Source organism: Oryctolagus cuniculus, chromosome 18 (assembly GCF_964237555.1).
Source record: "Oryctolagus cuniculus chromosome 18, mOryCun1.1, whole genome shotgun sequence".
In the NCBI taxonomy this organism is placed as follows: domain Eukaryota; kingdom Metazoa; phylum Chordata; class Mammalia; order Lagomorpha; family Leporidae; genus Oryctolagus; species Oryctolagus cuniculus.
In genome coordinates this window covers 31,978,181-32,097,964 of record NC_091449.1, presented here as the reverse complement: position 1 = coordinate 32,097,964, position 119,784 = coordinate 31,978,181, and the positions used below count along the sequence as shown (strand labels likewise).

At 44.2% G+C, this 119,784-nt stretch overlaps 1 protein-coding gene across 2 annotated transcripts; it reads right to left on the bottom strand.

The window, feature by feature from the left end:
* Nucleotides 1-9,482: 9,482 nt before the first annotated feature.
* Nucleotides 9,483-117,741, bottom strand: LONP2 (lon peptidase 2, peroxisomal). 2 transcript variants are annotated; one of them, XM_002721344.5, is made up of 15 exons: nt 117,292-117,741; nt 109,543-109,777; nt 107,405-107,536; nt 105,168-105,290; nt 101,834-101,997; nt 99,819-99,913; nt 89,604-89,862; nt 78,250-78,391; nt 54,147-54,297; nt 52,609-52,735; nt 47,953-48,086; nt 21,283-21,425; nt 14,226-14,433; nt 13,643-13,833; nt 9,483-9,893 (listed from the first exon to the last, which is right to left on the bottom strand). In XM_002721344.5, the coding sequence occupies exons 1-15, from the start codon at nt 117,522-117,524 to the stop codon at nt 9,672-9,674; spliced, it is 2,559 nt and encodes an 852-aa protein (XP_002721390.2). In that variant the 5' UTR covers nt 117,525-117,741; the 3' UTR covers nt 9,483-9,671. The 2 variants fall into 2 exon arrangements, with proteins under 2 accessions (XP_002721390.2, XP_017206364.2); XM_017350875.3 differs by lacking the exon at nt 109,543-109,777 and having other exon boundaries at nt 117,292-117,740.
* Nucleotides 117,742-119,784: the final 2,043 nt, after the last annotated feature.

Sequence of the window (119,784 nt, the reverse complement as noted above, 5' to 3'; positions counted from 1 at the left end):
TTCCAGTGTGTAAGGTGGGCTTCTCCTGGGACAGCTCCCATGAACAGGTCAGTGGATACCTAACCTAAGTTGCCTACAGTTAGGCTTTGTACAGCCCAGGCATCTGACAAATGTTAGCTACTGTATGCCTTTAACTGGTTTCATACAGTTAACTGGAGATAGTTACCCTGAGGCACAGGGCAAGATTCTGAAATTGCCATCTGAATGGCCAAAGGAAATTTTATTTTCTGGTTTTAATGGAGCCACAAAGCCTAGAAAGTCAATGAAAATTGATTTGGGTTTCCCTCCTGATCCTGCCACTGGTTCTGGGTAACCGAGTAACTCTTCAGGCAAGAAGATTGTGTGGTCTCTTCTCTGCATATGCATGATTTGAAAATGTTAGGTTCTAACGTGAGCCTGTACAGGCAGGAAAGAATGGTGCAGCCAGCCTTGTAGATCAAGGTTAATTTCTGTTAGCACACATGTTTAGAAGAGCTTTTATTCTTCATTTACTGTATTGAGTGTGCTCATGGAAGTCATTTTGTGGTTTAATATCTGCTCACTGCATAGACTTTGGCAGTTAGAAAATGCCACACATGATAGGGATCCGTGCTCCCATTCTCCAGAGATGAGTAAGATTAGAAAACTTTTAGTTTTACTTGTTTATTTGAAAGGTAGGCAGGCAGATAGATCATTCTCAGATGCTCATGGTAGATAGGGCTGGGCTAGGCCATTCAGGAACCAGGAATCCAATCCAGGTCTCCTGGACGGGTATCCAGAACCCAATTACTGCTAGAGCCATCTGTGGCCCCCCAGGGTGTGTGAGAAGCTGGAATAGAAGCTGAGCCAGGACTCAAACAAAAGCACCTGCCAAGAGATAGGAGCAGTCTTAAGCCTCCAGGCCGAATGCCTGCCCCTGGGTGACTGGCGTTTTTACTTTGCCAGTCCTTTCTGTGTGTATACATGTGCTTATGCACATTTATTTTGAAAAAATATTAGGATTGTGGGATTTTATTGTCACACAATGTGATCATCTGAGCATTTTCCAGCACTGTGTTAATAAAGACACTATTTTTGGTAACTTGTGAGGATTCAGTATAACTTTAGCTGGCTTCCTGTTGACTGGTTTCTTGGTCTGGGTAAGTTTTTTGGCTATTTATAAATAACCTGTAGCCATCTCTGTGTGTTTACTGATGGTATGAGGGTTCTTCAAGAGCTCGTGGGAAATGCATGTTATGAAAAACTCCATGAATTTACAAAGCTTTCCGCACCAAAATAAACTTTTAGTTCTGTTTTTCCAAAACTTTTTTTAAGTGCTTGTGTTCTTCCATCTGCTGGTTCACTCCCCAGATGGCTGCAACAGTTGGAGCTGCGCCGATCCGAAGCCAGGAGCCAGGAGCTTCTTCTGGGTCTCCCACGCAGGTCAGGGGCCCAAGGACCTGGGCCATCTTCTACTGCTTTCCCAGGCCATAGCAGAGAGCTGGATTGGAAGTGGAGCAGCCGGGACTCAAACCAGCACCCATATGGGATGCCAGCGCTTCTGGCCAGGGCCTTAACCTGCTGTGCCACAGCTCTGGCCCCAGGCTTTATACTTATACAAATTTGAAAGCACTACTATTACAGATTCATTTCAATTCATTTGAATCAGAGTAAGGAGGAAAGGCAGAGAGAGACATGGATCAGTCTTCCATCTGCGGTTTACTGAGTCAGGAGTTCTGGTCTCCCACGTGGGTGCAGGGGCCCAAGCACTTGGGCCATCTTCTACTGCTTTCCCAGCTGCACTAGCAGGGAGCATGGCCGGAGGTGGAGCAGCTGGGACTAGGAACCGGTCCTCATGGGATGCCGGGGGTCACCGCAGTGCGGCCCCAGGGGCTGAATACTTTCAACACGGTTTTTGGGAGAGGTCCCAGAGTAGCACTGCAACCTGTTGCTACCGTGTAAAGCACACTGGGGTTGACAGCTGGTGAGGCTGGTACCTGTGCCTTTGTTCAAGTCTTCACATTCCTGGTCACATCTCTCGGCCCTTGTGAGACCTGTGAGGCCTAACTTACATTGCTTCCGTTGAGGTGAGTACTCTGTCCTGTTCGTGGCCCTGCCCCTTTCACGAGTTGGGAGGAACAGGTGTAGGGATGCTCTGTCATTGGTTTTCCTCGTATATTCTGAACTTGAATTGGTCTTGTTGAATGGAATCATGGGTCAGTTCAGTGAACAGTTTTGCTTTGATTTTTATTGTGTGTGACTTTAAAAGACCCACGTTTCTGCACACTTGGAACTTTACACAAGTGGCTTTTTTTTTCTTTGTTTTTTACAGATAATTTATTTGGAAGGGAGAGTTAGATCTTCCATCTACTGGTTTACTCCCCGAATGGCCACTGAAGCCAGGTCTCCCAAGCACTTGGGCCATCTTCTGCTTTCCCAGGGAGTTGGATGCTGGTGCTGCATACGGTGGCTTCACCCGCTGCACCACAGTGGCGGCCCCCAGGCGGCTGCTGCTAGCACAGCTCACCACAGATAGTGGCCTACCCCCCACGTTGGAGGCCCCGGGTGTGCGTCTTGGCTCTGCTCCTGATTCCAGCTTCCTGCTAATGTATGCCCTGGGAGGCGGCAGTTGGTGGCTCAGGTATTCGCCCTGCCACTCAGTTGAAGTCTGGGCTCGGCTCCTAGCTTCAGCCCTAGCCCAATCCGTTGCAGGCATTGCACGTGTCTTCTCTCCGCCTCTCAAAAAAGCAAAATGTTTACACCTCCCTTGCCTCTCCAAGGGCAAGAGGCTCTGTAGTCAGGAGCGTCTGTGATTCTGCTCATGGTAGAGTTTTCCTGCTGATTCCTGAGTAGAATTGGTGAGTAACCCAGTTTAAGAAACTCTACTTCCAATTAATTATCCCCGGAGGGTGCGGTGGGGTGGGGCTGGCTGTGACTGCTCCGTTAGAATGGACCAGACTAAGATCAGAAGATAATGGAACGAAGAGAGTGAACCCCAACCACACGCGTAGATGTGTACACCTTAAATGAGAAGGGACTGACGGTCCGAACAGTGCCCACTGTGGATGTATGTTCACTGCTTTGCTTTGACGGCTTACCAGAAGCTGCACGTATCCGAGCGTATCCAAGGAAAATCCAGCCCAGTGCGTCCTGAGCACCTGCTCAAACTCGGCGGGGGCACTCTGGGTTGGAGCTTCCACTGCCTGGATTAAATTTGACCCCCGTGCCCCTTAGCTTCGGTGTAGCCTTGTTCAGAGGGATGAGTGCTCGCCACTGCTCAGGGCATTGAGTGACTACCTGTGCTGTCTGCGTGTGTGGCTGTGCCTCGCACCCCAGCCTACGTGTCCTACTGAACCAGACGGCTTCCTGGGCCTTAACCCAGCTCCAAGACCTTTCTGACAAATAATGTATTTACTGAAAATTGAATAGGCTCGCTGATGAAAGTGTAAGCAGATTAGGATTTGGTTTAAAGTCTTTCACTTTCTATTCTCTGATGATTGTTAGAATTGGACTTCAAAAGCTTTTTTATCTTTTTTTTTTTTTTTTTATTTGAGAGGCAGAGTTACAGACAGAGGGAGACACAGGGAGAGAGAGGTCTTCCATCTGCTGGTTCGCTCCCAAAATGACTACAATGGCTAGAGCTGGGCCAATCAGGAGCCAGGAGTTTCTCTGGATCTCCCAAAGCACTTTGGCTATCCTCTGCTGCTTTCCCAGGTCACAGGCAGGGAGCTGCATTGGAAGTGGAGCAGCCAGGACAGGAACCAGTGCCCATATGGGATGCCAGCACATCAGGCAGAGGCTTAATCTGCTGTGCCACAGTGCTGGCCCCAAGTTGTTTTTTTTCTTTTAAAGATTTATTTATTTGAGAGGCAGAGAAAGAGAGAGAGAGGTCTTCCATCCGATGTTTCAGTCCCCAATTGGCCGCAATGGCTGGAACTACACTGAATCGAAGCCAGGAGCCAGGAGCTTCTTCTGGGTCTCCCATGCGGGTGCAGGGGCCCAAGGAGTTGGGCCATCTTCTGCTGCTTTCCCAGGCCATAGCAGAGGGCTGGATTGGAAGTGGAGCAGCCGGGTCTTGAATTAGTGCCCATATGAGATGCCGCACTGCAGGCAGCAACTTTACCTGCTATGCCACAGTGCCAGCCCTTTTTTATTTTTCTTTTAAAGATTTATTTTGTTTGAATGCATCATTGGTGTGTGTGTGGGGGTCTTCCATCCACTTGTTCACTCCCCAAATGGCTGCAACAGCTGGGGCTGGGCTAGGCAAAGCCAGGAGCTTCCTCCAGGTCTCCTCCGTGGGTGCAGGGGCCCAAACAGTTGGGTCTTCTGCTAATTTTCCCAGGGCATAAGCAGGGGACTGGGTGGGAAGTGGAGCAGTTGGGACTCGAACCAGCACCCATGGTGCCACATGTGGAAGTTTAACCTGCTTTGCCACAGTGCTGGCCTCTAAAAGTTTTTTTTTTATATATATATGAAATACTTTTTCATTAGGTCTAAGAATATTAAACACTTTGAATATTGACTTATTTAATAAGTACAAACTTTATGTTCTAAATAATTTTTACTGCAAATAAAGCTTTGTCTGGAATTTAGCCTTTTTGTTAGAACTTGCAAGACATCTCAGTGGCCATTCACTGGCTGGCTGTTTTGTCCAGATGTGCTCAGTACTGGCTTCCTGGGTTTGTTGCTTTCTGTTGCCATCCACTAAGCACAAGAAAATATTAGTATTGGACTATGAGTCAGTAAATTGGACTGCAGTCTATAAAATTTTCACAGGGCTAAGGGTTCAAGTACAACTTTACATTTTGGTCAAAATAGCATGAACTTTGAATATGTTACTTCATTGGGAAAAAAAACCTGCTTGCTATTTACCTCTAATAATCTCATTTAAAATAAACTTTGGCTTTGGAAAGGGGATTGGCAAAATTAGTTGGCGTTCTTTGTGGCTCGAGTCCGCTGACAGCACGGCTCACCCTGAGTCAGCGGTTCCTGAACACCAAGCCCCCTGCTCTGGGCAGCTTCATCTCTGACAGCGTGGCTGACTGCACGCGCGGACGTGGACCGGTGTCCTGTGCACAGCTCATGCCGGGAGACCGCACTGAGCCCTGTGTCCGGCATGGAGGTGGAATCCCCTGCCTCGCAAGTGCTGGGGTGCAGGGGACGAGGCTCCTTGGCACCCTGCTCCTGTGAAAGGCCAGTGTTCCTGGTGGCAGGAGCGCTCCTGACGAAACCGTGTGTCCCCACTGCCGCCTCTTCTTCATTAAGAACTCAGCAGGTAACTGAGGGGACGTTCTCAAACAGGCAACCAAACAGGTGACGTTTCTCACTGTATTTGCAGGTGGAATCCAGCGACTACGGATCTATGGTTTAAGGTTCAGTCATCAAAAAAGTGGAGCCCCGGGTGATCAAGACACTGGTTAAGACACAGCTAAGTGCCTGGGTGTGAATCCTGGATCTACTGATTCGCTTTCTGCTACACAGGCCCTGAGAAGCCACAGGTTATGGCTCCAGTGCCACCCGCGTGGGAGAGCTGGAATGAGTTCCCAGCCTGGGCCACTGTGGGCATTGAGGGAGTGAGCCAGCTGGGGGAGCTCTGCCTCTGCCTTTTTTTTTTTTTTTTCCTTTTTAAAGATTTATTTATTTGAAAGGCAGAATTAACAAGAGAGGCAGAGACAGAGGTCTTCCATCTGCTGGTTCACTCCCCAATTGGCCACAATGGCTGGAGCTGCGCCGATCTGAAGCCAGGAGCCAGGAGGTCTCCCATGCGGGTCAGGGGCCCAAGGACTTGGGCCATCTTCCAGTACTTTCCCAGGCCATAGCAGAGAGCCGGATCGGAAGTGGAGCAGCCGGGTCTCGAACCGGTGCCCATGTGAGATAACAGCGCTTCAGGCCAGGGCGTTAACCTGCTGTGCCACAGCAACGGCACCTAAAGATTATTTAATTGAAAGCCAGAGAATGGCGCCGGCCCCTTGCTCTGAGTTTTAAAAGCACTGGAGTATGGGTTAGATCCACAGATCCCAAGGCCTCAGGCCCATGCCTACTGAATCAGAATTTATTGTCAACATTTGGAGTAGAAAATGTAGCTGACTGTGATACAAGGAATCTTCGGGTAACATTTAAAAAAATGCTAGAAACAGACGCTCTTGGTCTCTGGGGCAATGTGAATGCAAATGCTGTCAGACCTGTTCCGAGGCTGCTGTCAAACATGGCTGCTGGCCAGGACGCGGAGCAGGGGACAGTGTCTACCCGTGTGGCAGGGGCAGAGTTTAGCAGTTCCCCAGAAGTTAAACAACGGCACTTACACTGTCTCTGTGTTGTCACTGGGTAGTTGATCCAGAACAGAGATTCATTTCTCGCAGTTCTGGAGGCGTGGGTCGGAGATCAGGGTGCTGACGGATTCACTGTCCAGGGAGGCCCAGTCGTGGCTTCCAGGACGGTGCACGCCTGCTGGGAGGGCGCAGGCCAGGGCCAGGGCGAGGAAGAGCTGGGCCACTGCCTCCACCCAGGCCCCTGCGGGCTTCACCTTGGTGACCGAGTTTCCACACACAGGTTTTAGGGGACACCAGCCACGGGCACCCATCCAGCAGCCCCACTTGCAAACGTTTGTGGAAGATGAGCTGTCAAAGTTTATTTTGACAAAGAAATCAGGAATCCATGCATTTGAGAGGTCTTCAAAAAACTACTGGAAGACAAAGATAAAAAGCAGGGGCCCGGGCCAAGACGCTGGGACGCCCACAGCCGTACCAGAGTGGGCGAGGTTTGAGACCCGGCTCTGCGTCCAGTTCCAGCTTCCTGCAAGCACACCTCCTTGGGCCCCTGACGAGACCTGGCTTGAGGTCCAGGCTCCTGGCTTTGGCCTGGCCCGAGCTTGGCTGCAGATGGGAGATCTCTGTCTCTGTTTCAAATAAACTGTTTAAAAAAGCCGGGACTCAAGATGCTTGTTTATCGCATTCTTCGTAAAGCAGCTGCACGGCTGGTGAGCCCCCTGTGGTGGAGGCACACAGTGGGATTCTGACAAGCCACGACGAGGCTCAACCCTGACAACGCACTGAGCCAGACGCCGTAGCCGCCGCCACTTCCATGCAGCTCAGAGCCTGGGCACAGACTAGGACACAGGGTGCTGGCGTCCAGGGGAGCACGGGATGGGAGCCAGCACCACATGGAACTGATGCCCCTGAACTGTACACTTAACAGTGGCTAATTTAAAATGCTACTGTGTATGCATTTTCCCCAATGGAAAAAAAATGTTGAGCTTAGATTTTAATCAACCAATGGCCCCTCCTGAAACAGCCATCCTGCTAAGTGTGGCCCGCAGGCTGCCCAGGGCACAGAGATGTCCCTGCTGCCTCTGGACGGGTGCAGAGCTGCTGGCTCGGGACCCTGGAAGAGGAAACTTACGACCCCACAGGCTTGAGGGCCCTCTGTTGCCAGTCTGCTGCGTGGGCCAACACAGGCCCGTGTGGGTGCGAATTAGCTCCCTCGGGTTGCTGAAAATGAGCCAACCAGTCACAGCCTGGCTTCCCTCACTCTCCTGCCAGATGACGGAACAGAGGTGACAGTTATATGGGCGATAAGACAGTGCAGGGGGCTGGTGCCGTGGCTCACGTGGTTAATCTTCTGCATGCGGCGCCGGCATCCCATATGGGTGCTGGGTTCTAGTCCAGGTTGCTCCTCTCTGCTGTGGCCCGGGAGTGCAGTGGAGGATGGCCCAAGTGCTTGGGCCCTGCACCTGCATGGGAGACCAGGAGAAGCACCTGGCTCCTGGCTTCGGATCAGTGTGGTTCCGGCCGTGGCGGCCATTTCGGGGGTGAACCAATGGAAGGAAGACCTTTCTCTGACTCTCTGTCTATAACTCTACCTGTCAAATAAAAAAATAATCTTTAAAAAAAATAAGACAGTGCAGTATTTTCAAGTGTCCTGATGTCCCCTCTCCCACTGTAGCCCTAGGCCTGGACATTTCCTCCTGGCGCTCACACCAAGACAGATCTGACCAGCACATCCTAGCGCAGTATTTTGGGTAACTTGCTGCCCTCACTCTCATCCAGAAAATTCTACAATGTTTTCACAAATCTGTTCTTATCTTGTAATGTAAGATTCTGAGGTCTATTACTAGTTGTAATAATAATTAGAAACTGCTTAATGTTAGCTGCATTTTAAAGAAAGATATATGAATTTATTTGAAAGGCACTGTGACAGAGATGGACGAGAGCGAGAGTGAGAGCATCTATCTTCCATTCACTGGTTGACTCCCCAAATGCCCACAACAGCCTGGCCCAAGCTGGGAGCCAGGGACCCAACTACTTGGGCCATCATCTGCTGCCTCCCAGGTGTACCAGCAGGGAGCTGGACTGGAAGTACAGCAGCTAGGACTTGAGCTGGCGCTCCACCATGGGATGTGGGCGCTGCAAACCTCAGCCTGACCTGCTGGACCACAATGCCCGCACCTATTTTTTAGTACACACACACACACACACGAAGGCAGAGTGAGGAGGGAGAGACTGAGAGATCGTCCATACGCTGCCTCATTCCCGGGATGGCCACAAAAGCCTGAGCCTGGCCGAAGCCAGGAGCCAGAATCTCCACCTGGGTCTCCCACGTGGGTGGCAGGGGTCCAGGTACTCGGGCCACCTTCTGCTGCCTTCCCAGGCGCATCAGCAGGGAGCTGGGCTGGGAGCAGAGCAGGTGGGATTCTGACAAGGGATGCAGGCGTTCCATGTAGTAGCCAACCTGCCGTGCCACATCAGCCCACCCGATCCCTATCATCTGAACTTCACAGGTGAGGAAAACGGACAGAAGATCACAGCTGGGACGCTGACTTCACAGTTACCGTATCCTGGGCCGAATCACAGGTCGGTAGCAGAATCAGGATTCCGGGTATAGGGAGCACTCCAGGATGGAGGGCGCCTCCTTCTGGGGATGGAGACAAATTCCCACACCAAGAGGGGGACTTCCCGCGCGTAAGGAGGTACCTTGCGGGGATGTGGAGCCCTCATCACAGGGTTCCCTCCACGAACACTTCATTTTGCACAAGGACAAAGCGCTGGCTCTGTATCTAGTGACTGGTTTCAGACACCATGAAGTGTACAAGTGTGCCGTGGGAACCGTCTAACCGACAGCCCCTGCACCTGGCTGCACCAGGTACCGGGTGCACATCTTAGAACAGACTCCGCCCCGCCCCCATCGGGTCTGATGCAGGTTAAGATTCAGTTACTTGAAAGGCAGAGTGGCAGATCTCCAACTGCTGCTTCACTCCCCAAGTGGCTGCCACAGCAGAGGCGGGGCCAGGCTGGAGCCAGGAGCCAGAACTGCAGCCGGGTGGGTGGCGGGAACCCAGCGCTTGAGCCCTGATCCACTGTTCCGCGGGCGCAGGAGCGGGTGCAGTGTGGAGAACCAGGGCCTGACCTGCCGCCCCACTGCAGCGGCGGCCCCGGGATTCACGCTCGGAACAGGCCCTGGGGAGCGCACTGAGAACCCGCGCTCTGCCTCTGCCCAGGGACAGGAACGACCTCATTCAGGACAAGAGCTGTTTTACCCATTTTTATTAAATGGCCACCTTGTTTCTCTAAGCGGCCACTCTGTGAGGGTCGTCGCTGCTGCGATTACGGTCACATCCCAGGGCCGCTCTGCCCGCCCCCGTGTGCAGATAATCGCCCTGTCAGCACCGCCCGGTGCGTCAGACCTCGGCGTCCTCCGTCCTCCGGCGCCGAGCCGGGCTACAGTTTGCTGTTCAGGAGGCCGGGCCTGGTCTTGACAGGAAAGCCGCCGTCAAAAGCCGCGTTCAGGACGTCGTCCAGGCAGCTGGCCAGGACGAAACTCAAGCCCTGCCGCACACTGCCTGGGATTTCTTCAAGGTCCTTCTCGTTCCTCTGAGGGAGGATGATCTGCTTCAGCCCTGCCCTGTGCGCCGCCAGCACCTTGTCTTTGATGCCGCCCACCTAGGGGAGAGGAGAAGGCCGAGGTCTGTGAGGCCCTGGAGCGGAAGGGACGCCCGCCGCCCAGCTTTCCCACAGCTAACTGCCACGAGCCGGACACCCCCAAACCTCCTCCGTTCTGTACAGCCTCGGGCGGTCGGTGAGTAGTGGCCCAAATGCTCTTTTTACGCTCCAGTGAATGTTGTCAATTCTTTTAACGGGAAGAAAACTGTAACCGTCTGACAGGTACGGGTACCTCTGTCAGAGTCCCTGTCCAAACCTGTCGAGGTTAGCGTTTCCACTGTGCGATCACAACAGTCTTGACTTACTAAAGGTTTACTAGAGAGAGCATGCGCCAGAGTGCGCCCATCCACTGGCTCCCTCCCCACATGCCCACCACAGCCAGGGCCCCAGAATGCCATCCAGGTCGCCCACCCAGGGCAGGGACTCAAGCAGCTGAGCCATGCGCTGCTGCCCCCGGGTGTGTGTGAGCCGCAGCTGGTAAGAAGCAGAATACGGGGACCTGAACCCGGCGTCCGCCCCACAACCCCGACTTCAGGTTGATTCTGAAAGCGCTTACATTATTGTGACCATATATACCGTTCATACAGAGCTTGGCTGAATGTCAGGATTGCCTCTTGGTCTATGGATTTAAAACCATGACCTCTGTGCTAAATACAAAATGTACCCCACACCATCTAGGTTTATGTCGTGGTTTGAACATGTCCACTGTGGTCCCGTCAAATGGAGCGTAGGCTGCCCTGACTGGGTAACACGCATGGCAGAGGCGATCTCTCTGGCCTCCAAGCCCAGCCATGAAAAGTAGGAGCTTCTACCCAATCTCCCTCTCGGACCTGGGAGCCATTGCCGCTCTGACGTCACTGGGCAGCCCATGGAAGAGAACTGAGGTAAGGAACGGGGCCTCCTGTGCCGCCCAGGCGCAGCCTGCAGCCACATGAGGAACCCCATTGGAAGCAGTTTCTCTAGTGACCATGTCCTGGCTCACGGCTTGACCACAGGACCAGACATCCTGGGCTGGAAGAAGCCAGCTAGGCCTCCCTGAATTCCCAAGCCACATTTCCTGGGAAGAATACCACTGTTTGGGGTAGCCAATGACAGACACAGCTCCAGTCACTCCACCTGGAACGTGCGACTGCTGGAGACAGCCCTCTTGAGGCCCCCACCAGCTGCTCCCAGCCCCTGCCTGCCGCTGTTCCACCTGCCTTCTGCAGAAAGAGCCCAAGACCTCAGACAGAGCGGCTCCCTGCACACACGGGAGCCAGGGCTCCGCTCTCGCACGTCTGGACAGGAGAGCCACGTGTGTAAGGAATTCTGGGCTTGGCACCATCTCCCCCGGTGTTTTTAGGAAGCTGCACGTCCAGGACCACAGTGAGAAGTTTTATCCCCGACGACCTGCGAAGTCCAGAGGCCGGAATCTCCTCCCGGCAGACACAGGCCCTTCTGACCTGACATCACCGTGTCCTGGGAAACATTTCTGTGTGACGCCTGCTTGTTTCCTTGTTGGCTAGAACTCCTGTCAGATGCTGGATAGGGAAGACTTTTACTGTCATTTTTCCTGGATAGTTCTCTGACTGGTTCTAAAACCCCATTTTTAATCCAAAGCTTTGTCTTTTTTTTTTTTTTTTTTAGATTTATTTATTTATTTATTTGAAAGAGTTACAGAGAGAGGCAGAGAGAGAGAGAGAGAGAGAGAGGTCTCCCCAATTGACCGCAATGGTCGGAGCTGCGCTGATCCAAAGCCAGGAGCCAGGAGCCTCCTCCGGGTCTCCTACGCAGGTGCAGGGGCCCAAGGACTTGGGCCATCTTCTACTGCTTTCCCAGGCCATAGCACAGAGCTGGTTCAGAAATGGAGCAGCTGGGTCTCGAACTGGCATCCATCTGGGATGCCGGCACTGCAGACGTGGCTTAACCCACTGTGCCACAGCGCTGGCCCCCAAAGTTTTGTCTATCTTCTGCCCTTGGACTACTTTCTCCAAGCTCAGCGGGTCTTTAAGTGCCACTCTTGCGTCTGTGTTTCGAGGCTATGGCTGGTGCAAGGGAGCCTCTCCATGGGGCGGGACTTGCCCTCAGAGTGGGGGGTGGGGGTGGGGTGGGGGTCAAAAAGAAGGCCCGTTTGTTCTACAGAGACCTGCAGGGACCCGACTTTCCACCTTCTCCTCCCACTCTGTGCTCGGGCTGCTGGACTTCTGCGGGGAAGATCTTGTCTCCACCTCCGATTCTCTCTCCAGCCAGAAACGGGCTGAGCTGCCCGCTGCCGCACGCCGCCCATTGTTCGGGGGTACAGACTTTCCCCTTGACTTGCTTAGTGCACCGCCCTGACCCAGGCCAACAAAGCCAAGAGTCTTGGTCCATGAAGCGCCTCTGACTTCCTTTAAGGAGCATGGTCAGTAGGAAGCAGCAGCTCCTGGGGAAGGGGCAGGAAAGGGCCCAGCCGTCCTTCTGGGTGCAGAGCCCGGATGTAACAGACAGCTCAGGATATAACAGACATCTCAGAATGTAACTTCCGGGGTGCCTGGATGCAACAGACAGCTCAGAAGGTAACTTCCAGGGTGCAGAGCCCAGATGTGACAGACAGCTCAGAATGTAACTTCCGGGGTGCAGACCCTGGATGTAACAGACAGCTCAGAATGTAACTTCCGGGGTGCAGAGCCCAGATGTAACAGACAGCTCAGAATGTAACTTCCGACAGTCAGGGACCGAGAACTCACTGATCTTAACTGGTGATTCTGTGATCTACTTTCACCACTTACTCACTCTGCCGCCAACCTCTCACACCCTGCCTGCAGACTGACGCTGGGAACTCGGGGCTCAACAGCCTCAACACTCACTCAAGTTCTGCTGGTTTTATTGTAATGCGTTCATGAGCTGCAAGACACCACGTGTAGAGAACTTTTTCAGTTTATCAATCGATAGGATTCATCTTTGTTACAGCTTCCATTCTAAACCGTTCTTCCACGACTACAGTATAAACTACAGTAACTATCAGAGTGATACGCGCCCTGTGAGAGGCCGCAAAGGGATCTTAAAAGGCGAGAACTGGCCTTACAGCCTACCAACAGCTTCTCGCCTGTCTTACACACACGTCAGCTGTGAGCACTTAACAACCAGAGCAGCACCTCCAATCTCCATGTGGGCTGCTGTTCCTGATGAGCACACTAACACATTTCCCTCAACAGGTTTCCTCACAAGAGAAAAAAGAGGAAAATTACCAGCTTTTTTTTTTTTTTTTTTTTTTGATCAAGATTTTCAAATATGAACTACAGGTATAAAATCTTAATGTACATTTAAAACCAAGGTTTTCAGGGCTGGTGCTGTGGCACAGAGGTAAAAGCTGCTGCCTGGCTCCCCAAATGGGTGCTGATTCGAGTCCTGGCTGCTGCTCTTCTGATCCAGCTCTCTGCTATGGCCTGGGAAAGCAGTAGAAGATGGCCCAAGTCCTTGGGTCTCTGCACCCACGTGGGAGACCTGGAAGAAGCTCCAGGATGCTGGCTTTGGACGGCGCAGCTCTGGCCGTTGTGGCCATCTGGGGAGTGAACCAGCAGATGGAAGACCTCTCTCTCTCTGTCTCTCTCTCTTCCTCCCTCCCTCCCTCCCTCTCAGTAACCCTGCCTTTCAAATAAATAAATAAATACATCTTAAAAAAAAAAACCCAAGGTTTCCATAGAGAGAAGGCAAACAATTATTTAAATTTTAAATACTACTAGAAATGCAAGCAGAAGCTCAGATATCGGAATTGGCTTTCTTATACTCACCGGGAGGACAAGCCCTCTTAGGGTGATTTCTCCGGTCATGGCCACATCTGAACGTACCAGTCGCCCACTGAAAAGCGAGGCGAGACAGGTTACTATGGTAACTCCCGCAGACGGGCCATCCTTGGTGACGGCTCCAGCTGGGAAGTGCAGATGGATGTCTGTGTTGTCAAGAAGATCAAAACTTCCAGAAGCTTTAAAAAGGAAAAAAAGATTTTAATGTAGAAAAATTAAACCTGTTTTCGTATTTTGAAAATCAAAGACCAAAATGAATGTTTTGGGTGAATGACTCCTTCAGAGTATTAACGGACAGTACAGTCGGACTGAGGGTCCAGGAGACGGTTTCCTGTATTCTAAGTAGGAGAAAAACCAAGCAGATCTCCTGAATTAGTTTCAGTCTGGGCACTAGCCCAAGAGTTTTAATATGGAAGTGGACTTCCCACAGGTTCAGAAGCAAGGTGTATGCTCCCATGACGGTATAACTGGTCATCCAAAGCTGTTGGCTCAGTGTCTCTGAGGACCGTGAGAGGCTCCCTGTGGCTCGCAATCACCCGTGGCCGCCCGCAACCGTGCCTAGGTCACGTACCATTGGTCAGGTGGTATTTCTTTGCGTTGCTGCGGAGCCAGCTGATGGCAAGATGGGCAGACTCCTTCATGACGTCCCCCAGCTGGCCGGTCAGGGTCAGCTGGCCTTCCCCATCCATTCGACTCGCTTCCACAAACATGATTTCCCCCCCCAAGGGGGTCCAGGCCAGGCCAATCGCCACTCCTGGCTGACTCAGACGTTCGGACACCTTGAAAAAGGAGAAAGATGATCAGAGTTCTGTCTGCAAGTTCTGTCTGGCCGCTCTGATCATGCTGTCCTGCCAGCTGTTAGGTCCCAGAGTACTCAGCACCTAATGTGACCCCGAGTCACACACACCACTCACGCATGCTGACTGCTATCTGGCTGTCGGGAAGAACCACCCAAACTTCCTCTTTGGCACTTATGGGAAACAAAAGCAATGTTACCTTAAAATCTGTCTGAATGACTTTGCTTTGTAAGAGCCAGGCCCGGCTACCCACGCCCTAACGTTCCAGGAGCCCAGCAGCTGAGTCTACGTAGACTGCCTATTTGTACGTGCTCTTGGGCCTAACTTCACTTGCAGTGACCAGGAATTCAGTTCAGAAAGCAGAAACCCTTTTACTAACATAGTTCCAGAGGGCTTGTATGAAGGTGCTTCAAAACGTTGTGGGAAACTGAATGAAAAGGTAAATTTTTAGAAGTTATTTGATCTTCCATCTGCTGGTTCACATCCCAGATGCCTGCAGCAGCTAGGCTGGGTCAAGCTGAAGCCAGGAGCCTGAAACTCAATCGGATCTCCCATGTGGAAGGGACCCACCACCTGCTGCCTCTTAGGGTGCACACTGGCAGGAAGCTGGAATTGGAAAGAGTCAGGGGGTCGGTGCTGTGGCGCAGTGGGTTAAGCCACCGCAGCACCAGCATCCCATATGGGGACTGGTTCGAATCCCAGCTGCTTCACTTTCGACCCCGCTCAGTGCACCTGGGAAAGCAGCATAAGATGGCTCAAGTGCTAGGCCCCTGCACCCATGTGGGAGACCCACAGGAGGTTCCTGGCACCTGGCTGTGGCCTGGCCCAGCTCTAGCCACTAGAGCCAATTGGGAAGTGGACCAGAGGAAGGAAGATCTGTCTCTCCTTGTAATGCTGCCTTTCAAAAAAAAAAAAGTCAGGACTCGAACCCAGGAACTCTGATAGATGTGGGGATCCCAAGTGGCATCTTACTGCTGTCCGTAGGCCAAAGCCACGGCACCCAGGCTCACAACGACCTCTGATTTGATGGGAGGTGTTCCAATGGGACTGATACCTAGCCTGCCTGATTCACGTTGCCACACACAGGAGAAAGAACTGCAGTCACTGGGACCTGGGATCTCTGTGGTCAAGGCGGATAATAGTTATTAACAAGGAAAGAAACCTTCATTTCGTAAAAATTTGTTGAATTTTTTAAGATTTATTTATTTATTTGAGAGGTAGAGTTAGAGACAATGAGAGGGAGAGACAGAGAAAAAGGTCTTCCTTCCACTGGTTCACTCTCCAAATGGCCGCAATGGCCAGAACTACGCTGATCTGAAGCCAGGAACCAGGAGCTTCTTCCCAGTCTCCCATGCGGGTGCAGGGTCCCAAAGCCATCTTCTACTGCTTTCCTAGGCCATAGCAGAGAGCTGGATTGGAAGAGGAGCAGCTGGGACTAGAATCGGCGCCCATATGGGATGCTGGCGCTGCAGGTGGAGGATTAACCTACTGCGCTGTAGCGCCAGCCCCTAAAAATTTATTTATTATTTAACATGTGAAAAGCCAAAAGATAGAGAAGGAGGCAGAACGAGATCTCCCATCTGCTGGCTCACTCCCCAAGTATCCACAACAGCTGAGGTTAGGCCAGGCCACAGCCAGGAGCCAGGAACTCCACCTAGATCTCTCACATGGGTGGCAGGGACCCAACAACTTGAGCCAACACCTGCTGCCCCCCAGAGTCTGCAGTGGCAAGAAGCTGGAATTGAAAGCAGAGCTGGGACTTGAACCCAGGTACCCTGTCCAAGGTGGGATGCAAGTGTCCCACAGTGTGCCAAGTGCCAACGCCAGAACCTTTAATTCTCAGACTTGGAGGGCACGTGTTCTGAAACAGTCCAACACACCCTATTTCCATGTACTTCTTTAGAAATGGAGTTCGTATCACTTTGAACTTGAAGGCTAAGAGATACATGCTCCTTCCCTGCTCTCAAATGCAGGTGGTTTGCCAGCATTCTAACCTTCTTAACAATCTGTGTTCTTTTAATAAGTAACTCAACATTATAATTTTTTTTAAATAGAGCTTTTTCTTGGTGCACTCATAGAAGTTTTTTTTTTTTTTTTTAGATTTATTTATTTGAAAGACAGAGTTAGAGAGAGAGGTAGAGCCAGAGAGAGAGGTCTTCCATTCGCTGGTTCACTCCCCAGATGGCTGCAACGGCTGGAGCTGCGCCGATCTGAAGCCAGGAGCCAGGAGCTTCTTCTGGGTCTCCCACGCAGGGCAGAGGCCCAAGGACTTAGGCCATCTTCTACTGTTTTCCCAAGCCATAGCAGAGAGCTGAATTGGAAGAAGGGCAGCTGGGACTAGAACCAGTGCACATATGGGATGCTGGCATTGCAGGCCAGGGCTTTCATCACCCACTGTGCCACAGCGCTGGCCCCCAATATCATAATTTCAAAATCTGCCAGGAGCTTCCTATCAGCTTCTCTTTCCATTACTGGTTTGTGGAGCCATCAGTTCTATTAGTCAACACAGGCTGAGGCCTGATGTGTACAATGTTTTTCCCACTAGAGGCAAAAAGTTCACTTTTGTTGTTTAGCTTCCAAAGTCACGGGCAGACTAGGGATGTATATAAAATATCTAAAGAGAAGTCTAGGGGCCAGCGCTAATGGTATAGCGGGTAAAGCCACTGCTTGCAGTGCCAGCATCCCATATGGGCACCAGTTCTAGTCCTGGCTGCTCCATTTCCAATCCAGCTCTCTGCTATGGCCTGGGATAGCAGTAGAAGATGGCCCAAGCCCTTAGGCCCCTGCACCCACATGGGAGACCTGGAGGAAGCGCCTGATTCCTGGCTTTGGGTCAGTGCAGCTCCAGTCATTGCGGCCATTTGAGGAATGAATCAGCGGATGGAGGACCTCTCTCTCTGCATCTACCTCTGCCTCTCTGTAACTTTGTCTTTCAAATAAACAAATAAATAAAGAAGTCTTTTTTTTTTTTTTTAAGAAGTCTAATTAATAAGAGACCGTATCCTACAGTGTATTCTTGCACTGATACTTCAATGACAGTATTGGAGGTACTGGACTGAAACAGTGAATCTGTACAACTCGGTGACTCTCCCAGGCCATGAGAGAGACTGAGACTTCACAGTCACCCTGCAGTCCGTTACCAAGGCCCTGGAGCCAGGCTCTGTTACAGATCACCGTGGTGCGCAAACAGGCGCTCCTGGCACTGACGAGCTATGTAAGGACATCAACACGCGGAGCTCCAACAACAAGGTGCCTACGGAGTGCTTGTATCTGCGGGAGCCCTGGCGAGGCGAGGGTCCCTGTCTGGGGAGTTGGGGCAGGTGTCATGGGAAAAGATGAGCAGAGTTCTAAAATACAGGGAGGAGTTTGCTGGCCAGAAAGCATCCCAACAGCAGGGCTGGCAGCCGCCAAGGGATAGAGATGTGAATGATTTGATGGCCTTCGTCTTGAGGCCAGCCTCGCCATCACACGAAAGTAAACCTGAGCTGTCAAATGGCTATGTTATGTGTGCAGGTCTGCTCTGTAGTGACGTTTACAGCATCAACTGCTTACTTTTACAGCCCATACAGCACTTTTTATGCTCCTGCCAGTGCTGTCACCACAGTAGCTATCCATCTGGCAACTTCTTTAAAGTCTCTGTACTGAGACCTGAGCCTCCAAGTCATAAATATTTGATTTTTCTAGTTGTGGATTTGTTTCAGTAGCAGTCAGAAGGGAAAGGGCAGATTCTGGTTCCCTTGGAGAGGTGTGGGGTCTTCCACTACTGTATCTTCAAGCAGGACTGCAAAGCCCCCAACGGCCTGACCCTCACACACTCCCGAGAACCACTCCCCCCCTGCAAACACAGCACTGATGCTGGTAAGGATATAAACGAACACTTGATGTTGAGCAGATGCACTTTGTAAATTACCCATTACATGCAGAAGCTGAGGAAAAATGTAGTTCAGTCACTTAGGGCTGATGGTCATCAGACCACCATACACACAGGCAGAAACCCCGGTAAACCAGGAATGGGAGGTTGGTGTAGCGGCTTGTTGCCACCCGAGATGCCTGCATCCCACCGAGTGTCCGGGTCCAGCCCTGGCTGGGCCACTTCTCATCTTCCTGCTAGTGCACTTCCTGCTGCTGACTCAAGTACTGGGCCTCCGCCACCCGCAGGGGAGACCGGTACTGAGGTCCAAGCTCCTGGCTTCAGCCCGGCCTAGCCTGGCTGCTTTGAGTGTTCGCGGACTGAACCAGTGGATGAACAACTTCTCTCTCTCTCTCAGCCTTTCAAATAAAATGAAAGTAAATAAATGAAAAATTTAGGGGAAAAAAAGATACACTTTCAGACACCAGGTCTGTTATTCTAAGATGCTATTTATGAAAGACCAAATAGCTACTGGATCTTCCTTTCAGATTCATGTTGGTGAAAGTATTCACATGTAATAGTTCCGATGCTACAAGGAAAATAAGCTTTTCAGTGATCAAAGACAGCTGCGAAGCAGTGTTTACAACATGTCTCATTTCTGTTCTTCTGGCCCTTTCTCTGCCGCCGCTCCAGGAATGTCAGCAATGCTTCCAAACCCGACATCAGCAAAAACGGCCGCAGAGCAGAGTTTATGCAACAGAAACAGGCATCCATCTTGTTTTTATTTGTAGCTCATGTTAAAATTCTCAAAGAACTGCTGGGGTATACTTTTTCTGGAGAGCCTAGATAAAGGCCACCAGACTTCCAGGCCCAAGAGTCTGTTTCTGTCTTCACTCATGAAATTGCTGGTTATCTAAGAATGAGAGAAGGGTCTGGTTTACTTTCCCAACCAATAAAGTTCTGCTTAAGTTCTCCCAACGTCTAAAAATTCAGATCCAAACATCTTAAGAATTCAAACAACCGAAACGATGCCTCTGATTCTATTGTTTATATCCCCCCGATTTACTGCCAAGAGTAAACAGTTCCAGTCTTGTCACTGAGAGCTCTGTAGAGAGACGCATCAGCTTTAACGACCAATACAGAACTTAGTTGAACAAGATGGGTGTGGGGACTAACTCTCTTCTCCTCAAATATAAAAACTTGAGGGAGACTATTTCTACTGGTAATCATTTCAAATGTTAGATGCAGAGATTGTCTTCTGCATAATTATCAGATTTATTTATGAAAATCTTGATTCCTTAACAAGGAAGAGCTGATGATCAAGCTAAATTCAGGAGTATAATCTAAACCTTTTCTAGTAACTGACCTATAACAGGTCATCTAAACACTCCATAAAATATCTCATAATGCCCTTAGCAGTCATAATTGTTTTAAAGATTTGTTTATTTATTTCAAAGTCAGATTTACACAGAGAGAGGAAGACACAGACACAGACACATCACACACACACACACACACACACACACACAGAGAGAGAGAGAGATAGAGAGAGATCTTTCATCCACTGGTTCACTTCCAAATGGCGGCAACAGCTGGAGCTGGGCCACACTGAAGCCAGGAGTCAGGAGCTTCTTCTGGGTCTCCCATGTGAGTGCAGGGTCGCAAGCACTTGGGTCATCCTCTGCTGCTTTCCCGGGCACATTAGCAGGGAGCTGGGTCAGAAGAGCTGGGAACTCTAACCGGCACCCATATGGGATGCCAGTGTCGAAGGCGGCAGCTTCACTGGCTATGCCACAGTGCCAGTCCCTAGCAGTCGTGTTGTTTTTAAAAGCTACTTTTAAAAAAATGTTTTATGTGGGGCCAGCACCGTGGCGCAGTAGGTTAATCCTCCACCTGTGATGCCAGCATCCCATATGGGTGCCGGTTCTAGTCCCGGCTGCTCCTCTTCCGATCCAGTTCTCTGCTGTGGCCTGGGAAAGCAGCAGACCATGGCCCAAGTGCTTGGGCCCTGCACCCACATGGGAGACCAGGAGGAAGCACCTGGCTCCTGGCTTTGGATTGGTGCAGTTCCAGCCATTGTGGCCATCTGGGGAGTGAACCAGTCGATGGAAGACCTCTCTCTCTCTCTGTCTGTAACTCTACTTCTCAAATAAATAGATAAAATCTTTTAAAATAATGTTTTATGTATGTATTTGAGAGGCAGAAAAGAGACACAGACAGACACACACACACAACCTTCACTCCTTGAATGCTCACAAAGGCTGGGGCTGGGCCATGCCAGAGCCAGGAGCCAGGAGCGGGTCTTCCACACGGGTATCTGGAACCTAATTACCTGTGCCATCACCTCCCCTCCCAGAGTCTGCTTTGGCAGAAAGCCGGAGTCCGGAGCAGAGCTGAGATGTGAGCCCAGTACTTGGGTCCTGACACAGGTGTCTGAACCGCTAGTCTCACCGCCTGAGGCAGCGGCCATTGCCTACTACCTGTTTCCATTAGCTGCTTCCGCTCTGTCTAGGGGCTCAGACCTTCCCCCGGGAGGCCCAGTTAGAGGAGAAAGAAGGTTAGGCCTGCGTGTGAGCGTCACCCTCACGGGAACAAGATTCCTGAAGGGTGCCACCTGGGCCGGCACTAGCAGCACTATGAAGCTAAAGCGAGGTCCGTGTTTCCAGATGCTTGTATTGGGCTGATTTCCCACCTCCTCAATTACACATACAACAGGAATACAGACTTTCTCTAAGAAAGAAAGAGACAGATACTTCCTTAGATGGATGAGATGGTTTCTGAGGTAGAGAGTATGGCCAGAGTCTCTGGCTCCCTGCCATAGTCACATTGTCCCATTAGGCACCAAATGCAATACCACGTGGAAAACAAGTTTCCAATGTTAAAGCAAACGCAGCCCCTGGAAACACCCAATTCTCCCCCCCCTCCCCCAGCAGGCGGCCAGCAGAGGACACGAGAGCACCACCAGGAGCCAGCAGGATTACCTCCATTTCATACATCGGGGGCCCAAGGATGTCTTTCAGTGCATGGAAATCAATCAAAATCGGCATTTCCGGAGGCAGGGCCAACTCGGCAGCGTTACTCACAGATTCAGGTTCTGCATCTTCTAACACATGCTCCCTGCAACCTAAGAAAAAAACATTTACATACAAGATTTGTAGGCTTGAAAATTCATTATCAATAAATATCAAACAGAAGCACAGTGCACTTCAAAAATTCACTTTATGTATCTGGGAAATGCAGGTAGTAGAAGAATTAGTCTTTTTTTTTTTTTTTTTTTTTTTGACAGGCAGAGTGGACAGTGAGAGAGAGAGAGAGAAAGAGAGAGAAAGGTCTTCCTTTTGTGTTAGTTCACCCTCCAATGGCAGCCGCGGCTGGTGCGCTGCAGCTGGCACACCGCACTGATCCGAAGCCAGGAGCCAGGTGCTTCTCCTGGTCTCCCATGGGGTGCAGGGCCCAAGCACTTGGGCCATCCTCCACTGCACTCCCGGGCCACAGCAGAGAGCTGGCCTGGAAGAGGGGCAGCCGGGACAGAATCCGGTGCCCTGACCGGGACTAGAACCCCGTGTGCCGGCGCTGCAAGGTGGAGGATTAGCCTAGTGAGCCATGGCGCTGGCCAAGAATTAGTCTTTTAAGTATTTGCAACTGCCTTGTTTATTTACTTCTACTTGTTTATCCTTTATCTCCCTCATTAAAGTGTAAGTTCCAGGAAGACTGTGCCATTGCCTGTCCTCTTTTTAGCCATTATATCCTAAAGTCAAGAACAATGCCTGGGGGGCTCGCACTGTGGCGTAGTGGGTAAAGCCTCCACCTGCAGTGCCAGCATCCCATATGGGTGTCTATTCGAGTTCCTGCTGTTCCATTTCTGATCCAGCTCTCTGCTATGGCCTGGGAAAGCAGTGGAAGATGGCCCAAATCCTTGGGCCCCTGCACCTTTGTGGAAGACCTGGAAGAGGCTCCTGGTTTCAGCCCAGCTCCAGCCATTGTAGCCATTTGGGGAGTGCAGATGGAAGACCTCTCTGTCCCTGTCTGACTTTCAAATAAATAAATAAATCTTTAAAAAACAGGCTTTGGAGCCAGACACTGAGGGGTCAAATGCAACAGGTTACTTTGTACAGTTTTCTGTTAGATCAACCTATCTCAGGGCTTGTCACAACACTTTTAATCCTCTCTTCACAGGAGTTTATCAGGTGCCCCCTTTTTATTATTACTTTTTCTTAATTTATTTTCATTTTATTTGAGATATGGATAAATCTTCTATCTGCTGGCTCACCCCCCAAATGCCTAACACAGCCATGGCCATGGAGCCATGAACTCAATCCATGTCTCCCACATGGGTGGCAGGTACCCAACTACTTGAGCCATCACCTGCTGTGGCCCAGGGAGCATATTACTAGGAAGCTGGATCAAAAGTTGACCTGGGACTTGAACCAGGTACTCTGATATGTGGGCATCTTTTTTTTTTTTTTTTTTTTAAGATTCATTTATTTATTTGAAAGTCAGAGCTACACAGAGGGAGAAGGAAAGGCAGAGAGGGAGAGAGGTCTTTCATCCGTTGGTTCACTCCCCAATTGGCCGCAGTGGCCAGAGCTTTGCTGATGCGAAGCCAGGAGCCAGGAGCCAGGAGCTTCTTCCGGTCTCCCACTCAGGTGCAGGGGTCCAAGGAGTTGGGCCATCTTCTACTGTTTTCCCAAGCCATAGCAGAGAGCTGGATTTGAAGTGGAGCAGTTGGGACTCGAATTGGTGGGGATGTGGGCATCTTAACCACTCTGCCAAACGCTGGCTTGAGGTGTCTTTTTCTAATGGGCAAAATGAACTTGAAAATGATAGTATGCCCTGTAAGTAATGCCCCTTCTGTAAGCATATTGCTCAACTTGAAGGCAAACGTAATTGGCAGTGCATGGGTAACAGAATGCAAAGTTTGGTTTTAGCTACCTGTAATAGGTAATCCTCTTATCACCTGAGGGTCAGTCCTGGTCAGCTGACACCTTGCCAAAGTCAGCCTGGACATGTAGGAAGCAGACTGAACTGACTTATCAGATCACCTCCTTTTTTTTTTTTTTTAAATTTCTTTTAAAAGATCCGCTTAATTATTTGAAAAGCAGAGCTACAGAGAGGCAGAGGCAGAGGCAGAGGCAGAGGCAGAGAGAGAGAGAGAGAGAGAAAGAGAGATGTCTTCCATTCACTGGTTCACTCCCCAGATGGCTGCAATGGCTGGAGCTGTGCTGATCTGAAGCCAGGAGCCAGGAGCTCCCTCTGGGTTTTCCACACGAGTGCAGGGGCCCATGGACTTGGGCCATCCTCCACTGCTCTCCCAGGCCATAGCAGAGAGCTGGATTGGAAGTAGAGCAGCTGGGACTCGAACCGGTGCCCAGATGGGATGCTGCCTCTGCAGACGGCAGTGGCTTTACCTGCTACGCTACAGCGCTGGATCCCAGACCACCTTCTTGATTGGCTTCTGCAATTCTAGTTCGAGTACAGAAAACATATTATAAAATCTATGACCAGAAGCCTAAAAGGAACAGAGCTTAAAAAAATGTAGGCAGGGCCAACGTTAAGGCACAGCAGGTTAAGCTGCCACCTATGATGCCAGATCCCATATCAGAGTGCCAGTTCTAGTCCTGGCTGCACTGCTTCCAATCCAGCTCTCTGCTAAGGCACCTGGGCAGGCAGTGGAAGATGGCCTAAGTATTTGGGCCCCTGCACCCATGTGGAAAGACTCGGATGGAGTTCCTGACTGCTGGCTTCAGCCTAGCTCAGCCCTGACTTGGGGAATGAACCAATGGACAAAAGATTCATCTCTCTCTCCCTCTCCTTTGCTCTCTGTAACTCTGCCTCTTTAATAAGTAAACTTTTTAAAAAAATGTAGGCAGTTAAGTAGTTGGCTATATTCTGTCTTGTTCCTAGTCCTGTTTTTCTTTCAGTTTTGCCACAACTCTTCTACTACTTCTTGTACTAAATCATGCATTGCCTTAAACACTTCCTCCTTTCCTTCTGAAGATTATATTATTACACAACACGTAAGTACACTTACCACCACCTCTACATGTTTATTTTTGTTTGGCATGGTTCTTTCATTCTTATACCTTCTTGTCACTAATCCCTTTCCTTCCAAAAGTACACATTCAGTACGCTTACTGAATATGTTGCACAGAAACAGACCCTAGTCTGAGGCTCTCACAATACCTGGGCGCCACTAAGGGGCACAGCGTGGCCTTTAGGGTGAGGGGTCCTCCGACTCTACTCCACTGGACTCCTCTTCCAGAAGCAACCATGAGTGACACAGGGGAGAGAACACACACTTCAGATCGTCTCTCACATGATGGCTCCTTGCCGGACAAATGAAGCTACGGAAGGCACGAACCTTCTCACTCCCCAGCTTGGTAGGACTGCTCTACGAGTGGAAAGGCGAACCCCGTGTAGCCTGTGAAGTGCAGCACGCGTACTGTATCCCGAGTGTAGGCTTTCAGTCGCACAGTCTGGCACCCCTCTGCTATGGCCTTGATCTTGTGAGGTTTGGCTCAATTCTTTTCTAAGAAGCACACTCCCACCCCCATTCTCCAAAGTTCTCCTCTATATTTGTTTCACTGAATCTACAATTACTGCGCTACTCAGTAGCTTACGGAGAGAGGATATTTCTGGCCGCTGTTCACAAAGTATTGCAAGCTGTGTCAATGCCCTGGGGTGGGAGAGCACTCCGACCATCAGCTGAACTCCATGTAGATTTCAAGGAACAGAAAACAGGTGTCACTGCATAATTAAAATTAATGCATAGAAAGAAAAGCACTACTTGTCTGAGGTTACTATACTCTAAAGGCACAAGCTGGTGGTACACTGAAACTTCAGCCACCGCACAAAGAGGCTGCAAATTTCTCAGACTGTGGTGCTTTGTGACAAGCTTGTCTGAGATCTAATTACTGTGGCCAGTCTGCAGCTCTTGATCACAGGAGGAGGCAGAGCTGGATGGCTGAAAGCCAATCCACAATTATGTAACCAGTGCTTTAGGCCATCTAGTCCTTTTCCCAGTGTGGTGCTGAGTCCAGTGCTCTGAGCACCGAGGCCGTGGGGGAGGGAGAGCTATTTCTAGTGCAGCTAACCCTTATAATATGAAAGACGGCAATCTGGGCACAGCAACTGTGTTATAAAAAATTCAGGCAACTCAGGACCCATCTGCACGTCAGAATGTTTCATCACTAGCACACAAGCCTACAGAGTTAAAGCTCCAGTCCCTGCTAACTGGGAGAGGGTGACATCAGATTTTAAGAATCAAACACAGGGCCAGTGCTGTGGTACAGCGGGTAAAGTCGCTTTCTGCAGTGCCGGCATCCCATATTGGCACTGATTCGAGTCCCGGCTGCCCAACTTCTGATCGAGCTCCCTGCTAACTTGCCTGGGAAAGCAGCAGAAGATGGCCCAAGTGCTTGGGCTCCTGCACCCATGTGGGAGACCCGGAAGAAGCTCCTGGTTCCTGGCTTTCAATTGGCCTAGCCCCAGCAGTTGTGGCCGTATGAGGAATGAAAAAGCGGATGGAAGACCTCTCTCCCTCCCTTCCCTGTAACTCTTTCAAATAAATAAAATAAATCTTAAAAAAAAAAAAAAAATTGTCCGGCACCACAGCTCACTAGGCTAATCCTCTGCCTACGGCACCAGTACCCCGGGTTCTAGTCCCGGTCGGGGTGCCAGATTCTGTCTCAGTTGCTCCTCTTCCAGTCCAGCTCTCTGCTGTGGCCCGGGAGTGCAGTGGAGGATGGCCCAAGTGCTTGGGCCCTGCACCCACATGGGAGACCAAGAAGAAGCACCTGGCTCCTGGCTTTGGATCAGCGCAGTGGCCATTTGGGGGGTGAACCAACGGAAGGAAGACCTTTCTCTCTGTCTCTAACTCTGTCTGTCAAAGAAAAATAATCAAACATTTGGGGCTGGTGTTGTGGCGTAGCCAGTAAAATGGCATGCAATGCTGCCATCTCATATGGGCGCTGGTTTGTGTCCCTGCTGGTCCACTCCCCATCCAGCTCTCTGTTAATGGCCTGGGAAAAGCAGCACAAGATGGCTCAAATGCTTGGGCTCCTGACATCCACATCAGAGACCCGAAAGAAACTCCTGGCTTCCTGGCTTTGGCCTGGCCCAGCACTGGTGGTTATAGCCATCTGGGGAGTTGAACCAGTGGATGGAAGAGATTCTCTCTTTCTCTTTCAAATAAATAAATAAATAAATCTTAAAAAAAACCCATACACTTATGTGATACAAACTAAGAGTAAAGAAATCCTGAATTTTCATAGAACATACACTTTGAGTCCTCACTGAAACAAACAGTAACAAGCAAAACATGATCTTACAAAGTTGCCATTCAAGGAATGAGGTCCAGGTGACCTGTGAACCCTGAGTCCCGTGCACAAGCTTTCAAGCACTCAGCTCTAGTACGCCTTCTCCCTGGTCACAGGGGTTGGCCCCAAGAGGAGACAGTGGCACAGTCTCTAGGACTCCAACATTAAACAATATACACAAGGAAGAAGAGAAAAAGTTTAACTTCTCAACATAACATGGACTCTGCCTCATAATCCGTCCTGCTGTAATTGTACGGTTCTTCCTTATATGCCCCAATCCTGGACTAAAATGATGGTTCTGAACAAAAGGTTAATATTCATATGAAAGCCTGATTATTTCACTGAGAAGCAAAGAAGCATAAATTATAAAATCAAGATACCATTATCAGCTTACCCAAATAAAGTGAAGAAGTAGTAAAGAGTTTAAGAAATGCCAAACGGGGGCTGGTGCAGTGGGTTAAAGCTTGGCCTGCATTGCTGGCATCTCATACGGACACTGGTTTGAGTCCTGGCTGCTCCACTTTTTTTTTTTTTAACATCTATTTATTTATTTGAAAGTCAGAGTTACACAGAGAGAGAAGAGGCAGAGAGAGAGAGAGGTCTTCCATCCGCTGGTTCACTCTCCAGATGGCCGTCATGACCGAAGCTGCGCCAATCTGAAGCCAGGAGCTTCTTCTGGGTCTCCCACACAGGTGCAGGGGCCCAAGGACTTGGGCCATCTTCTACTGCTTTCCCAGGCCATAGCAGAGAGCTGGATTGGAAGTAGAGCAGCCGGGACTAGAACCGATGCCTATGGGATGCCGGCGCTTCAGGCCAGAGCATTAACCTGCTGTGCCACAGCACTGGCCCCTGGCTGCTCCACTTCTGATCCAGTTCCCTGCTGGTGCACTTGGGAGGGAAGCATAGGACGACCTGAGTCCTTGGGCTCCTGCACCCACGTGGCAGACCTGGAGAAGGCTACTGGCTCCTGGCTTTGGATCAGCTCAGCTCTGGCCATTATGGCCATTTGGAGTGAACTGGCAGATGGAAGCTCACCCCCACCCTCCCGCAACTCTTTCAAATAAATAAAATAAATCTTTAAACCAAAAAAAGAAAATGCCAAATGGTCAATGTTAAAGAAAATGAGGAGATCTCAAACATTGCTACTTAGGGGAACACAACAGGCCCCATCTTTCAGGAAAGCAACTTGGTAGCACAGACTAATCAGCACAGTCAGGTGCGAATACTCACAACTGCACTCAGTGGTTGTGTTCTGCAGCGATCTCTCTTTAAGGACAGACAGCAGTATCTGCAGAGTCACAGCAGCGCTGTCTACAGTTTCATCCACTCATAAAATTCCCAGTCACTCAAATTGTGTTCTAAGTATTATCTAAATAATATGAAAAAAATCATTCGAAACCAGGTTAAGGTGGGGAAAGAGGATAAAATTTCTGGCAGCCTGAGTTCTACACAAATATAATGTACACACAAATGAAATGATATAGTCCAAAATGTTGTTTTCTGCAATGCTAGGTACTAGTACATGAAACAGGCAGTAAATAATAATAATTGTCTCTGACTCTGGCTTCCTCACTGGCCTGGAACCACGCTGACCTCTTTGTGTCTGGTTTTCTCATCGGCAGACCCAGAATAATTGCAGAGCCCTCTGAGCGCTGCTGGGAAAAGTTATGATGAGAGGCACTGAGTTATATTATCGGAGTAATACTCACAGTAGAGATGTCTAAAGCTCAAGCTTTTACTCCATAATCTTTTCATTTTAAGACAGCAAAGTGCTCTCTGCAAAACTAATTCCACACGGGGCCCCACAGACAGGGGACTCTGGACACAATTACACGGTGGCTGGGAATCAAGTCACAGCAAAGAGACAGATGGCACGATGGTGCTCTGTGCTATGCCATTACTATGACATTTCACATACATGCTACCCATTCAAATTGTTTCTACATGAGACCGGCGCTGCAGTGTAGCAGGTAAAGCCGCCGCCACCGCCTGCAGTGCTGGCATCCCATATGGGTGCTGGGTCAAGTCCCGGCTGCCCCACTTCCTATCCTGCTCCCTGCTAATGGGCCTGGGGAAGCAACAGAGGATGGCCCAAGTCCTTGGACCCCTGCACCCGTGTGGGAGGCTGGGAAGAAGCTCCTGGCTCCTGGCTTTGGATCAGCGCAGCTCCAGCCGTTGTGGCCAACTGGACAGTGAACCAGCGGATGGAAGACCTCTCTCTCTGCCTCTCCTTCTCTCTCTATGTAACTCTGACTTTCAAATAAACAAATAAATGTTAAAAAATTGTCTTTACAAATCATTTTAAAGCATATTCTTAAAAGCAATAAAGGACTATTAAACAGAGGTCGAAAAGAAAGGAATGGAGAACTGAAATGAGAACAAGCTAGCTCAAACTCACCCCGCTTCGAGTACTTCCCCACCTAAAGAAAAACCTAAAGAAAAACAGCCTGAAGGCAGGAGAGGGCTAACGCCAGTTTAAGTTGGTTCATTCTGTGCACGCACTGCCGAGTCCTTCTTTCTGCAACCTGTTCTGAGTGTAACTCAGGGCACAACGAAGATCTATCAGCACTAAGGCTGCAGCCAGGGCAGCACCAGCAGCCAGGGCAGCGCAGCCTGTGCTGATGGGTAATGGCCGCTGGTACGCCTGGCCCTGCTCTGGTGATGACATCACCACGGCTATCCCAGGAGATCCTCTGGCTTTTCCTAAGTAGCTGTCACTGGGGAACACGCACTTTCTCCTGACAACAGGGACAGGATTTCAATGAAATTAGGCCCAAGAAGCAAAGAATTGTTGTGGGAAGGGGAGAGCAAGGGAAGGACAGAAAGGGGAGGTAAGGAAGGTGGCTGAGAGATGGGGAGGGGGGGAGGAAGACAGAGAGAGAGAGAAAGGGAGAGAGAGAGAAACACAATTTGGGAAACACCAGCTCTCTGTAAGAAACAGGTTCCTTGCCTTGTGAATGAATCTTGCAGCAAACCTGGCGTCTCATGGCAGGTGATGGAAGCAAATGGCAGCAGCAGGGAGACGAGGATTGCAAAAAACCCAACAAAGAGCAGGCTTTCCCATAATGTGGCAGAAACCCAAGACTGCCTGGCCACAGATATCTCAAGTTACCTATAACCCTGTTACTCAAGGCAGAACACTGTTAACCTGAAGCACACACCACACTTTCAAGTCCAGTCTCCAGAGCTGAAAAGCTAAATTCTAGGGGTAATGGGTCTAATGGGATCCCTTCTGGCTGAATTATGAAAGAAGTATGCACTTTCACAAAGAGCAGGGTAGGGATGTGGGAAGGAGGGGGAAAGGATGGGGTGTACAAGAATACTGTTAGAGGGGCCGGCGCTATGGTGTAGTGGGTAAAGCCGCCGCCTGCAGTGCTGGCATCCCATATAGGCACCGGTTCTAGTCCCAGCTGTTCCTCTTCCGATCCAGCTCTCTGCTATGGCCTGGAAAAGCAGTAGAAGATGGCCCAAGTCCTTGGGCCCCTGCACCCATGTGGGAGACCCAGAAGAAGCTCCTGGCTCCTGGCTTCAGATTGGCGCAGCTTCGGTCATGACGGCCATCTGGAGAGTGAACCAGCGGATGGAAGACCTCTCTCTCTCTCTGCCTCTCTGTAACTCTGCCTTTCAAATAAATAAATAATTTTTTTTTTTTTTAAAGAATACTGTTACCTGCATCCAAGAAAACAGGGTCCAGAGGCGGGGTAATTCTCCAGAAAAATGACTATTACTGCAGTCATGCTAACTTGTCTTTGGGAAACAGTTCCTTGAGAACGTCTAGGTTGCAGTCTGAGGCTTAGTGCAATTCAGGAATAGTCGGGAACTCCAGAAGCACAGGGTGGAGCAGGAAGGTGGTGATTAAGACACCTGCATCCCACACAGGAATACCAGGTTTAAGTCCTGGCTCTGGATCCAGCTTCCTGCCAGTGCAGATCTCAGAGGCTGTGTTGACGGCTCAAGTAACTGAGGTCTTGCTACTCACACAGGAGACGTGGGTTGCATTCCCAGCTCCTGATTTTGGTTCCAGCCCAGACCCAGGTGTTGCAGGCATTTGGGAGTATAACAACAAATGCGAGCACTCTTTCTCTCAAATAAAAACAAAATTAATTAAAATTAAAAAACATATACTAAAACCGTGATATATAAAATCCCCAAAGTTAGGCAGAAACTCAAAGATCTGGTCCAACTGTTCACTTTAGAGCCAGGGAGACTGAGGGTAAACAAGAGGATAAGCAAACTGCCCAAAGTGCACAGCAACCAGAGGCAGTCTGAGGCCCCCTGACTCCCAGCTCCAAGTCCAGTCTGGGAAGGCCACCTGTAGCTCGGGAACTCCTTGCAAAGGAAGGAACCTGGTGGCAAATTTAGACAAATGCTATTTACTTATTCATTACTCAAAATAATCTCTACACAACTGCTATCTCTCCCATGAAAAGACATTCTGGAAATGCACCAAGTAGATCACTGGGTCTCATCTAGTGCCCTGTCTGGGTGGCAGGTGTCTTCCTGCCTTCCGTGTCTTTCGCAGTTCTGTAAGTTCTAAAACTGTTAGTACGGGACATGGGTCTTGTCCACAGGAGTAGAAGCAAGTTTTTTCCAACAGAGACCTAACTGATTCCTCCTCCCTCCCTTTCCATGAAGCCAGTTTTATGACTCCTAACAAACAGACTGCAGCATTTCTGACTGCTTTCTGGATTATCGGTAAAATCTTACTGGTGTTCTCTGTGAACGCATTAAAATCTTTGACAGGTGTCACGTTATGCCTGTATGCTAATAATGACTTGACCATCATCCTTTAATATTGGACAAAACGTTTGTTTCTCAATAGTGGCAGATTTTCCAAGCAGTGAAGTCATATGTTAGGTTAAAATACTTTAGGGCCTCAGACAGCTGACTTAAATTTAAAATAAAAAAAACATGAAATTTCCAATTTTTAGATCCTCAAAAATGTCCAAGAGAGGCACAACTGACCCCGCCCCCCTCCACCTCTAGTGAGCCTTGGAGTCAGCTGGCCTGGGTTTAAAATCTAGCTCTTCAACTTGAAAACTGTAACTCTGGGAAAGTTCCTTAATCTCCTTTTTGAAAAGCTACTTTTATCATGGTAAAATTATATAACCTGATATTTATCATTTTATGCATTTGCAAGTATACCCCTGAGTGTCATTAAATTATACTCACAAGGTAGTGTAACCATCACCACTGTGGACACCCAAAACTCATCATCTCTCGAGTAGACCCTGCATCCATGAAGGAGTAAGCCCCTACTTCCCCATCCTTGCAGCCCTAGTAACCACCATTCTAACTTCTGCTTCTATGGATTTGACTCCTTTAGACCCCTCACCCAAGTGGAATCATACAGTATCTGTCCTTTCGTGTTCAGCCTGTTTTACTTAACATCTGTTTTCTGCGTCCATCCATGTTGTAGCTTATGATTAAATTTCACTTTTTATTCCATCATAAACACACGTGGTTTAGTCATTCATCTGTTACGTCATTTGGGCTGTTTCTACCTTGTGGCTAATGTTAATAGTGCTGTGATGAACAGGAATGTGCAGATACCTGTTCATGTCTCTTTTAATTTCTTTGGATATACACCTAGGGTTGAACTGCTGGATTCTATGATAGTTCTGATTTAACTTTTTGAAGAACTGCCAAATTGTTGCCCACAGTGGCTGCACCGTTTGACATTCCTATTAGCTTTGCATGACAGTTTCAATTTCTTCACATCCTTGTCCGTTTTCTTAATTACAGACATCCTTGTAGGTGTGAAGGAATATTCTGTGCTTTTATACATTTCTCTAAGGATCACCTTCATGTGCTTGTTGGCCATTTGTGTAAATTCTACAGAGAAATGTCCATCCAAATCCTTTTGTTATGATTGAATCATAAGACTTCTTTGTATTTTCTGGGTATCACTTCTTCATCTTCTTGTATGACTTGCAAATATTTCCTTCCATTGTTTAGGCTGTTTTCACTCTCTTGATAGTGTCCCTTGATGAACAGAAGTCTTTAATTTTGATGAAATCCAGCTCATCCATTTTTTCTTTTGTTGCCTATGCTTTTGGTATTATATTCATAAAAATCATTGGCAAAAGTAATTTCCCAAAGTTTTCTACCAAGAATTTTAGTTTTAGTTCTTATGTTTAGGTATTTGGACCATTTTTAGTCAATTTTTTAAAAAATATTTATTTATTTATTTGAAAGGCAGAGTTAGAGTTAGAGTTAGAGATCTCTACCTACTGGTTCACTCCTCAAATGGCTAAAATGGCCAGAACTGGGCTGATCTGAAGCCAGGAACCAGCTTCTTCCAGGTCTCCCACGTGGGTGCAGGGGCCCAAGTACTTGGGCCATCTTCCACTGCTTCCCCAGGCACATTGGCAAGGAGCTGGATTGGAAGCGGAGCAGCTGGGACTTGAACCGCTGCTCAAATGGGATGCCAGTGCTGTAGGCGGCAGCTTTACCTGCTACACCACAGTGCTGGCCCTTTCAGTCAATTTTTATACATAGTGTATGGTAAGAGTGCAAGTCTAACTTTGTCCTTTTGCGTGTAGAGACAGTTTCACCAGCACCATTTGTTGAAAAGATGGTCCTTTCCCCACGGAACGGTCTTGGCACTCTGTTGAAAATCAACTGACCAGCCATATATATGGATATTTATTTCTAAGCTCACTATTATATTGGTCTATCTTTGTGTCTTTATGTCACACTATACCATTTTAATTTCTGTAGCTTCTCAGTAAGTTTTGAAATCAGGAAGTGTGATCCTCTATTTTGTTCTTTTTGAAGACTGTTTTCTTATTTGTTGACCCTTGCATTTCCATGTGAATTTGAAGATCAGTGTTTCCCTCTTTGAAAAACGCTGCTGGAATTTGGAATGGATTGCAATGAATCCATACATAACTTTGGGTAGCACTGACATCTTAATGTCAAGTCTTCCTACCCATAAACATAGGATGTCTTTCCATTAATTGTCTTAATTTTTGTAGCAATGCTTTGTAGTTCTTTGCATACAAACATTTCACCTCCTTAGTTAGAATTATTCCTAATACTTTAATTCTTTTAGGAACTGATTCCTTTTCAGACTGTCCATTTGCTCATCTGAAATAAGGGAACCAGCACTCACCACTCAAATCCTTGTTACCGGGGTAATGAGGCACAGTGAGGCTATGGTTCAGACTTGTGGCCACTCTCCTAGGCTACAACTCTTACTCTGACATTTACTAACCATGAACCTTGGTCACGGAATCTTCTATGCCTTGGTTTTCTTACCTGAAAAACGGATCTAAAAATTAAACCTATTTCGTATGGTCATTAGAGGATTTTAAGAGTAAATATAAAGATAGTTCAAAAAGTTATGGGAAGTGACTAGTACAGTGGCTCAGTGGGTTAAGTTGCCACCTGCAATGCTGGCATCCCACATGAGTCTTAGCTGCTCTACATTTTTTTTTTGTTTGGTTTTTAAAATACCTATTTATGTATTTGAAAGTAAGAGTTATGGGGCAGGTGGGGCAGAAGAGAGAGAGGGTGCGATGGAGAGGGAGGGAGGGAGGGAGAGAGAGAGAAGGAGAGAGATCTTCCATCTGCTGGCTCTCTCCCCAGATGGCCTGCAATGGCTGGGGGTGGGGGGGGGCTGGGTCAGGCCGAAAACAGGAGCCAGGAGTTTCATCTGGGTCTCCCACATGGGTGCAGGGCCCAAGCAACTGGGCCATCTTCTGCTGCCTTTCCCAGGCCATTAGCAGGGAACTGAATTGGAAGTGGAGCAGCTGGGACAGGAACTGGCACCCATATGGGATGCCACCACTGCAGGTGGTAGCCTTACCAGTTACAACACAATGCTAGGCCCCAGGCTGCCGCACTTTTGGTCCAGCTCCCTGCTGATGTGCCTGGGAAAGCAATGTAAGATGGCCCAGGTACTTGGGGCACTGGCTTCCACGTGGGAGACCCAGATGCAGTTTCCAGGCTTCTGGTTTCCTGGCTCAGTCTCAGCCATCATAGCCATCTGGGAAGTAAACCACAAGATGGAAGAGCTCGCTCTCTTTGTGTCTTTATTACTCTACATTTTAAATAAATCTTTATTTAAAAAAAAAAGTTCATGGAAAAATGGAACTTCAAGATAAATTTATTTTGGTACATAAGAATTGTGAGATCCGTGCATAAGAGGGGTTTCCGAAAAGTTTGTGGAAAATATGCATTATGAAAATACTATGCACGGATGTCACAATTCTAATGCATCAAAATAGATGCATTATTTAATTTAATCTTTCCACAGACTTTTTGAAGTTCTCTTGTACATGTAAAATGCTTAGAATACGATCTGTAGATAACAGGAACTTTATAGATGACAGCTGTTCTTCTGGTCAGGATTATCCCACCTGCCTACTGAATTGGTCTCTCTTGCTCAGCCATTTTTACTATGCATTGCCTACTTATACATGAATCTTCCTAAATAACTGCCCCAGTTATTATCGTAGATTTAAAGACCGTCATGATTTTTCCATTTTTGCCAAGTGAACTCCTGACTCCTAAGAGCTTCATTCAAGATCCACCAGAACACAGTGCTACACCCCCTTTCTAATGCTGGCTCCCATGAGACTGCCGTTTAGTGTAGAGGAGCCGCCACCGCCCAGGCAGCAACGCAAGTCGCACAGCACAGCCTCAGCTAAATACCGGGGCTCCAGCTTCCTTATCTGTAAAGTGAGAACCAGACCAGACGCACTCTGCTCACCCCACACCATTCACGTGTCTTATGCAAAATTGGTAATCAATTCTGGCCTGCTGAATTAGATTGCAAAGAAATGACAAATCACCAAAATCCTGAATAATTTGCCAAAAGCTTACCAAGTATTTAATGGTAATTTTTTAAACAAAAATATTTTTAATCAAGAAAATTATGTAATAGAATTATTTCTGCATAATTAAAATTTTTTCTTGAAATCTGAATTCCATCACACTGGGTTCTTGAATTGTAGAACTGGAGCAAATTGGAACTTGGAGCTGGGTGTTCTGAGCTGTACCTGAGTCAGGGTGTAGCAGAATGTTACGGAGGGTGTCGGCACTGGGCTGGACAGAGGTCGTGCGTGAACCAACAAGAGGAAACACTGCTCACGGCTCAACTCATTAGCACATGTGGGTGTACACAGATTCAGATCCTGTATAAGTGTAGCAGAGATACATGGCTGCAACTGAGTTTTAATTTTAACAGCACCTACTTTAAGAGTGTATTTATTTATTTTGAAAGTCAGTGTTATGGAGGAGAGAGACAGAGATCTTTCACCTGCTGGTTGGTTCCTCCCCAGATGATAATAGCCAGTGCTGGGCTAGGCCAAAGCCAGGAGCTTCTTCCGGGTCTTCCACGTGCACGGCAGGGACCCCGACACTTGGGCTATCTTCCACTGCTTTTTCCAGGCCATTAGCAGGCAGCTGGATGTGAAGTGGAGCAGCCAGGACACGAACTGGTGCCCACGAGGGATGGCATTGCAGGCAGTGGCTTTATCTGCTGTGCCACAACGCCGGGCCCTGGTGCCTACTGTAAAAAGTGAGCAGAGGTGCTGAGATCCCAAGTGGCTTGTTACTTTACAAGAGAGCAGGCTCATGGGCCTCAAAGCTACACTGACTGGAACACAATAGCTTTCTCATGGGAAGGCACAAAGAAGAAAACAAAGTATCTTCTAAAAAATTCAGAAAAACCCCAATATTTCTAACTGTATCATTTGTGCTGTCAGTTTCAGGTTAATCTTTTCCAGGAAACCATCCTCCTGGCCAGAGGAAGTGTGCTAAATGCAACCGGAACTCAAGTTCCTGGCCAGAGCTGCCAAGACACTGGGGCCTGCATGGTTTCAGGTTATGTTTTTTAAGGAACTAGCTACAAAAGAGGATTCTGTGGATAGAGTGCCCAGAATCTCCATGCTAGAAACAAGTGATTTTCTTTCTGCCAATGTTTTCTTCATTATTTTGAGGACTGTAAGAACAGAGCACTTCAAAAAGTCTGTGGAAAAACAGAATTAAATTTATTTCCATGCAAAAAGTTCTGAAATCCATGCATAGCTCTTTTAGAATATCCATGTTTCCATCAACTTTTTTGAAGACCCCTCATACAACCTTATTACCAAATGCACTTCCTTCCAAGTTTACTTAATAAATATTTCTACATAACCATTGAGACATAAATGGAAATTGTAAGTCATTTTTAAATTTCATGAAAATGAAAAACAAAAAAAAAACTGTTTTCATCTATTTTTTCCATGAAAATGAATTTAGAGATCTAAGTAAGTTAACTTTGTTTTACTAAAAACAATTTTAAAAAACTACAGTATCTTTAACATATAATTTGAAACTTTCAATGATCAATTAAGTGCCTCTATAGACTTTACAAACCAGCATTTATCCTATATTTTAAAGTTATTTGGTTACATCTTACTTCCCATAATAGTCTAAACATTTGTTGGAAATTTACTCAGTTTCTCAGAACCGCAGTTAGAACTGGGTATACAGTAAGTATTCAGGGACCGGCCCCCAACTCACTGATTGATGGACTGATGCAAACAAGGACAGGGGACTGGGCCCTAGCTCTACAAGGGAACTTGTACCCCTGCTTCTCAGCAGGCTGTCTGCAATTCACTTTATTTCCTCTATTAGAGAACTAGAAAACATTCCTGATGAATGTGGACAGTAGTTAAAACGCAGAGACCATTTGTAATATTTAAAACCCCACAGGCCTGCTCCAGGACTCCTGTAACTCAGAAAGGCTGGTTTTGATCATGTGTACACATGCCCCCGATCTTTCTGTACGATTCATTAAATGAAACAATGACCCTGTAACTATCTGTCAATACTCTATTTTCCTGTCCCCAAGTAGAGTTTAAATAACAAATGTCACATGTAAGTAGGCTTTTTCTTCATTGCAGCTTCCTTCTAGTCTGTTTAGGCACAGAGATTTGTCTTACACTAAGCCAATATGGAGGAAGGAGCAATCAGGAATCAGTGTAAATGTCAGAGTGGGAAGGAACGTTGATCCTCATGACGCTGGCGGTGCACACGGACATCATTCCACCTCCACTGTAGCGCACCAACTGACTTCAGATGCTCACACAGAGCACACTGCCCGACACCTCCACCAGAGCCACGGGAAGTCTTGCTCTCTAATTTTCAATAATCTTGGTGTGTCTGCAAAGTCCAATCAACTCTAACAGAACACCACAACCCCCAGCTTTAGTGCTGCGAGCCCAGCGCCCTGTGTCTGAGCCGCACGTTTCTCCAAGGAACCTCAGGTCCTTGACAACGCCATGCTGTGTGCTGAGCCACATATCATCAAAGGGAAGATGCGCATGGGCAGGATGAAGCAAGGCATTAACTCACGGGAAGGCAAACCTGACCCGAAGCTTCTGAGCCCTGTCTGTACTCCCCAGGGTCTATAATAAGCAATCCCTCAAGTTTGGTGGGCATTCAACAGGTCTAACATTCAAATCTTGATGCACAGGCATCAATGCTGGATCAGTCAACCCTCCTGATGAAGAAGCATCGTGGACTGTGATGACTGTGGAACTGTGCAGGCTTTACAATCAGTCAACTCTACAGACTTAAGCAGGAACTGTCAAAGCTGTGCTGCCTCCATACAGGAAAACGCAGGTCCGCGGTGATTCGGACACCGTGAGAACAGTTAACCTGTGACCTGCACTGTGAGACAGGCCTCCTACCACCAGACACAGGCCTTTCTTCAGAAACAGTTAAACTCTGACTTCTGAGTATTCTAACAACCCACAGTAATCAAGCGAGGCATCTGGCCTGTGGTTTTGGGTTCAGAGGCAAACACACAAATTATTCTCTTTCTGGTTCTAAATCCAACCAGAATGGAAGATAAGGGGTTTAGGATAAAATGTTTGAGGACTTTATATACAACTGCAGCCAAGTAACAAGAAACTTCTCAATTATCCTCGCTTCACAGAAGACAGCTAACAAAGTTTTTCTGTCCCAAACAAGGGCATCAACAAAATCCACATTAAGAGCTGACAAATACAGGCTGTTTCATTTGTTTTCTTTGTCCCCGTTTCTGAAGTAGAGAAGTCTCCACTCTCTAGGACAATCCAAACCACAGGTTTTCTTTAGAACCCTAAACTATCTCAGCTCTGGAAAATACAGATTGTATTGACAGACATTAAATGTATAAAAACTTCAAGGAAAAACAAAAACCTGTGGGAGCCAGGTCTCCTTCAAGATGGCTCCCAAATATCCCATCTCCACCTTCTCTCACAGGGCAACAGGGCGAGTGTGACCAAGAGAACATGGCAGTAGTGACTGCGGCTTCTGTCCTGGGGTCCCTCCCCCTTCCTCACATACTGCCCCGTGGGGGAAGCCAGCTGCCTTGTCCCGGGCTGAGGGAGAGGCCTGCGAGCTAAGAAAGCAGATCCTGGCCGACAGTTGCGAGGAACTGAGGTCAGCGAACAACCACGCAGTGCGCCTGGAGTCTTCCAAGGGCCTGCGGCTGGCTGACAGCTCCACTGCAGCCTCGGGAAAAGTCTGCAGGCAGGACGGCTCCATCAGGCTGCTTCTGGACTCCCGACCCACAGACGCCGCGAGATGACCAAAGTGGTGAATGCTTTAATCTGCTAAATGCTGGGGCAATCTGTTACAGGGCGCTAAGGTAACTGATGTAAAAATTCAAAAGACAGAGACAGATCCTGCAACAACAGAAGACTGCTCCAAGACAAAGACAAAGGAACTTAGCAAGAAGCTGCACAAAGCACAGAACCTGCTTCCTAAAAACGTTACACATGGCATTCCCCATCAATGTAAGAAATACACACGCAGCAGCAGCTCCTCAAGCAATAACTACGTTTCAGATCTGGAGAAGGCTACTTTAAGAAAAAATGTTGAAACAAACAAAATTACTGGATTTTCCCGCAGGGACTGTTTCCTGTTCTGGTTAGGAGGAAGCCACACTTCAAATAACCAGCATAAAACACTCTTAGGGTTCGAGAAGTCGATGGCAGAAGCCACAAAGATTTCTGAAGGCAGTCCCATGGAGAACCGATTCCTCCTGGAGGATGGGATTCTGGGAGAAGCTAAGGGAAGAAGAGCTAGCGCAGACAGCGAGTGGACGCAGATGCTGCAAGCACAGAGCAGAGAGCAAACGCAAACCTGCTAGCATGTGGCTTTCCATGGCATCCTAACCCTCTGCACCACGCAGACTTGCTCAAGTGGCAGGTTACACACACTCCTCTCCCCCCCCCCCCCATTCTCGCCAACAGTCAGGAGTCTGGTGCACTAGGAGAATTAGTCAGCAAATGAAGAGAACTAGTGCTGTAACATTCAAATCCTGAACAACTTTTAAAAACATTTGTTTATTTGACAGGTTAAGAAACAGAAAGAGAGAGACAGACAGAGAGCTCCCTTTTGCGGCTAACTGTCCGAATGCTTGGGTAGTCAGGGCTAGGTCAGGGCTGAAACAAGGAGCTGGGAACGCAGTCCAGGTCTCTCATGTGGTTGACAGAGCCCAACTCCTTAAACTCCAGGCACTGGAATCAGGGGCCAGAGTTGGGAATTGAACCCAGATACTCTATGTGGGACACAAGCATCTTTACTGATGTCTTAGCAGCTAGGCTAAAGATCCACCCCTTGAATGCATTTGTGATTGGGAGGTTATCTTGAAAGGATATATCAAAGCATCAAGGATATAGTATCTACCTTTTTTCAAGACATCAGGTTGATTTCACTGTCCCACAAAAGGCAAAAGCACCAGGGAAACAATACATGTCAAAATGCAACTCAGGCAAAATGGGATCCAGACTGAACAGAAAGTGTCATAGAGTGAGACAGATTTGTGGTCAGCGGGGGCTTCAGGGACTCTGTCATAGGAGGACAGGCCTGTCTTCACTGACATCAGACTTTACTGCTTATGACTCAAACCACCCCACCACCAGTCCTTTTCCCAATTTACAGCTTCTCTTTTCCTATGCACTGGGAAATGGAGAACTGAGTTTATACAGATATGTCTGTTAACTGGGTCAGACAGGCAAGGCATAGTGTACTGGGGAATGCTGCGAAAGGATTCATGAACCAAACCGAGTCAGAGCAGAGATTCTGTAATAGCCAAGTACATGTGAAGTGGTGACCTAAAGCTACAAAACGAAGGCTGTAGCTCTTCAAAGGTTTTCACCTTTTGCTTTTTTTCCCTCCTTACTTTGGGATAGGGGGCAGAATGGAGTATTACCATAACTTAGAATGGTCAGAATAGTGCGATGTTCATGAAATGATTTAGTCAAAAGTAACTCTGATTTCAAGGTTGCCAAAGCAGCTGGGACTGCTGCTGTAGATTTGTTCTGAGAGGAGGAGCAAAATTTCAGAATGGAGGGGACCAGAAAGAAGGAGCTAAAAAAAAAAAAAAAAAAAAAAAAATCCACATTCCAAATCCCCGCCTTGTGCTGCTGACTCATTCCAACTCGAGCCCATTCAGGGCTGGACTTCAAGAAACCCAGAGAAAAGAGCAGCTTGGAGGCCAGGAACCTGACTGTGGCTTCTGCTGAGAGTTCAGAAGTAGGGGGTCACATCCTAAGGAATATGAACTGCATCCTTGGAGTACACATCCTAGCAGTAAAGGCTGTATCCTGGCTGCTCCACTTCCAATCCAGCTCCCTGCTAATATGCCTGGGAAAGCAGTGAAGGATGGTCCAAGTGTCCAGAAGAATCTCCTGGCTCCTGGCTTTGGCCTAGCCCAGAGCAGTCCATTGCAGCCTTTTGGGGAGTGAACCAGTGGATGGAAGACCTGTCTCTTTCCCTCTTGCTCTGTAACTCTACCTTTCAAATAAATAAATCTTTGGAAAACAAACCGAAAAACAAACCAACCAAACAAAATCCCATTAAGCCCGGACAGGATCAGAGTGTCTGCCAGCTACCTTCAGAGTAACTCTTGGGAAAACTGTAACTGATAGAACTTTATTTTTCATTCATGATGTCTAACAATCAGTAAAAAACAAACAAGAAACAAAACAACAGAAGGAATGTTAAAAAATCAGAACAAATGACTAAAAATCACCAAGCACCAACAAAAAACCCAATAGCAACAGACACATGGGTTGGGATAGGCACTTTAAAAACCATGATTAGCATCTCCAAGAAAATGGAAGAAAAACCTGGATGAAATAATAGAGAATTTCAGTAGAGAACCTACTGGAATCTACAGATAACTAAAGAATCAAATGGATATTCTAAAAGTAAAACATGCAATATCCTTGACAGAAAGTTCTATAGGGTTAACAGAGGACTGGAAATAGCAGAAGATAGTAATGAGCTCTGGACACAGGGTAAAACAGAATGGCTAACATGAATTAGAAAAATTAATAAAAAACGAGCAGAGGATAAGAGACAGTTACAAGGCCACTTATTGGGAGTCCCAGATGAAAGAGAACAAGAGAAGGAGGATATGTGAAGAGATAATAGATGGAACTTTTCTAAAACTGGAGAATGAATTTAGCCCACAGATTCAAGGTCAGAAATCCAAAGATGAATAAACATTAGTAAAACCATACTCAGTCACATGATCATCTGAGTTGTCTAACACAGTAAAACAAGCAAGGCATAGTGTTTATCAGAGAATGTTGGGAAGAGATTTATGAATGGGGATCAGGGTCAAATCTCAAAGTTACTGTCAGTTTTCCATGAAAATTTCTGAGACAAAATCTTACTAGATATTAATTGGACACATATGGTCCACGAGTACTTGAACAAATGGACATTTCCCTAACTCTACAGAGAAATATGCCAAGTATGCAAAACTGAATACATGGACTTTTTTTTGGCTAAAGGCAGACAAAAAGCAGAATGATACTTTAGTCATGTGCTATCCCCCTTCAAACCAATAAATATCTCAGAGGGGCCTGTGCTGTCGCATAGCGGGTAAGACTGCCACCTGCAGTGCTGGCATCCCATATAGGTGCTGGTTTTAGTCCTAGCTGCTCCACTTCTGAACCAGCTCTCTGTTGTGGCCTGGGAAAGCAGTGGAAGATGGTGCAAGTCCTTAGGCCCGTGCACCCGAGGGAGACCCAGAAGAAGCTCCTGACACTTGGCTTCAGATCGGCACAGCTCCGGCTATTATGGCCATTTGGGGAGTGAACCAGCGAATGGAAGACCTCTCTCTCCCTCTCTGCCTTTCCTTCTCTCTCTGTGTAACTAACTTTCAAATAAATAAATAAATCTTTTATATATATATATATATTTTTTTTTTTTTTTTGACAGACAGAGACAGTGAGAGAGACAGGCCGGCGCCGCGGCTCACTAGGCTAATCCTCCACCTGCGGCGCCTGCACACTGGGTTTAGTCCCGGTCAGGGTGCCGGATTCTGTCCCGGTTGCCCCTCTTCCAGGCCAGCTCTCTGCTGTGGCCCGGGAGTGCAGTGGAGGATGGCCCAAGTGCTTGGGCCCTGCACCCACATGGGAGACCAGGAGAAGCACCTGGCTCCTGCCTTCGGATCAGCACAGCGCGCCAGCTGTGGCGGCCACTGGAGGGTGAACCAACGGCAAAAGGAAGACCTTTCTCTCTGTCTCTCTCTCACTATCCACTCTGCTTGTCAAATAAATAAATAAATAAACTGTTTTACTTTATACTCTAATTTTATATCATTCATTTCTTAATGAGACACTTTCAGTTACTGAGCTCCACTTGAATCCTGACATGAAAATGTAGACTCTTGTGTAGAAATTTTTCCTTTGGCTTGGCTGAAGTCATACACAGGACATCTTCAGGAAACCTTATAATTACACTAAGGTGTGGGGGGCAGTCATTTACAGTAACTTAAAGGGATCTTCCATCATAGAATATTAGTCCCTATCTGCATCTCTATTAAGGACTACATCCAATATTATCCTGGAGGTAAGTGTTTATCTTGTTTATACATTTGAATGTCCTCATTCTTATCTCTACCACCCAAATCTGTTTACCTACATTATCATTTAGGAGGTATTCTGTGATCATGGATTAAAAAACAACAACAAATGAACATTACCACGAAAAACCATATGCTCTCAAAAGGCTAACAAGCTGTTTGGACAAGACCTTAAATACTTGTAGGTTATTTTTAAATAGCTAACACAATCACAGATATTATCAGAAATGTGCTAATGGATGTATGTGCAAACATGAAGCAGTGTATTAGAACTACAGTAAGTTTCTTTTCACATCGACTCCTCCTGAATGTCTTATTATAAATTCTAAAGCATACCACCTAAATCTTAAATGCAACTTTCAAAGTGTGTCAAGTTCTTCCAACCTCTTTCAATTATATCACAGACAACAAAAAGACATGGGCTCAGCTGCTAGGCCACAGCACAAGTGAGCGTTGTAAGGATACAAAGAGGAATTCGGAAACATCAGGACCTGGGTCTTACATTCAGAATTAGACAAATGTCTCACTTCTCCACTGCCACTGTCAGCTATACCAGTGACTTCCACTTTTGCTAGAACTGTCCTCACCTATGAGGGTTTTAAAAAATGCAGATTTCAGGCCGGCGCTGCGGCTCACTAGGCTAATCCTCCGCCTTGCGCCGCCAGCACACCAGGTTCTAGTCCCGGTCGGGGCGTCGGATTCTGTCCTGGTTGCCCCTCTTCCAGGCCAGCTCTCTGCTGTGGCCAGGGAGTGCAGTGGAGGATGGCCCAAGTGCTTGGGCCCTGCACCCCATGGGAGACCAGGATAAGTACCTGGCTCCTGCCATCGGATCAGCGCAGTGCACCGGCCACAGCGTGCTGGCCGCGGCGGCCATTGGAGGGTGAACCAATGGCAAAAAGGAAGACCTTTCTCTCTGTCTCTCTCTCTCTCACTGTCCACTCTGCCTGTCAAAAAAAAAAAATGCAGATTTCTATAAATGGTACTTTGAACATGCATTAGCTTTATACTTCCTGTCTAAATCCTACTAAAATTAATTAAAAAGGTATTAACCCGCAAGAACCAAAAGAACCAGAAAGAAGACAACAGCTAATAAGAGGTGCTGACAAAATTTTAGAAATGAAAATGGATGGGGGCCCAGTGCTGTGGGGCAGTGGGTAAAGCTACCACTTGCTGTGCCGGCAGCCCATATGAGCGCCGGTTCAAGTCCCAGCTGCTCCACTTCTGATCCAGCTCTCTGCTTTGGCCTGGGAAAGTAGTAGAAGACATCCCAAGTCACTCGGCCCCTGTACCTGCGTGGGAGACTTGGAAGAAACTCCTAGCTCCTGGCTTTGGATTGGCCCAGCTCTGGCTGTTGCAGCCAACAGGGGAGTGAGCCAGCAGATAGAAGATATCTCTGCCTACCAAATGAATAAATCTTTAAAAAGAAATAAGAAAATGGATGGACAAAATGAAGCCAACACTGAGTGGGTGAGAGAGAGCAGAAACCTCAGCGCCTGTGGGTGTGTGGGGGGAAATCAGTAGCCACAAAACCCCAGAAAGGCCCAGGAGGCCACGGCACTCCTCCAAGTGTGGGTGAGGACTCCGAGTGTGTCCTGTGCTGCTGGAAGAGAACATCACAGACTGGGCAGTCCACAAGGCACAGAAATAGGTTTGCTCCAGGGTTACAGAGGCAGAAAGCTCAAGATGGAGGGGCGGCATCTGGTGAGGTCCTGCCTGCTTGCTTGCACACGGCAAGCCAGTGTGCATAGGAGGGAGGTGAAGGGGACCACACTTATTTTTATCAGGTTAATTATCACCCACTCCTGTGGTAATGAACCCACTCCCCAAATAACAGCATATATCTACTCTGTAGGTCAGAGCCCCCATGACCTAATCACCCCTTAAAGGCCCACCTCCCAACACTGTTGCATTAAGTTTCCAACACATGAACTTCAGGGGACACAGTCACACATTAACAGGTAAGAACCAAAGCTTTAACATTTGTAGGAGAGACCTTTAAAGCTCAGTATTTCTATCCGTGCCCCATATCACAAGGGCATGACCTTGCTCAGGTGCAACACAAGAGGCTTACCCCAGACATAATGGGAGCAAGGGGGAAGCATCACACAGAAACAGCATTATGTGAAAAATCTACTCTGATGTTACTGCTGTTAAGTGTGCTGTGATCAGCAGGAGAGGGGGAGGGGGAGGGGAGGGGGAGGGGGAGAGGGGGAGGGGGAGGGGAGGGGGAGGGGGAGAGGGGGAGGGGGAGGGAGAGGGAGAGGGAGGGAGAGGGAGAGGGAGAGGGAGAGGGAGAGGGAGGGAGAGGGAGAGGGAGAGGGAGAGGGAGAGGGAGAGGGAGAGGGAGAGGGAGAGATCAATCTTTCATCTACTTGTTCACTCCAATGGCCAGGGCTGGACCAAGCTGATGCCAGGAGTCTGGAACTCCATCTGGGTCTCCCACAAGGGTGGCAGGGGCACAAGTATTTGGGCCATCTTCTGTTGTTTTCCCAGGCATATCAGCAGGGAGATGAATCAGAAGCAGAGCGGCCAGGACTCAAAGTGCCACTCATATGGGATGGTAGCATCATAAGCTGCAGCTTAGCCTACTGTGCCACACTGCTGACCCTAAACAAGGAAGATGTCTAACTGTGCCTGTTGCATTAGGCCTACAACATGGTATAGTCTGTAGATCACATTCATCCAACTGCTTTCCAGAAAGAACCAAGGAAACGGTAGGACATCTAATAATAATGTCTCCTTCCATGAAGGAAATGTTCAATTCTCCAATACTCAAGTCCAGTTTGTCAAAAGCAAGTTTTGGCAAACTGCATAACAACCTGGTATGATGAACTGAGACCCCTTAAAATTCTGGTGCAAGAAGTTAGAACATTTTAACTGAGTGCTAAGGGCAATATTCACATCTGACTAATTCCAGTAGCAGAGTGCTCCTCATGCCACTGCCTCCACAATTATTTTTTAAGAAAAAACACTGGAATTACATTTGGTTCTATGTAAAAGAAAAGGTAGGAGAAAAACACATGATTGCATATGAAGCCATTCCACTGAACAAAGATATGCCCTTGTCATACTTGGCCAGTTTGGATTTTTAAATGCTATACAATGGTTTATGCTATAAATTATTCAAAGGCTTAACAACTGGATCAGGAAGAAATTTGAAGAAAGTTACTACACTCTATAAGCATTAGTACTGACTATTAGTCCAATTAAAACTCTGAGCTACAGGGGCCTGACTGCAGGGCCTGACTGGGCAAGGCAGTGGAAGATGGCCCAAGTGCTTGGGTTCATGCCACCCATGTGGGAAATCTGGATGGAGTTCCAGGCTCCTGGCATCAGCCTGAAACAACCCCAGCCACTGTGGCCATTTGGGGAATGAACCAGCAAACAGAAGATTTCTGACATCCTGCCTTTCAAAAAAATGAAATAAATTCTAAACAAACAAACAAACAAAACTCTATACTACAAAGACACTTCAAAAGTTCACGGAGGGGCTAGCGCTATGGCGTAGCAGATAAAAGCCACTGCCTGTGCTGCCACATCCCACAAGGGTGTTGGGGTGTTGGTTTGTGTCCCAGCTGCTCCACTTCTAACCCAGCTCCCTGCTAACGGCCTGGGAAAAGCAACAAAGATGACCTGAGCGTTTGGGCCCTTGCCACCCACATGGGAAACCCAGATGAAACGCCTGGCTCCTGGCTTCGGCCTGGCCCAGTGCTGGCTGTTGCAGTCATCTGGGGAGCGAATCAGTGGATGCAAGATCTCTCTCTCTCTCTCTCTCTGTCACTTCCTCTTTCTCTGTAACTCTGCCTTTCAAAATAAATAAATAATTCTTTAAACAGTGAGTTCATGGATGGGTAGGCATTCTGCTACACTGCGTTAAGCCGCCACTGACAATACCAGCATCCCATATCGGAGCATCAGTTCGAACCTTGCCTACCCCGCTTCTGATCCAGCTCCCTGCTAATGTGCCTGGGAAGCAGCAAATAATGGTTTAAGTACTTAAGTCCCTCCCACCTACATGAGAAACTCAGATGGGGTTCCTGGCCCCTAATTTTGGCCTGACCCAGCAGAACTGTTTCAGCCATTTAGGAAGTAAAGCAGCAAATGGAAAATCTCTCTCTCCCTCTTTCTGTCACTCTTCCTTTCAAATAAGTAAATAAATCTGTTTTTTTTTTTTTAAGTTCATGGAAAATGGAATTAAAAAATGTTTATTTGGTGCAAAAAACTGCAATCTATGCATAGTTTTTCCATAAAACATATTTTCCATGAACATATTGAAGACTCCTCATATTTGTACAAGGGAATCTCTGGATAAAATACATCGAGTACTAGGTTATTACTAACTCATTGGAGGCATCTACCTGTGAGTACCATGTGCCACTGCTCCAAGGACTACCTGCCACGACCCCTCCACAGCCAGCGTGACTTCTGCCTTCCCTCCAAGCCCAGTCACAGACGAGGTCACAGACCTTCTCCTCCAGTGCCATCAGGGCGCTCCAGCTTGGCCTCCTTGTGCTGTCCTTCTGCCACCTTCACGGCGACAGCGCGGCAAATGGCCCCAAACTTTCTATCCAGCGAACGGACTCCGGCCTCTCGGGTATACCTGTCATCAAAGAAAAATATTTTATCTTTGACTACATACTACCTGTAAAAATAGACAGACATAATGTGATCAACTTTTTTTTTTTTTTTTTTTTTTTTTTTTTTTACTTAAGTAACAGTATACATTTAAAAGTTCATTATTATTTTTGGGTACTAACTTCACACTTACAATGCCTCATTAAGGACTTCTTATTTCTCATTCAGATGTATTTTCAGCCACAAGCATTTCCTTTATACAGATTATCTTTAACTATTACTCTATACCTAAAGTCTCTGATTAATAAATTTATATCACTAAAATAAATTTGGTAACACAAAAAACACCAATTACTCCTTGATGATATGTTTAAGTTTTCTTAAATAAAGCTTATCCATTTAAGAAAAATTCTAGATAAATTTATTCTTGAAATGTTGCTGTAAGAATCAGAAAATTGCATTCTTTGTCCAACTAAAGCAAAAAAAAAAATCTGAGACAGAAACCAGATTTTTACTAGGAACTATGGCAATCCTCTTGGTGTATTTTCATCGTGGAGATTCCTAAAGGAAGAAAACATGACAAGTGATGCAAGCACTGAAATTTTGTGAAACAGACTCTACATGTGCTTAAACAGAGCTGCTTTCAAAACTTATATATTAGATCAAATTCTATAGGTAATTCCATAAACCATTATACAGTGTAGGCATTTCTAGTCACTCAGCCTTGGATGGATTTGAATAGGCAACATCAGGCAAAGAATGCAGCTTAATATGAAAAACTGGATTTGATCAGGCATTTAGACACTTAGACACATACTCTGACTTAGGAAAGCAGATTGTAAAAGTCTTGAGAATAGCTAGATAAGAGCCTTGGTCAAATGTTCTAAAGTCAAACTTACCCAGAGGTAGAAAGACGTAAAGCCCACATTAATAGCTGCACACAATTCCAATGAGGAAGGAAACGAGGAGGCATCTTAACAAACAAACAAGCTGGGGCGGGCATCTGGCTCGGCAGTTAAAGCGTCCACTGGACACCTGCATCCCACATCACAGTGCCTGGCGTCAAGACCTGGCTCTGCTCCTGATCCCAGCTTCCCGCTACTGTGCATCATGGGAGGCAGCAGGTGATGGCTCTCTGCCACCCATCAGGGAGACCTGGCTCCAGACATTTGAGGAATGAAGTGGCAAATGTGAGCTCGCTCTCTCTCTCTCTCTCTCCCTCCCTCCCAACCTTCATCCCTCTCAAATTAAAAAAACAGAACTCATGGTAGCTTCCTAGATATCTCAGTTTTAAGGGTCTGGACAAAAGATGATAGCAACAGGACTGAGGAAGCTCATGAGGCAGCAGCACACGTATGCAGAAACAGAACCATGTTCAGAATGATTTGGAACTTGCTAAAAGCAAGGACAACAACAAAAAATAGTATCTTATGAATGCAGAGCAACAGTGGGCTAGGAACTAACTGCAGCTATCACTATCAGATGACTCAGAAAGTAGCCACATCATTCCCTATTTAAGATCATCTTTAAACTGGAAAAGAAATGTCACACAGGTCAAGTGGGGATTGGCTACTTCTCATAACAATTCGAACATAAAAATGCTACATTCGCCAACTTTCAGAGGACATGAAATTGATGTGTTTAATGATAGTCAAAATTAATGGTAGCTAAAGCTAATAAAAATGTACATAATTACAAACTTCCATATTTTGGTTAAAAAATTCAGCTCTATAAATACAAAATGGAATATACTGAGTTGGCAGAAATTCACTCTGGGGCAACAGATTAATCTAAAAAATGTTAAGAATCTAGATATAATCATAAAACAATAGAGTCAGGGTAAAAGAAACACAGCCATCCTATGCATGAACTGTCAGGCTACATCTGAAACACTGTGTTCCGCTGCAAGAAGCAAACTGACGGTCAGGACGCAGCCAGAGACGACTAACCAGGTGGTGACAAGCTTTGAGGCCAGGCCCAGGGGAATGGCCCAGAAAACAGGGGTGTGCAGTTTGAAGAGAACACTCACAGGGCACAGACTGGCAGCACTGTTTTTAGTGCTGAAAGGACTGTACCAGGGAGGAATCACGCTTAGATTCCAGGGCTCCCATCTAAGACAGAGTGGAAAATTGCAGAGAAGTGATTACACACAGTATCTTTGTAATAATTAGTCCTCACCAAGAGGTTGTTGGCAGTAAGTACCCTAGAACTGGAAGAGTTTGAGAAGGGAGGTGAGGATGACTAGAATGTGAAGGGTTCATGACCATGACATGCCCCCAAGGTGAAAACTCAAACACTAATACTGTATGTCCTAGGTTTGGCACCCCACTACCTATGCAATATTTATCTTATTTACTTATTTATTTGTTTTTGACAGGCAGAGTGGACGGTGAGAGAGAGAGAGACAGACAGAGAGAAAGGTCTTCCTTTTCTGTTGGTTCACCCCCCAATGGCTGCTGCGGCTGGCGCACCGCGCTGATCCGAAGGCAGGAGCCAGGAGCTTCTCCTGGTCTCCCATGTGGGTGCAGGGCCCAAGCACTTGGGCCATCCTCCACTGCACTCCTGGGCCATAGCAGAGAGCTGGCCTGGAAGAGGGGCAACTGGGACAGAATCTGGCAACCGGGACAGATCCGGCATCCCGACCGGGACTAGAACCTGGTGTGCAGGCGCCACAGGTGGAGGATTAGCCTACTGAGACACAGCGCTGGCCTGCAATATTTATCTTAAGTAGCACATATGTGTTCTGCTTTATTAAAACAATGCTTGTATTAAAACTAATTAAACTGCTCTGAGAGACTTCTGATGCCCACAGCTTTTATGAGATGTGACGTTTTGAGCTATGAAGTTTATAAAAAAGGAACTATTTCTCCAGGTAACAATGAGGAAGCACAAATAATAAGCACCAAGACCTCTTACTCAGATTCAGATAAGATAGGGGCTTTTTTGCCATTATGTACACTTTACAGATAGGGCAGTTATTCAGAGTTAAGTGACTTGTTGACAATGACCCAAAGACATCATGATTATCATCTGGAATTAATGCTATTGTTGGAAGACTCTGGCATATAAATCACCCGATTTATTTCTTTTGGCATTATCTGCACTGTACATCACACAGCAAGTGAAGAAAAGGAACTTCGAGATCACAGAGTCTTCCTATTTGGAATACATATTTCAAGGCGCCCATGGGAAGGCTGGCATAGATTTCACGGTAGTCTGATTGACCAATCTCTAAGCCAAAGTTCAAGACGGTCTTCACATTTCTGGAGAAAGCAGTTCCCAGAGAAGGGTTGTATGAGGAGTGCTTGGCACCTGCCACACTTGCCGGATGATGCAACGGCTCTGTAACATCAAGGCACGCAAACAACTAGAGGCTAGGATAGATCTAAATTCTCAGAAGGGTGCATTTTCCATGCAAACAGGCAGTCTACAAAGTACACTAAGCAATATTCTGCTCAGATAATTTATGTACTGTTTGTCCCAGGCTTAAGCACTTAGTAGCAAACTTGGGAAAGTACATTCTCTATTATTCCAGTGTTAATTCTCAACCAAAACTCTATGGATTTTTTTAAATCCCTCAGTCAAAAAAGAAAATCTGAATAATCTAAAACAGATGTCTCAAACTAACATTTTACTTCTTAAGAGAATTCAACAACTTTCAAGATCTTTCCACATGTTTGGTTCTTAACTTTTCAGATTAATCTCTTATTGTTATTGGGACAAAGAAATTCTGGGGGTGGTTGTCTGGTACCGCAGTTAATATGCCACTTGAGGGGCCAGCACTCTGGCATAGTGAGCTAAACCTCCCCCTGCAGCACCGGCATCCCATATGGATACTGGTTTGTGTCCCAGCTGCTCCACTCCCCGGGCTAGCTCTCTGCTATGACCTGGGAAAGCACTGGAGGATGGCCCAAGTGCTTGGGCCCTTGCATCCGCATGGGAGACCTGGAGCAAGCTCCTGGCTCCTGGCTTCAGACTGGCTTAGCTCTGGCTGTTGTGGCCATTTGGGGAGTGAGCCAGCAGACAGAACTCTCTGTCTCTCCCTCTCTCTGAAACTCATTCTCTCAAATAAATAAATAAATAAATAAAAATCCTAAAAAAAAAAAAAAAAAAAATAGAAGATGCCACTTGAGATATTGCATATGTACTGGAGTGCCTGGGTTCCAGTCCCAGAGCCACTCTGAATTCCAACTCCATGCTAATGCATATCCTGGTGGACAGCAGTTCCAGGAGCTGGGTCCCTGCAACCCAGATGGGAGACTCCGATTGAGCTCCCGGCTCCCAACCATTTCCATCTATAAGTCCTTCAAATAAAATAATTTTTTAAAAAAGACAAACTAAACTCTAGCTCAATGATGGTCCTCAGCTTTGAAGAAATTCTGTGTTCTTTATGAATTCCTGTCCAACACAGAACCTGGGTGAATCTCCAGGTACAGCAATGATTATTGGGAAGTTGTGGGACAAAGAGAAATGGATGCTGTAGATGCCAGTCCAACAATCTCCTTTGCAGACGGAAGCATGAGCAAGCCTCGGGATGGCTGACTAACCTGGTGATGATGTCCAGAGTAGTGGCCTGAGGGATCTGAACCTGCTGCGGGGTCAGCCCGTGTTGCGCCAGCTGCTTTGGGATCAAGTGCCTATGGGCAATCTCTATCTTCTCCTCCTGGGTATACCCTGGAAAGGAAGAAATTCTGTTTGGTAATTATTCATGGAGCTCCCACAATTCCGTGCTTCCAAAGTGAACCAAATGCAGATTCAAGAGATCATGAAAGGCTCCAAAATTCAAGGAATTTTCAAATTCATGACTGAGGGAGGGCTCCAGAACAGTTGTTTCCAGAACCAGAACTGTACATTTCAGCAACAAAATAAAAACTAAGATGCCCCTTGCATCCAATAAAAGTTTTGCTTCTATATGTTTGAATGAAAAAAATCTATATGCTTACATATGTTAATATATTTAAGACTTTGTGTTCTTACTTATTTAATAGCCTGAATAAGGAAAAATTTACTTTGTCTTTAAATTCATTAAAATAAATTCTGCCTAATGTGTCCTTTCCATTTTACAAGCAAAAATTAAAAACGTGAGTTGGTAAGACATCTTTTGACTAGAAAAATATTAAAAAATACTGGAAAAGCCAGAAGACAGGACACCCAAATCTGTAGTAGCCGTCTAGATTATTTCACTTCACATCAGTGTATCTTATGGATTTGCTGCTCAATTTGGAATTTCCAGGCAATTGGGTCTCATTACTCATGTTAGTCTTGTAAACACACAAAATCAATGGTTTACTCCTAACTGTATTTTCAAACTGAATATAAGAACCTATAGGGCTTACAGATCATTAAGGGATCCAACTGTCATTCATTTAACAGTAAAAAATACAGATTAATATGAAAAATACATTTAGAACACATTTATTTTAGATTCTTTAAATATATTTAGCTTCTACTCTATTTTCATTTTAACAAATACCCACTGATACTTGATCTCTTAGGATGAAAAACACTAGAATTTATTTGCTGTACATAATGAAAGTGTGTATTTTGCACACTCCAGGGAAGACATGGTAAAAAGGTATTATGTGACTTCACCACAGATCCAACTAAAAAGAGGAATTTAGAAGCACCATGTACTTTTTTGTAAAAGTGAGGCCAGATTTAACATGGGAAAGTCCAGTTATTCTCCAGGAACCACCTCTGACTCAGAACAAGTGATGACAGAACACTTTCCCAGAGAGCTGGTAAAGAGTTCAACATTGGATAGCTGGGAAGCTAACCCGACCATGAGAACACCTGTACTTGGTTTTTAAATTAATCACTGTTGTTTATCTCTTACTGTGACTAATTTATAACCTGAAACTCATCATAGGTATGTATGAACAGGAGAAAACATCATGTAGACCTGTATAGTGTTCATTATATCTGCAGGTTCATGCACTCACTGGGGCTCTCGAAATGTAACCCCCACAGGTAACAGGAAGGTACCTGAGTTGGCAAATGAACTCCACAGCATGACTAATTTTAAAGAGTTATGCTCAGAAAGGCAAGACACATCAAACAATGGTTTTCTTCATGAATCAGATACCTGGGACCTGAATGATCTCCATCCTGTCCAGCAAAGCAGGTGGAATAGTAGCAGTGGTGTTGGCAGTGGCTATAAAAAGAACTTGGGAAAGGTCAAAGGCCACATTTAGATAATGATCTGTGAAGTTATGGTTTTGTTCAGGATCCAAAACCTGGAGGAAAACAACAAATATTTAAGCAAAGTTACTACCTCCAACAGAAAGCTGCATAAATTAAAACACACAAAACTGCCGTCAAAGCTGATAGCAAGATTGATGATGCTGCTCAGCGTAGTTTGGGAAACACTAGGCTAACAGTAAAGCTTGAACATCCTCCTCTGCCTTTCCATATTCTAAAGATTCTTTTTTTTTGACAGGTAGAGTAGACAATGAGAGAGAGACAGAGAGAAAGGTCTTCCTTTTCCATTGGGCCACCAGTGCCCACTGTGGCTGGTGCACTGCGGCCGGCACCCCACGCTGATCCGAAGCCAGGAGCCAGGTGCTTCTCCTGGTCTCCCATGCGGGTGCAGGGCCCAAGCACTTGGGCCATCCTCCACTGCATTCCTGCGCCACGGCAGAGAGCTGGCCTGGAACAGGAGCAACCAGGACAGAATCTGGCGCCCCGACCGGGACTAGAACCCAGTGTGCTGGTGCCGCAGGTGGAGGATTAGCCTATTGAGCCGTGGCGCCGGCCTCTAAATATTCTTTTAAATGAAATATGTTCAAGGTCAAAAACTGCTGAAAATATATAACAGCAAAAAAAGCAAAAATCACATTTTTTTTTTTTAATTTGGAAGGCAGAGTTACAGGGAAAGAGGAAGAGACAGGACAGAGATATTCCATTCCTTGGTTCACTCCCAAAACAATACGGCTAGTGCTGTGCCAAGCTGAAGCCAAGAGCCAGGAGTTTCATCTGGGTCTCCCATATGGGTACAGGGGCCCACACACTTGGGCCATTGTCCACTGCTTTCGCAGGTGCATTAGCAGAGAACTGGATGAGAAGTAGAGCAGCCAAGACTTGAACCAGGGCTCACATGAGATGCCAATGTCGCAGATAGTGGCTTCACCCGCTGCACCTACATGCTGGATCCCAAAATCATCCTTTAGAATTTTTTTTCTTAAGTCTATTTATGAATGACTCCTACAGTGTGACCATTATCAGTTACCAACCCTGCAGAGCCCATTCTCTTCTTGGCAACACATTCTATCCAAATACTATGGGAATATATGGTAAATATGTAGAGTGTTTTTACATTGTTAGGTTAAATTAATTGGTAAAATAATTTCAATATATTTGACCTCAAACATTAGCAGAAAGTCTGGTATAAATTCTTAAACTAAAAGAGTAATTTAAAATAAGAGTAAACTAGTAAAAATTACACAGCAAAAAACTGACTTAAAAACATCTTTAAGTAAAATCTTCATGTTTATTATGAACAAAATATCAATAGCTCTTAACAGTATTTTGACACATTAGACAATTTACCAATTAGATTCTTAAAATGAGTCACTGTATGTGAGAGACAGTTATCTTCGTTAGGTTACTCTTCAAAGTCTTCAGGTCGTGGGCATTGCTAAGAGGCCTACACAGGACATTAGATAAGCCTAAATAAGCCACTGAGTGCCTGCTACATGTTACAGAGAGTGGTAGGGCCAGAGAGAGAGAAGTCATCCATCTGCTGGTTCACTCCCTAGATGGCCACAACTGTGCTCATCTAAAGCCAGGAGCCAGGAGCTTCTTCCAGGTCTCCCACATGGGTGCAAGGGCCCAAGAACTTGGGCCATCTCTTACTGCTTTCTCAGGCCATAGCAGAGAGCTGGATTGGAAGTGGAGCAGCTGGGACTTGAACCAGCATCCATATGGGATGCTGGCACTGCAGGCTGGGGTTTTAACCGACTGTACCACAGCACGGGCCCCTTTTTAACACTAAAAAAAAAAAAAAAAATCTGCTTTTTAATGGCTGTAATTAAACAACAGATAATGTTAGATACGTTTTAGAGGCTATCAGAGACCTCTTCAAGAGAAGCAATTATTTTCCCTCAAAATTCTAAAACATTGGAGATTTTTAAAAAGAAGGAAAATTGGGGCTGGCACTGTGGTATACCAGGTTAAGCCTCTGCTTGTAATTCCGGCATCCCATATGGTTGCTGGATAAAAACCTAGCTGCTCTACTTCTGATCCAGCTCCCTGCCAAGGCACCTGGGAGGCCCAGAAGAAGCTTGGGGTTCCTAGCTTGCCGTTGCACCTATCTGGGGAATGAATCAGCAGTGGAAGATCTCTCTCTCTCTCTCTTCCTCTGTCTGTAATTCTGCCTTTCAAATACATTTTAAAAAATATTTAAAACAAAGAAGGAAAATTAATAAATCAATGTTTCTGGACTATAACTAGAAGTCTTTTTAAAATGCATTTCAAGATATTTAATCTGAGGACAGAAAACTAGTGATACCCAATTGGTCTGCCTGCATCTTTTAATTAGAAAAAAAAATGTGCAGAGTTTAGACAGCATCAGAAAGTCTCATCAGGGTGGGCATGTGGCCTAGTGGTTAAGATGCTGCTTGTGATGCTTACATCTCATATTGGAGTGCCTGGGTTCACATCCTGGCTCTGGTTCCAATTCTAGCACCCTGTTAATATGCACCCTGGGGAGCAGGGATAGCTTAAATACGTAGGTCACTGCCACCCAGGTGGGAGACCTGCATTGAGTTCCCAGCTCTGTCTTCAGCTGGTATGGGCATTTTGGGGAGTAAACCAGTAGATGAGATGTCTGTCTCTGTGGGTCTCTCATTCACTCTCTGCCTTTCAAATAAATTAAAGTGGTTTTTTTTTGTTTGTTTTTTTGTTTTTTTTTAAGAAAATCAAATAAAAAGGACATAGCAGGCAGAGCAGGAAGGCAGCTGAGTAAGATACTTCGGTGACTGTCTCCCCACAGACACCAATTTGACAGTTATTCATGTACCAAGTCACCTTCACAAGCGCTAAGGAAGCCAGGTGAGAGACCACAGCACCTGGCCTTAGCCTAACAATGAGAAAGGATGCACTGAAGCAGGCAGGCAGGGAGGAGTTGCTATTGCTCTCCCAGAGCCACACAGCACAGCAGGGGGAGAGCTGCCTCTCATGGAGGGGAGGAGGAGACAAAGTCCAGACTTGAAACCCCAGAGAAGACCTGCTACAGTGACACCCAGAGCTGGAAGGGGCCCATGGCTTCTGCCCCAGGTCAGGACCTGCGGGTGGGCCTTTGGACTCTGGGTCTGGCAGAAACCAGAGCAAAACTCCAGCTGCTGGCAAGTAAGGTGGTAATGTGAACTTAAGACTTTGCCTTGGCTGGCGCCGTGGCTCACTAGGCTAATCCTCTGCCTTGCGGCGCCAGCACACCGGGTTCTAGTCCTGGTCGGGGCGCCGGATTCTGTCCCGGTTGCCCCTCTTCTAGGCCAGCTCTCTGCTATGGCCCGGGAGTGCAGTGGAGGATGGCCCAAGTACTTGGGCCCTGCACCCACATGGGAGACCAGGAGAAGCACCTGGCTCCTGCCTTCGGATCAGTGCGGTGCGCCGGCCATGGCGGCCATTGGAGGGTGAACCAATGGCAAAGGAAGACCTTTCTCTCTGTCTCTCTCTCTCACTGTCCACTCTGCCTGTCAAAAAAAATTTTTAATTAATTAATTAAAAAAAAAAAAAGACTTTGCCTTGATGTTCAGAGCTAGGGCTGCCACAGTGAGACCCAGTATCAGATAAAGCTCAAAGACCTCTACCCCAGGCCTACCCCAGTATGCTGGGCCTTTTCATATCTTAGGTGGGCTGGGGTGGGGGTGGGGGGCAGTAGGCAGAATCCTTACAAGTTCTTCAGATTTGGCCCTGCTGGCTTCCAAAGCTGGGTAAGAATGCAGGGAGTCCAGTGGGGAACAATAGGGTATGAGACTGAATTGGGATTCAGGGACAATTCTGATTTTATCTCTTTTGGGCAATGAGCTAGAATGGCTGAGGCTTATGTCCCTGTTCCATCACTTATAAGGATGTGGAGATATAAGAGAATACAGTTGAGTTAAATCAGGAAAATATACATGATATGATCTGAGCAATTCAGAGACAGAAATCTTCAAAAAGAACCAAACAGAAAACTTGAAATGAAGAACTCAGTAAGTCAAATCAAAAAATACAGCTGAGAGGGGCTGGTATTGTGGCACAGTGGGTAAAGATTCCACCTGTGATGCCAGCTCCCTGCTGATGGCCTGAGAACGGCAGTGGAAAGTGGTTCAGGTGCCTGGGACCCTGGCACCCATGTATGAGACCCAGATGGGGCTCCTGGATCCTGCTTGGCCCACTCTTGGCCATCATAGCCGTCTGGGACATGAACCAGCGGACAGAAAATCTCTGCCTCTCCATCTCTGTAACTCTGACTTTCAAATAAGTTACATAAAAAAAAAAAAAAAAAAAAAAACACAGTTAAAGCTTCAACAACAGACTAACTCAAGCAGAAGAAAGAATATCTGCACTTGAAGATAGGTCTTTTGAAATATCTCAGACCAAAAATAAATAAAAGGAAGAAGAACTAAGAGCCTCTAACATCTCTGGAATACCATTAAATGAGCAAATATTTGAATTGTGGAGATCACTGAGGGCAGAGAGAGGAATAATGCCATAGAAATCATAAACAAAATTGAAAATACAGCTTCTAAAGCAGTACTAAAAGGAACGTTTATAACAGTAAGTGCTTAGATCAAGAACAAAGGAAAGAGTCAAATAAAAAAAAACTTAATGCTTCATATTAAAGACCTAGAAAAGTAAGAACAAACTAAACTCAAAGTCAGTAGAAGGCAAGAAATAACAAAGATCAGAGTGGAAGTAAATGAAATAGACTTAAAACAAACAAGCAAACAAAAAAATCAAAAGATTAATGAAATGAAGAGTTGAGTTTTTTTTTTTAAAAGATAAATTGATAAAACTTTACTAGACTAAGAAAAAAAGACACAAAACCCAAATAAAAAACAGATGAAAAAGGAGATATTACAATTGATACCACAGAAATACAAAAGATCAGTAGGAACTATTAAGAACCAACAAATTGCAAAAACCTAGAAGAAATGGATAAATTTTTGGACACATATAATTGACCAAACTTGAATCATGAAGGAGACATAGAAAACCTGAATAGACCAACAATGAGTAATGAGGCTGAATTATTAATAGACAGTCTTGTAACAAAGAGAAGATCCATGACCAGATGGCTTCACTGCTCAATTTCACCAAAGTTTACAGGAAAAACTAACATCAATTCTTTTAAAATTATTCCAAAAAGCTGAAAGAGAGGAAACACTTCCAGACTCATTCTATGAGGTCAGCATTATCTTGACTCCAAAACCAAAGACCCAACAACAAAAACAAAAAGAAAACTATAAATAAATATCTTTGATGAATACTGATGTAAGATTTTCAACAAAATACTAGCAAACAGAATTGAACAACACATCAACAAGATCATTTTCCATGACTTACTAGGATTTATTCAAGGGATGCAGAGACAGTTCAACAAAAAAATGATATATCACATCAACAGAATGATAGATGAAAATCATATAACCGTCTTAACAGATGTCTGCATCTGTGAGGCATTTGATAAAATTCAACATCCATTCATCATAAAAAGCCTGAACAAATCAGGTAGAGAAGGAACATAACACAACATAATAAAGGCTACATACAACAAGCTTACAGCCAACATCATATTGAATGGGGCAAAGATGAAAGCATTTCCTTTAAGATCTGGAACCAACAGAATATCCAGTCTCACTGCTCTTATTCAATATACTGCTGGAAGTTTTAGCCACAGCAATTAGGCAAAAGTTAAAATCAAAGGCATATAAATAGAAAAGGAGGAATTTAAATTACCTGTTCATAGATGACATGATTCTATACACAGAAAAGCCTGAAGACTTCACCAAAAGACCATTAGAACTGATAAATGAACTCAGTAATGTTGCAGGATATAAAATCAACAAACAAAAATCAGTGGCATTTTATACATCAATAATCAGTGTGCTGAGAATGAAATTATAAGAGCAATCAATTCATCACAGCTACAAAAATACTTTGTATAGATTTAACCAAGGATGTGAACGACTAGTGAAAGAAACCAAAGACACACAAAAACTGGAAGTTTAGTGACAGGTTAAAATTGATCAGGTTTGTGAGCTGGAAAACCATGCCTTCGCCATGCCCCGTATGACCTCATGCCCTTCATGCCACATCTGAGTGCCCACCAGCCAATCAGGTTAATTAACCACTCCCCTTTGAGAGTGGATTAAAAGCCTGGGACAGGGTGTGTCCGGCCTTTCTTCCTTTCTCTTCACCCTGGCCTCTTGCCAGTAGGGGGCTGGCTGTAGCCCTGAGCCTTCTAGGCTTCCTGGCCTAGATGCTCTTCCACTGGTTACTGGTGCTCGGTAAGAACCCAGATTTACCCCTCTCTCTCTTAGATAATGCTCTCACTCTCCTGTGCAACTTTCACACTAAATAAAAACTTAACATGTACCATGCTGCCTCATTCATTTATGCCAGTATTTAGAAATCTTTTCTAAATATTAGGCAAGAAACCACTCAGGCTTATTAATATTGGGGACTTATTAATAAGCATTTGGTGAAATCGTATCGCACCCCGAATTTTGATAGCATATGTGGCACTCCAGATGGGACTTCTGGGGAACTTTAAGGGGCCACATTTTCATACATATTTTAGGGGGCCAAATTCTGATATCATATGGTGACTCTGGTGGGATATATTCTGATATCAGAATGACATTCCATGTTCATGGACTGAAATAATTAATATTATTAAAATATCCATACTACACATGGTGATTTACAGCTTCAACACAACCCCCATCAAAATACTAATGACATTCTTCACAGAATCAGGAAAAGAAAAAAAAACTAAAATTCATGGGGGAGTACAAAAGACCTCAATTAGCCAAACCAATCTTGAACAAAAAGAACAAAGCTGGAAGCATCACAATACCTGATTCTAAGACACACTAAAGAGCTACTGTAAACAAAACAGACACTCAGATAAATGGAACAGAAAAGAAACCCTAGAAATGACTCCACGCATCTATAGTCAACTGATTCTTGACAAAAACATACATAGCAGAAAGGACTGTCTTTTCAATAAACAGTGCTGGGAAAACCAGATATCCACATGCAAGAGCTTGAAACAAACTGTCGTTCCCCCTCTTCGTGGAGGAACGACACAGGACCCTGCGCTGTTCTTTGGTCTGCTCGGCCCTCCCCGGGTTTGCTGCTGGTTCTTCCCGGGTTGGCTACTATCCCTTCCACCTCCGTGGAAGGGCAGTTCCCCCTGGCCACATTCCCCACTTCCGCAGGGGAGCGGCACACCGCCGGCCGGCTCTCTCGGGGGCTGCACAGGTGTTCCTTCAGCTAGATGTTCCCCTTAGATGTTCCTGGTGCATGCCGTCTCTCTCCTCCTTTATAGTCCTCCTCCGCCAATCCTAACTCGGCTGCCCACACGCCGAGTACGCTGCTCTCCAATCAGGAGCAAGTCCTACAGTTTATTGGTTGAACTGGAGGCAGCTGTGCGGAAGCTGTTTACTTCTCTCCCAGCGCCATATTGTGGGATAGCAGATGCATAGAATAAGTCTTAATTCCAGTAACTCAGTCCAGTCCGGGCTGCTCCCCACACAAACCACCCCCACCTCCCTCAATGCTGATCTTGTATCCTATTAAAAAAAAATTAACTCAAAATGGATCAAAGATCTAAACATTAAGGCCTGAAACAATGAAACCTAGAAGAAAGCAAAGGTGAAACACTTCAAGACATCAGTAAAGGTAACATTTTTTAGATAAGACCCTAAAAGCACAGGCAACAAAAGATAACCCAAGCAAATAGGATGTATCAAACTATGATGCTGCTGTACAAGCAAAGGAAACAGAGTGAAGAGACAGAATGGGAGAAAATGTGTGCAAATGATTCATTTGGCAAAAGATTAATGCATATGTAGGTATATATATTCAGAATAAATAGGAACTCAAAGAACTTAACAACTAAAACAGAAACAACCCAGTTAACAAGTGGGTGGAAAACCTGAATAGATATCACAAAGATGAAACACAAATTGATAACAAGAAAGAAATGCTTAGTCCACACAGCAGACTCCTAGAATGACATTCACTGTAAAAAACACCCTGACCTCAGAATCAACCCTTAAGGCTTCCTGGTTGGACTGAAAGGCCTGCGAGTGCATTTCAGGCATGGAAAGCCAACATTCTGTGACAAAAAAATAATCCTACATGGAGGATCTGTGCGACCTCAGAGGAAAGAAAGGGTCATCAAAGACGACAACACTCTTCTCTGAAGGGAGGAGAGAACATCCACTTTGCTTATGGCCGTGTCCAAATACTGATGGAGTCTATGGTCACAAAAGGCTTCCATAGCCTTGGCAGCCCACGGCAAGAGCCTCGGATGATCACTGACGTCATAAAAAAGGAGTGTTAATTGTTAAAGGAACAACAGTAGTCACTGTGCACTTGCTCCCCATGTAGGACCTCTGTCCCTACTGAATTGTAATGTGAGAATCGACTGCAAATTTTCTCCCAAACTGTACTCTGTATGTTTTTTGTGTGTATGTGTGTGTGTGTGTGTACAAATTGTTGAAGTCTATGCTTAGCATGGAGTTGGTCCTGTGTATATAAAGTCATACTAAAAATGAACCATAATGGAGAAGGAGATGGAAAAGGGTGAGGGAGGAGGGTTGGGGGCTGGTGGGGTGGTGTAAGGGGGAAAGAACTACTATATTCCTAAAGTTGTATCTATCTAAAAATGCATTGATTAAATAAAAATTAAAAAAAAAACACACTGCATTTAAAAACAGGGCTGGCATTGTGGCACAGTGGATTAAGCTGCTACTGGGGATGCCGGCATCCCATCTCAGAGCACCTAATCAAGTCCTGGCTGTTCTACTGCCAATCCAAATCCTTGCTAATGCATACCCTGGGAGGTAGCGGATGACAGATCAAGTATTTGGGCCCTTTTCATCCATGGGGAGACCCGAGTAGTTTCAGGCTCCTGGTTTTGGCTTGAGTCTCGAACATTAAGGCAGTGGATGGATGATTTCCGTCTCTCTGCCTTTCAAATAGTTAAAACTCTTTTAAAAAATGCTAAATATGGAATTTTTTATGTTACATGTTTACCAAAAAAGAAAAACTAAGGGAAATCATGTCTAAAGAACTGTAGGAAAGCATAACAATGATGTCTTGACAAATAGACAATACCAATAAAAGGACAGGAATGACAAAAGAAAAAGAAACAGGAATTTTAGAATTGAAAAGTATGGTAATTTGAATGAAAGATTCAGTAGAAGGGCTAAAACAATTTCAGCTGGCAGAACAATCAGTGAACTTGAAGCCAGGGCAACTGAGACTATCCAGTCTGAAGAAAAGTAGGCACTTCAGAGACCAACGGCACACCATAAGATTACCAGCATTCCATAATGGGAAACTCAGAGAGGGAGAGAAGAGGGCACAAAGAATATATGAAGAGGTAATGGCCAAATATTTCCCAAGTTAACATTAATTTACACACCCAAAAAGCTCTACAAACGCTGGATTAACTCAAAAGACTCTCAGACAAATGATAGTTGATCTGTCAAAAGACAAATAATTTTGGGGCCAGTGCTGTGGTGCAGCGGGTTAACACCCTGGCCTGAAGCACCGGCATCCCATATGGGTGCCGGTTCTAGTCCCGGCTGCTCCTCTTCTGATCCAGCTCTCTGCTATGGCCTGGGATAGCAATAGAAGATAGTCGATATCCTTGGGCCCCTGCGCCCACGTGGGAGACCTGGAAGAAGCTCCTGGCTTCAGATTGGTGCAGCTCTGGGGAGTGAACCAAAGGAAGGAAGACCTCTCTCTCTCTCTCTCTCTGCCTCTCCTCTGTGTAACTCTGACTTTCAAATAAATAACAATAAATAATCTTTAAAAAAAGACAAATAATTTTAAAAACAAAAAAGAGAAAATACTGCCTTCATTTGGTACAAGGGACCCTCCAAAAGGCTACCATTTGCCTCAACATTAGGAACTAAAATGCACTGAGGACACACTGAAAATGCAGAAACAAAGGCTGCCAATCAAGAATGCTATACCCAACAAAACTATAAAAAAGAAGAAAGAAGTGAGATATTTCCAGATAAATAAAAACTGAGAGAGTTCGTTGCTAATAGACCAGGCTACAAGAAATATTGTGGGCTAAAGGATCTAGACAATATCCACATGTAGAAATAAAGAACACTGAAACAAGTAATTACATTGGTAAAATAAGAGAAAGTGTAAATTCATTTTTGTAATTCTTACCTAATTCAAAGGCACCTGTATAAAGCAATAATCACAACTGATTCTTATTACTCAGGAATTCTATTATCTTGTTAAAATTCATTTTCCACTCCCAAATTAATATTCATAGTATCTTTCTGGTCATTTTCAGACACAGCACTCAACAGCATGTTTCAAGCTGAAGTCAAATAAGATGACACTCTGCCTTGTTTCCGTTCTCATACTCTAAACAAGTATCCTTTTCCTGGTCTTGTTTTATATATATAGAAGTCTTTGTACTGATCAGTTGATAGACTGGCTCACAGGAACCTAATCCTCTACTTCCCCTTGGAGTAATAATGCACTATGTGCTAATTCACTGTTTACTGTGACTTCACAGAAAATAACTACTGGCAATAATGAGGATCACCCATGTATCACCATATTGATAGGCTTATCATATAAACAGTGTGCCATAAGGACAATTCTGCATGACAATAACTGCACAAAGGACTGCAGAGGGAAGGGGGACTTACGAAACACAGTTTTTCCACATGATTTTCGGTGACTAATTCTATGTGTTAGAGAGTGCTTTGGACACAATTACTACATAAATGGGTGAAATGGTGAACAAGTAAAGCAGTGGTCCTCCATAATGCGGGTGGCCCTCCTCCAATCAAAAGAAGGCCCAAAGAGATAAAAAAAGACAGGATTCCCTAAGCAACAGGAAATTCAGTCAGACAAGAGCCTCAAAGCCTCTGTCAAATTAAACAAGTTTCCTGTGGGAGGGGTCTCCCTAGTTGTGGCTGGGACAGTGACGCACCCGCCTGTCTGCCAGGTGAAAGAAATATCCTGTGAGAGGCAGCCTGTAAATACCCACATCCAGCTCCCCTTCACTTCCTGTTATGACAGGTTGATGAGCCACTCTGCTACTGGAACCTCAATTTAGCTCAGCATTCTCAAAACAGTAGAAGCTGTCTTTCCTAGAGCCTATGGGGAAACTTGCAAAAATAGATCCCCAATCAATTCCACATTAAAGAAATTATTTAAATAACATTCTCAGACAAACATTAAAGTCACAAAAAAAAAAAAAAACCAAAAAACCAAGTATTTAAAATTTTAAAACACCACTCCTCTAAACTCTTAAGTAAAAGTGGAAGTTCAGGATAGAGACAGATTAACAACCCTTCACAGAGGGTCTAGAGGGCCCTTCTCTGGGGACACTGAGAGGTACAAGAGATAAGATCTTTTAGATCTATAGATTCTGATATTTGGGGAAAGTACCTCCCCATCCTATCATCATATAGTGAAGCTCACAAGGTATCAAAAACCTTGTATGTACACACAAATATTTCAATAATGTTAATGTCATACATTATATATATAAAAGGACAACCAAGAATCATCACCCATTGGAGGAGGTTGTAGGTTACAAGGTCAATATAGCGAACATAAATTGTACTTTTTCTTTATGCTGGCAACAATCAGAAACTGAAAAAAAAAAAAACAGCATGAAGAAACACTAAGAACTTAGAGATAAATCTGACAAAGCACAAACCCATGTGCAAATCACTGCTGAGAGAAAGTAAGGGAGACAAAATAAAAGGAGAGAAATACCATGTTCATGGATGGGAAGATACAATATTTTTAAGATGACAGTTCTTTCCAAATGATAGATTCAATGATATGCTAAAGTCCTAGCAGAACCTCAACAAATTGTCTTGTAGCAATTGACAAGAAACTCCTAAAATTTAAATGGAAAGGCATATTATAAACTAGAACCTTGAATAGCTAAAAATTGTTTGAACAAGAAAGTTGGAGAGATACTATTATGTGATTTGAAGACCTATTATAGAGTAGTAGAATAAGCGTGGTGTGGCACTGTCAATACACATGTATACATCAGTGGAACAGTATAGAGAACTAAGGATATAACAGATACCCACACAATCTATCAAACAGTATCTGACAAAGATCCCAGGCAATTTAATAGGGGCAAGGGATACTTTCTTCAACAAATAGTATCAGAACTGAATATCCACAAACAAAAAAAATAAATAAAAAATGAAGGAGGAAAGGGGTAGGGGAGAGAGGAGAAGGAAGGGAAGGAGAAGAAACGAATGAAAAAAGAAGACAGCTTTGACGCTTACCACATATACTAAAATTTACTCAGTATGATCACAGATCCAAATGATAGAGATAAAAATATAAAACTCCTAAAACGTGGGAGAAAATTTGTGTGACAATGGTTTAAAAAACTTTTTAATTATGATACAAAAGAAAGAAAAAAAGGTCTTTATTAAAAAATTGTTCTGTAAGAGACACTGTCACTAAAATGAAAAGGTGAATTACACAATGGAGAAACAACTGCAAAACATGTATCTGACAAAGAAAATGTATCTAGAACACAATTCTTGCAGCTTAATAATAAAAGGACAATTCAACTAAACCATGAGCAAAAGAGTTAGATGTTTCACCAAATCAGATATGGGATGGCAAAGAGAAACATGCAAAGATGCTCAACACATCATTAATCACTAGTGAAATGCAAATTAAAATCACAATAAAGTAACAAAATATACCCACAAAGATGACTAAAATTACAAAAATGTACCATATACCAAATGCTGGTAAAGATATGAAATAACTGGAACTCTTCTAGATCGCTGGTAGAAATATAAAGTGATGCAACCACTTTGAAAAGTAATTTGGGAGTTTCTTAAAAAGTTAAGCATAAGCCACCTACAATATGACCAAGCCATTCTATTCATAGTATTTATCAAAGAGATAAGTTTATATCTATACAATGACTTGTGTAGAAGTGTTCTTGGCAGCTTTATTTTTAATAGTCAAACCGTTTAAAAATCCAAAAGTCTAAAAAAATGTGAATGGATAACAATGGTGGTATTTCTGACACAATATGAAAGAAAATGTGAAATTCAGTAAACATGCTAAGTGAAGGATGCTAGATAAAAGAAAAATGCAGTCTAATGATTCCATTTATGTCAAATTCCAGAAAATGTAAATAATTTATAGTAACAGAAACCAGATCAATGGTTCCCTAGGGATGAGAGATCACAAGTGAGCATGTGGGTAATTTGGGGATCATGGATGATGCCCATTATCGTAATTTCTTTTTTCTTTAAGATTTATTTTACTTGGAAGTCAGAGTTACATAGAAAGAAGAAAAGGCAGAGGCAGAGGCAGAGAGAGGTCTTCTATCTGCTGGTTCACTCCCCAGTTGGCCGCAATGGCCGGAGCTACACTGATCTGAAGCCAGGAGATTCTTCTGGGTCTCCCATGTGGGTGACGGGGCCCAAGGACTTGGGCCATCTTCTACTGCATTCCCAGGCCATAGCAGACAGCTGGATTGGAAGTGGAGGAGCCGGGACTTGAACCAGTGCCCAAATGGGATACCGGCACTGCAGGCACCGGCTGCTGATTTATGTTTGAAAACCAATGGTATGTTTTAAAAATTATTACTTTATATAATTGGATGTCTACTGAATAAGAAGAAACAAAAAAAAAAAAAAAAAAGGAGAGCAAGTATGTATTTATAGGGTCTGTGATAGTAACCTCTTTATCAATGCCTCTTCATTTGTTTCTATGGATTTATCATCTCACATCATTTCCTTTCTCCAAAACACCTTCACTTCTACCCATCGCCTTTGTGCTGTTATCAAAGATAACACAATTTTCAATGTATAGATTCAATTATATATCTCTCTATATATAGTTTTTTTAATTTTTTTTTTTTATTTTTGACAGGCAGAGTGGACAGTGAGAGAGAGAGAGACAGAGAGAAAGGTCTTCCTTTTGCCGTTGGTTCACCTTCCAATGGCCGCCGTGGCCAGCGTGCTGCAGCCAGCGCACCGCACTGATCCGATGGCAGGAGCCAGGTGCTTATCCTGGTCTCTCGTGGGGTGCAGGGCCCAAGTTCTTGGGCCATCCTCCGCTGCACTCCCGGGCCACAGCAGAGAGCTGGCCTGGAAGAGGGGCAACCGGGACAGAATCCGGCGCCCCGACCGGGACTAGAACCCGGTGTGCCAGCGCCGCAAGGTGGAGGATTAGCCTAGTGAGCCGCGGCGCCGGCTTTTAAAAATTTTTATAACGCAGAACAAGTTTATTCTCTTATTCAGAGTAACTAATCTCATATTTATGTATTATGATGTTCTCATCTAGTATATATTTCCTTGAGAGCATAAATTAGCCATAAAATAAAACAACCCTGTACAATTAGGTTTCCTTTCAATTTTACCAATCAACCTGAATCAGGAATATTCTACTCAAGCAAGGACGGACAGAGGTATTGAAACAAGGGCAAGTTAAGTAAACTTATGAAGCAGTCAAGTCCCTCCAGCAAAGCAGAGGTTTCCTGATAACTTTAAACTAGGGAACCCTGCACAGGGACCTCAGGCACACAACACACAAACTGAAAACACATGCTCCTCTGAGTGCACACGCGTGGCATGCTGTGGCACTGCTCCACCCCCTCCCCCCACTCTTCTTCCCGAGTCTCAGGCTAGCTCCCTGCTGGTGCACCTGGGGAGGCAGCAGATGGCCCAAGTGTTTAGGCCCCTGCCAGACATGTGGGAGACCCAGAGAAAGACTCTGGCTCCTGCAACCACTGGGAACTGAACCAGTGGAGAGAAGACCTATCTTTCTCTCTTTAACTCTGCTGATCAAATAAATTAAAAAAAAAAAAAAGATGGATTTATTTATCAGTCTCTTTCTCACAGAAATAAAAGTATATACTGTAACTATGGAACAAGAGCAGGGTTCATACTATATAAGAACATCTAGAGAAATAAAAAAAAATTGAAACAATTAACTCATAGAAATGCTTTTTAAAAATAAAGTTGAGGAGATTTTTGGACACCAGTAGCAGCAGCGGCAGCTCTTGTGTGCATGTATGATCAGGGGATGTAACCAGAGGGAAAAACCAGCATTCCCCAATGACCCTGAGTCTTGCTGGAGGGTTGAGAGGGGGCTGGGCACCTGCACTCTCAGCACATCACAAACTCTGGGGCCCAGGCTGTCAGGGCAGCCAACTCTGGGAACACATCTGCTCTCACTGTGAATGAGACAGGCTAGTGTGGCAGAGTGAATTGTCTGCACCCCGTGACTGTGGGAACTCTGCACAAGAGGGAACAGGGTGGAACTGGGTCTCTGGGCAATCACTGTGTCTGGTGCCGGAGGCTCAGATTTCCCTGACTGCCCGGGGTGGTCACTGCAGAGGGATTGTGCTCACACTGAGGACTGCACAGATCCTCCATGCACTCCACGTGGCAGTGCAGGTGAGTGTTGCACCACTGGGGGCTAACCCTGGGCACTGATCCCCTTGGAAGAGAGGAGGTGAGGGTGTGATTATGCCAACAGAGCTAATCATACACCCTTCTGCTGACGATAGAGAGATCTACCATGCTCAGCTTGGGTGTCACCCTGGATACCCGCCCCGCCCTGGAGCACTGACCAGAACTCCCTGCCATACCCAGCACACACCTCCTGGTATTCATTAAAAGAGCAGACACTCCACGAAGCCACAGAAACACAGTTAAAAAATAAATCCTTGAGAGGAAAAAACCAACAAGTATTTCCACAAAGATCTTAAAATAAATGCAGAAATTCAAGAAACAAGGTTAAGAAAGATAGCATGACTCCCCTGAAGGAACACAACCACATTTCAATATTAGAATGTGAAGATGGGGCCGGCGCCACTGCTCACTAGGCTAATCCTCTGCCTGTGGCACCAGCACACCAGGTTCTAGTCCCGGTCGGGGCGTCGGATTCTGTCCTGGTTGCTCCTCTTCCAGTCCAGCTCTCTGCTGTGGCCTGGGAGGGCAGTGGAGGATGGCTCAGGTCCTTGGGCCCTGCACCCACATGGGAGACCAGGAGGAAGCACCTGGCTCCTGGCTTCGGATTGGCGCAGTGTGCCGGCCGTAGCAGCCACTTGGGGGGTGAACCAACGGAATGAAGACCTTTGTCTCTGTCTCTCTCTCACACTATCTAACTCTGCCTGTCAAAAAAAAAAAAAAAAAAAAAAGAATGTGAAGATGAAGAGACGATGAAATGCTTGAGAAGGAATTGAAAAGAATGATGGCAGGATTACTCAGAAGCAACAGGAAGCAAGTTCAAGAACTCCATATAAGACATGGAGGAGAATTCTTCCATGAGATTGCGATTTTGAGGAGAAATCAAACTGAAATATTAAAAATGAACAATTCAATATGTCAAATAAAAATATGATGGAAAGCCTTAACAACAGACTTGGTGAGGCAGAAAGAATAGCTGAGCTAGAAGACAAATCTCTAGAAATATCTCAGACCAAAAAAAGAAGAAATCAGAAAAATTAAAACAATGTTTGAGATTTATAGGATACTATCACACAATTAAACATACATGTTTTAGGAGTTCCTCAAGATGTGGAAAGAACGTATTAGAAGGCCCATTTATTGAAATAATTATAGAAGACTTCCTAATTTGGAGAAAGAAGGGTATGTCCAAGTACATGAGATACATAAAACTCCTAATAGAAATGACCAGAAAAGATCTTAACCATGACACACTACAACCAAACTCACCACAGTGAAACATAAAGAAAAGATTCTAAAATGTACAGGAGAGAAACACCAGATTACTTTCAGATTATTTTTCAGATTAGACTCACAGCTGATTTCTCATCAGAAACCCTACAGGCTAGGAGAAAATAGACATAGTTCAAGTCTTAAAAGAAAAATACTGTCAACTCAGAATATTGTACCCTGAAAAGCTCTCATTTATGAATGAAGTTGAAATAAAGACCTTCCATAACAAACAGAAATTGAAAGAATTTGTCACCACTCTGTCCAGCCTTACAAATAATGCTTAAGGATGTGTTACACACAGAAACACACAAAAAATTAAGTCAGCATTATGAAAGAATGTGAAGACATAAAATCTCCTAGTAAAAGTACAAAGGAAACCCAAAGCAAACAATATGAGTATTGATGGGAAAATGGCAGGGCCACGTTATTATTTATCCATAGTCACCTTAAATGTAAATAGCCTAAATTCTCCAATTAAAAGATAGACTAGCTGAATGGATTAAGAAACAATACCCATCTATTTGCTGCCTACAAGAAACACAGTTCACCAACAAAGATACATGCAGACTTAAAGTGAAAGGATGGAAAAAGATATTCCCATGCTAATGGAAAGCAAAATTGAGCAGGTGTAGCCATCCTGATATACAAAATAGCCTTTAACAAAAAAAACAAAACAGAACAAAACAAAACAAAACAAAACAAAAAACCTGTTAAGAGAGAAAGAAGGGAATTATGTAATGATTAAGGGATCAATTCAACAGGAAGATGTGACTACAATAAATGTATATGTACCCAATGCCAAGGTGCCTGGCTATTTAAAACAACTGTTAATGGATCTAAAGGGAGACATAATTGCTTCTTGGCCTTTTAACTAAGTTGAAGTATAAAGGAAGACATATACCCTAATAAAACAGTAATGAGGGATTTCAACACCCCACTTCTGTCAATGGACAGATCAAGTAGACAGAAAATCAACAAAGAAACAACAGAGCTATTCTACACTATGGACCAAATGCACCTATCTGATATCTGCAGAACCTTGCATCCCAGAGTTGCAGAATACATACTCTTTTCATCAATGCATGGAACTTTCTCTAGGATAGACCACATGCTAGGCCATAAAGCAAGTTGTTGTAAATTCAAAATAAAACTGAAATCATACCATGCATCTTTTTTGACCACAGTGGGATGAGCTCGAAATTAACAATTCAAGAAAATATAAAAACACATGGAGCCTGAACACACTCCTGAATGAACACTGGATTACAGAAGAAATCAAAAGTGAAATAAAAAAAAATTCCTGGAAATGAATGAAGATGATAATACAACATATCAAAACTTATGAGAGACAGCAAAAGCAATGTTAAGAGGGAAGTTTATAGTAACTGGCACTTACATAAAAAAAACAGGAAAGGTATCAAATGAATGAGCTACTGATGCATTTCAAGGACCTAGAAAAACAACGACAAATCAAATCCCAAATTAGTAGGAAGAAATAATTAAAAGTAAAGAATAAACAAAATTGAAACAAAAAATTATAAAAGATCAGTGAATGAAGAACAGGTTTTTTGGAAAAAGGTAACAAAATGGATTCACCATTGGCCCAACTAACCAAAATAAGAGGAAGAAGACCCAAATTAATTAAATAGAGATTGAAAAGGAGATGTAACAACATAATACAGAATGCAACAGATAATACAGAAATGAAAAGAATTATTGGGAATTACTACAAACAGCTATATGTCAAGAAATTGGAAAATCCAGAAGAAATGGAGAAATTCCTGGACATACACAGTCTACTAAAATTGAGTCATGAGGACACAGAAAACCTGAATAGATCAATAACCAAGATGAACACTGAATTAGTAATAAAGACCCTCCCAGCAAAGAAAAGTTCAGGACCATCTGGCTTCACTGCTGAATTCAACCAGACTCTTAAAGAATTAATTCCAATTCTTCTCAAACTATGAAAAACAACTGAAAGGGAGGGAATCCTCCCATACTCCTTCTGTGAGGCTAGCATCACCTTAATTCCTGAATCAGAAAAAAGATACAACAGAGAAAGAGAACTTCATCCAATGTGAAGGCATAAAACTTTAACTAAAAGACTAATAATTCTGATGAACACAGATGCAAAAAATCCTCAACAAAATACTAGCTAACTGATTCCAACAACACATCAGAAAGATCATTAATTCACCTGAAGAAAGTGGGATTTATCCCTGGTATGATTCAGGGATGGTTCAATATAGGAAAACCAATAATCAAGGCAATTTATGACAAACCAACAGCCAGCATCTTACTGAACAGGGAAAAGTTGGAAGCATTTCTTTTTTTTTTTAACTTTTATTTAATGAATATAAATTTCCAAAGTACAGCTTATGGATTACAATGGCTTCCCCCCCATAACGTCCCTCCCACCAGCAACCCTCCCCTTTCCCATTCCCTCTCCCCTTCCATTCACATGAGGATTCATTTTCAATTCTCTTTATATACATAAGATCAGTTTAGCATACATTAAGTAAAGATTTCAACAGTTTGCTCCCACACAGAAACATAAAGTGAAAAATAATAGATGATTTTTTAAATGATGATGAAATCAGATCAGACCTATTGTCATGTTTAATCCCAGTGAGAGTCAAGTTGGGAATTGCTAATTTCTTCTTCTTCTTTTTTTTTTTTAACAGAAGATCAGTTTAGTATACATTAAGTAAAGATTTCAACAGTTTGCACCCCCATAGAAACACAAAGTGAAATATACTGTTTGAGTACTCGTTATAGCATTAAGCCTCAATGTACAGCACATTAAGGACAGAGATCCTACATGAGGAGTAAGTGCACAGTGACTCCTATTGTTGACTTTACAAATTGACACTCCTGTTTATGGCATCAGTAATCTCCCTATGCACCAGTCATGAGTTTCCAAGGCTATGGAAGCCCCTTGAGTTCTCCGAGTCTTATCTTGTTTAGACAAGGTCATAGTCAAAGTGGAGGTTCTCTCTTCCCTTCAGAGAAAGGTACCTCCTTCTTTGAAGACCTGTTCTTTCCACTGGGATCTCACTCACAGAGATCTTTCATTTAGGGTTTTGTTTTGTTTTGTTTTGTTTTGTTTTGTTTTTTGCCAGAGTGTCTTGGCTTTCCATGCCTGAAATACTCTCATGGGCTTTTCAGCCAGATCGGAATGCCTTTAGGGAGGCCAGAGTGCTGTTTAGGACATCTGCCATTCTATGAGTCTGCTGAGTATCTCGCTTCCCATGTTGGATCACTCTCCCCTTTATTTATTCTATCGGTTAGTATTAGCAGGTACTAGACTTGTTTATGTGCTCCCTTTGACTCTTAGTCCTTTCATTATGATCAATTGTGAACTGAAATTGATCACTTGGACTAGTGAGATGGCATTGGTACATGCCACCTTGATGGGATTAAATTGGAGTCCCCTGGTATGTTTCTAACTCTCAGAACCAGACAACAAAGCCCACTTTCACTAATGCTTATATTAAATACAGTCCTGGAAGTTTTAACCAGAGCCATTAGGCAAGAAAAAGAAATCAAAGGGAAACAAAATAGAAAGGAGGAAGTCCAATTATCCTTCTTCACAGATGACATGATTCTACATTTAGGGGAACCAAAAGACTTGATTCAGAGACTTTTCGAAGAGGTAAAATGTCAGGATATAAAATTAACACACAAAAATCAATTGGGGCCGGCTCTGTGGCATAGTGGGTTAAACCTCTGCCTGCGGCACCAACATCCCATATAGGTCCCAGTTCTAGTTCCAGCTTCTCAACTTCTGATCCCACTCTCTGCTAAAGCCTGAAAAGCAGTGGAAGATGACCCAAGTGCTTGGGCCCCTACACCCACATGGAAGACTTAGAAGAAGTTCCTGGCTCCTGCTTTCAGACTGGCCTAGCTCTGAACATTGCAGCCATTTGGGTAATGAACCAGTGGATGGAAGACCTTTCTCTCTCTCTCTCCCCCTCTTTCTGTAACTCTACTTCTCAAACAAATAAATAAAATCTTTTTAAAAAATCAATAGCCTTTGTATACATTGACAATGCCATGGCCAAGAAAGAACTTCTAAGAGCAATCCCAGTCATAATAGTTACAAAAAAAAAATTAAGCAACTTGGAATAAATTTAACCAAGGAGGCAAAAGATCTGTATAATGAAAATTATAAAACATTAAAGAAAGAAATATAAGACAACACACAAAAAAAGGAAAAAATTTTCATGTTCATGGATTTGGAAGTATTAGCATCATCAAAATGTCCTTACTACAGATTCAATGCAATCCCAATCAAAATACCAATGACATTCTTCTCAGATCTAGAAAAAAATGATGCTAAAATTCATAAGGAATACAAGGGACCCCTGATTAGCTAAAGCAACCTTAAACAACACAACCAAAGCCAAAGCCACGAAAATACCAGATTTCAAGATTATAATCAAAACAGCCTGATCCTGGCACAAAAGTAGACATGTAGGCCAAATGGAACAGAATAGAGACTCCAGAAATCAATCCACACATCTACGACCAACTAATCTTTGACAAAAAAAGCTAAAATTAATCCCTGGAGAAAGGACAGTATCTTCAACAAATGGTGCTGAGAAAATTCGATCTCCACATGCATAAATATGAAACAAGACTCCTACCTTACACCTTGTACAAAAATCAACTCAAAATGGATCAAGGATCTACATCCATGACTTGATACCATCAAATTATTACAGGAGAACACTGGAGAAACTCTGCAAGACATTAGCACAGGCAAAGACTTCTTGGAAAAGACCCCAGAAACACAGGCAAACAAAGCCAAAATAGAGAAATGCAATTCTATCAAGCTGAGAAGCCTCTGCACTGCAAAGGAAACACTCAGCAAAGTAAAGCGACACCAACAGAATGGGAGAAGATATTTGCAAACTATGAAACTGATAAAGGATTAATATCCAGAATCTATAAAGAGTTCAAGAAACTCAACAACAAAACAAACCACCCAGTTAAGAAATGGGCCAAGGACTTGAACAGGCTTTTTGCCAAAAAAGGAAATTCAAATGGTCAAGAGACACATGAAAAAATGCTCAGGAATCACATTCCATCATGGAAACAGAAGTCAAAACCACAGTGAGGTTTCACCTCACCTCAGCTGGAAATGTTCTCATACAGAAATCAACAAATAAAAAACAAGGATGTGGGGAAAAGGTACCCTAATTCACTGTTTTGAGAATGTAAACTAGTACAGCCACTGTGGAAGACAGTATTGGAGATACCTCATAAAGCTGAAAACAGATATACCATATGACCTAGCAATTCCACTCCTGGGAATTTACCCAAACAAAATGAAATCTGCAAATGAAAGAGTTATCTGAACCCCCATGTTTATTGCAGCTCAATTCAGAACAGCAAAGATATGGAATCAACCCAAATGTCTATCAATTGATGACTGGATAAAGAAATCATGGTATGTATATATAGTAGGGAATACTACTCAGTCATGAAAAAGAAATGAAATCCTGCCTTTTGCAACAAAATGGATGCACCTGGAAGCCATTATACTTAGTGAAATACACCAGCCCCCAAAAGACCAATACAATATTTTCCTTAATCTGTGGTAACTAACAGAGCACCAAAAAATGTAATGTATAGGAGTGAAACTGACATTTTGAAATTCAATGAATGTTTATAGACCTTGTCTCTATTTCTGTGGAACAGTACTTTTTCTTCTTACTATTTGTTGAACTCTTTACTTAGTGTAGGGCTAATCTTAGAGTATAAAGCAAACTGGAAGCAGATCACTGTAAAAATTAGGACAGGGAATAAAAGAGGAAGAAAGAGAAAGGGTGGGAGCATGGCAGGGGGAAGAAGGAGAGGGTGGGAAGTATCACTATGCTTCTAAATCTGCATATACGAAATATATGACATTTGTTTACCTTAAAAAAAAAAAACAGAAAAACAATGAAGCAATAAACCAAGAAAGAGGAAGGCACTCATGTTCAGGTGAAGATAAAACTGATAGAACATCTCAAGTGACTGTTTTGACAGGAGAATTAGACAGCTGGTGCAATAAATAAGCAAAATAATTACTGACTCAAAAAAGAGTTTAGTTTAGATGTACAAAAAAACAAAAAGATGAACATAGGAAGGAAAAAAATGATAATTGTAGATAATGGGTAGTTTTTACACAGACTAGTCAACTTAGCAGGGAGCTGGGTCAGAAGAGGAGCAGCAGGAATTGAACTGGTGCCCATATGGGATGCCGGCACCACAAGCTGAGGCTTACCTACTGTGCCATGGCACTGGCACCCAAATGGTAACAATTTACCACAAAGGACCGGCATTGTGGTACAGCAGGTTAAGCTGCTGTCTGCAATGCTAACATCCCTTATCTGAGGACCAGTTTGAGTTCTAGCTGCTCTGCTTCTGCTAATGCACCTGGGAAGGCAGCACATCATGGCCCACGTACTTGGGCCCCTTCCACCCATGCGGGAGACTCAGATGGAGTTCCAGGCTCCTGGCTTCATCTTGGCCCAGCCCTGATAGCCATTTGGGGAGCCAATCAGAGGATGGAAGATCTCTTTTTCTATCTCTCCTGTATCTCTCTTTGCCTTTCAAATAAAATAAATCTTTAAAAAAATAGCTTACTGGTTCATTTTTGAAAAGCAATTATATCATCAATATAATTACTTAGTAAGAACTTAATAAAATTCATACTGTAAAATTTGGGGTACCAAAATAATATAGAGGGGGAAAAAAGAAAAAAAAAAGGCAAGCAGTCATCTTCTATGAAAGGGATTCTACAGATCATGCTCAAAACTGAAAACTCAAAAAGCAACAACACAGTCATGTGATTCTGAACATGGAGGTAACCAATGAAGTTACAGAGGTAAAGTGTGGAGGAGGAAGTGGAGAGCTCCAAGAGATGGGATTGCTTGCTGTTTTTGTTTTTGTCTTAAATAACTTTGTAGGATTACTGATCTCAACACAACACACACACATACAACTCTGTTAAACTATTTAACAAAAATAAAAAAGGGAAAAAGAAAAATGAGAAGACTTAGCACAAATCAAAAAAACAATCTCCAGGACATTTTAAGTCAAATTGCTTCAGACTTCAGTCTGTACCAACATGTTTTTCCCTAAGAAAATCTACACCAATGTGCATATGACTTGCATATGATTATTTACTCTCATCCATACTCCTCAGGTGCGATAACAGACAGGGAATTGTTTAAATCTTACCTCGAGCAGAGCTGCTGCAGGATCACCCTGTAGACTTTTCCCTAGTTTGTCAACCTCATCTAACAGGAACACTGGATTGTTAACCCCGACAGTCTTCAAGCCATTGATTATGCGACCAGGCATGCTGCCAACATAGGTGCGCCTACAGAGAGCAAGCAGCGCATTCACAGCAGTCAGACGCCAGGGACAAGAGCAATACCATTCACAAATCAAACTCAGCCCTGCAAAGAAGCCATTTAGCTATTACTGTAACACAGCACCGAAGGACTGTTCAAAACTCCAAAAAGTTTGTGGAAAATGGAATTAAAAGTTTATTTTTATGAAAAGATATTTGAAGTTCACATATAATTTTTTTCATAACACATATTTCCCACAAACTTCAGATCCCACACAAATTTAAAAAGCTACATGATATATCAACAAGTCATCAGACTCAATTTTTATTTTATACTTAATTATGGCTGCACACTGCTCATGATATTCAAAGAGTGCATGTCATTTCTGCTATTTACAGATATGGAAAAAGCACTGTACTTAATTCATACATTTATGGTTCCCACTCTTTGAGATTCCAAAATGTCTAAAGTGCACTAATTTCATTGCCATGTTTATTATGGTATTTCAAAGCATCCTCCCATCTTGACATAACCACCTTGTAACACACTGACATGGCTGCCCTGAAACTGAAGAAAAGAATATCATCCTCCTCTTCATGGACATCGATGCTGGGTTCAAGGGGCCCCTCAGAATGTGGCCAAAAGGATAACAGAAAAGAAACATTTCTGATTTTCAGAGGCACTAAGCTGTTGCTAACTATAGTAAGAGGATCTAGGGTTAAGAGTGTTTACATCAAAATTCCACAATTCTGGCCTTTCAAATAAAACTCTACTGGGTCTGTCTGTACTAACTGGCACAATTAGGTTCAGCCCATTGTTCTGTTGAGTGTAATAATATTAGAGGCTGCAGTCCATATCTGAATAAGAATCATCTGCATAATTACAAGAGATAGAGTGTGGCATGAAATAAAAACAAACATGTTTACCAAACTGAAAAAAGTAACTTTTTTCACAAAGCCTTTATTTTAAAGCCTTTTATGAAACCTTTATTTTTTACAAAATTTTTACTTTAAGGAACAATTATTTGATTTTAATTACAATCTTATTCCCTAAGTCAGGTGCAATGCAAATGCTGTCTGAGGGCGCCTGAGGCTGACTGCCCCCTAGAAAAGCAGCAGCGTTAAGTGGGGCGGCAGCAGCTACCGCACGGCCTGTACAAAGCTGACTCACGGGGCAGGCCTCAGCTCTGCCACATGACTGGCGTAAAGTAGGACAGAATAAATAGAGTGACCTTTGGAAAGACAAGAAAGCTTTTAAAATATCGTGGGAATGCCTTTCATCCAAGGAAGGTGACCAAGGCCCTAGAACCAAAGATAATAAACAACGTCCTGTTATAATACAAAATTAGCACGTTCCAGATTTCAGAATGGGATGCAGGGCAAGATGCAACATTGATAAATTCTTTCAAATCATTTCTCTGGAGAACTTAACAGATTTACCATTACTCTGATTTTTAAGACTGGCAAGGAAAGGAAATTGTTTTTAAATCTCAAAGTTTCTCTGAGGCATTTCTTGCTGTACTAATTGCCTTTCATTTTTCTGATGGATAGACTTCAAAAACCGGTACTGAATTATAACCTAAAGTCATGGAGAGAAAATAATATTCTATGCAGGCACCCTTTAAAGAAGTAAAAACCTAGACCCTAGCCACTGCACACAAGCAATTCTTCCTAAACTTTTCATTGTTCCCCAGAGCCTATGGAATTGGTCCTAACTCCTCTGTCTGGAAGTCAAGGCTCAGCACAATCTAGCCCTACCAGCCTCCTCAGCCTGCAGCCACTACTCTCCTGTTTCATTGACAATTTTCATTAAAAATATTTGTGAATACAGTGCCTGCTTGCTCTTAATTCTCCCGCATGTGTGAATGCCAACAATTCTAAGCAGCTTTTCCTGACCATCTCTCACAAAGTGATCTTTCCAGTAATGTAATACCTACCACATATACCAACTCTACAGTGGATTGGATGCCTACGTATGGGCACCTGCTGTGAAGAGCCAGTGGGCACTGTGCTAACAGACCGGTCTTGTCACAGAGTTGATGCAGGAAATAGAGTGGTCACACTGTTCCTCAGCAGCTCAGTCTCACAGGGACCCAAGGCAGCTTCCTATCACCATTGTTAAGGTTGTACCAGCCCCTGTACACCACTATGGGCTCCTCATCTATACACTGGGATAATAATACTGCCAACCTCATGGATCATATGAGGATTATGAAAGAACACAGGGAAAACCCACACATAGTTAATAGTGCACAGCTTTCCTAAGATGCTATCAGTAACAGCTATCTAATGTCTAATTTTGATTTCCTGGAAAAAGTACCAAAAACCAAACCAAAACAAAAGCAGTATATTTAAATCTGAGTCACATTTCAATTTCTGTCCCATGGAAGCAACTTTTAAAAGTCTTTTTACAGCACCAAGCACATTCAATTTCCTTGGTGTTCCTCAGCCACAGGTGACAAATATGTGCCACCAGTCCAGAGATCAAACCAAGAAAACAATGATTATAACAGCACTGGATGCTACTGATAAGGCCTACAAAGTGATTTTCTATTTTTTTTTAATATTTATTTATTTATTTGAAAGTCAGAGTTACAGAAAGGGAGAAAGAAAGACACACACACACACACACACACACGCACAGAGAGATAGAGAAAGAGAGAGAGATCTTTCATCCACTGGTTCACTCCCCAAATGGTTGCAATCCAGGGCTGGGCCAGGCCAAAGCCAGGAGCCAGGAACGTCTTCCAGGTCCCCCATGTGAGTACAGGGACCCAAGCACTTGGGCCATCTTCCACTGCTTTCCCATGTGCAATAGCAGGGAGCTGGATTAGCAGTGGAGCAGCCAGGACTTGAACCGGCACCCATGTGGGATGTGGGCATTGTAGACACCAGCTTACCCGTGATACCACAGAGCCACCATACAACATGATTTCACATCAAATTAGAGAGAATCCACATTGCAAAAACCGAATTTGTCACCTTTTGAGTCTAAAACAAGGTGGTTCATCTGATTTATTGCCAAGTGACTTGGTCTTCCCCATAAAGTGTATTTTTTTGAAAAATCAGAGGAAATAAAAAAATTATGGATCTAATATCAACTGGTTGGATGACTACTTTATGCAAGGATTTTATACTTACTTTAGCTATAAAAAGAAAAGATCTTTTAGTTTTGCAGAAACGACTCTAGAAATACAGCATTCAATGTCGTATACAATGGGAGGTCTTCAAAAAGTTCATGGGATAGGAATATTATGAAAAAAACTGTGCATTAATTTTCAAAATTATGCATTAACTTCCAAATTTATCTCTTCCATTTTGTCTAAACTTTTCAAAGTACCCTCCTATGAATGTATTCTGATTTTATTCTAATTTTTTTCTATTCAGTTCTGTCTTTTGCCACGTTATAGTAGCATGCAATTCACTGATTGAAGATAAAGAATATGGGGCCAGTGCTGTCGTGTAGTAGGTTAAGCCACTATCTGTGATGTCGACATCCCATAAGGAACATTGGTTCAAGTCCTGGCTGCTCCATTTCCGATCCAGCTCCCTGCTAATGAACCTGGGAAGGCAGAAGATGGCCTAAGTGCTTGGGCCCCTGCACTGAATGTGGGAGACTTAGGTGAAACTCTGGGCTCTTGGCTTCAGCCTGGCACAGCCCCAGCCTTTGTAGCCATTTGGGGGGTGACCAGCAGATGGAAAATCACTGTCTGTAATGCTGCCTTTCAAATAAATGAATAAAAAATAAATCTTAAAAAATATAGAATAAACTTGTGGAATATGCAGATTGAGAAAAATGTAGCGATACACATCTGGTTATTGTTGTTAATCACATTCCTTTGTGAAGCCTACATCATCATAAGTTTTTTAGCAGGTAAGGCTCAACATTTGCATTTCGTGGTCAAGACAGAATCAGAAGCAATGGATACTGACAACTGGCTTTTCTTTTCCCATGACTATACCTACTACCTCACCTTGACTTATAAGCAAAACCTAGAAAACCTACAAAAATAAGTATTTTGTAGCTCACCTAGACAAAATACAGAAAATATAGCTGATATTTTTGGCGAAGAAAATCAATTTTATAGTTTATTTCAATCTGATTAAAATTTGAATTTTGTTTTAAAAAATAGCAATCATTTCTATTTGCTACTTCCTCATGATAACAGTAGTATATGAAAAATAACATGGTATATAATACAGTTGGCAAAGAATATATCACTTCAATAACTTATTTCCATCTGAATGTATTACCTAAAATTTCTCATAGAAGTGAAGAGTTAACTTAAAAATATATTAATATATATTTTTCTTATAACTTGTGCAAGCAAGTCATAGATTCATCACAACTATTCAACCAGCGTATAAGTTTAAACAGAGTCAAAACCATCAATATAGTTGAAGATTTTGTTACAAGTACTTTCCATTTTTCAAACAGTCTGGTTTATGCTTCAAAAAACTGCAGAGAATTACAACATCATCTATTTATAGACCAACAGTAACCAACTGCTTTTCTATTCTTCTCCACACCTAGGCATCCAGAAGGCTGGTCAACCTGTTACTGCTAATGACATGTAAAAATCAGGACTAAGATGCATCTTTCATCTTTTCCAGTATGTACAGAAAGGCAAAGAATGGGCATTTCTTGCCTATCCAATTAAAGGGCTCTTATATGTTATAATGCAAGCCACTGAAATGATACAAAGAATCTGTAATGTAAAAATGGTTATTTTTTTTTTTTTTAATTTTTTGACAGGCAGAGTGGACAGTGAGAGAGAGAGACAGAGAGAAAGGTCTTCCTTTTGCCGTTGGTTCACCCTCCAATGGCTGCTGTGGCCAGTGCGCTATGGCTGGTGTACTGCGCTGATCCGATGGCAGGAGCCAGGTACTTATCCTGGTCTCCCATGGGGTGCAGGGCCCAAGCACTTGGGCCATCCTCCACTGCACTCCTGGGCTACAGCAGAGAGCTGGCCTGGAAGAGGGGCAACCGGGACAGAATCCGGCGCCCCGACTGGGACTAGAACCCAGTGTGCTGGCTCCGCAGGTGGAGGATTAGCCTATTGAGTCGTGGCACCGGCCAAAAATGTTTATATGTTATAATGTTAAATGAAAAGGCAGGATCACAATCCTGCTGCTTAATAAAGAAAAAAAGAGGCATTAAGAGATGCCCAATGGAAAGTCTTGCAGGAAAAGTTAACAGTGGTTATTTCTGTATGGTAGAAAATAATGAGAATTTTTTTATTTATAAAATTTTCTACCAACAGTGGTGTGTATATGTGTGTGTGTGTGGTGTGTGTGTGTGTGTATCTCAAACCAGAACAAGCAATAAGCTCAGAGGAGATCCTAATGATTTCAAAAAGAAAAACAGTCCAAGGAAGTAAGACTGTCACACAGTGTGTATAAACACATCGAACTGTCAGGACTCCAGTAGTCACTCCCAAATCTTTCTAGGATAATTAGAATGGATGAACTCATCTAGAGCACTGCATAACTTCCAAAATATAATCACATTTTCATCTTACTGAATTCAAATAACATTTAGCACTTACTATGTTGAGCTCTGTGCTAAATAAACATTATAAAGCGATACAAAGTAGTATAAGATTAAATCGCCCAAGCATGTATTTTTTGCTGAATATTCCTTATCCAAAAGTCCTGGTACCGGAAGTATTTCAGTTTTTAGATTTTTTTTTTTCAGATTTTGGAATATTTGTATATATACAGTGGGATATATTGGTGATGGGACTCAAGTCTGAACATGAAATCCGTTTGTGTTTCACATACACCTTGTGCATACAGCCTAAAGGTAATTTTATACAGTATTTTTAGTATGCCTTTTTGACTATGACCCATCACATGAGGTCAGATATGGAATTTTCCACTTTTGGCATTATGCTGGTGATCTAAGGTTTTGGATTTTACAGCATTCCAGATATTGAATTTTCACATTAGGGATATGAATCCAGTATTTATGTTTTATCTCTGCAGCTGTTATGTTAGAAATGCCAGTGCCACATACCATTCAACAATTAGAGCACCATAGTGAGTGGTCAGTTTAGAGAAGAGCAAGGTGACTAATCTCATATTAATGGAGGAATAATAGGCTCATTATTCCTATTTAATTTGGGAGCCTAGTCTGAGGTCTTAAAACACACCTGTTTTAGAAAGGCCAGGAAGAGCTACTTGGAACTACAGGCTCTAAGGAGGGCAGTGAGCAAACTGGTATACTATGATTAAAAAATACAGAATGTCTGCAGCTTCAGTTATTTCTTTCTTGTAGGTACTAATAAAACAGCTAACTTATTTATAACTTCTGCCTTTTCAGGTGGCATATGAAAACCACAGCTTGTTTTCCTTCTCATCTTGTTTGAACACCGAGCCAAGGATTCCTTATAATGATATAATTTTATCATCTGAACACAAAGCTGGTAACATACTTCCAAAGAGTTAATATCAGCAGTGACTTGAGATATAACAAGTATCTTTTATCAAAGAACAACTCATGACAAACAATCATGAAAACTGATTTCATAAAACATCCTGAAAGAGGGGTTTTCATCTTATTACTGTGAAGAGACTGAATTGTTTAAATGTAACAGTCACATGTGTGTTTCATCATCTCCCCTACTACATGGTAAGGTCCTTATGGGCAGGATCTGTGTCTGAGTCATCTTTCTATCTCCCATAACATCTTTTTTTTTTTTTTTTTTTTTTTTTTTTTTTGACAGGCAGAGTGGACAGTGAGAGAGAGAGACAGAGAGAAAGGTCTTCCTTTGCCATTGGTTCACCCTCCAATGGCCACTGCGGCCGGTGTGCTGTGGCCGGCGCACCGTGCTGATCCAATGGCAGGAGCCAGGTACTTATCCTGGTCTCCCATGGGGTGCAGGGCCCAAGCACTTGGGCCATCCTCCACTGCACTCCTGGGCCACAGCAGAGAGCTGGCCTGGAAGAGGGGCAACCGGGACAGAATCCGGCGCCCCAACCGGGACTAGAACCTGGTGTGCCGGCACCACAAGGCGGAGGATTAGCCTAGTGAGCCACGGTGCCAGCCTCCCATAGCATCTTGAATGAATATTTCTTGAGTGAAAAAAATGTCATATTTAAATATAAAAATTTAGCCATAAAACCAGATCAAGGGGCCAATCCCCATGGAGATGAGCCCAGTGAGACGTGTTGAGAGGACAGCAGCTGCGGGAGCTGGCACAGGGGCACAAGCACTGCCCACTGCTCCTCGGAGCTGCTCAGAACATAAGCATACACAATGCGCCAACGACGTGCAGGCAGGTGACGACTGTTCTTCTGGTTGAAGATTGACATGTGAACCAACCCTTGCTGCTGCTTCCCTCACATCACTTAACTCTAAATACATATCCACAGTTGTTTCCAAAACGAATTCTCAACTTATTGGCACCTTCCTTCACATAAACAGGTACTTGTAGCAAAAGGCTAGCGTCCCATGCAAGGGAAAACAGGAAAAGAATACACAAAAGCGAGAAAATAAGCAAGGACGGTGACACAGAGCAGCTCTGCTTCTCCTGGGCTATTTTAAGGCTGCAGGACAGTGGTGCCTACTCAGAGGCTGAGGAAAACAAAACTTTTCGTGAACTCTAATTGTGAGCATGTGATCAGTCCTCAAATGCCAAGACCTGGCTCTTTCTCAAATGTCTCAACCACTGCATGGAACTCCACACATTCTCATGGATGCCACTGTGGCTGGGCCCTAATTCTCCAGGGTTTCTCCTCCGTGCCTCTTCACCGTCACTTCATCACCTTGGGAGGAGTGCACACTGGCATTACCTTCTCCCCAGCAGCCCCACCCCACTCCACATGGCTGTCCAAACAGGTTTTCAAAGAAAAATCTCCACCTGGCTTTAATCATTTAGAGAGTGGTAGGCAGTAAGTTCTCAGGCAGCACAAGGGCAGCTGGCTGTAGTGTTCTGACACAGGGACACCAGGGAATACATATCAGCAAGCTAATCTCACACCAAGAAAAAGTTCAGGCACCATTTATTTGGCAATGATCACATCCCCTAAGCAAATCATGCATTTCTAAAAAGGTTATGTTTACAAATCTTTTCAGGTATGGCAATGGTGACATAACCTCCTTCTATAAAATATTCAAAGTAAATTTTTTATTTTCCTTAATCCTCTCTCTTTTTTTTTTTTTTTGACAGATAGAGTTATAGACAGTGAGAGAGAGACAGAGAAAGGTCTTCCTTCCATTGGTTCACTCCCCAAATGGCTGCAACGGCTGGCGCTGCGCCGATCCGAAGCCAGGAGCCAGGTGCTTCCTCCCAGTCTCCCATGCGGGTGCAGGGGCCCAAGCACTTGGGCCATCCCCCAGTGCCTTTCCGGGCCACAGTAGAGAACTGGACTGGAAGAGGAGCAACCAGGACTAGAACCAGGCGCCCATATGGGATGCCGGCGCCACAGGCAGAGGATTAACCAAGTGAGCCATGGCACCGGCCTTTCCTTAATTCTCTTAATATAGTCACACAGAAAAGTACTCTCACTGGAAAAAACTGAACAAATTGTATGTCAGTAAAGATTTAAAAGCCAGAGTTGTTTAAATCCAACAGATTGATAAGATGTGAACAAGAACCATGACATATACTGTTCACCACTTGGCAACAGAAAAACACATTTTTCCAGAATTCTGCCCAGAAATTAAATGATACTGAGAATGGGATTTAGAATTCAATTTAAAAATCTAGTTAAAGCTTTTAAAAAGTCATACTGAAGCTTATAAATATAAACCTGTGCTCCTGAGAATCTGAAATTAAAATAACATTAAGCTAATTTTGAATGAATGTACACTGCATGCCAGGCACTGAGCATGGTTTGCAAGTCCTCCTGAACAGACAATACTGCCAAGGGAAGAAGCAGGGACAAACTGCTTATGTGTCCCGTGTCCCCGACACCAATTCCATGCAACATGAATTCCATAAACACACTCTCTAAATACCATCAAATACTTACACAGCATTAGACCACAGACAAGAAAAGAAATAAACAAAAACAACCAAGGGTGTTAAGTTATGTGAACGAGGAACACACCTCAAAAATCCTACAGCTCAAAGTACAAGATTTAGGCCCTAGACACAGCTTATCCAAGACCGGTCCAAAAGTAGCAACATCAAGTTCCTTACAAAAAGAAACTACAGCCTCTAGTGGCACACTTGAGAATAAAAGAGCCTAGCAACAAAAACCATCTCTTTATAGTCTCAGTTCTCTGATTAGAACTGCTCACTGCTTATTTATTGAAATCTTGGAAAGATTCTTCTTTGATGCACAAGTATTGTAAATGAGCAAATAGAAGAGACCAAAAGTAACCATTTCTCATGGAAAAGTTTCTCAGTTTCCTATTCTCACCTCAAGTCAGAGATCCTTGTGAATAACAAAAACAGAAAATAAGATGTTAATTAAGCTTCAATTCTTTTATAAGTAATTTACCATTCCTACATGTTTACATTTCTTTGTAATTTTTATTTATTGGAAAGGCAGAGAGACAGAGAAAGAGACAGAGATCTTCCATGTGCTGGCTCACTCCTCAAACACCCTCAACAGCCGGGGCTGGGCCAGGCCACACCCAGGAGTCTAGAACTTAATCTGGGCCTCCTATGTGGGTGGCAGGGACCCAACCACGTGAGCCATCACCTACCACCCTCAAGGTGTGCACCATCAGGAAACTGGAATCAGAAGCAGAGTGGGAACTGAAATCCAGGTGCTGTGATATGGAAAGAAGGCACCCCAAGCTGCAGTTTAATCACTGAGCCAAACACTCATCTTTCTACATTTTTAAGTATTCTACATTTAAATGTTCTACGTTTAAAAATGTTCTTTAACATACACTATAGAGATGTATTTTCTCACAACTTAGAGCTGCTATGAAATCCTTAAACAGGAAATACTTCCTAAGGCATCTTCCAATCAGACCAACAGGGGGCTCAGAGAGAACAGACCAATGAAGAGGCAACTCGGATTCTAAGACTGTCAGATCATCACACACAGTTCCTACAGCTTAATGTAGCTTTCACAGAAAATACAAAATGCAAAGGTAAGCCCTAATAATTATGCTAACCTTTCTCAATACTTATGTTCATAATACAAAGCTGCCTTCATAAGACAAAGTTTAAGTTCCAGCAAAACAAACATGTTCTCAGAGATTCCTTACCTCCCATCTGCCCGAACTACTGCCATTATTTTTTAAACCCTAAGAGTTATGGGCCATTATTTATGGAATACTACCGGTCCATGCTGGTGCTGTGGTGTAGCGAGTAAAGCCTGCAGTGCTAGCATCCCATATGGGGGCCAGTCCGAGTCCCGGCTGCTCTGCTTCTGATCCAACTCTGCTTTGCCTGGGAAAGCAGCAGAAGACGGCCCAAGTCCTTGGGCTCCTGCACCTGTACGGGAGGCCTGGAAGAAGCTCCTGGCTCCTGGCTTCAGATTGGTCCAGCTTTAGCCACTGTGACCATTTGGGGAGTGAACCAGCAGATGGAAGACCTCTCTATCTGCCTCTGCCTCTCTGTAACTCTGCCTTTCAAGTAAATAAATAAATCTTTTAAAAAAATCATTACATTCAAACAGAATTCCAAGAAAGCTGAGGCACAGAGTAGCTATCTACTGTCACACCAGAATCAAGGCTGGTGGGTATACCATGACACTCAGAGGCTCTGTGCTAGCCAAGTCTTATAAATACCCTTTCCATTCAAGGTACCACATGGAGACATTTAAGAAAAATACTTGGGGGTGGACATTTAGTACAAGGGTTTAATTGTCACTTGGGACACCTGCATCTAGTACTGGAGTGCCTATGTTAAAGTCCGGCTCTGCGCCCACCCCCAGTTTCTGGCTAATGTGCACCTTGGGAACAGCAGGTGATAACTCAAGTAGATGGGTACCTGCCACCCAAATGGGAGACCCACATTGAGTTCTAGCTCCTACCTTTGACCTGGCCCAGCCTGAGCTGCTGTACACATTCAGGGAATGAACAAAGGGATGGCAGATTCTCTGTTTTTCAAATAAAGAAAAAATTCTCATAGATATGAGCAGTCTTCAAAGAGTTCATGAAAATGAGTATTAAGAAAAAAATCTATGTGTGGACTTCAAAGTTTTTTATACCAAAATAAAAACCTGTAAGTCCATTTTCCATGAACTTTTTGAAGTCCCCTCACATATCCATACGTACATATTCAACTAAAAGGGAAAGACAATCAGAGATCAAACAGAAGAATCCTACCTGTGTCCTCGAATGTCAGACTGGTCACAAACTCCTCCAAGTGCGATCCTGTGGAACTCTCGACCCAGAGTCTTGGCCACTGATCTGCCCACACTTGTTTTACCAACTCCAGGAGGGCCAACAAAGCAAAGAATTGGGCCCTTCAGGTTGTTTTTCAGCTGTCTGACTGCCAAGTATTCCAGCACTCTTTTCTTCAGTTTCTCCATGGCATAATGGTCGTTGTCCAGAAGAATTCGGGCAGCCCGAATGTCTAGGCGGTCTGTCAAACAACCCAACAGAAATAATTTGAGCACATGGAATTTTTAAGTGAAGAATTCCTTTCAAGAGGGAAGAGGCAGAATATTTTTCAAAAAAAGGAGGTGATAAGAACCTGGAGCCTTCCCAGTGAGTCTTCAGTCTTCAGGGAGACCTGCATTTGGTTTGGTCTTTCTGCTTAAGAATTAGTGATTAGGGGCCGGTGCTGAGACCTAGCATGCTAAGCCTTCGCCTGCAGGGCCAATATTCCATATGGGCACCAGTTTGTGTCCTGGCTACTCCTCTTCCAATCCAGCTACCTGCTGATATGCCTGGGAAGGCAGTGGAGACTGGCCAAAGTGCTTGGGCCCCTGCACTCACAGGGGAGAGCAAGAAGAAGCTCCTGGCTCCTGGCTTTGGATCAGCCCAGCTCTGGCTGTTGCAGCCATATGAGAAGTGAACCAACAAGTGGAAGATCTCTATTTCCCCCTCTCTGCAACTCTACCTCTCAGATAAATAAATAAAATCTAAAAAAAAAAAAAAAAAAAAAAAAAATTTAGTGACTACAGAAACACTAGGCAACACTTAATCAAACACGCAATGCTCAGATCATCCGATTTGGAATAATTTCCTGAATATACATTATTTCTCACAAAAACACAATTTCTACATATTTATTTATGTTGGCATTTTTTTCCTTTAAAATATTTTTCTATTATAGTCGTAATATACATTAATTCCAGAAAACCCGACAACACTAATAAAAAAAGAAGAAAATAAGTCATACATAATCTCATATCCCTAAGAAAGTATCACACTTAAATTATGGTATGTGTTATTCTAGGCTGTGTGTACACTTACATACCTTTTTTATTTATTTTTTTTTTTAAGATTGATTTTTTGATTTGAAAGAGTGACAGAGTACAAGGGAGAGACATGCAAAGATCTTCCACTAGTTGGTTCATTCCATGAATGCCCATAACAACCAGGGTTGATCCAGGCCAAAGTCAGGAGTGGAGAATTCCGGTCTGTCATGTGAGTGGCAGGGATGCAGCTACTTGAACTGTCATCCACTACTTCCCCAGGCACATGAACAGGAAGGTGAGGCAGAAGTGGAGAAGCAGGATTTGAACTGGCACTCTTTGATAAGGGGTGGAGGCGTCACAAACAGTAGCTTACCTGGTTGTGCCACAATGACCACCTCAACATTAACTAGTTTAAGACAGGGTTTTACGGACTTTCAAATGTAAGAATTTTTTCACTATTATATAGCAGACAATTTTCAATGTGACATGTATTTTTAGGTGACATTTTATGGCTACCTAATATTTCATGATTTAATCTGCCATATTCATTTTAAAAATCCCCTATTGCTGAACATTTAGGTTGTTTACCATCTTCACAATTACAAAGAAAGCTTCGAGGGCAGGCATTTCGCCCAGTGGTTAGGACACCCATGTCCCACACTGCAGTGCCTGGGTTCAATGCCCACCTCTGGCTTGCGACTCTGGTTTCCTATTAATACAGACCTTGGGAGGCAGCTGTGACAACTCACCCACACAGCAGACCTGGAGTGAGTTTTTGGCTCCTAGTTCTGGCCCCTCACCACACCTGTTGTGGGCCTGTGGGGAGCACACCAGTAGATGGGAGTATACTGTCTCTCTGTATATTTTTTTAAAAAAAGAGTATTTCATAATATATATATATCCTTATAAATCAATCTCTACATCTAGTTTTCCTTCAGTTGATCTTCCACAAACAGAAGTGGTAGGCAAAAATTAAAAACAGACATTTGCCATTCAGAAAAGTTGCATTGATTCAAGTCTCTCAGAGGAATATGTGCTAGGCTTTGTTTCTAGGCCTAAGCTTTCATCAAGTTTAACTAATATGCTTTAACACAAAGTACTCAGGTTAAATATGAGCTCCCAGGAGTCAGGATGAAGTCATCGCTAGGCGGCTGCCAGGAAATCGCACTGCCACAGGATCCCACTGAGGGTGGAAAAGGAGGAGGAAGGGAGCAGCACGCTCAAGTCTACCCTCCCCACCAGTTATCTGAAATGTGGCATGCATTCTTCCTAAAGGGAAAGAAATGGACTTAGATGTCAGTTTGGCTGCCAAGTTAGTCCATAAAAAACTAGCTGAGCAATTATATATATGTATATATAATGTAATTATAATGTTATTGATTTTATTAGAGTCCTGGGTGGGTGATTTTGAAAGAGAAGAATAAAATTTTCCTGGCTTCAGAACCCAACCAATTATATAAATAAATAAAAGAAAGTTTCATACTTGTTTCACTAATGTCAACCTTGACTCTAAAATCTATCACAGTAAACAGCAAACCTTCAGACCGATCTCATTTTAAATAGTTCTGAATATCTGGCTGGTGCCGTGGCTCACTAGGCTAATCCTCCGCCTTGCGGCGCCGGCACACCGGGTTCTAGTCCCGGTCGGGCGCCGGATTCTGTCCCGGTTGCCCCTCTTCCAGGCCAGCTCTCTGCTGTGGCCAGGGAGTGCAGTGGAGGATGGCCCAAGTGCTTGGGCCCTGCACCCCATGGGAGACCAGGAGAAGCACTTGGCTCCTGGCTTCAGATCAGCGCGGCACACCAGCCACACAGCACGCCGGCCGCAGCGGCCATTGTGGAGTGAACCAACGGAAAAGGAGATCTTTCTCTCTGTCTCTCTCTCTCACTGTCCACTCTGCCTGTCAAAACAAAAATATTTCTGAATATGAAAATGCTAGTCCCACTAGAATTTATTCTAGTTTCACAAAGATGATCCAATGTTTCTTAGGTTATCAATAAACTCATTATATTACCACGTCTAAGGAGAGAAACCTTCCATCAAAATATCATTCTGTGACTAAAAAGCACTTGTCATAACACATCACCCATTCCTGATTAACACATTTAGTAAGTTGATAATAGAATTTTAGGCAATTTTATTCTAGAAAAGACCAAAAACTGTGTGAAAGAATTTCATCCAAGAAATATATGCCAAGTAAACACAATTTTAGAACTTCTCTCCATTCCATCTTCTTTTTTTTTTTTTTAAGATTTATTTATTTATTTGAAAGGCAGAGTTACAGAGAGAGAAAAAGGGAGAGAGAGAGAGTCTTTCATTCACTGGTTCACTCCCCAAATGGCCCCAATAACCAGAGCAGCGGTGGGGGGGATACAAAGCCAGGAACCAGGAGCCTCTTCCAGGTCTCTCACAGGTGCAAGAGCTCAAGTACCTGGGCCATCTTCTGCTTTTCCAGGCACGTTAGCAGGGAGCTGCATTGGAAGTGGAGCAGCCAGGACTCAAATCCGTGCTCATATGAGATGCTGGTGCTGTGGGTGGCAGCTTAACCAGCTATGTCACAGCACTGGTCTCCCTCTCAATTTTTCAACAAAGGTGGCTGGCGCCGAGGCTCAATAGGCTAATCCTCCACCTGTGGTGGAGGTTCTAGTCCCAGTTGCGGCGCCGGATTCTGTCCCGGTTGTTCCTCTTCCAGGCCAGCTCTCTGCTGTGGCACAGGAGTGCAGTGGAGGATGGCCCAAGTCTTTGGGCCCTGCACCCGCGTGGGAGACCAGGAGAAGCACCTGGCTTCGGATCAGCGTGGTGTACCGGCCGCAGCGGCCATTGAGGGGTGAACCAATGGAAAAAGGAAGACCTTTCTCTCTCTCTCTCACTGTCCACTCTGTCAAAAAAAAAAAAAAAAAACCACACACACACAAATGTAATTCCTATACTACATGTACTGTTTTCTTCCTTTTCTATAGAGGATATATTTTTCTGATTATTCTTTGATCCGGGATGCATGCTTCCTATTTTGAATATTACTTCTTACAACAGCTTAAAACATACTTGAATATAAATTTCTCTGTTTACACCTGGAAGACTAAAATGGTATCTATCGGCTCCTCTTATTTAAGCTGGAAAAATCAGCAAACTTATTTTCTCCAACTCTTTCTTTTCTGCTTTTGATATATCTCAGATGTCTACTTAATTAGGTAGCCTTATCTTCTAAGAATTATGAATGACATTTTCACAATATTCTAACCAGGCATAAATTATTTAGACCTAATTCTATACAGAAGTAGTTTAGGAGCTCAATGTGATTCCTTTTATACCACAACTAACTCATCTTCTGTTCTTTGTTGAAATGCTAAACAATGCAAAGTATTTTCATGATGGAGATGTGGGATCCACACACCTCCAATGCTGCCACACATGGACAGTTTCTGAGAGTCCCATGAAATGTTTCCCTTCATCTAGAAGGCAGCATTTTGTCATGACATGGAAACATGAAATATGTTTTCACTCTTAAGACAATGGGTGTTACAGATTTATACCTATGTCAAAGCATCAAAATGTGCATATTACATATGTAGTTGACTGTATATCAATTACATCTCAAAAAAGCTGCAAGACAAAGTGAAAAAATTGTAAGTATTGAGAGATAGTTTAAAAATGTGCAGAGTGCTATCTCAGAAAAGAGAGAGAAAACGGCAGAGGAAACTCTACATATCAGAGGGACACTGTGGATCAACATGGAGGGTGTGGATGCATGCAACTCTGGATCGCAGCAGCCGAGAGCCTCAGCGCCAGCTTTGGAGAGTGAGGTGAGACAAGACTGCAGCAGCCCAAGCCATTGACAATCAAGCTGCGGGAAGATGCTGGCATGAATCTGGCTTGGAACCCTGTGGGGTACAGTATACCTACCAACCTAGAGGGGAAAGGAGGGGGGCATGTTTCTCTCTCCCCAACCACCTGGCACCAGTGTCCCGTAACTAGCCGAGAGTGGGCGGGCGCCATTTTGGACATACATAACAGCTGCACCAGCTTGTGTCTGCACCCCTAGCAACCAGCCAAGAGGAGACACCTGAGTCTGGCTGGGAGCACTGACAGAGGGCTGGGTGCTCATGACTTGTGTGCTGGGACTGTCAAAACACTGTGGTTGCATGTGAGGGTGCAGGGTGTGGCTGGGTCTCTGGGTAGACGTCTTGGGTGGCTCCACACGCTTGGGGCTGATTCCCTGGTGAGGGTCATTGCTGTGGGATCTGTGCCCACACCAAAGACTGCACAGATCCTCTGTGTGGTTGTTGTGGCAGCACAGATGAGTACTGTACCCCCTGGAGCTAGCACGTAGGAATTGGCCTCCTTGGAGGAGAGGTGGGCATGAGACTACACCAACGGAGCTGAACAAATCTTTACTCTCCACTCTGATTAAAAAAAGAGAGAGATTTACAACACCCAATTTGCGTGTCACCTTGGACACTCCCCTCACCCTGCAGCACTGAACAGAGCTCCCTGACCACATCCAGCACATGCAGACACTCTACTGTGCCATAGTCCAAAGATAAAAAGAGGCATAGTCCAAAGATAAAAGCCATTACAGGGGGAAAACAACAACAATTATCTCCACAACTGCCCAAAAATAAACACAGCAATTCAAGAAACAAGAATAAGGAAGATAACATGAAGCCCCAAAGGAACACAACAACACTTCAACACTAGAATATGAAAATGAAGGCATTGAAGAAATGCTAGAAACAGAATTCAAAAAATTGATAGTAAGATTAATTAGAAGCAATCAGAAGCAAATCTACAAACTAAAGGAATCCAGACATGGCATGAAAGAAAATTTTTCTCATGAAATTGAGATTTTAAAGGGAGATCAAAACAAAATACTGGAAATGAAGAATTCAATAGAACAAATTAAAAATGCAATGGAAAGCCTTAACAACAAAATTGGTGCGGCAGAAGAAAGAATATTCAAGTTAGATGACAAATGTCTGGAAATTTTACAGTCAGACCAAAAAACAGAAGAAATCAGAAAACTAAAAAAACTGTGTTGGAGATATATGGTATACTATCAAATGACCCCCACATACGGTCTTAAGAGTTCCTCAAAGTCTGGAAAGAGAGAAAGAATTAGAAAGCCTTTTCAGTGAAATAATTATAGGAAACTTCCCTAATTTGGAGAAAGAAAGGGATATCCAAGCACAAGAAACTCTAGAACTCCTAATAGACATGACCAGAAAAGATCTTAACCACGACACATTATAGTCAAATTTTCCACAGTAAAACATATAGAAAAGATTCTAAAATGTGCATGAGAGGGGCTGGTGCTATGGCGTAGCGGGTAAAGCTGCTGCCCGTAGTGCTGGCATCCCATATGGGTGCCAGTTAAAGTCCTGGCTGCTCTACTTCCAATCCAGCTCTCTGTTATGGCCTGGGAAAGCAGTACAAGCTGGCTCAATGCCTTGGGCCCCTGTATACTCCGTGGGAGACCTGGAAGAAGCTCCTGGCTTGGGATCAACGCAGTTCTGGCTGTTGCGGCCAACTGAGTGAACCAATGGATGGAAAAACCTCTCTCTCTCTCTCTCTCTCTCTCTCTGCCTCTCCTTCTCTCTGTGTAACTCTGACTTTTAATTAAATAAATAAATCTTTTAAAGAAAAGTGTGCACGAGAGAAATGTCAGATTACTTCCAGTGGATCTCCAATTAGACTCACAGCTGACTTCTCATTGGAACCCTACAGGCTAGTAGAGAATGGCGAGAAATATTCCAAGTCTTAAGAGAAAAAAATGTTAATCTAGAATACTGAACTCTGCAAAGTTCGCATTTATGAATGAAGGTAATATAAAGACCTTTTATAACAAACAGAAATTGAAAGAATATGTCCAGCATTACAAAAGATGCTTAAGGATATACTACACACAGAAACATAGTCATCATTATGAAAGAAGGTGAAGACAAAAATTCTCCTATTAAAAGTACAAAGGAAATCCAAAGTAAACAATAGGAATATTTACGGAAAATGGACATGTTGTTATGGACAAGTTGTTACTTATCAATAGTCACCTTGAATGTAAATGGCCTCAACTCTGCAATTAAAAGATACAGACTATCTTTTTATCCAATCACATCATAGCAACTAGCTATATGCATTACTAAGCACACTGAACGGTTCTATCCAGATGGGGGTGGGGGCTATTTTTAACCCGAATACTTTACCCCACATAATTTAACACAAATATGCTTCATCCTGGGCCCTCTTTCAGATTATATAAACAAACATTCACAATGGTCCTCTGTAGGTTAATAGGCTTTTTTTTTTTTTTTTTTGGACAGGCAGAGTGGACAGTGAGAGAGAGAGACAGAGAGAAAGGTCTTCCTTTTCCATTGGTTCACCCCTCAATGGCCGCTGCAGCCAGCACACCGCGCTGATCTGAAGCCAGGAGCCAGGTGCTTCTCCTGGTCTCCCATGTGGGTGCAGGGCCCAAAGACTTGGGCCATCCTCCACTGCACTCCTGTGCCACAGCAGAGAGCTGGACTGGAAGAGGAGTAACCGGGACAGAATCTGGTACCCAACCAGGACTAGAACCCGGTATGCTGGCGCTGCAGGTGGAGGATTAGCCTATTGAGCCACAGCACCAGCCACATTTTTTTTTTTTTTAATACTCAAATTTAACATCATGAAACCTGGTATGTGTGGCACATTTTCTGTGGGGCTTAAATAGTTATCTTAGGACAAACATTTTTAAAATCTCTAGCATTTTTTTAAATGTAAAAAATTTGCAAATTTCATTTCTGACAAGGTGTTAATATTCAAAATACAAGGAATATACAACTCAATAGCAAGAAATCACTTAGTTCAAGTGAAAAATGAGCAAAGGACCTAATTAGAGATTTCTGCAATGAAGACACACAGATGGCCAACAGCTATAAGAAGGGGTACTCAACATCATAATCATCACAGAAATGCAAACCAAAACTAAACCACCATTATGATGGCTGTGATTACATAAAGAAAGGATAACAAGTGATGGTGAGGATGTGGAAAACAAAACCCTTATACACTGGCTGTTGGAATGCAAATTGGCATAGTCCATTTTATTTTTAAAAAAATATTTATTTATTTTGAAAGAGTTACATATATAGAGAGAGATATCAGATCTGCTGGTTGACTCCCCAGATAGATGTGATGGCCAAGGCTGGCCCAGGGTGAAGCCAGGAGCCAGGAGCTTCATGTGAGTCTCCCACACAGGTGGCAAGGACCCAAACAATTGGGCCATTTTTCATTGCTTTTTCTAGGGCATCAGCAGGAAGCTAGATCGGAAACGGAGCAGCCGGGACAGGAACCGGTACCCATAGGGGATACAGGAGTCAGGCAATGGCTGTACCTGCCATGCCATAATGCCAGCCCTGGAACAGCTCAATTTTCAACAACATGAAGATTAATCAAAAAATTTAAAATAGAGGCATAGAGACATCTGGCATAGTAGTTGTCACTTGGGACATCTGTATCCTATATCACAGTGCGTGGGTTCAAGGCCAATCTCTGCCCCTGATTCCAGCTTCCTGCTAACATATACCCTGGCAGCAGGTAATGGCTCAAGTGGATGAGTCCCTGCCACCTATGTGGAAGACCTGGATTGAGTTCCTGACTCCTGGCATCAGAGTTAAGCAAAGGATGGGAGAAGTCTGTCTCTCTCTGTGTGTGTCTGTCTTTCAAATAAACACACAAACTTTTTAAAAATTAAAATGAGACTTACCATATGATCTGGCAATTCCACTTCAGTGTATAAGGCTGAAAGAATTGAAATCAGGATCTCAAAAAGATACATGAACTCCCATGTCCACTACAGCATTATTAGCAACAGCCAAGAATGGATACAACCTCAATGTCTGCTGACAAATGAATAACGAAAATGTGTGGGGTGTGTGTGTGTGTATTATGCAGCTCGCACTTTGTGACAACGTGGGTGAGGGTATTATGCTAAATAAAATAAGCCAGACACACTTATAGTCGAATGTAAAACAGTCAAACTGATACAGAAGAAAACAGAGGGCTGGCGCTGTGGCGCAGTGGGTTAACAACCTGGCCTGATGTGCCGGGATCCCATATGGGCGCCGGTTCTAGTCCCAGCTGCCCCTCTTCCCATCCAGCTCTCTGCTATGGCCTGGGAAAGCAGTAGAAGATGGCCCAAGTGCTTGGGCCCCTGTACCCTCGTGGGAGACCCGAAGAAGCTTCTGGCTCCTGGCTTCAGAGCGGCGCAGCTTCATCCATTGCGGCCATTTGGGGAGTGAACCAACGGACGGAAGATCTCTCTCTCTGCCTCTACTCTCTCTGTGTAACTCTTTCAAATAAATAAATAAATCTTAAAAAAAAAAAAAGGCCGGCATCATGGCTCACTTGGCTAATCCTCCACCTGCAGGGCTGGCACCTGGGGTTCTAGTCCCAGTTGGGGTACTGGGTACTAGTCCCAGTTGCTCCTCTTCCAGTCCAGCTCTCTGCTGTGGCCGGGAGGGCAGAGGAAGATGACCCAAGTGCTTGGGTCCCTGCACCCGCATGGGAGACCGGGACGAAGTACTGGGCTCCTGGTTTCGGATTGGTGCAGCGCCGGCCATGGCGGCCATTAGGGGAGTGAACCAACAGAAGGAAGACCTTTCTCTCTGTCTCTCTCTCACTGTCTATAACTCTACCTGTCAAATAAAAAAAAAAAAAAAAAGAAGAAGAAGAAGAAAAAGAAACAGAATAATGGCTTCCAGGGACTGAAAGAAATGGAGAGATTATAAAAAGAGATTTATACAAGGTAAATAAGCTATGGAGAAGTACTATATTGCATACTGTCTATAGCTAACAATAGTGTTTTGCATTTTCAGCGTATATCTTAAGTATATCTTACCACCAGCAACACTGCACAAACAAAAAAGTCATTAATAACAATAAAAGGTGTGGAAGGTGATGGGAGGTGTTCATGACCCTCATGGTGGAGACAGCTTCTGGAGTGTAAAACTCATTGTATTGTAATCATTAAATATGTACATATGTTCATATGCCAGTAATACCTCAATAAAATGATTTTTAAAACTATTACTAAAAACTAATGTAACAGTAAGATAATCAATATAAAATTTGAAATGAGAATTTATATGACCTTTCTGAGTGACAATTTGACTGCAAAAAGGTGTGATTTTGTTGGCTCACCAGTAGTACTTTTATTCCAAGGAAGTTCCACCATAAGTTCCAAATAATTTCTAGTTAGAGCATATTCTGGCATTGACTGAGGCATTTTTTTGAGCCTGTGGAGAAAAAGTACACAGCAAATGTGGTAAAGAACACACATTCTGTAACAGAATAATTAAATACATCTTCCTTTCTTAGCTAGATATATTATGCATACAAGGTACTTCAAAAAGTTCATGGAAAATGGAATTAAATGATGTTCATTTTGGTGTAAAAAATGTGAAATCCATGCAATTGCCACAAGCTTCTTGAAGTTAGCTCCTATTTGGTTAAATAAATCTGAAAAAGCTTTGAAACATCTGATTAATAAAAAGTCTACAAGGTTTTATAATATATTTATTTTGCTTGTAATGCATTTATTTTGTTATAATAAAGATAACTACAAACTGGGGAAGTGGGAGACGCAGAGAGAGGATCTCAAGTTAACACGCATCTGCTGATTTACTTACCACAGTAAGATTCAGGTGCCTAACTATGCATAACATAATTATTACATATTTTTGTATCAGAGATGAGGTCTGGTCCTAAAAGCAAACTAACATCAGATATGTCATAAAAAATGCAACTTCTATAATACAAGGCACTGCTTAACGAAGTGTTCTGCACATAACAAATATTCTACATTTACTAACCAATGTCAGAATTAGCATAAAATACTCCTTGGAGTGGGCATTTGGTTTAAAAGTTAAGACAAGCATTAATACACCTTTATACCACATAGAAATACCTGGTTTTGATTACAAGTTCCAGCTCCTAACTCCAACTTCCTACTAACGGAGACCCTGGGAGGCAGCCATAATGGCTCAAATAATTAGCTTCCTACCATTCACGGGGCAGACCTGACTTGGGCCTGGACATGATGGCCATCTGGGGAGTGAACCAGCAGATGGGAGAATGTTCACTCACTCTCTCCTCTGTCCCTCAAAAATAAACATAAATAAATATAAATAAACATTTCCTGATGCTCTTAACTGTGAACCTCAGGAAGTCAAACTATTAACCATGCAAGCAGATTCATCATAATTTACTAATATATGCAATACAGTTCTAAAGTCAAAAGTATGCAAAGGAAAAAATGGCTTTGTATTTATCCCTGAGGTTGTTCAGAAAATACAATCAATCCATACATCCTGTTCGGTCATTCAGATTTATCTGTACTTTGTACAAAAAGAAATCCATAATGCCTCCCCTCTGGAGTTTAAATCCAAAGAATTAAACAGTGATATGTAAAGAACACAGTGAACAAACATGTCTAAACAAAGTATGATCCATTTTTTCACACAATGAAAAGGCAGTCACAAGACTTATAACTTTTTTTTAAAGATTTATTTTATTTATTTGAAAGGCCGATTTATAGAGAGAGAGAGGAAGAGACAGAGGGAGAGAGGTCTTCCATCTGCTGGTTCACTCCCCAAATGGTCGCAACAGCCAGGGCTGGGCCAAGCTGAAGCCAGGAACTTCTTTCAGGTCTGCCATGTGGGTGCAGGGGCCCAAGCACTTGGGCCACCCTCCACTGCTTTCCCAGGCTCAGTAGCAGGGAGCTGGATTGGAAGTGGAGCAGTGGAGACTCAAATCGGCGCCCATATGGGATGCCGACACTGCAGGAGGTGGCTTGCCACAGCACTGGCCCCCAGCATTAGAACATCTGATAGCCCACTGCAGGCAGAAGAACTGGATCACTTATCTTCAGTATTTGAGAAAAAGGTTACTGAAAGTGTTATTAATTTAAAAGTACTAAGAATGTTTTAAGAATTAGATTCTGGTTGAGGAATAGAGAAGGAAAGGAACACATTCCACAGAACAAAGAAGGCGAGAATTAGGCAAGCCATAAAAGATTTAGCTATGTAAATATTAAGATCAGAGAATATGAAACAGATGACTCAGTTTCCAGTTTGTGATCAAATTTTCATGACCAAAATTTTACCACTACTAAGCAAAATGAAAGCACTAACTAATGAAAGCCCTCTATAACTTGCCTTTTTATCTCTTTGACACAGACTTTATGGGCCTGCTCTGGCATACTGGATGTTCGTATCTTTTTCTCTAGCATGACAATATCATCATTGTCCTCATCCTCGTCCTCATCTTCTAAAGTACCTGGGATGTGTGTAATCCTCCTAATAGGGCGTATTGCCACCACCTAAAGCAGAAAGCAGAAGAGCAAAATCACATCAAAATAAATTGGACATGAAGTACCCCCCTATCCACAAAGTTACAATTGATGCTGAATACACTTTTTCATAGCTACAGTGTTCATCTTTAGTTATTCAAGCTCAGAACAAAGAGGTAGCAGAATTTTATAAGTAGACCAACATAAGGTGGGCTTAATTTTCAGTAACATTTGCATGAGAAAAAAAAAATTCAAGGAACTGGTACTAAAAATAATTAAAACACCTACCTTCCTTTGAGCTACCATGATAGTCACTACCTTTTTTTTTTTTTTTTTTTTTTTTTAAGGTTTGTTTATGCTATTTGATGGGCAGAGGGCAGAGTTAGAAAGAAAGAAAGAGAGAGAGAGAGAGATGTTCTATTCTCTGGTTCACACCCCAGATGGCAGCAACTGTCAGGGCTGGGCTAGACTGCAGCCAGAAGCCAGACACTTGGGCCATCTTCCACTGTTTTTCCCAGGCCATGAGCAGAGAGCAGAATAGGAAGTGGATCAGCTGGGACTCAAACCAGTGCCCATATGTGATGCTGGTGTCACAGGCTGTGGCTTCACCCACTGTGCCACAATGCTGGCCCCAGCCACTAATTTCTTGATACACACTATTAGTTACCATTTGGTGGCTGGATAGATTCTTTTTACTTCTGACATTACAAAATTTCTCTTTGGCATCTCCAACCTTTCTACCACTGGCTCTATTCTGTCTTCAACACAGAGAAGTCTTCCTCCTTTCACAGCACTTCATCTCTCGTCAGGCTCCTTCCAGCTCACTATCACACCACTGACCTTCCTTCTTGTGACTTCTGCTGGCTTCTGCTTCTCCAGACAGTGGCCTAACCACCTCTTCCCCTTCCTCATCACTCCAGTATTCAGTAAAGCTCTGGCTCCTTGGTCCAAGGTGCTGAAATTGTCCCTTAAAATCCAACACTGTCTTCTACACCAAGGCAATGTTCTGTGTCACTATGACCTCTCCACCCTATTTAAAACTACACTACGGGGCCGGCGCCGCGGCTCACTAGGCTAATTCTCCGCCTTGTGGTGCTGGCACACCAGGTTCTAGTCGCGGTCGGGGCGCCAGATTCTGTCCTGGTTGCCCCTCTTCCAGGCCAGCTCTCTGCTGTGGCCAGGGAGTGCAGTGGAGGATGGCCCAAGTGCTTGGGCCCTGCACCCCATGGGAGACCAGGATAAGTATCTGGTTCCTGCCACCGGATCAGTGCGGTGCACCGGCCGCAGAGCGCTGGCCACGGCAGCCATTGGAGGGTGAACCAACGGCAAAGGAAGACCTTTCTCTCTGTCTCTCTCTCTCTCTCACTGTCCACTCTGCCTGTCAAAAAAAACGAAAAACAAAAAACAAACAAACAAAAAACACTACACTACATATTCTCAACTCATGAATCAACCCCAAACCTTACTGGACCAGTTGCACTAGTTGTCAATTTCAAAGCCTCCAGAAATTAATTTTCTTAACCTGTGGAATTTCTATTTAATATGTTCAGATAGAAAAAGTTTAAATCATAAGGCAGTCAATAAAAATGTATTTTACAAAAACCATAAATACTGTATATAGCACTTTTATTCTTACACATTAGTAGATAGAATTAGTATTTTAAAGTAGAAAATTGAAAATGAAAATCTCTTTAGTATATCAGTGATTTCACTGTTGTGACAAAAGCTCTTTTTAATGCATGTCCTCTGACTGTTAAAATAGCATTTTCAAAAATCAGTCAAGGAGATAACAAGCAGATGGTTTTAGATAAATTCTAAGTATTTCCCTCCAATTTCTACATTTTAAAATAATCACTTCTTGTTTGGTCACTTTCTCGAGCACTTCTGAACAACTTTCTCTTCCAACATTGGTGATCCTTTACTGATGACAAGCTGTAATCTACTGGGACTCTCAATGCAGTGTGCATGAGCTTGTCTTTCCGCACAAAATGAATAACTGAGTCCCTGATATGATCTCAAGGCAAAAATAATTCAGATTTCTGGAGCTGGTTTTACGCAGCATGGTGGGCTGGAATACCACACCCAGCCTGGGGATGACTGCACCTCCCCCCTCCTCAGCCTACTGTGCCTCCTCCCACCCCACGAGGAGGAGTCCTGCATCTGCTCCCCTTCCTCTCCGATGGACTCTCTTTTGTGCGATGACCGTGGACTGGCTAAGCTGACTCTAAGCCTTCTATGTCAGGCAGGGATCTGGATCTCCACTAGCCTACAGAGGTCCTGCCCACAACCAGGATCTGCCTGATCTCACCTCTGCCCAGACAGAAACGATCGCCTCACCTGGCAGCTCCAAGGAGGCCTCAGACAGACCTGATCACAAAGATAAACACTACGAAAGGCAACGGACAAGAGAAGGATTACTTAGTAAATGAAGCTAGTCAAAAATATGCTATACAGGGACAAATGCAACTTCACCTCCTTAACAGAGCAAAGTGACTAGCATATGGCTTAAAGAGTTACGTGCCATAATATTCAACAAGTGAAAAGTAGAAAAAGCAAAAGGAAGGAAGGAAGGAAGGAAGGGAGGGAGGGAGGGAGGGAGGGAGGGAGGGAGGGAGGGGACTGAGGGAGAGAGAGGGGAGGGAGGGATGTATGGGCATCTCCTTAGACCTGTACCCATGAAATACATGAAATCCGTTCTCTTTACACTAACAAAAATAAAAATAAATAAATAAATAAAGAGGTAAGTGCCTTCCAAAAAACTCAACTATGGGAAAACTAAAGGGAAAGTGGACCTTTATCAGGTCAATAGAGGACGGACAACTCTAAGCTTACAAGACAGGAAAAGAGTAATGGAATGAAAACTGAACCATTTTCAAGTTAACATTTTAAAAATGTCAGCCAAACCATGGCACAACACTTAGCCTTCTTAGGAAATGCTCAATAAATATCCCTTCGGATCATTAACAAAACAAGTTCTACAGTGAGAAAATTGTCCCATGCTTTCAGCAGGGGTGCTCAGGTGCGGGGAGGACAGAGAACCTCCAGGCGGGGAACAGGGCTGGAGGGAAACGCCAAATTTCAGCACTAACTAGAGTGATAAAAGATAATGAGCTTTTTTTTTCTTCATTCATTTAATTTTTATCAAGAACTGAATCTCACTCCACAGAAACCTGAATAAATGGATTAAAAGCGCTCTGTACCCGCTTGTCGTCGTCTTGCTTGGGTTTTCTGGTTTTCTGCAGCAGCTTCAGGCCTTCGATCTGCCTGACGAGCAGTGGGATAGTCATCTTGAACCGCTCCTCCAGGCTCACGGCATCTAAGATCTAAGGGCACAGCAGTCAGTTAAGGGCACTCTCTCAGAAACGTGCTCCAAGACAGCCAGCGGCGCATGACTGAAACTGTGTGAAAAAGAACACACAGAAAGCAGTTCCTATCAGAGCTCACAGCTTTCCTACGACTAACACAAGCAACCGGACTACATTCATCAGCAGGTTTGTTGGCAGTGAACAGGCCCCTTCACAAACCATGAATAAAGGACCTTGTTTTTTTATGTTCCAAGAGCAAAAGCCACAGAGCTGATGTCCACTCTTCCTGGGAATTCTTCTCTTAAAGCCTGGAATGCACTTACATATTAGTGTAAGCAAATTCTAGGTTCAAAATATTCAATTTGGAGACTAGAAGCACACTCAATCAACCCCCCGCAGTGACTCCTGGAGTAACTGTGGCTCCCCACCCTCTCAGTGCGACACCCATGCTAACGGCCATGCTTGCAACAGGGGTCTCCGCAGCAACCCAGTCCACCCTCAGACAGCACACCTGTGTCTATACCCAACCCGTTGTATCAGCTGTACTTGCCAACTATAACCACTGGCTCCAACTATTAAATAAACTCATAAAAGGGGTGCTTCAATGAGGATAAACAAATTCACTAAGACAGATGGCATAAAAGCTACTATAAAAAAAACTATGCAAGAAAACATAATAGTCTGGGGATTAAGTCACGCAAATCTAGAATTCCATATTTGGATTATTTTTCTTTAAAATTCATCTCATTTTAAACAAACAGGAACTGAAAATCATAGATAATGCACCCTTGAAGTTATTTATATTACACAGAACATGCAGATTCTAATACAGCAGGCCCCCACACAAGGGGAAGGTCACGGCCCCACCTGTTTAGAAAATGGTGCAACAAAGCATTTTTACATATTAAGTTTAATATTTACCTTGCAAAATTATGATTTAACTTTTTCCATAAATTCACAAACTGCTAGTACTAACTATTTAAACAAAAAACTGCTTCTACAAATAAAATCTAAAACAACTTTAAAATCAATTTAAATGTAAGCTTTTAACTTCTTCCTTTTTTAAAAAACAGATTTGTTTATTTATTTGAAACAGAGAGAGAGAGAAATTGTCCACCCACTGTTTCACTCCCCTAATGTCTAAAACAGCAAGGGCCAGGCAGATGCCAGGAGCCAGGAACCCCACTCAGGTCTCCCACATGGGTGGCAGGAATCCAAGTACTTGGGCCATCAGCTGCTGCCTCGAGGGCACATTAGCAGGAAGATACATCGGAAGGGTTAGAAGCCAGAACCTGAACTAGCAGGAATGCATGTATCCCAAGCACAGCTTGACCCACTGCATGACAACATCTACCCCTTGCCTACTTTTCTGAAGGTCAAATTTTAACTACTGATTATCTTGATCTAAATAGAATGTGGGGGCAGGTATTTGGCTTAGGTTATTTAGGATACCTGTGTCCTGTATCCTAACGCTTAGGTTTGAGTCCCTGATTTCAGCTTCTTGCTAATATGTACCCTGGAAAGCAACAGGAGATGGCCCAAGCACTTGTGTCCCTGCCACCCTAGTGAGAGACCTCACACTGAGTTCTAGGCTCCTGGCTTCATCCTGAACCCAGATAAAGGGAGTGAATCAGTAGATGGGAGATCTCTGCCTCTCCCTTTCTGTGTATCTGTGTCTATCTGTCTTTAAAATAACTGAATACATAAAAGTTTATAAAAATTTATAAATAAAATATGACAAAGCAATTTGGCATTCAAGAAGCATACACTGGGGGCCAACGTTGTGGCATGGGGGTTAAGTCATTGCCTTCAATGCCAGCATCCCATAAGGGTGCTGGTTTGAGTCCCAGCTGCTCCACTTCCAATCCAGCTCCCTGCTAATGCACCTGGGAAAGCAGAGGAAAATGGCCCAAATGGTTGGGCCCCTGCACCCATGTGGGAGACCCGGAAGAAGCTCCAGTCTCCTGGCTTCGGCCTGACACAGCCCAGCCATTACGACCATTGGGGGAATGACCCAGCAGATGGAAAATCCCTCTCTGTGTCCCTCCCTCTCTCTCTGTAACTCTACCTTTCAAATAAATAAAAATAAATCTTAAAAAAAAAAAAAAAAAAAAAGGAAAGGGACACTGTACCTGGAGTTTCTCTTTGTTGCTTGTTCGGATAATTGACGTCAGAATGTCTGGCAGAGCTTCCCTTGGAAGACTATCTAAAAGACGTCTCAATTTAGCAACTGCAGGGACAGACATGTCCAACATTTCAACCAACTAGAAGGGGGAAAAAAAAGTCTTTTAAATGAAATCTGGCATTATTTGTGAATTTAAAAAATCTGATTTCCAAATGGGTTTAATGTTTGGGTCTCAAGTGTTGGTTTTAAAGATCACTTATTAATACAGTCCAGGTAATTCACAGGACATGAAGGAAAAGAATTACATTCAAACCGTCAATCAGAATGAAATGTAAAAAAAACTCACACACAAATACATATATGAGTGTATACATATGTGTAAACATAGATCTATATGAGTACACATACATAGGCCTGCGGTGAGGGCCCTGAGAAAAGAGCACTAACAGTCTATGTAAATCAAATTTGAAGAAGGAAGAACAGTCACAGCAGAGAAACAGAAGGCAAAGCAGAGGCAAGAAAACTGTATGTGAAGCTGTCTGACAATCAGTGTGGCTAGAACCAAGGTGTCAGCAGAGGAACCGGAGCTGGGGGAAGACAAGGCTAGATAAGGCTAGTGTAAGCAGCAAAGGGGCTTCGGGTTATACCAAGCAGTTGAATTTTATCTTACAGCCACTGAAGTCCTTTTCTCAAAAGAAAGGCATGCCCCAAACTGGTTCTTTTGCTGTTGTTGATATTGCTTTTTAAGAAAGCTCAGTGAACAGGTTGGGTTAACCAGAAGGTGATCAATTCTGAGGCTAGTGAAAGTCTATTCAGGAAAGTTGTAGAAATATAGACAGAGATGAAAGAGAAGCATACATAGGAAACAACCTTAAGGTCTAAAAAAAGGAATAATAAGCCTTAACGTAATGTAATTTATAAAAGTACTTAATATGAAAATCAGACATAGATCCAAACACAAAACAAAAAACAGAATACAGACTAAGATCAATAAACAAGCAAAAATTAGATGTATGAAGCAAAATTCATAGTGATTTACTTCCCTTTTACAATATTTTAGTGTCCTTAAAAAATCTTACACATCTCAAAAGCTTCTGTAGATTCAAACGCAAAGTGGGAGGCGCTGAGGAGATGCATCTGATGGAAGCATGAAGACCCGCAGCAAGGAAAAGCAGTTCTCCCTGCCCCCACCTCCTTCACTCCCCAATAGTACATGCGCTGGCTCCAGCTCTCCAACTGAAGTGTCTTCAGAGCAAGTTCTCCTTTCAGCCCCTACCAAAGTTACAGCTCCAAATCTCCACTTTGCTCTTTTGTTCACCACACCAGAAGTGTGTCACTTCAAATGACCCATCCAGTCCAAATACCATAGGCTGTGAACACTGGCCCCACACACTTTCCAATGATCAGTGGTTGTTCATAATCCAGATCTTCTGACACCATCTGATACTCACAGATCTGGTTAATAGTCAGTGAATTATATCAACAGAAAAACAGGTGGCTATACTTTATAATACAATTTGAAAAGGTTTCATAAGGTCTGAAACAAAACAAGGTGGAGAGAAGAGCTTTCTGTTCCATGGAGTGGTGACGGAAAACCTCAGACCCAGAAGGAAAGAGTCAAACAAGCAAGGCACGCCTACAGCTGCAACCCTCCCTGCAGCCCAACTCCTTAATTTTTTAACCCTGGTTAAATGAGTCCACAATCAGTCCGCCAGGCTTAATCTTCCAGTTACTGCCAGGCACAATGTTGTCTTTTATTGTTGAAGCAATATAACTGATATAATTTGGACATTTTAGTGGCAAATGGCTTCTGTGAAGTATTATAATATTAAATGTCTAATACTTTCACAAGAAATGCATTAAATCATTAACTCTCTGGTGTGGAGACACTGGAAGTTACACAGAAAGCTCTAGAAATATGCATTGGAAAAACTTCAGAATGAACTGCCTAATATGTCCAGGAATGATTAGGATACAACCCCAGACCAAAAAAAAAAATTAAAATTCATATAGTATAAAATACTGTTAAATCATTTAAATGTATGCTGCCCTAAAATTTTGCTATTCACAAATACATCATATTGTAGGCCAGCAAAGGCACCAAAGAAAAAAAGAGTTTTAAGGAGAACAATACAAGCCACTCACTTGTACTGCATATTTGTAAAACTGCTCTGACAGCTCCCCCAGCTCCTCCCTTGCTTTATAGGTGCTGGGAAACTCCTCCAGGCGGTCCAGCTGCTCCACTTCAGCAATGGGGTACGGCTTCTCTTTTAAGACCTGGACAATTTGGAAGCGGCACAGCCCTGTAATCAGCAAAGTGTAATGTGGCTTGGGCCAGTTGCTGCCCACAACTTGAATTGCCAGTGCAGCTGTCCCAATCCTGAAAAACATACAAAATACTGGTGTTACCATCCTATGGTAGAACAGACACTACAGAGTAGGCTTTTCCAAGAAACTCATTAAAAATAAGGAAAGCTACAGTGTAACTGAACTGTTTCTGTTGAGGGTAGTGCCCAGTACATGGTCTGTTAAGTCACCACCAGCAGCTACCAGGCAAGGCATAGGACCTCACTGAAATTAACTCCTCTTTTGAAAATTAAGAACTCCCAAACATTTGGATTACTTAAAGTATAAAATGTAAGAGAAAAAGTAGTTAAAAATTATAGTTTGAATAAATTTTGACAAGCAGGAACAAAGTAATCTTGCACCAGAATAAATATTAGCATTTTAAATAGATCTAAATACAAATAACATAAATTGATCCAAGAAATCCATTCCAATACCAATTTTTGCTACTAGCAGTAAACCAATTATATAATTCATCAGTAAAACTTCTACATATCCACCTTTTCACAAACTGCCATCATGATCTGGGAATTAATACGCCCTTAGCATTAAAGTTGGGGCTAGATATTATAGACCATACACTGTCAACGGAGTGAGGAGAGCTAGACAAAGACCTACATCTCAAACTACAAACCTTATGTAAGTGGTAATCACCTCACCTCATAACAATTGAAAATGTTTTATTTAAGTCTCAGCACAAAGATAAACATTCAGGAAATGCTTCCAGATCCCAAAATAAAATAACATGTTCTTGCCTCAACCATAAAAAGGGCAATAATTTCAGAAAAGAAACTAACATTAAAGTGACCAGGGCTTCAATACCCTAGGGAAATGGTCATCTAAGAATGCCGCACTCACTCATCTCAAACACACTAAATCACATACAAATATGCAATGTGGTATCAGAGGAAACTTTTTTTTCTTTTGAAAGACCGATTCATTTCAAAGGCAAATTGACAAAGAGAGATGGAGAGAGAGAGAGGGAGAGAGAGGGGGAGATCGATTGATCAGTCTTCCATCTACTGGTTCACTCCCCAAATGGCCGCAACAGCCAAGCCTGGACTAGGCTGAAGTCAGGAGCCCCAGCTGAGCCTCCCACATGGGTGGCAGGAGCTCAAGTACCTGGACCATCCTCCATTGCCTTCACAAGCACACTGCAGAAAGCTGGATCAGAAGCAGAGCATCCAGGACTCGAACCAGCACTACGATATGAGATGCTGGTGTTACACGGAGCAGCCTAGCCCATGCCACAGCGCTGGCTCCTATTTCAGTGAATTCTTAAATTACTTTGTTATAAATTATTCAATCTGTGGATTTCATATAACCTTTGGCTTCCTTCTACAACTCAGCTCATTTTAAGTTATGACCATCTTTCTTACCACCTTTTCAGTTCTAGCGTGTGTATAGAGATAAAAACTGATTTAAATAATGACTTCAGCCAAATAATTAGGAGTATAATTGGGTGAGGAGAAAAGCCATCACATACTATAAAAATGCAAAACGGTTTATTTGACAATTATCTATTATTTTGATCAAGCTGTGTTGTGGCTGCTTTTCTTCAGTCACTCATCAACACTGGGTTATGGTTTCTACTCCCTATAAACCAACTCAGACTTCCTGAGAAAGTTAGCAATGCCTACATTGAACAGAGACCAGCTGAGTCTATAACTCACTGCAGATGACAGGGGCCATGTTTGCACAGTGCCCAGAGAGTTCATAGCTCTGTTTGTACACAGAAACATCTGCACACAAGAAACCGGATCCTGGGCCTAAGGGGTTTGCAAAACAAAACCATGAAGAAATCAGAGATGAGACAGATTAGAGCCTCCAGATTGGGAGATAAATTGAATTATTTGGGCTTTGTCACTGATAAAAGGAGACATTGAAAATGAGTTTTCTCACAAAGCAATAAAATACTTCTGCTAACATTGAAAGAGAGATGTTCCAACTAAACAGATTAAGCTGGATGAACACGATGCCTCTCCTGAGAAGTAATACGCCAGTGTACCTGAGAGAGTTGGTGGAAAACCAAAGTTTACTTTGGTGCACATAAGTTTGAAATCCATGTACAGTAATTTTACACCACACATTTCCCATGAAAGTTTGAAAACCTCGTGTGTAAAGATTTTAAATGTGCTATTTGGTTCTTACTTGAATTCACTTACAATTGATTAAATATACCTTTTTTTTTTTTTTTTTTTTTTTTGACAGGCAGAGTGGACAGTGAGAGAGACAGAGAGAAAGGTCTTCCTTTGCCGTTGGTTCACCCTCCAATGGCCGCCGCGGCCGGTGCGCTGTGGCTGGCGCACCGCGCTGATCCGATGGCAGGAGCCAGGTACTTATCCTGGTCTCCCATGGGGTGCAGGGCCCAAGTACTTGAGCCATCCTCCACTGCACTCCCTGGCCACAGCAGAGAGCTGGCCTGGAAGAGGGGCAACTGGGACAGAATCTGACGCCCCGACCGGGACTAGAACCCGGTGTGCCGGCGCCACAAGGCGGAGGATTAGCCTAGTGAGCCGCGGCGCCGGCTAAATATACCCTGACCTGTGAAATTACAGCTGGCCAGAAACAATGTACCTGGTGAAAGACTTTCTGGGTGAAAAGCACTGTGAAAAAGGCACTTTTGACTATAACTTTAGGTAAGTTGCACTGTATACTAGGCTCCAGGTTTTACATATAAACTAGAAGTAAACAAAATATTCAATTAATCTAACACTTTCCTTCTGTGGCACATAGTTTTATATTATTAGTCATCTTTCTAAATATTCTAGCTCTTTTATTATACATACATTAGGTATGACCAAAAAGCTACATTTTGATTTGCAACAGCCACAAATTTAAACATCCAAAAGGGTGCTGTCTTTCTCTTAGTAGCTCTGTAAACCTACATCCTGATTACTGTGATATTGGTTGTATAGTTCAAAGAATTTCTGAAAGTCCTAACTGGGATCTACCTTCAGAGTTTGTAAAATATTACTTAAATCCAAACAAGGTCTACAATGGGTATGATTTGTGTAATTTGGAAACTGACTTAGATAATATAAAAGTCCAAAAGTATCTGAGAACCACCAAGTGCAGCGGTAGATAAATCCAGAAGTGGCAGCACGAGGAATGAGGATATTATGTAACTCGGGTCCATCTGCCAAACTTTTCTTCTCTTAAGCTGTAAAGCCCTGAGTTTTTCTGGGAATCCTGTCTCACAATTCCTTTCCTTGAAGACACTAGCTCAGCTCTGCCCACAGTGAAGAAAGACAGGCCCTCCCTACTTCTCTCCACTGCTGTGTGTGGAATCTACATTTAGAACTGCCAGTTTGGAGGACAGTAAAACAGTTCTAGCACATTTCACAGCCACAAAAGGCTTTTCATTATTTCATTATACACTTCCATCTGTCTCTATGAGAAAAGCAGCATCACCTCCTTATTACAAGTAACTAACTGAGATTCAATACGGGAAAGACTATTTACCCAGGGAGAGTTAACAGATTGCAACAGGGTTCCTGAATTACGTTTTGTGACACATTTTTCTCTTGCCACCACAATGGCTAGAGTGAATTTGTACCTGTTACAAGCATAGAAATAAACACTTATCAACATAGCTTCTAGATAGCTGAGAAGCTAAGAAGCACGGTTACTACTCAACGTATAGCATTTGCATCTCAAGGGCGTGTAAGGAAGAGATGCACCACTTTGGAAGCTCAGGAAACAAAACAACTATCCACATCTGCAAAGGAGCCCCTAAGACATCCTCCGAGCTTTGTCTTGTGTCACAGTCTATCTTCTGGAGTAGTTGATCATCATATTCAGTGATGGTCTAGAAACCAGGCAGGAACCTGTCAGGAGGGCCCCACACTCTACATCTCATCTACACATTCTGCTTCTCACCCCTTCTGAAAAACTTAAGTTATAGAGACTTTCTTCACAAAGAAGATAAAAAGGAAGATTAAGGAAAATCTAAGTGAAACTATCATTATATACTTGATAATACAAAAGATTAAGAATTTTACTTTCATCAGGTACTATCTCTTGAATGTCTAAAAATGCCAACAGACACAAACAGGAGTAATGCATGGACAAAGACCTGGTCCAAATTATGAAACTTTTCATCTGCTACATATACAGAATTAATATTTTGTTAGAAAAATGCTGGTGGAACTGATTTGGATTCTCATAGAGGAAGCAGAAAGGCAGCAAACAAAGAGAGATTGAGAAATTGCCAGTATGAGGAAATGAAGTCGTGTGGCCTCAAAAAGCTAAGGCTGAAGGACTGGGTGACCATCTTGAAATGCACAAAAGGATATTGTACACACACCGCTAAATTATTATCCATTTTCACTAAGAAAACAATGGGTCACTCAGGAGCCACTGGAAACAACTCAGCAAAGAGGTGCAGGTGTCCTGCGCTGGCATGGGAGCCAAGTTCCACGCTGCAGGGACAATTAAGAGCCCTCGCTTTAAGAAGGCTGCCACGCTCATGCACACCAGTGTGTGGCACAGTGAGTCAACATCCACCGCTCCTTGAAGACCACGGCCAGTGTCACCGGGATGGTGTGAAGGGAGCGAGCAACAGGAGCACAGTCCCTCACCTCTACTGTGCAGCTACCACCAGGAAAAGCAGGTAAACGGGGAGGGACAGACTTGGGAATCGAAACAGACGTATGCTACGGATAACTCAGTACTTGTACTATTACAGTTCTGTTCTTGTTTTAAGTAAAGAGCATCTTGAAGGCCACGATAGGGAAAAAAGACTTTGGACTCCATTACCAAGGAATTATAGTGCACTCCTGCTACAGACTTTTCAAAGAGCAAACACTATTTCTAGGGTACCCGGATGCTCCAGTGGATTCTTAGAGTGCCAGAACTCTATGAAGACTTTTCAATGTATGCTTCCTAATTTAAGCAACTAAATTTTAACCTGGTTATTCATTTAAAACAAAGGCAACAATACGAACATCAGAAACACAGGTTATGCAGTGCCTGAGTATCAGTGATGACTTCTGGGGGAAAGAAGTTAATTCTTGTTGTTTGGAGGGATTAAGATGATTAACATGAAAATTTCAAACTTCACAACACCTTGCCAGAATGCCAACAAACAGAACCCAAACCTAAAATACAACTAAATCTACTTTTAAGACCTACTGTCCCAGAGGATTTTTTTTAAGTGTTAATCACAAGCAGCCCCCTTGCCTTCAACAGGCAAATGGGCACTGACAGCCAAAAACTTTGGGGGAAATAACTGGGTCTGTCACATGCAGGGAGGCCAGAACCCATACGGCATCTGTAAGAGTAAGGACACCCGAGGAGCACCCAGCTCCACGCGGGCAATGCCCAAAGCAGACCAGATGCGAGCAGGCACGTTTGCCACGTTGAGAAAAACCAGCTTTTTCCCACATGAATACTGGACTTGGTGGGGAGGGCTAGTGTTTGTTTGTTTGTTTTTTAAGATTTTACTTATTTATTTGAGAGGTAGAGCTACTCAGAGAGGAACAGACACAGAGAAAGGTCTTCCATCTGCTGGTTCACTCGCCAAATGGCTGCCATGGCCAGAGCTAGGCCCATCTGAAGCCAGGAGCTTCCTTCTCCCATGCGGGTATAGGGACCCAAGCACTTGGGCCGCCCTCCGCTGCTTTCCCAGGCCATCAACAAAGAGCTGAATCAAGAGGAAAGCCGGGACTTGAACCGGAGCCCACAGGGGATGCCGGCACAGCAGGCGGACAACCACAGCACTGGCCCCTGGTGGTTGTTTTTTAAGGAGTTACCATGAACTTGCGAAAATCCGAAGAAAGCTATGGACAAACCCTACCTCCACTCCCCAAAGAAAAGCACAGTCACAAGATTTTGAGTTAAAATAAGGCCCTTTTAACTCTCCTGAAATCATGCAGTCAGGAATACGGAAATTTTTTTCTTTCTTTCTTTTTTAGGAGTTATTTCTTTATTTGAAAGTCAGAGCTACAGAGTGGGAGAGAAGGAAAGAGAGAGGTTTTCCATCCACTGGTTCACTCCCTATATGGCCGCCATGGCCAGCGCTGGGCCAGGTTGAAGCCAGGAGCTTCTTCCAGGTCTCTAATGTGGGTGGCAAGGGCCCAAGTACTTGGGCCATCTTCCACTGCTTTTCCAGGCTATAGCAGAGAGCTGGATTGGAGGTGGAGCAGCCAGGGCACGAACTGGTGGCCATATGGGATGCCAGCATCTCAAGCAGTGGCTTAACCGGCTGTGCCATGAGGCTGCCCCAAGGAATGCCTGATTTAAAAAGCAGGGTGACTGCAGGAGGAGGAATAGCTCTACTACACAGGAGGCAGGGGCTGGGGTGGTGAGTGTGACGACAACACTGGCTCAGAGCATCCTATATACCAGCGTTGTCAACCACAACATAACGTGGGGCACGTCTGCTTTTCTGGTAGCCTCGTTATAAAGGAAAAGAGGGTGACTTGTAAATATAGCATGTTAATTGTTAATATAATTGTTAATATAGGATGTTAATTGTTAATATAACTGTTAACACAAAAACATAATATGAGCCATGTCTGCTTTTCTGGTAGCCTCGTTATAAAGGAAAAGCGGGTGAATTGTTAATTTATTTAACCCAAGTAAATTCCCTGTAGAATTTACTGATGAACAGAACATTTTTACACAGTGTGTGCTGTACACTCCCAGATGGCAGCTGGAGTAGCAGACTGCCCCAGTTCGCCTGGGACTGAGAGAATTCCTGGGACACAGGACTTCCAGTGCGAACACTCTGGGCAGACCCAGCACAGTGTTGACAACGGGCCACTCCAGCCGCTCAGCTTGGACCTGCCGCATTTCTAGGGCTCTCCTGTGGCTGTATGCACCTGACAAAACCAGACAGAGCGGGGTGCAAAGCAGACCTCACACATTGTTTAATTCTCATGATACACTGGACAAAATGAATGCTGTGACTGTCCAAATTGCAGATGAAGGAAGAGACACCCACAGGTTAAATCTCACCCAGGGTCACACACCTGGGGCCATGGCACAGGGCACAGCAGTAAGCCCGAGGCCCAGGCGAAGCAATGTTCAGATAGGAGAGAAGGAGCAGAGGTGAGACGCCAGGAATGTTCCAGAAAGGGAGACCAGGGCAACTGCCAGCAGGAGCGGCCCTTTAAAGAAGGAAAAGAGAAGCACTAGGAAGAGGAGAGAAAGAGTGGCAGGGAGTGTGGAGCAGACAGCCAAAAGTTCATGGGCCGGCTGGTGCGGTTTCGGGATGGCACCGGAAGGAGGCGCAGGAGGCCGAGAAAGCCAAATACGGGGAAAAGCAGGCAGGGAAAGAAAAAAGGGAGAGACCAGGCAGAGGGGAGAGCCGGCGCCTGAAGCCGGAGGACAGCGGGACTGGCACCGCATCAGCAGCAGAGGCAGGTGCTTTCCTGCAGGTGTCAGGCACTAGAGCGCCAATTATCTCCCGAACCGTCAGCCGGCAGCTACACGGCATCCCCGTTCTTCACGCGCAGAGACCGCAGGGTCACCGCCAAGCCGCGAAAGCCGCCCAGAGCCCCGCGGCCAGGTCCCCGCCGCCCCCAGGGCTGCCCGGCCTACCTGTGCAGCGGCGGCAGGTCCTGCGTGTCGCTGGCCGGGTCGGGCGTGTTGGGGATGACGCCCAGGATGGTACTCTGCAACGACGTGCCCTTGAGCAGGCGGCTCCGCACCAGCTGCAGGTTGCGGGCCGAGTCCACGCTGGTGCGGATGGTGGAACCGGGCAGCAAGACGCCCTCGTGGGTCAGCAGCAGCGGGAGGGGGCTGGGGATCTGGATGGGGCTCACCGACGACATGGCGACGGCCGTCCGCTCCGGTGGCTGTCAGAGGAGCGGGACACAGGGCTCTGTGCGTCCAGCCCCGCCACCTCGGAGAGCCTCCCCGCCGCGGCGCACCGCCGCTTCCGGCCCGCGCTACGGCCCGCCCCCGGGCCCAATCGCCGCCGCTTCGCGAGGCGCGCCCCGCGGCCCGCTGGGAAGCCTGCGCGCCGCCGCCTCAGACTCCGCCCCGCTCGGTCTGGGCCGCTCCGGGCTACCGGAGCGTGTACAGAGGGACGATCGAGTTTGAGTGGGTTTTACGTGGAATGTTTGCAGAGTTACAGAAATAAACTGAAGAATTCCCTTTCACCGCACGTCCGCTGTTAGCCGGTTCAAAGATCAAAACCAGGAAATTAACGTCATCTAATCCTAGAACTCACCCTTAGACCCTTGAGCAGTGATTCTGTAGGTTTGTCTGATATTTCGCATGATTAGGTCAGGGCTGTGCGTTTTTTGGCTCAAATGCTACAGAAAGGGATGTTGCAGTCTTGTGATGTGCTCGTGAAATGTCTCGTTTTATTTTTTTTAACAAAGCTTTTATTTAATGAATACAAATTTCATAGGTAGAGCTTTAGGAATATAGCGGTTCTTCCCCCCCTCACCTGCCCTCCCACCCCCACTCCTGCGCCCCCTCCCATTGCATTCTTCATTAAGATTTGCTTTTAATTATATACAGAAGACCAACTCTATACTACATAAAGATTTCCACAGTTTGCACCCACACAGACACACAAAGTATAAAGTACTGTTTGAGTACTAGTTATACCGTTAATTCACATAGCACATTAAGGACAGAGGCCCTACCTGGGGATCAAGTGCACAGTGACTCCTGTTGTTGATTTAACAACTGACACTCTTATTTATGACGTCAGTGATCACCCGAGGCTCTTGTCATGAGCTGCCAAGGCTATGGAAGCCTTTTGAGTCCACAAACTCCATCAGTATTTGAACAAGGCCATAAGCAAAGTGGAAGTTCTCTCCTCCCTTCAGACAAAAGCACTTCTTTCTTTGATGGTCCCTTCTTTCCACTGGGATCTCACTCACAGAGATCCTTCATGTAGATCATTTCTGCCCACAAGGTCTTGGCTTTACATGCCTGAACTGCTCTCATGGGCTTCTCAGCCGGATCTGAATGCCTTAGCTGATTCTGGGGTCAGAGTGCTGGTTGGTGAAATGTCTTATTACTGGTGATTTTAATCCTGATTCCTCTGGGGAAATGGTACCTGCCAGGTTGCTTCACTGTAAATTACTATTTTTCTCTTTGTAATTAATAAGTATCTTGTGAGGTTTATTACACCTTGATTAATTGTAATTCTGTAAGGAACAGCTGTCCTGTCTTCTCCATTTATTTACTTACCCTATTATTTATTTGTTAAATATTTATTCATTTATTTGAAAGGCAGAGTTACAGAGAGAGGGGAAATGACAGAGGACTTTCAACCACTGGTTCACTCCCCAGGTGTTGCAACAGCTTGGGCTGGGCCAGACCAAAGCCAGGAGCCAAGCGCTTCAATGCAGGTCTCCCATGTGGGTGGCAGGGGCCCAAATACTTGGGTCATCTTCTGCTTCTTTTCCCAGGTACATTAGCAGAGAGCTGGATTGGAAGTGGAGTAGCAGAGACACGAATCGGCTCCCATAATGAGGTGCCAGCACTGCAGAGAGCAGTTTAACCCACTGTGCCCCATTTCTTATGTATATTAATAATGTGCTCATGGATTTCCTGTGGACTATAATCCAATGACACTATTTAGTTTGTGACTTGCACTGCTTCAAAGTTGGTCACTGGGAGCGCCTCCATCCTGGGGTTTGCTTAGGGTTTGGCTGCAGGCTGCAGAAGGAAAATGTGCTCCAGATATGAAGTCAAGTCTAGCAATGCTCTCAGAATCCGGGAGGGGACATGAAGGTCCACGCACATCAACAGGCATTTGGAATGCACTCGTCGGTGCTGGGCCCTGGGCAAACTCTGCAGGGATACACAGCGTGACCATAAAGCAGGGTTCTACCCTCAAGCAACTCACAGCCAGGGCGACAGGCCATGGACATGTGAGTCTAATCCAGCCCCGACGGAAGGTTTGCCAAGGTGAGGGGAAGGAGAGGCAGGTAACCGAGTGCTATGGTAGAGACACAAATGTGGAGGCTTAGAAACGGGCTGCTGCACTTGTAATCTAGCTCCCTGCTAATGCACCTGGGAAAAGAGCCTACCTCTGACATGATCCCACCTTCTTCCATTCACTAGCTC

Coding starts and splice junctions, on each gene's coding strand:
- LONP2 (XM_002721344.5), bottom strand. CDS start 117,524: ATGTCGTCGGTGAGCCCCATCCAGATCCCCAGCCCCCTCCCGCTGCTG. Junction 54,298..78,249: donor CTGCAGCAGCTCTGCTCGAG/GTAAGATTTAAA, acceptor GTTTTCCTCCAG/GTTTTGGATCCTGAACAAAA. Junction 48,087..52,608: donor ACTCTGGACATCATCACCAG/GTTAGTCAGCCA, acceptor CTTTGATGACAG/GTATACCCGAGAGGCCGGAG.